This window comes from Colossoma macropomum, unplaced genomic scaffold (assembly GCF_904425465.1).
Source record: "Colossoma macropomum unplaced genomic scaffold, Colossoma_macropomum, whole genome shotgun sequence".
Classification (NCBI taxonomy): domain Eukaryota; kingdom Metazoa; phylum Chordata; class Actinopteri; order Characiformes; family Serrasalmidae; genus Colossoma; species Colossoma macropomum.
The window spans coordinates 17782831-17927009 of NW_023494799.1; the positions used below are offsets into that span (position 1 = coordinate 17782831).

The window sequence follows — 144179 nt, forward strand, 5'->3', positions numbered from 1 at the left end:
TTCAATAAGAAAAGAACTGAGAGACATTCGTATTGGACAGTGCTCATCTTTGGGTTAAAGTCTACTTTATGGATACTGAGATATCTTGCTTTGTGAAATACCCCCCACGTCATGTGTTTTTGTTTGTAATTAGGTTTGGTTTCAGGGGCCTCCCACATTACAGCTTTCTGCCCTGTAGCACCATTTTCTGGTCCAAAACATCACTGGACTGTTCAAAAAATGTATAGCTCTGTTTTGACACAGTCTGCGACACTTCACGAACAATCAGCTTTTATCGTTTATTTCATCGATTTATGCAATATTTCTTGTTATGTATTTATCAAATACAGAAAAAAACAAAAGTATTTGTGCACTTGAAAAACAGAACACACTGGTTCATTTTTCCTGTATTTAGTTACATGTGAAATGTTGTAAAACCTTATTGCAACACAAAATATTCTATAAAAGAGGTCAACTCCTTTAAAAGGGTAATACAAAACAACAACATGTTAATAACTGTTAAAAATAATGCAGGCAAGCTTAAAATTGTTTCCATATTCACAACAGTTTTTAGAACAGTTGAACAAAGTAAAAACGATATGAAACAATACGTTCACATGTGGAACAGGAAAAAAAAACAAAGCTCAGTGGTCTATCTCAAAAGAATACTGTCATATAACTTAAACCGAAGTTTGTGCAAATATGTCCGCAAATCTATATATTGACAGACTGGCTGCATATTAGCGTTCCGACAAAGTACTTTTGGTCGTAATGAAGGGTAAGCTTCCAACATTTGCCCAAAAGGTAGTGCTTAAAAACAGAACAAAGTTCTAAATGGAGTCAGGTAAGCATAACAAATGTTAAACATAACTGCTGAACATAACTCGGTGACCTAACCATGTTCTACAAAGCAAACAAAAGAAGCCAAGTTATACAGTGAAATGCACTGCAGAGCTATCATGAAAAAATATGAAAACACATTTAGAGTTCTTCAGAATTGTACAATGGACAATGAGACAATGCAAAATTCCTCCATATGTAACAGTGTACCAGTCTCAACTTGTCTTATTAAAAACAAAACAAATACATAACACACCAGGAAATGCTCTCAGCCTCAAATAACACTGAAGACCTTCTCCTGTCTTCTCCTTAATGACACAAGCGCAATCACACACACACACACACACAAAAAGCTACAACTGAACCCCTACTCCAAACACTTTTGTTAACCATGTCACCAAACCAAGTGTATCAAGCTCTTCTTCCTCATCATTTACAGACACACACATTTGTAAAGGGACTTTAGTGAGAGAATGAAGATACAAAAAAAATCTCTACAGTAAAGGTTACCAAAAGATCAAAAGGATCAAGCACCTTGCTCTCTGTTCGCATTTTGCCAATTTCTTTTAGCGAGAGCCCTTTTATGGCAGTTAACAGCTGACTTACTGGACCCTGTATTCAGAACAGTACGCCACCAAGTACAGTCAAAATAGAAAAAGTACCGTTCCCTATTTAGCTCATGGGCAGACGGGAGGGGTAAAGTGGAAAAAAATAACTGTCATCAGGTTTCAGAGCATATCTCTGGAGCATTCATCTGGCCTCAGCCTCACATACACAGAGCAGATCAAATCTGTTTAAAGGGCACATTTTTACAATGCAATGTATTTGTAGGGCACAACAGTTTTTTGGTCTGAGGTCATGTCCATCTTCATTCCTTAAACAGAGGTACTGGTTAGGGCTCTATATCACCACCCCCCTACAGCCAATTTAAAAGGAGAGCAGCATTTTTTTCTTTTTTTGCTTTCAGATGACTGTGCTTCCACATATTGAAGTAGGCAAATATGCTAGCTATTAAGAGAGCATACACAACTGTATGAGGAAGAGCGGTTGCTCTTTAAAGTTCACAGCAAGGTCTGAATCACTTAGAACCCTCCCCCACCCATGCCCAAATTCACCAACAATATTCCGTTTCAATACAATCACACTTCTGTATCACCACTCCCCCACTACCACACACACACACACACGCACACACACACACACACATCATGTTGTACACAGAACAAATACCGCCACAGGATTTCACCAAAAAATAAAAACTGTAACCAAACAAAGTGCAAAACCAAGCTGCCATTAAGGTGGCTATGAAATTCTAACCACAATATGTATATAAAAAGGCAGCATAAATATATATATATTTCGTCAGGAACAGACATTTCCTTTTGCTGGTGCAACAGCGTATAATAGGACAATTACATTAACAACAACAACAACAACAACAACATCCATTTTGTTTCGGGGACACAGGCTTAAGAGTGTTTCCACAGGAAAATCCATGTATCTTTTTCACTCTCTTTTCCTCAGGCAGTCTCTCCCTCATTTTGTGAGGCGGGTGCCAGAGAAAGCTCTAGAATGGCAAAAGCTTGTCACATGGGCTTGGTGTAGCCGAAAATTCCCACAGGGAAGTGCTTTACATGAGTGGGCCACTGGGCTGCCAGCTGAAAAAACTTCACATCGTGCCATTCCACACCATCGATTGAGACTGGACACCAAAAAGAAGGAGAAAGACAAATGAGAACTACATAGGCAAACAGTAAACTCTAAAACATTTTTTTTTAATATGGCACAGATGAAACTGAATAAACTCAATGAAACTTGAAACAAAGTGATATCTGTGAATCTAACATAACATTGTGTATCTTGTTGAAACAAAGAAGTAATACTACAATAGAACCAACAGAGGGCAGTAGGTGACTAAAGCAACTTCCAACAGACCTGTAAATGAAGAAGCAGTCAGTTTTCCTTTGAGACCTCAATGAAATCTATTTTTGCACTTGCTTGTATGGTATGCATGGGCATGTATGCATGTTTAAGATGTTTTTACCTCTCAGCATGGTGTGTTGGTGCTTGGCCGTGCAGATCAGTCTGCTAATACCGTCTATCACCTGGCTCTTGGAGTCCACATCCTTTTCTTTTGGCTTCTTACTGAGGAAAATCACTGCAGAGACAGAGACAAATCACACCCCATCATTTGTTGTGTTAGCTAAAAAAAATCACAAAAAGAAACATCAGCATAGATGACTAACCATTCATACTGTCAAAACAGCATAAAAAGGAACTATGATGCTATAAATCACATATGCTATTACAAACCAGTGTTGGCGTAGGTACTCAAAAGAATGAATCCATCACAAATTACAAAGTACAAAAAACTGTAATAGGATTATGTTACTTATTACTTGCTGTAAAAAGTAACCTCATTACTCATTACTTTATTTTTCTTTACTCTGTAAAACCCACTTGTACCAACTGCACAAGGGAGAACCCAATAGTCCTTTTTTTAGTAATTTATTCAGAAAAAGATAATCACAGTCATTTAAATGACTGCCTTTTGTAAAAAGACACCGACAGTTATGCTGATTCAAATAATGTATGACTGACGCTGTTAGACCGGTCCAATAACAGCGGGCACGAAATAATATCTTATAAATATTATAATAAAATATAAAGCTTACAGAGCTGTTTCCACATGAAAGTTGTGTTCAGCACAGAGATCTTTATTGATCAGTTTCAGATTGGTGTGATTAGATGCTTCTACAGATTGCCCGTCGAGTTCACTTCCTCACTCACAATTCAAGTCACACAGTCAGCTGACACAGGTAGCTGACTATATATTATACATTTACACACACATATGTAGGGAGTTTACGATTTTAAAGAACCACAGGTAATTTATTTTGTTCTCTTATTTTGTTGTTCAAGTAACACAATTCTTATTAAGTCAGTAACTTTAATGTAATGCTATTAAAATATTTCAACTGTAATTTGTTACATCATTTTGTTACAAAGAAAAGTAGTCATATTGCTGTAATGCATTACTTTGTAACACATTACCCCCAACACTTACAAACGTGTGTTATCCTCTCCATACCAGTAATTGTCATGATATAGGTCATAGCATTTTGTGTAATAAAGTGTAAAACAATAAATAGGCACCTGTGATTTAATGATAAATTCACATAAAAAACACACACACACATATATATATATATATATATATATATATATATATATATATATATATATATATATATATATATAGAGCACACTATACCTAATTTAGCCCATTATATCCAACATAAAAAGTAATTTACAGCACCTCACAGAATTGGTGAGAAGCAAAATCTTTCTTACTTTTTATTTGCTTTGACCAGGACACAGCACATTTCCAGGCTTATGTGCCTGACAACAAGATTAGAACCACAAGATGGATTCAGTATTTGTAACATTAGGGGTCAGGATTAAGCCTAGTCGCGGACTACATGGCATTCTGAATGAAGATTTTTCACTGAAAGCCTAGGACGGCTTAATCCCTATCTGGGAAACTTACCATAAATAACTAGAATTAAGAGTTAGGAACGATCACCAAGGGAGAAGCTAGTGTCTGAAGTATTCAGGAATGGAGGACTTGTGTCACCTTTCTTATTTTTCTCCTTCATGACTACTGTCATGGACATGCCAGGCGGAGGGGTGAGCTCTCCTCCGCTGGGGATGCGGGAGACCTGCAGGGAGCGGAAGTTACTCTTCAGTGTATTCTTAATCCCTATGTCTCTCTTCTCTCCCTCCTTCTTCTTCTCTGCACCCTGGCACGTCCAGTAATCCACCTGCAGGCCCATCACCTCTCCACCCGAACCTGGAGAGCTAGACACCAACAAGAAACAAATGAAAATTCTGAAAAATCCAAAAAAAATATTACAGAACAGAAGTGGAGTACTATGCACTCAGACACCAATTTCAATTAGTACACAATTGACACATAGTACATAATGACACAAACTAATCCAGTATAAATGGTTAATAAGAACTTACTTAAAAACTGTAATGCTGAACAAGTTTAATCCCAATGTTCCAGACATCTGCATAAAATGTAATACACGTAAGGGAACCTTTCGCATTGTATCTGGGAGTGTGAATTTGTGCAAAGATTTTGGAATCAAGTCTATTAGTTCAGTTTCCAAAATCGTTGGTAAGATATCCAATATGCCCTTTTGGGTCTTATCCCAGAAACACTGTCATTAAGAAACCACAAATCCAAATTTAATCTCTGCATACTACATGTAAAGAACGTAAACCTGCCCAGTTTTAATCTCATGGATAAGAGAACTGTCCTCATGTTTGGCACATAAGAGACTTATGTCCACACTCAAAAAGAAAAGTACTGTTTTTCTTAAGATCTGTGGTCGGCTTATAAGTTTCCTAAAGGAAGTAAATTAAGTATCCTAGGTACTTTCTCTTGACTGCATTCATCTGTACCGTATGTGAATATTTGTGAATATATAATTGTTTTCCTCTTTTCTCACTTTTTTTCTTTATTGTACATGAATATAAAGATGGCTACAAGGTTAGGAATGGGTGTGTATTGGGAGTTTAGATATTCCCTGTTTGCATTCCTTGTTTTGAAATGCATAATCCCAGTTTTGTTACACAAAAATCAATAAATATGTTTAAAAAAATCCAGAAAGACTTCTATGAAATCAGTAAAAAAGTGGTTATCTTCAGTAGACAACAGTACTGTTTCTTTCATATCCTTTATCTAAAAGTTTTGATAAAAAGTGTAAACTTCATTTTCTTTACAGTTATGTGTGCTTTGTGAATGTAAGAAAGAAATTGAAAGCATGTGTGCGAGAGTGATAGAGAGAAAAAAAAGAAGAGAGAGAGAGACAGAGAGAAGGGTGTGTTGTACCCTGCTCCAGAGAGACTGGCAGAGACGGAGGGAGAAGAGGGTGGAGTGCAGGTGATATCTTTCCCATATGGCACCCCCGTCTGGGCTGGAGGTGAAGATAGCATGTTCATACTGCCCATCATCATGGCATCATCAGAGTCCACTACAGAGAGCACACAGTCACACACACAGGCCCATTAAATCGTTATCTGTGTTTAGGGGCAGGCAATGTGATGATATGCCCACCTATCATTAGTGTGATTAACTAGATCACAATATGCTTTCTTTAATGGAACCCTGAATTATAACATTGATGTAATGTCAGATATTATATGCAGTCAAGAGTTGTCATTACAATTTATATCACATGCTAATTTTTGGTGTGTACTCTAGTTAGCTCTAAAGACATCAAATATCACATATGTCATGACAATTACCAGTAATGGAAACATTAATCTGTCATGACAACTCATGACAGCATCTGCTAAAACTTTTTAATGGCATGGTTATGCCAATGTTATGCAGCAGGTATTATGTTACTTGCATAAAACTGCATTTTTTTGTGTTCTGAAATAGAAATGTTTGACCAATGGCCATATACTAGAAAAATAAACTTTACATCAGTTCTCTGTTTGTGGTTGTGTGGGCGTTTGTAGGCTGGTGCACATACAGATCCTACCTGAAGTGGACAGGTTGTGCTCAACAATGCCTACTTTCACCAACTGTGAACAGACAAGCAAAGATATTATGCATAAGTCATAGCTTCTTTCTAATGAACAGGAAGAACATATTTTCAATCTGAGAAAGAGTCCTACCAATCTGCAGTGGTTCAGGGAAAAAAATTAAACAAGCGACTCTACACTCTTACCCCAATGAATGGCACAAACTTCTGACAGGAGTCCTCATCAGGGCTATGTGAAAAAAAGAGTAAAGGACCATTAGAACAACTCAAACTCCTACACAGATCTAACGCTATGGTGGTCCGTGAAGGCAGGATGCGTGCTCGGGTGTCCATGTGTAAGGGAGGGAGCATGTCACATCTGACTGAGTGAGGCATGGTGGTATCCCCTGGTGGCAGGGTGCTGTGAGGTCACAGTGAAGAAGCAGGGGTCATGCCATGTAGTCATGAGAGGATGCTGCAATAGCCACTTACAACCTCCACCAATTAGGCGTGGTGTAAGGCCTTGGACACCAGAAGAAATGGGGGTTGGCCTGGGGCCTGCACTGACTTTCAGGGTGTTTGAGTTATGTGATCGATACAATGACTGCTTCATGGTCTGCTTCCACCACCTCATATTACAGATGTCTTTTGGCAACAAAATCATGAAGCTGATCTCAGTGAGAATTAAGCCCCACTCCTGAGCAGCCATGTAAATTTTAAAAAATTATATATTGAGTATGCTAAGAACTGCATTTGTGGAGGACAGCTTTACTATGCTGTACTGTTATCTATAATGACAGCACATCAAAGTGCCTCAGCTAAGATGATCATAAAGCTGTAGTCTTGTGCAGAGGAAAAGACTGCTCTGTGACACTGACTGCTGACGCCTTCTTTCTTGACAAGGCACCTGCGTACTGGCAGTGTTCCAGCTGTGAAGGGAAAAAGTCACCCATCTGCTGTCTAGCCCTATTTTTGGCCTCTCTCTTTATTTTCTCCATCAATCGATGTTAATCTCATTCTGTCACTTTTACATCACTTTTAATACCCTACCCTCTCCATCCTCCTCCATCTGCTGCTACCTCACTCTCTTTTTATTCTTTCTTTTATGTGGAGTGGTAATTGGCTATGCAACCTTTCTTCGTGCCTATGTCCTTACTCTAGGGAAAGGCAGACCTTTCCAGACTAGTTATCTGCCCTGAGTCTCTCACTCTGGCTTGTGTGCTTGTTCGCGTGTGTTAGTAAAAGCTTAATCTTTCAGGTATTAAAAATTCTCATCAGTCTTGTGTGTATGGAAACCTCTCATTTTTTCCTGTTATTGTGGCGTCCTATCTTCTTGAAAGACGCATTACAATATCTATTTTTTTAAATATTAACTTACGGTGAAAAAGTTTGTTAAGACACTACAGTGCACTCGCTCAAATCAAACCAGACCAAAAAAAATATAAATAAATAAATAAATAAACAAAAGAGACAAAGATTAAACATAAACACACATTAGAATTAGGACTGATGCAGACGGCAGTGTGACACACTAAGTGTATGGTTGGGTTAGACATGAGAGGGGCAAACTGGGAACGTCAACCCACACAGAATCAGATACCTGATGTAAAAATCAAAATACAAACTTCTCTTCCTTGAGTGCCAACATAAGAAAAGAGGGAAAGAAACCCAAAGCACAACAGCATTACAAAAGCGTTCCTTGCCATTTATCACTACTTTGTCAATGGCAAAACTAAAACACATAAAACAACTGACAAAGAACAGAATCAACAACTCAGAAGTTCATTTAAAAACTTATGGAACATAAAAAATAAAAATAAATAAATAAACCATCAGTTTAAAAATCATGTTCATAATAACTTCTGGGCATATTTTTTTAACCCTCGGAAACCCAAGAATTACTTACTCTGGTTGATGAATTTTCATTTTTAAACTGTTTTTATAAGGCCACTTACCATAAAAAGTATAGATGTTTTCATACATTTTGCTTTGTGGTGGATTTTGGGGAAATGTTGAAAAATTGCAACCATGGGTTTTAAAGGTTACAAAATTTTCTTAATGTGATTTTAACAGCTTAACTGTATCTGATACTCATATATCAGATACTCATCTGCACCAAAACACCTGATGCTTTTTATAAAGTACCTGAAAGTTACCTGATGAGCTGGATGAGGTGTGTTGGGAATGGAAAATACTTGAAAATGTGCAGGGCACAAGGTCTACAGGACCTGGAGCTGGATCCACTGATTATAATGGAGTAAATGGGGCCAATGTGTGAGTTATACTAAAAAGTGGTCAAAATTGAGGCAAATGGTTGCATTTTTGCAACATTCACAAAAACTGACTCAAATTTTTGTATCTTTTACTTATTTGTTTTTCTTTTTTACTGCTAAACAAGAATGAAATAACACATAACCACACATTCAAAAAGACATAAGATTACCTTTTCTGTTTGTAGGTAAGCATAGCTTCAGAGATGGGGAACTGATGGGACACATTCGCCCCAGCTAGGTACTGAGACACTCGGCCAGCCACATCAATATTGTCTGTGGAGACAGAAAGCAAATGTAAGCTGTCACATTTATTACACATTTAACTCTACTTAACACTTACAATGCACAAGTCCTAAATACATTTTACTATAACTGAATAAAGTAAACATAAAGCCCTGGGCCGAACCTGACGTTGGGGCCTCTAACCTCCCAAATACATCTCTCCAGCCGGCGTCCAGGAAGATGTTACTGAACTTGTTATCAAAAGATGAGATATACTTCGCCACAGGGTGACAGCCTGCACAAAGTTTAAAATCACAGAGCAATGAGCGGGAAAAAAAAGCAGATTTTTCCTTTTTTCAATTTTGAGTTTCCTTACCGACTGGGATGACCAGGAAGCGGATGTAGCTCAGCCAATCAGGAGTCTTGTTAGCGAGCTGTTCCACAAAGCACCGCAGCACGGTGCTGAGGTAACTCTGGTCACCTGCGACTGCCACCTTAATTGTGGGGGGTGTCTGTGCGTTACAGTTACAGCTGAGGAAGAAAGCAGTATATCTCATGAAGCAAGGATAAAACCACTCCATTGGGCATCTCTGTTCCAAGAGTTCCCTCAGCAATTTGCCAATCAATGTTGAGAACTTCTGAACCTGCCCATGGTGCTTAGCAACAGTTGCTATGCATAAGTGCACTGTTGGTCAGGAAATCAAACAATCAAAAGCACTGACCTTTTTAAGACACATCTGAGGTTTATATCAAGAGTGGTAAGTGGCGGCTATAACAAACGAAAACTCAAAAATAGACCCTTACAATCTCTGGATCCTGGTGACGATAGTGTTGAAGGCAGCTTGAACATCAGCAGCGGAGATGGTGGAGACAATGGGCTGATTGTGCTCATGTAGGATCTCATTCAGATACTGGACAGAAAGAATGAAAGAATGAGAGAATGAGAGAGAAAGAGAGAAAAGGGGAGAGAGAGAAGAAAATGTTACAAATAGAGACAGATTAAATGTGGTAGTGCCCTTGGTAAGATTAGTAGTTCTGGAAGAGATACAGCTAGCCTAAAACTGCAAGTGCAAGTCAGCGTACTGTCCAAACAAATATATAAATATACAATACTGAGTTCCCTAGTGCTGTAGAAACAAGAAAAAAAAGAGAGCGCCGTAACATCAGCTGCCTCATTTTGCTGCAAACAATAACTGGAAAAATAAATTATCAAGAAAAAGTAGGACAATTAGCAATAAGCATCCATTAAAGGTCTGGAAATAAGTAGAGAATTATTAATTATAGCACGATAAATATGGGTGTCCTTAACATGGCAGTAACAGTAGTCTAGTTCATAGCTGGAGCAGTGTAAAGTGCAGGCAGCACTGCAGGAGCAGGAAGAGCAAAGGACTGGATTTACTGCAGGGGCTCAAGGACATGGTGAGAGCACCACCTGCTCACAATCACTCAATACACACACACACAAGTACATATACACAGGAAACATATCTAAATAGCTGAAATTAATTTCAATCAAAAAATATCACAGACACACCTGGCCCTGCCAGTCGGTAGTGTTGATGAGTATGATATTCTCAGGTAGCTGCTCATCAGAGTTGAGAATCTGATTGAGCTGGTCGTACACTGACTTTCTGGGAACCTGAAACATATGTAGAAAAGAGCATACTCAAACACACACAAAACCAAGGATGACAAATTATAACAATGCAAGTATTTTTTTAATATGTCACAAACATACCTGTACTGAGAGTCTGGAGTCCGGTGAGGTTTCACTATCAATGCTACTGGTTCGGTCGCTCTGAGCTTTCGAGTTCTGTCTGTCCTTCATAGAGGTGCTACGGGGCCGTCTCTGCAGCTTGCTGTCAGTTTTACTGGAGACACAAATTTTACTTTATTATTTTTCAAGGACATTTCGCCATAACTCTAGCAGCGACTCTTAACCTTCATCCACTCAACTAAGTTTACCATTCTACAAACTGCAATGCAAAACCTCTGATTTCATGTTTGGCTGGGTGATTTTACACAATACATTAAAAATGACTTTTTAAAAAATGCTGCCTGCAGAGGTGGATCAATCATTGATTAGATTTTTTTTCCCCAAAACACACACAGTTAATTGAAATACATTTTTAGATCAGAAGCAGTAACCCCCACTAGTTTTGCACCAAACTGCTGCACTGTAAAATTGTGCTTCAACTCAGGAAAGTTAGTTGCCAGGACGTCTTAAATGTTGAGTTTATTGAACTTCAACTTCTGTTGACTTTTGGCAGTTAACAGAACTTAAGACATTGATTCTTGTTTGCTAACTTACTATTTTACAGTGTGAAACTTGCAAAGTGCAAAGCTACAAGACACTAAAAACTACACAAAATATGCCCACAGTGTTTGGCTTTCAAATTGTTATAAAAAAGAGCTGCAGAAAGAAAAAAAAATAAGAAAGACCTCAAACAACTTTCCTTGCAGTGTAAAGAATGCTCGAAATCAGGGCAATCATGAGTGATGCCAACATTCGTTTAAATTTAAGTAAACATAGTACCACAGTATTTTAAGTGAATTGTCTCTGGTGCAGTGCATGGTGATCATGTGATCTAATGTTACAGGGATTCAAACAATGCTGCTGTGAGGGAGCTTACACATACTTTATGTCCTAAAAAAAAGATAACACCAATATCTTTGTCCTTTGTCTAAATACAGGCCCTTAAACATATGTGTGCCATAGGCGGAAAACTGACTTAAAAGTTCTGTATCAAAACTGTAAAGCAGACTTATGTGTCATTAATATAATAATGATGCCAAACACCAAGAAATGTTATTATTTTGCACTAGACATTGTTTTCTGATCATAACAGTTTTTATTTTTATTTGGATTACTTACTGGATTATATATATGTATATACACATATTCCTTCTCAGAACCAACCTGCACTGACCTAGAAAAATACCATAGAGGTCTATTGGTTGAAATGTTCAACATAAAACTAATTCAAAGTTTAAGCACAAAACAATAAAATAACAGTTCTTTATCATTTAATATACTCTGTGAAAAATAAGGAATGATAATAATAAATAAACGAAATTAAATACAAGAAATACAAAATATAAAACATAAAATGACAGGCCAACAAGAAAATCATTTCATATTTCAACATCAAACATCAGTATAAAGTGTTTTTTGCAATTCTTATAAATCTTTCATTAAATGTATAAATGTGTTAAGCTATTTAACATTATTTTTGTTAATATTTTTGAAAAACAAAGTCTAAAAACTAATGTCAGTGTCACTTTTGTGCTGATAATCGTCCATCATATTGGGTCCATCACATTGGGTCAGCTGTGGTTCAATGGTCCATTGATGGTTTTGGCACTGAATGATTTGGAAGGAGTACCTGATAAAAATACTACATGGTTAAAAGTATGTGGACATGCCTTGTAATTAGTGGGTTTGCCTGTTTAAGCCACACCTATTGCTAACAGGTATACAAAATCAAGTACATATCCATGCAGTTTCCATAGACAGTCTAAGTAAAATGGTACTGAAGAGCTGGGTAACCTTTTGAAGTTGCACTGTTATAAAATGCCTTTTCATCAAGTCCGTTTGTCAAATTTCTGCCCTGCCAGAGTGGCCCCATTGAACTGTCTGTGCTGTTACTGTGAAGAAAAAGTCTAGAAGCAAAACAAACGCGCAGTGGTGGGCTGCACAAGCATACAGAACAGGACCGAGTTCCAAGTCACCTCTGGAAGCAACATCAGCACAAGAACTGTTTGTTAGGGGCTTCATGGATGGTATCTATAATGACTACAGTAGCACAGCAGCAGAACATAAGCCTAAGACCACCTTGTGCAATGGGGAACATCAGCTGGAGTGGTGTAAAGCATATCACTATTGGACTCTGGAGCAGTGGAAATTCATTTTCTGGAGTGATGAATCATGCTTCACCATCTCGCACTCTGACAGATGAATTCAGCAACAACAACAATAATAATAACAGTAACAACATTAATAATAATATTAATAATAAATGTTTGTTTTTAAACATTCTGTCATAGCAGTAATCTATGTTTTATTATCTATTTACCAATTTTTTAACTGGTATTATGGAGGCAACATATAATTAGTTATTGCCAGCAAATAGATTCAATAAGTAAGATATAGTTTCTGTCTACAAAGAAAATGCCTTAGTTAGTAAGATCAAACAAAGTTAATTAGGTCTTACACTGAACTATATAATGAACAGTTTTAGGATAAAGCCTGTTAGTTTAATATATCTAGGTAGTTGTCTATATTTCTAGATGTTCTTGTTGGCCTATCATATTTTGCATTTTTGTATTGCATTGTTATTTATGTATTATTATTTATTATTTATCACAGAATATATTAAAGTATTACTGTTTTGTCTAATTCTTTGAATTACAATTGTTTCAAAGATTTGTATTAATCTATACTTTGTGTTAATTGTTTCAACCAATAGACCTCCATGGTATTTTTCTGGGTCAGTGCAAGTTGGATCTGAGAAGGAATATATATAAAATCCTACACATAATCCAAATATACAATCCAAAAAACTATTGTTTTGATAAAAAAACGTCTAGTACAAAATATTGTACTACAAAAAATAACTGTTATATTAATAGCACAAAATAATGCTTTACAGTTTTGGCTTTACAGTAAAAGCCAGACCTGAATTACACAAATTATGCAGTGAAATATTTTTATACACCCATCCATTTCACAAACTAGAGATATCAAATTTATATAAAAACATGTTTTTGCTTTGTTCTGCCTTGGGTGGGGGTATCTCAAAAACTAAGGCCTTTTTGGGAATTCTGTCTTATACTAAATGGTAAGCTGTCTTAAAATGAAGTACAGCTTAATGTAACTCTGTGCTGACTGTCTAACCAGCTATTTTTCAAGTCGATAAAACTCTAAACTTGCTGTAACTTGTGATTCGTATTACTAGCGCTGCTTCCAAGCCTCCCAGCTCAAAGTAGTTAGCTAACGTTAGATAGTTAGCACAATAGATTAACAATAATAAGAATGCTGGTTAACTCATGTTGAAAAATCTTTTTGAGAATAACTTATGAATGTCAGTGACCTGAATCTGAGTTTTTCCTCTCTATCTATGCTGAGTGTCTATCTAGTGACCTGTTTGAAGCCTAGCCCATTAGCTTTACTCAGCTGCACTTCTGCTTTACTGTTGCTCACACCTCTCACATTGGAGCTTTTATTTTATTCTGGACCAAAAGGATTTTAAAAGAAAACAGCACCTAACAAACTGATGCTAAATTTATTAACGTCAATTGCAATTCAGTTATACCTGAAGTTTTCAAGGCTTTTGGAAGTTCTGATTGAATTACACTGATACCTTTTACTCCTACTATTCAAGCTGTGTTTTGCTAGGCTAGGCTTCTGATTGAGTCATTATTCCATTAAAGTAACTTTGTATGTTACGGTAATACTTTTACTTGAGTATGGGTTAAGGTTTACACACCTCTGACAAAATCCTATTCATAGCTGCTTATAAAATGTGAAAATAAATATTCTGTACAAAGTGTTAAGAATGTTTGTGTTTTCCCTTTTAAGAAATTTATCATCAAGATTTGAACACCTATCTATCCATGCATCACTCTGGCTTAACTGGTACTTGATGCCTTCTGTCATCTTTCGGAGTGACCGTGTATATAAATCATATCGTCAGTCATATGACTGCATTCTGTTCTTATTTGCTGATTAAATTATGCATATGTGTTTATAACATCTCTATTTTTACCAGCAAATAAACTGTCTACCACTGGAAAATGTACAAAGTTTTACGCTTTCCTGGCGATTCTATTTAACAGTTTGCGTTTCCATTAACACTTTTTATTCAATATGCCAAAATGTGCACAAAAATATGTGGATGGAAACCCAGCTAATGACAGTGTGTGTCCTTGTTCAGTAATGAGATATAGCATGTTTCAAACAACTTATTAGCTAGTAAGGATGATGTTTGTGCTTTTTTGTTTTTCTCTTTATTTTTTCCCCACAAGTTAACTTTATGGAGTAAAATCTTCAACACTGCACTATTCTGAGACGCAAAATGGTAGCAGTTCACATAATATGGGTGATGTGATTAGACAGTTTGGCATTTATTCACATTTAGAAATATTGGCCTGATGTTTCTTTGCTGCATGGAGTGTCGTTTCTAATATTATGTAAATGGGGTGTCCCCCCATTTGCGGCTAAGAATACTTTGGCTAACGTTCACATTACAAGCCTCATTGCTCAAATCTGATTTTTTGTTCAAATCCAATCTCTCTGAGATGATGGTACACACTTGTTTAGGTAAGTGATTCAAATCTGTCATTAATGTGAACGAACCGGCATCCTGAAATGACCTGCATGTGCACATCCTACTCAGTAATGTCACGTGAATGAATCACGTGCATCATCAGCAAACAAACTAACAAACAGAACAAGCCTTCGCTGCGAAGATAATTGAACACTGAACAGCTCTCAGCTTCATTATTAGAGCGAGATGAAGGTGAAAGGGTGAGATGTGTGGCTTTTCCACCATTTACAGGCTTTAACATCTGTTTGGCACTGCTGCCATGGTAACGCTGAATGATGGTGCATGCGCAGGGGAAAAAAAAGCACATGAATTCTGATCTGAGCGTTCTCATTAAGGTCGCATGGCCACGAATCGGATATGTATTCGATCTAGACCCACATATGAAAGTGGATTTAAGTAGTGTTGGAAGGTTACACATATAATACTGCTGTTACGTCTAACGACGTACTGTGTAAATATGTTTTTTTTCTTCTCTCTTGCGTTCCATTGATCTCTGTCTCTAACAGTCTTCAGGTGTTGCTGCTGATGAAGGTGAGGTGTCATGTGCTGACTGGCTGAGCTGAGATCAGAGGAATAACAACTGCAAATATTATGATTGTGTACTATAGATAAAAACCTTGCATATTAGCGGTATGTGACATAGAATGTTAAGCATGTATTGGATACATTTTATTAAATACTTAAAGTACATACTGAACCAGTACTGCAGAAGCACAAGAAGGATTCAGCAAATGTCCTTGACTGTATTTGTGTATATACTGATTATATATTGGGACTATATAAATTGATATACTAATTATGTGATTAAAGAGCACACAGTTAGTATTACAAACATAATTTTAGCACAGTTTAAATGTATTTTTAGAATTCAATTTGGCTGCACATACTAGTACACTTAAATTATATCTTAAGAGTGGTGAAAATAACACATGACTAATATACCTAGTATACATAAAGCATGACTTAAACATAATGAATACACATTAGTAGTGATTTAGCACAAATTAGCGGCTCCAATACAACGTAAGTATATAACCAAACTCTTTTAAGCCCCTTCATGAACATTAAGCAAAATGGCTTTAAAAATGTTTTTTTTTATCCTATTGCATGGCTGATCACAGATCAGTCTATCAAAGCCTCCCCATGTAGAGTTTTTCAAACTGGGACTGTAAGTAATAAAAAGACTGGATTTTAAGTTGAGAGTTTGGGTGGAACACACCTGTATATTAAACACTCGAGGCAGAGATTTATTCCTTCCATAACAGAACTATTACATCTCACTATTATGCAACTATACATCTAAATCACTTTAACACAAATACTATCCATCATTACAGTTTCACAAGAAGCAAATCCAAGTCATCCATGGGAGACATGTTTCCCTTAAGCCCAAGAAATACTGGATAAGCTCAAAAAACTGGAATTACTGAATCACTGGAGATCTCCACACTCATTAAATAGCATACAGTGTCTGTTAGCCAAGCATGTAGAGGATTTCAACCCTTAATGAGTTCCTTAGCCAAATGAAGCACAAATACACACACACACACACACACACACTGTCTGGCAGCAGTTTCAGCCATGCCTCACAGCTCTCAAGATAGACGAGCGTACATTACATACTAGACAGTGGACAGATTTCATTCCCAAGAGAAATTAAGGCAACTGCCCCAGATATAAATTGACCTCTAAGCAAATCATAGAAGAAACTAATGTTATAGGGGTTTTGTTTATTGTACCTGTTTAGTAAACTGAAAGAAAGAAACAAACTAAAGAAAGAGATAAAGAATTGTGGTTTCAACAGTACCTAGGTGACATGTGGGTTTGAGACTCAGTCTTGCAGAGTTTGCCCACTGAGCCAGCCAGTTTATCTGTGCTGATGTCCCAGCTCATGTTTGCATCACATGGGGCACCTCCTGCTCCAGCGTCCTCCTCTGTTGTCTCCTGCAGAGACAGATCAGCATCACACCATGCAAGAGTGCTTCTGCATGAAATCCAAATGTTGTCATGGTGACAGCCACTTAGCCAGACCATGGGCAATGAATCAGAATGAAAGCACACAGTCGCAGACGTTCTTGAGAAGGTGTTTTTGCACAAGCGTGCGCGAGAGAGGAAGACACTACTAACATATTTAACAACTCTATTATTCTATACAATAGCTACCTTTTCTTGTGCTCCTGGGACTGTATTGCATAAACTTCTTAATTCTGAAATCTTATCTGTTTAGTCACCATGACAACCTTAAACTGCTTGATCAAAGTCAACAATCAACTATCATGGCTGTCACCTAGCAACTGACCAAATGTGCACAGCTAAAACGTAAACACGTAATCAAAATAATCAATTTAGTTACCAGATAGCTAGCTACCGTTACCGTTACTGGTCAAACAAAACTAAAGCACGATAAACTGGAGGTTAAAAATATTATGACAGCGCTCCGTGCTGTTTATCAGAGCATTGCCACTCCACAGTTTCAGTTTCAGTTTCCCAAGAGCTTTAGCTGACCACGCTATAGATAAATGTAGTGTCATCATGCTAGTTGTAGTGAACTATGCTGCCTTTCACTGCATAAAACGGTAGAAACAGACAGTCAAAACAGAAGTTAAAACATCTCTGGCGCTGTGTTAAAGTTAGGACAGAATTTAGGAAATTTTGTCTAGTTAGGATGTTTCTATAACATTGTTTTCTTATCTGGAGTTAGGATAAGATGAACTTAGGAATTGCTGTCTTTTGTCCTTAATTCAGTCCTAACTGAAGTTGTCATGGTGACTAAGCAGATAAGATTTCAGACTTAAGAAGGTTCTGTAATACGGCCCCAGATCTCTAACTCGACCATTTTCCTTCACAGCCTACAACACAACACATAGAACGAGAAAAGGAGTGAGAGTGGGTGGGTATTTACTGAGGAGTGTAAGACTGGAAAAAAGAAGGACACTAACCCCCACTGCAGAGTCCACCACTAAAGCCTCATCCTGGTACCGCCCAGTTGCAGCTCTGTCTTTTTCTACTGTCAGCAGGTCTCCAACCTATACATACACACACACATACACACACACACATACAGGACAAACAGTGAGTAAACTTCAGGATCTCGGGTCACCAGTGGAGATCTGTACTGAGAGGAAATGGAGTTTGGTTTTCATTAAAGGCTTACAGCAGAAGACTGCTCTCTAGGCTGACTCTTCTGACTGTGCAAACTGCCAATCTCAGTTTGGGAGCTGGAGTGAGACATTCCCTCAAAGAACGGCCTGGAAGACACCACACCAACACACATTTTTCAATATTCTAAACACAACATTATAATTAGGCAAGAGAACAGGAGAGAGAGAGTGTGAAAGCGAATGCTGTAGATCATCACAGCTCTGATGTTAACACATATTTGAGTGTTCTACTGCTTTTATACAAAAATTTTGCAAAATAAAGAAAAATATATGCCAAAAAGCCCTAAACATTGTATCTTTAGCTTTAATAGTGGCAATTCCATTCACCCAAAAAAGTAGTAGCCTTTTGCGTTATGGATAGACCCATAAAAATATTACAATATCAAGTTCAACTTAGCTTTTTCTATACCTGCTTGATTATCCTGAATCTAGCCAGTCTGTAAAGCAATTCACAGCCTATTCTGTTTGCCAATTTGTATTTTATTTGTTTCTGACAAATTCCAATTTGTGCAGTTATTACACCGTCACAGCTGCCAACTGAAAAGTTTGCTTAGGGGTAATGTTAGATGCGGAATTTGATTTAGTCTTGCGGTCACAGGAATGATACAGTGTTTGTGATGGAGCACTGGAGTCTCATTGGAACTGTTGTATAACATTTTGAATTGAATGCAACCAAACATTTAGGAGATGAATGCCAGACAAAGGTGAGACTTGTACATTACCTACGACAGGTGTTTAGATCACTCAGTGAAAATGCTTCTTACTTGAGCTTAGGTTTTGGGGTGCTGAGAACACTCTCGTTGTCTTCCATCTCAGGGCCACTATCACTCTGATTATACACCTCTAGACTGTCATACAGCAGGTCCAGATCCTCTTCCACTTCTTGGGTCTGATCCACTGGGTCCGAATCCAGAACCTGAGGCCACAAACACACCCACTTATGTCTGTCTTATAGGTTTCGGAAGGTGTTACATGCAAATTCCACAGCACTGATATTTGCTGAACAGTAAATGGAGCAACTGATTACTTGTCTAATTGATTTTAAGAATTGAAAAAGAGTTTCTTCACATTTCATTTACAAAGCAGGACCCTGACAGATGCTGTGTTGGAAATTCAAAAACATTCCCTGAAGCTCCTTATACCTTAGCATCATTAACTGCAATTGACTATAGCATCTGTGGAGTCAAAACTGACATTATAGCTGGATGCTGCTCGGTTTCATAGCTGCAACAATGACTGTGGAGGATATGTATGATTATGGAGGCTACTGCAACATATTTCAGCGACATTTATTTCAGACTTCTGTTCTTTAATCAAGTTTATCTGTCATTGCACATAGCCCACTTTCTAGAATATGTCTTATGACTAACAAACTCAGAGAAAGCTAAAGTAACTATCAGTGGAGATGGCATTTAGACACTGATTAATAAAGTAATGAACTGTCTGAAGGCTTCAATTATATTTCAAATTTCAAGTCATATTTCACATCTGATCAACAATGCTGGCCCAGCAGGAGACCATTATGAAGCTAGTGTTAGGACATTAGTTCAGGCAGAAGTTTAGGTACAGGTGTCTTGGCAGTCTCTTTCAGCATTTTAAAGGATAAGAGAAAGTGCAAACTGCATGCAAGAGGGCAAGAGAAAGTGATAGTGGAAACTGTAAAAGACATTTTGTGTCTTGACTTGTGGCAAAGGAGGCAGTGACAGTGCCGCGTTTAAAGCCACTAAGCTCTTCAGTACGACCAATTCTACTGTCAATGTTTATCTATGGAGATTGAATGGCTATGTGTTTAATTTTTTATACCTGTTAGCAATGGGTGTGGCTGGAACACCTGAACTAAATAATTAGGAGGGGTGTCCACATAGTGTACGTTAGTGTGTTATTGGTCTGAGCAACTTCACAGGTCAAGTTAAAGGTCACAGAGCAATCCGTTCATACTCAATGTACTCAGAGTACCAAGGATCTTCCACCTGGCTCAAAATGATAATTACAGGGGAAACCAAATATGTGATGTCCTTTAAGGCTGTCAAAAAAAAAAACAGGATTCCAGAAATTAATGAAGACTGAAGACCGCTGTGCTATTAAGGGCCATCAGGGAAGTTGTTTCCAAAGATAGAAATACCCAAAATGTACAACCACCAACTTATTATTAATATGCTATTAAAAAATAACATGAAGAGCACTGTCACAGAAACCTTTCAAACATGACATGATTCAGTATAAGAAACATTAGAATTTGCTTGTCTTTAATATGTAATGTCTGGAGTACTGTTTGAAATTACAGATAGAGGATATTAATTCTCAGTTTCCTTAATTTTTTTTATTCATTGTTACCATTGCTATGTTGTCATGGGTCTTCAGGTCCCAACAACTACCAAGGAAATATTCAAAGACAAAACTTCATGCCTTCATTTTAAACGGTTATATTCAGAACCACACAACTGTTTCATCAACTCATCAAACAAAACTCAATTAAGTCTCTATTAAGTCCCTGATAAAATAATTCCAATTTCCAGAGCAATTACAAACTACTTTTAATATTAGACAAAGATAACCCAAGTAAACACAAAATGCTGTTCTTAAATGATGAGTCCATTTATTGAAGGAAAAATGCAGTTCAGCTCTGCCTGGCCCTATTTGAAAACGTTACCCCCCTTTGCTACTAAATCAACCAGTTAACCAAATTCAACTGACCACTGGGTTCCATTTCACATACCCAGCCACACCCAGGCATGATTACTGCAAGACTTGTTGAATCTAAACACCACTTAAATAGAACCTGTCTGGAAATGTGAAGCATGTTAGAAGGTCTCAAAAAGCAGCATATGATTCAAATACAGATGCAAAACAAAGTCTATTTGCTGAAATCTACCAGTCTGGAAAGGGTTACAAACCCATTGCTAAGGATCTGGCTCTATTATCCACAAATGCAGAAAACTTGGAACAGTGGCGAACCTTCCCAGGAATGGTCGGCCTACCAAAATTTCACCAAGAGCGCATTGGCGACTCATCCAGGAGGTCACAAAAGAACCCAAACATTTAAAGAACTGAAGGGCTCACTTGTCTCAATGAAGGTCAAAGTACACAATTTCACAATAAGAAAGACACTTTCTAGATGATCCCCAAGACTTTTCGAATAATACTCTGTGGACTGAGTCAAAGGTGGAACCTTTTGGAAGACATGGGCTCTGTTACATCTGGCGACTGCATTCCTTCAAAAGAACATCATACCAACAATCAAACATGGTGGTAGTATTGTGATGGTCATGGGCTGCTTTGCTTCTGCAGAACCTGGACAACTTGTCATAACTGATGAAACCATGAATTCTGCTCTCTATCAGAAAATCCTGAAGGAGAATGGCCAACCATCAGTTTGTGACCTAAAGCTCAAGCGAAGATGGGTTATGCAGCAGGACAATAACCCGAAGCACACAAGCAAGTCCACCTCTGAATGGCTCAAAAGAAACAAAACTAAGGTTTTAGAGGAACCCAGTCAAATTCCTGACTTGAATCCCATTGAGATGCTGTGGTAAGACCTTAAACGGGCAGTTTGTACTCAAAAACCCTTCAGTGTAGCTGAATGAAAACAATTCTGCAAAGAGTGGGCCAAAATTCTTCTACAGCGATGTAAAAGACACATCTCAAATGACTGATTGCAGTTGTTACTGCCAAGTGTGGAAGAACCACTTAGGGGGCAATTACTTTTTATATATATCACCTCAGGTGAGTCTTCCAGCAATGCTTTCATTATCCCTGGCAATGATGTCGGTCAGGTGACGGATTGAGGGCAGTCAGGCAGCACAGTCTGGTGGTAATGTGTTATCATAATGTCCTTACTTTCAACTAGCCAGCTGAAGCTCTGATGGCCTAAAATATCTAGGTCACTTCCTGTTTGAGTCAGGGATAATGTGAGTGCGAAGCTGCTGGCCAAAAGCGTAGGGCACATGGTTAATGCTACAGCAAATGCCTAACAAGACTAAACTTGTTACAAAATTACAAAGACCCTAGAACAACAAGGCTAAGCATGGCTACGTTCACTGTCCCGCAGACTCTCTTCCAGAGTAATGTTCTCTGGGATGGTCATTTTGGGGTTATGTGTATGAGGCTAGAGTATAGGCAACAAAAAACACTCTTCTAAGATGAACACTTATTGCAACAACTACCTTCTGTTTTCCGCCCACACTTGTGTTCCGATAACATGCCAAGAATACATAGCTTTGAATTCATGTTTACAACTGGGACTGATCCAATAATGGTTTCATTTGATGGGGCGATAATGTGTTCATAACAGACGAAATGTCAAGGACTCTGCGGTAGTGGCTGGCAGGACAATTTCTTGCATTCTACTGTATCTGAGGGTCATACGAAGCACTCACCTCGTCTGATACTTTGAATCTCTTCAGAAGGGCAACAAACTTCTGCTTGAAATTGGGTTGCTGGAAAAGGAGAAAGAAAACAATTAAGTATAGCTCCACCTTTTAAACACATACAACAGAGAAAGAGACGTAACTTCAGCTTTAAAATCCACAACGATAACTGTAACAAAAGTAACTGGCCTAAATGTTATTAAGCCATTTGTCATGTCAGAATTGTTTAAAAACAAGCATGGAAGAATAAAAACTCCTGTTGGACAAGATTTCACAATCAGAAGATCCTAAGGGAGCATAGAGTAAGAAAAAAAAATCATGCCAATAAATGCCATGTTCACATGGTTTAACCACACTGGGCCCCACTGACGAGCAAACATTAAACAAACTGTACACACACATTTCCCAAACAGCAAACCAGGTCAACTAGAAAATAAACACCTTTTTTAAACAAATCAGATTGATCTAAATAAGCAATTCAGGATTTGCAAGAGATAGGGGTATGTTTGAAAAGTTGAACACACTCATTAGTACTTGTGAGAGTGAGTGCCTTCAACTGTTTGCATAACATATGTGCCTAAGAGATAAGAACCCATATTGGTCTTGCACCAGACAACACAGTGATCTCACACTGACATTTCTGTTTCTGATTCTCAGCTTAGCTTCAGAGGATTAAGTAGATACCTTCCAACCTTTCTAACTAATTTTCTGCCAGAGCTGTTGAAACCGACTGATTCACTGACTGACTGACTGACTGACTAACTAAATAAATGCTAATGTATAGCTGCAAACTGTTTAAGTGGTGTACCCCACAGCTCTATACTTGGGCCCATTCTTTTCCTACACACCCTTGTCATAGATGTGGTCCGGACCATTTTCCTCCGTGATTTCTTCGGCTTTCGCTGAACATCATCATCCTCATCGTACAAGTCCTGTAATAGGTTTTGTGTCAGTCAGCAACTTCACAGATTCAAACCACAGATTGAATTTCAAAATGAAGGTCATAAAACAAGTAGTGTGCAGCTTATTAAAACTGGATTGAATTTTAATTTTAATCAGTTATCGCTAGAGAATTGAAGCCAACACAGCCCTTACACTGTTCTGTGTCTGAAAGACTGTATTGATAAACTGAAAAGCAAGCCCAACCTGAGCCTGAACAGCATCGTCACTGGCCTCCTGCTCTGATGAGTAGCTGTCGTCATCATCTTCTGAATAGTTATCCATATCTGGAGATCGATCTGGGAAGAAAACATATAAAAAATTGCCTTCACGCTTCTTAACCAACACTGTGCAAATAAGCATGAGACAACAACAGCATCTATCTGCTAAAGCTCTACCTTGTGTTATGCTTCTGCTCTTCAGATTGTTTTGAATTTTACAATGCAAACCACTGATAACATATATAACCATTGCCTCTGGTGACACAGGTCACTGTTAATACATTACAGCTGGTCTAGGTGTGCGAAAGCTTGGTATTTGTGGCTGTGGCCTGAACAATGCTGAGTGGATGACGGGAAGACCTCTCTGTGGGGCCTCTGTGGTGCTTTAATGCACTCTAACTGTAACTGCTCTGCTGGGCTCACTTGTTTATATAATGGACAGCTTACAACAAAGCCAATCTAACCCACTGTGCTAATGGAATATCTAACCAGAAGCACACAGGCCTGGAGGTTTTGGAATTGTTCCGGTTTTGTGTGAACATATGAACAACAGAGTTCCAAAGAACAAAAAATGAAAAGGAAATTGGAACGGTGGTGGTTCAGAGGTTCCCTTTTCGTTTTCTACTGCTTTGATTCCATAAATAAGACATGAGCCCAGGATGACAAGTGCTGGTTGAGCTGTTTTAGTTACAGCACTCACCTGACGCTTTGGCTTTTGTTCCTGTCTGACCACTACCATCCTCAGGGTCAATGGGCTGACTAGACAAAGAGTACACACTCAGTTCTGCTGCACGAACAGGGGCTTCCTTCACGTTGCTGTGGAGACCTAGAATCTGGCCTCCATCTGTTGGGTGCTGCATCACCTAGAGACACAGAAACGCAGTTGAATAAATGTTGCAAACAAGCCACTGCTGCTCCTCTCCAAAAACACACATACACACTAACTTGATTTCTTACTAAATTGCAACACTCCTTTATTATGGAAGCATATCAATATCAAAATTAAAATGAAAATATAAGATGTAAAATGGCAATGTATTTGTATGTATTTAAATTTCCCATTCATATATGCAATTTTGAGCAGAAAATTATTATTTATTGATTTTATTTTCTCATTTGGTATACTGGTATTGACATTTCATTTACACAGAGATGTAGATGCTTTATGAGTAGCTTTATTTAAATTAAAATGTATTTACAGAACTGTATTTTTTTTGCTTAATGTGATTATGCAATACCAGTGTCAAAATGATACTTAAAATGTGATTAGCCTTGTATGTATTTTCCTTCTCTAATAATGCATGTAAAATTGCATTATTAAAGAGAACAACAGGCTAGAAAGAGAGAAAATTTAAATGTAAAAAGGAAACAGCACTTCTCCTGTTTGCAATTACACATTCTCGTCTACTACGCTCATTCTGTGGCAAAATGCCTTTGAAAATGCATTCGACCTTATTGTATTGCCATTTTCAGAGACTTCCCAACCTGTCAATCATCCCACAAGGACAGGGTGAACAGCACGCTCAGCGAAAAAGGATTTATCTGAAACATAGAGGCCAATCTTTCTTTAGAAGATGGAGCGAAACAAAACAATATATCATTTTGAGATGATTACTTTGTCTTTATACATGATCCACAAAAAATCTTTAATTGGACATCGGGTAGACGTGGCAGATTTTCCTTTTAAATCAGTTGGCAACAATGTTTGTCACCGACTGTATGCAACAGATTAATCCAGCATGGAGGGCTATTTTTCTAACTTACAAATTACGCATCAGATATATTGCTGTGTTCCACTTTATCTATCACTAGAAATGTACTCATTAAATGATTTATTTGTAATTGTACTGGTACACATAGACATGTGTAAATTACACAACCACCTTGTCACAGTGGCTGAGCTGGCAACAGCTGCTGTACTGTGTCAGTACTGTGATATATTTCAGCAAATTCAGCTAGGGCATCTCTAATGTTCTGCTTTCCTTTTCCAAAATTAATACTGCAAAAAATTGCTGGTATATGTGTGTGACAGTAAGCTGGATCATGTTAGCCAGCTGGTAAAATAAGCAGATGGGGGCCTTGTTTGGGAATGTAGCGCTAGCTTTTAGTTAGCTTAATTCCACAGCCCTGCACAATTCATGTAGCATATTAGCAGGTGAGCAACAGAGCAATATATGCACCTCCTATGCTCACTTTGTAGAACAGGAGTGTCAAACTCAACCACTAAAGGGGCCATATTAAAAAATCTCAACAAATCTGTGGGCTAGAGAAAAAAATGTTTTTATTTCATTTTTAATTAATGTTGTGCTATAATCCAAACTGGCCACTGTTTATTCAAAATATGTACAAACTTTAACAGTAAAATACAGACAGTTATACTAGGCCTTCAAATATTACATGGATACTTCAAATATTCATGATTTAAATGTCCCCAGGAGCTCAGTCTTTTAAACCTACCTATTTGCTTGAACTAGACACCTGGCATCCTTTCTTTGCTGCAAGTTCATTAAGACTTGGGCTCAGTTTCCGAGCTGCTGAGCTAACGCTAAGTGCTATTGGCTGAAATGCATTTGCTGATATGACTAGTGTGGAATTGTGTAGAATTGTGTAGAACTGAGGTGTAACCGCTGTTCCATAGACTGTTGTTGGGGCAGGAGAGTCGGAGCACATTACGTTGCAGTGCATGATGGGGACTGTAGTGCAGCACATTGTGAAAGGGGCTAATATTAATAGAAAATTAAAATACTTTTGTGGGCCGGATAGGATTGTGCCATGAGCCAGATCAGGCCGGCGGGCCTTGTGTTCGATACATGGGTTGTAGAAGATCATAAATGTCCATGTCCAACTTCACTTTCAGCCACTGTTCTGAGTTCATGAAACGATGCTGAAGTTAGCTTCTTTTTCAAATTTTCCAGTCCACCTTAAACGGTGCTACTGTAACATTGGGGCACATGAGGCACCTGAATGTAACTGCTGCACTGTTTAGGGTGGACCGGAAAATTCGAAAAAGAAGTTAGCAAGAATGAAGTCAAGATTAGCCTCAACCAGATTGATAAACGAGAAAACTTGGCCTAACGTTTAATTAAACGCTTTCTCATGGAATCACGCAAAAGACATTAAGTATCTCGAGTTGCTATACTTCTCTTCTTCACCTCATCTGCTAATGTCAGAGTAACTATAAACTCTTTCACCGCCGTGTTTTTTTTTTAAATAAAGTTGTTGCTTTGTGCTGTTGGCCCCACCCTGATGAGATGACTGACAGGTTGGGAAGTCTATGAAAACGAAAATGCAATCGGCGCAAATGCATTTTCAAAGGCATTTTGTCACAAAATGTGCGCAGTAGGTGAGAATGTGCAATTACAAACAGGAGAGGTGCAGTTTTCCCTTTAACATTTGAATTTTGCCCTCTTTCTAGCTTGGTGTTTTCTTTCATTATGCAGTTTCAAATGCATTATTAGAGAGTGAAAATGCGTATGAGATGAATTCCACTTTAATTATCATTTTGACACAATATTTGGATAATCACACATTAAGCATAAATAAGCAGTTCTGGAAATACATTTTAAATTACATAGAGCTACCCATAAAGCATCTAAATCTTTGTTTAAATTAAATCTCAATACTAGTATACCAAATGGCAAGTTAAAATCGCAGTATTGAATTTAAATTTTCATTTTGAGCTCAACATAATATATATGGGTGGGAAAGTTAAGTGCAAACATACAAACACACTGCAATTTTACATATTACATTTTCATTTTCATTTTAATAGTGATGAGCTTCCATACTTTACTGCCTTGGATTACAGAATTCCATTTGCACTTCCTTTTGCTATTAAAAACCTCTACAAAATCAGCTTGCCTAGTGGCTCTTCATTTCATTTTACTTGTGTTCTGTTATCTGTCCCTCTTGGGGGCTTCTCATCACACTGCCCCACTGATCCCTCAGTCTATCCTGTTCTCAGGCAGAAGAAGCTCTTTCTTTCTTCTCCTAGTTAGCTGTCTGCCGGATGACGGCCGCTCTGTCATAACTGAAGCATTGGCAGAGTGCCGTTCAGAGCTTGCGGGGGTGCAACTGGTGAAACTAATTGCAGGTATGTGAAGAAATGTCCTGAGGCTGCATAGATGGTGCCAGTCTGCCCACGCTTTCACATAATGGAGCATGCATGCACACGCACACACATACTCTAATTGTCCGGTTGGTGTAACAAAGAAAAATCAGTAGAGGGAGGTAAGTGCCAGTTCTACTCATTATTAACCTGACTAAGAAACCTTTAAAGACAGCTCTGTCAAAATGGCACATAAGAGAGAAAAATCAGAATTTCTTTTTTCTCACAAAGGCTTTGTTTATACAGTCTTTCAGAAATCTCAGAAAGAGCCAAACTCAGGTCAGCAATTTAGCTCCATGTCTTTTAATAGCTGTTTACTGAAGGGTTCTTTTGAAGTGTGATTTTTAGGTCTCAATACAAGCACTAACCTTCTCACATATAATCTAACCATTTCTGACATCATGTGGAAGTATCCATGTCTGGACAAACAGACTGCAATGGACTTGAAGGCAAGCTTGTTTGTGTCTTCTTCCTTCAGATGTAGAGTGTGCACCCACGTCAGACTTCTAGGGTGTTACTTAGTTTCACAGTGACATTACTCTGCTGGCAGAAGTTAGTGGGGAGTGCTGGGATCATGTGTAAGATGAATAGTTCACTATTGCTATGATGAGTTAAGTTGAACAATAAATGCATTTTCATACATACAAGCAAAGAGTACTTTGGCATTGTCATGTCTCTGGAATAAAATTAAACATTTTAGAGTGTCATATGGTCAAATTGCTGCTAGGGTTGCCAGTACTGTGATGCTAAATTGTAACTGAACCACATTCATTAATGTAATAACGTATTGCCAGAGACAGACACTTCACAGCTAACCATCACTTTGGTATTTGCAAACAGAAATGGTAAAATGACTGGAAAAAGCATGATGCCAATAAACACCATCAACAGTATGGGAGCTCATTAACTTCTTCTAGCTTAAAGTGTGGAGGCAAGCTTCAGGAGGAGAAGGGAAAAAAAGCACATTTAGTTTAGGTCTATAACATAGGTCTCACAACCAACTGCTGCATGTGTCGACACTGACAAACTATATCATGGTTAGATGGCACTACAGTGAGCAAAACCAGCAAGTGAAATGATAATCCTGCACGCAGAAAGCATGCCAGTCAGACACACTACTGAAATCAATGCTGCGTTCAGGTGCTCATCAGAAGATTGTATATACCAGATGGTTAACTAGTAAATATGACTTTGCTCTGTTTGGGTACTGGTTCATAGATACACCCACCATCTGGAGGATACAATCTCCTGCTCTTTCTTTGCTGTATTAAAAAGCACACAAACCTAATAGAGAGCATCAGGTAGATTTTCTTACACATTCACTGGAACTTTAGCACTTTTTATTTGTGTATAAGGTGAAAGGTCACGTTACACGTCACACCTCATAAACTCGTGTATCATCTAGAATCCCGAAGTTACCAGTTGTAAATATGACCGCCATTCAAGCGTAATTTACAAGTAGGAGGTATTAGTACTTTCCTGTTTCCGACACCACTTCAACATAGTATTTGTATGTATGAAGGAAGAAAAATGCATTTTGTATTTTTTATGTTATAGGCCTTGCTTGTTTAACATTTGTCCATGACCATTCATTAAATATTTGTTAACGTTAGCAATAATCGAGAAAGAAAGAATGAAAGAATGCATTTATTCAGTATTTGAAACTGTTCTCTGATGTCTACATAAAAGGTATATATCTTTGGTCAGGGCGAAAAATGCCCAGATGCGGTTTTACACATCCATTTACAATCCTATGATTTGGCCCTAGAATGAGACAAGCTGTTTTCCCTTTTTTGGTGGGCTCATAAATAATTTGATGAGCTCTGCTCCAATTTGCTGGTTTACAGCAAGGCACCACAATGGCTCACAAGGAAGCAACATGTCAAAATGGACACAGGCAGGAAAATTAGTAAATAAGCTAGGTCATCATACTACTTAATTAGCTATGCTAGTTACGTGGAGCTTGCTAGTGGTTTATTCTTCACAATACCTGCTAGGCTAGAACGTGGGTGGTGAATGTAAATTTTGGGGTTGTAAATACCAACGGGACAATAATATTATTTATTTAATTTAGGTTTGTGGAATTGGCCCATTTTACCACCCTCTTTTGCAAATGCGGGATTTGCATTTGAAGGAGTAGATAACAGTTTTTGAGGTTAACGGTATGTCAGTTCTATGTACCAAACTATCCTTATTCAACTATGCCAATGTAAATACAGTTTTCCATTCTATGGTATCTTTAAATTTTGCAACCCTAGTTGCTGCAAGTAGGTGATTGATAATGATGTTGAAGGGGTTTGAGGTTTAGACTAAGGAAACAGGGAACATCCTAAAGCTGCAGGTTAACTAAAGCTGCCTTAGGTTTACTTCAGGAAGTGCCAACCAATATTATATTATAAGCCTCTTTTAAGCAATAATTCAACAAAAAAATTTATTTGCGCAATTTTCTCCTTAGTCCAATATAGTCAAACAGCGAAGACACGTGCAGTTTCCAAAGTCTGCTTCTTAACTTTCGCATTGGAACTAACAGGCTGATGTATCTAACAAATAATGGAAGCTTTCGAATGCCAATTAGCATTGTGCAAGCTGCATAACTACATCAAAAAAGTATAGACACAAATTAGGCCCCATAGCTGTTTAGCTATATGATATACTATTGTCTATTCTTAAAGGTAACAGTGCCTCATTCAGTGTCAGAAACCATACAACCAAATCTACCTGCATTTGAGTGGAGTAACAGCCTGACTTCTGAGAGATGCAATGCAGTGCATTGTGGGATATTCAGTTGTAAGAAATTCAGTCAGTCTTTTTGAAACTTTCTCCCTCTCAACATAGTTCGAGGTTTATGATGATTATGATGATTTGCACAATGCTAATTGGTGGTCATAAGCTTGCATTATTCGTTAGCTTGTTTGCCTCTTAGCAAACTTTGGACATCAAATATTTCTTGGTTTTTCACAAAACTATCCCTTTCAATTCAATTTAGACATGTATAATGAATTTTTTTAAAGCAGTGATCTCTAACCCTGGTCCTGGAGAGCTACTTTCCTGCAGCGTCTAGTTCCAACCACAATTTGTCACACCTGCTCCAGCTACTTAACTTCTTTAGAAGTTCCTGATTGACTGAATCTGATGTATTTGTATTAGGTAAAGGGAGGGGCAGCATATTAAAAGCAGGTTGGAAATAAACTCTGCAGGTGGTAGCTCTTCAGGACCAGGGTTGGAGACCACTGTTTTAAAGTATCAGTTTAGGAGTGGTGAGCAAAGACTACTTTAATATTGACTAAAGACTAGAAAGAAAAGACGTTTCACCACGTTTCATTCCTACCTCTGCCATGTTGATGACACCCACAGCCAGGGTTTTGTATCCTAGTATAGTCCGGTTCTTATAGCGCTTCCTTCTCTGGAGCATAATCTGTAAACGGTTAGCATCTCTCTTCAGGAAGTGTGGATACTGAAGAGAAAGAGAAAAATAGGAAAACAGACAAAGAGATAAAGTGAAATAGAGATGAGAGAGAGAACACAATGACTTGTCTGTACTGTTGCAGAACATTACATCACTTTGTAGCATTCCTGCCTGTTCCCACAAGAATTCTCTCTCTCTTTCCCACACACATACACACATCTAAATATATATATATATATATATATATGTGTGTGTGTGTGTGTGTGTGTGCATGTGTGTACACACATACTTTGATCCTGTTCAGTCCACCTTCACCAGACATCAGCTTTCATATTTGACCAACAACATAACAAGCTGAAAAGTGGAAAGCTTTAGAGGGAAGCAAAGTGGAATGTGTAAACAGTGCGGGGCTTCTGACTATAGTCAGCACTTTTATTCAGCCTCCAGCCACCTTGCAACTCCTCTTTATCAGTTTTAAAAGAAAATTGCTCATGACAACTTTAAAACAGGCTGATTTGACTTGAAATGCAAAATAAAAAGTGTTTTTAAAGTAGGGACATGATACTCTGACCAAAAACTATGTCTTTATATTAACGATTTTACCAATAAGAGATGTCACAAAAACCAATGCCTTGTACCAAGTCAAAGACAAAAATAATAAAAAAAAATGTCCATGGTATCAGTAGTACTGCTTCGAAGTTGGTAACACATTCCTGTCTTACTGCATTCAGAAGAAAACTTGGTAACACCTACTGACGCAAGAGGAAAAATGCACAATAGTCTCTAAATTTGCCGCTGCAGCGTTAGCATTAGTATCCTAATGAAGTAGCTTGAGCAGGTCACGTTTAATTTTGTTTGATAACTAGTGTTATCAATTGTAGAAATAACTGGCATATGCTTGATATGGCTTGGTTCTAAACTACCTTAGAGATTGTAGCTTCCTTGTTGTAGTGTTCTTATTGTTTAGTCATATGAGAGCAAAATATGTTAGCTTTAATAATAATATGTTATTTTTGCTGTTGCTGTCAGGCAGGTAGTTGTATATTGTACTATCTTGTACTGTTTATCTTATTAAAACAAGCGTGTTTATTTGAACTACGTACACAACAAGATCAATAATAATGTTAATAATGAAGGTTGCTGTTTACTTTTCTTAAGTACTTGAAGGCTACATGCCATTTTGCTGTTTGATTTATTTTTTTATGTTCAAACAAATCATTTTTGTATTATGAATGGAATTTCTGTTTCCACTGTTGTATAAGGTATTGAGAATCGTGTAATTTCATTGGTATCGGCATCGACTACTAGAATTCTGGTGTTGTAACCCTACAATTCCATTAGGAAAAATGAAGAATTACGCATTAATGTGAGCTATTAATGTTCTCTACCTGCAAGGAGAAAGTGAGCTCCAGGTCTGTCTCCATCAGGCCACTGGGAGGGAGCACATACTCATTGGACCTCAATATACGTTTGGAGCCCTGAAGACACACATATACGGGAAAGTATTAAACACATTTGTTGTATTAAAATGAATAAAATAGCGATATATATATATGGACTGATTAAAATGTAGTCAATCGAAGCATGACAATGAACTCAAAAACTCCAAAAACAGTGACTGTCAGTTGGCATACTACTATACAGCTTTGCATTATCTCTGACATTCTACAGAAAGGTTTGACAAGATTGCTGAAAATTAAAAAAAAACAACTTTTTCTGCTGTTTCCTCTAGATTATTATTCATAATACCGATTTTCTAGGTTGTAAATAAACTCAGAAAATTACAGAATTTTTCCCAGAATACTTTGCCATCATGCAGACGGCAGACCTCAACGTTGTCCAGATGGCCGTTAACACTCAAGGCCAGCTTCTGGGACAACACCACCAGCATCTCTCCGATTTCACTCAGTCTATCGGTGAGTTAAAATCACAACAGGGCGAGCAACAGTCTCAACTGGCTCAACTTATCACCAGGGTTAAGGATCTGTCTACTCAGATTCAACATCTGTCTGGTAGTGCTCCCCAGTCTCCTAGTTCCCACAACAGTCTTAGCACTTTTCCAGTTAGTAAGCCTGATAAATTTGATGTAAACCCAGAGAAATGTAGTGGGTTTTTGCTGCAATGCTCCATGTTCCTCAGCAATTCACCCCCTAGCTCTGATCAGGCCAAGATAGCATTTTTCGTTTCCCCTCTGTCAGATAAGGCTTTGGAGTGGGCTAGAGCGGTCTGGAATATCATTAAGGATAAATCATATGAACAGTTTTTGACAGACTTTCGCACTGGGTCTGATCACACTCGTGAGGGTCGCTCTTGTGGTGAACTCCTATGCAAGCTCTGTCAAGGTAATCACTCAGTAGCCGTGTTCGCTTTGGAATTCCACACCCTCGCAGCTAGTAGTGGTTGGAATGAGCCTGCTTTGCTGAATGCTTTTCGTCATGGACTAAATTCAGACGTGTTAACAGAACTAGCTTACAGACACGATGAATTGACCTTAGATCAACTAAAAGCCATGCCGATCTGTCTGGATCAACTTCTACAAAAACATTCAACGCAAAGAGCAGTTCCACCACCTAGAAGTCTACCCCGCTCCAGCTCCAGTTTCAGCTCTAGTTCTGGCTTCAGCTCCAACCCAAGCTCCAGTTCCTTTTCCAGTCCCAGTTCAAGCACATCTCCTGAACATATGCAATGTGAATCCTCGAGGTTGTCAAAAGAGGAGAGACTTCGATGTTGCCATGGGTGCTTGTTTCTCTACTGCGGTGCTATGGGTCATGTGTTACGTGACTGTCGGGCTCACACACAAGCATAAAGCACCAACCCCAGGACCACGGAGTGAGTGTTTCCGCTAAAGCGTTGGTTTCAAAATCATTCATGTTGCTTGTAACTATTTACTGCCAGAATTCTTCTCTTGTTTCACCAGCCTTGGTCGACTCAGTAGCCCAGGGCAACTTTACCCACGCCAAGGTGGTATCCCAGCTCAAGATCCCTGCTGAACCTCTACACACCCCTCTTTGTGTATCAGCACTGGATGGGGACCCGGTTGGCCTGGAACCTATCACCCAAGTCACTCACCTTGTCGACCTGCAAACTAGTACCATGCACATTAAGAGAACCACCTATTTAATTTTACAGTCAGCTGAGTTTTCCATCGTGCTAGGTCTCCCCTGGCTAGAGAAATATATTCACAAATTTCACAAACTTCCTGGTCCGACAAAGAAATCACTGCCTGGTCTGACTACTGTAAAGATAACTGTCAAGCTTCTCCTGCCATTTCTGTTAATTTCACTTCCATAGAAAGTCCAGATATAGCATGTGACACTCAGATTCCAGAGGTCTACTCAGACCTGTGAAAGGTTTTTAGCAAGGCCAATGCTACTAAACTTGCCACTACACCACACCTACGACAGTGTCATTAATCTGATCGAGGGCTCTACTCTTCCTAAATCCAGAGTTTACCCCCTTACACTAGAAGAAGAGAAGGCCATGGAAGACTACGTTAATGAGGCATTAGCTTCATTCATCCTTCTACTTCCCCCTCAGCTTTGGGCTTTTTCTTTGTTAAAAAGAAAGATAGTGGACTAAGACCTTGTACAGATTATAGAGCACTCAACGATGTCACAAAGAAATTCGCATATTCTCTTCTGCTCATTCCTGTCGCTCTTGAACAGCTCAGGGGAGCCCAATTCACAAAAAATGCGTATTCTAACTGAGGAAAAAGTTAGGACACCCTACCCCCTAATAGCTAGTGTTACCCCCTTTGGCTGAAATAACTTCAGTGAGATGCTTCTTGTAGCCATCTACCAGTCTTTGATATCGGTCTGAGGAAAGTTTGCCCCACTCCTCAACGCAGAATTCTTTCAGCTGTGAGATATTTGAGGGGTTTCTTGCATGTACAGCCTGTTTCAAGTCACCCCACAGCATCTCAATGGGATTAAGATCTGGGCTTTGACTTGGCCTTTCCAGGACTCTCCGTTTCTTAGTTTTCAGCCAGTCCTTGGTGGATTTACTGGTATGTTTTGGGTTACTGTCATGTTGCAGGGTCCAGTTCCGCTTCAGCTTTAATTTTTTTACAAATGGTTTCACATATTCCTCAAGCACCTTCTGATACATGGTAGAATTCATGGTGGATTCTATGATGGTGAGCTGGCCAGGTCCTGCTGCAGCAAAGCATTCCCAAACCATGACACTTCTAGCTCCATGTTTCACAGTTTGTATGAGGTTCTTTTCCTAGAATGCCGTATTTGGTTTATGCCAAACATGCCTTCTGTTATGGTGTCCAAATAATTCAATTTCAGACTCATCTTTCCAAAGAACATTATTCTAGAAGTCCTGGTCTTTGTCTAGGTTCTCTCTGGCAAACTTCAGTCTGGCCTTCATGTTTCTCTTGGAGCACAAAAGGTTTCCTCCTTGCACACCTCCCATGAAAGTTAAACTTGTGCAGTCTCTTTCTGATTGTAAAGTCATGCACTTTCACATCAACAGTAGCAAGAGCCTGCTGTAGGTCCCGTGATGACATTTTAGGGTTTTTTGAGACTTCTTTTAGCATCTTGCGGTCTGCTCTCGGGGTGAACTTGCTCGGACGGCCAGACCTGGGCATGATGGCAGTTGTCCTCCCCTTGCAGACTATTTTCCGGACAGTGGAATGGCTGATTTTAAATTCTTTTGAGATCTTTTAAAATCCCTTACTATGACTCATAAGCTGCTACAATCTTCTTTCAGACAGCTCTTTCGATCTCACCATGGTGTTCACTCTTACTTCAACAGTCAGGAGCACACCAAACTAAATGTCTGAGGTTTAAATAAGGCAAGCCTCCTTCAAAATGCTGAGTAACAATGTTCTAATCATGTGCACCTGATGTGACACACCTGTGTGTGATTTTAGCCATTTTAAGTGGGAATAAAATGTGGGGGTGTCCTAATTTATTCCTCACCAAAAATGCATTTTTTTTAATTACACTTCACAGAAAGTTTTAAAAAGTCTTTTCTTCAGTTTTAATTGTTCAGTTATATTACTTGAATCTTTCAGTATTGTTAAAATTGATATTTTATTTCCACATGTCCAAATATGTTAAAAAACACACAGGCTTTCATAGGGTGTCCTAATTTTTTCACATTACTGTATATCTTTCCTGGGTTATGTCATTAGTGCCTCAGGGACCACAAGGTAGAGGCTGTGGTTAGTGAAAGAACTACAGAGATTTTTAGGCTTTGCCAAATTTTATTATTCTCCCCTGCAGAACGTAATTATGGCATAGGCTACTACTCACTACTAGGAGTTAAGCTAGCACTAGAAGATGGCGGCACTGGTTGGAGGAAGCTCAACATCCCTTTCTCGTTCTCACGGACCATAAGAACCTAGCGCCTTAATCCCTGACAAGCCTGCTGGTCACTCTTTTTTTCACGTTTTCAGTTTAACATTTCTTTTAGTCCTGGTACCCGTAATTCTCAAGCAGATGAAGCAGATCACCACCGTGGTGAGATCCCCTTATTCCAGCCTGGAGATGTGTGTGGTTATCGACTTGGGATCTCAGGTTTGGGGAGGGTTGCAAGAAACTGCATCCCAAGTATATCGGTCCATTCCAGATTAATGATGTTACTTACCAGCTCGATTTACCTGCTCAATATCGCATCTCACCCTCTTTCCATGTGTCCCTTCTCAAGCCTGACTCTCCAATGTTCTGCCTCACCTGACTACTGATCACTCACACCTGTTCCTTGTTATGGTGACCTGTTAGTTTAGTATATAAGCCCAGGCTTTAGCTTAGATCATTGCAAAGTACTGCCTTTGTTATCAGAGCCTTACAGAGCCTTCCATTTTGTCTGTTTGCCATTTCGTGTATAAACCTTGCTTTGTTTTCTTCAACCTTGCCCTCTCAGTGTTGTTGTGATTTCTGGTTCCCTGTTTCTGTTTTGTGGACATTGCTTTTTAGACTCAGCTCATGGTTACTGTTTTGGTGTGCTGGTTTTTGATATTGGACTGGCTGACTTTGATAGATGATAACAACAACAATAATAATAATAATAATAATAATAATAATATTTATTATTATTATTATTATTATTACTGTTACTTTGATAACCATTTGGCACAGAGGTGAGTGCTGGAATGGTTCAGATGCTATAATGACCCAGCTAAAATAGTTAGCAGAAGAGTTTACCTGTGTTCTTCGAGTTCTGGTAGATGGTTCTTTTTACATTTACTTACACTGACATTTATTTTAAATTAAAAACTAATATTAATAATGTAATACTAATACTAAGTTTGTAGTATAATAACTGATATATTAACATTACTACATGTAAACCAGCAAAATATATTCACATCAAAGTCAATAAGCCATCCAAAAATAAAGTATGACTGCTGATTAACAAGACACAGACTGGAGTGCGGGATGGAGGAAAGACAGACAGAGAAAGAACACGAAAGAAAGAAAGAAAAAAAGAAAGAAGCAAAGGCAAAAAGGCATCTGCCCATTGGTCATGAAGGAAGTGAGAAAAATTCTCAATAATCCAGCCTTCAGGGAAAATGCTAACCAACTCAATCACTCTGATCAAGAGCAGAAATAAAGAGGATGAGGCTATTTGGGTCATCAGACCTTTGGCGAAGACAGAATAACAGCCCACAGCCTGAAAATCTCATCTTTTTCTGACTTACTATAATTCTTTCATTTGTTTCTCCTATGTCCATTTTTGTAAAGGTAACAAACTGATGAGTGTTTTTGTTTATTGAAAGAAAAAATCACACAATGCATTAAGAAAAGTTATGATTCTTAAAAGTGCTACTTCAAAACCTCCTTCTTTCCCTCAGTCTTTGCTGTCCAGTCCCACTCCTAACAGCATACTTGCCCACATAGTTTAGTTCCAAACCCACCTTTTGGTAGGCATTAATTAAATGGATCAGGTGTGTTAAGTTAGGGTTAGAACTAAATTTGCAGTACGTTAGATGCAGGGTTGGGCACTTTGGTACAGAAGAATAATGTGACCTTAAAGGACTACCCTTATCTGCTCCTCCAGAATCCTTAAATAGACTTCCAGCCTTAATTAAGACCTTAAGGATTTGACTTCCGATCGAGAATAAGCTCAGAGGCTAAGGAGTATGGTGAGACTCCTCACCTCAGCAATCCTACCTGATGAGGTATCCAGAGATACTACAAAAACATGGACTGACCTTCCAGTCAATTCTGAACTCTCAGGGCCTTTGACCTACAACCCAGAAGTTGTAGTTGGGTTCCAATATATCATATATCTTGCATACAGCATAAAAGTTTGTTTGTGAAATATATACACATTCACATACTCACACACAAACAAACACACTGACGGTTTAGCCAAAAAAACCTGTAAGAAATGTTGAGGGCCTCTTAGTACTCTGAAATAAACCTCTCTGTGAATCCAACCATGCATCATTTCAGTCACCCTCGAATCCCACTCATCTTATCCTTTCACTTCACTGTTCCCACTGAACAAGCTGTCACCTTGGCAACAGCTCACAGTTACCACTGTGCCATCTGAGCTGCACAAAAGACAGAAAGAGACAGACAACAGAAACACGCAGATGCATTACCTGAATCTTGACAGCGATGACCACAGAGTTGAGCTCTCGGTCCAGTTCCTTCAAAACAATGAGCTTTTTCAATGTAAGGCTGCACAATCTAGGGAAGGAGGAGATGAGAAAAGAAAAAAGGGAGTGAGGAAAAGACAGAAGAAAAAGAGGCTCGTTAGATTGTTAATTATGTCCGAAACCTGATCTGTATTTCCCTGAAAAGATTTCCAATAGCTTTTATTTTCTTTATTTTCTTCATGTCTCTAGCCTGCAGAACGAGAAACATGTACAGATGCATTACAGTACCTAGGAGGTTGTATTTTGAAGTGATGTCACAAAAACCTTCATTCCTGTCTGACTGCAAGCACACAAAGAACTTGGGGGCCATAAAACACAATACTAAAAAGCAACAGAAGTCACAGAAGCTTCCAAGGTACCTAATAAAAGCAACATCAGGAAACAAAAAAAAAAATCATTTCATTTACTGTTTAGCATGTTAGAATTATTCAGCAAATCATAAATTATTTCTCAAAGCACTTAAAAGACAGACACCTTGATCTACTGGAGTTTCAGCAGGTGAGTTTCAATTTATGTTTAGGATGAATTAAGAATAATTTTAATGCCTGTTGTCAAAGTGGTCTTATCCAAAAATGAACATATTGCTATTAGTATTATCATCTTATATACCTAAGTTCTACCTAACCTTGTAGGTTTAAACTACACCTCATTGTAGTGTCCTTTCTGTTAATTTTTTAAGTAGATCTTATTATTTTCCTTTTTTTTTAGCTTTTTAAAGACAACGGTTGACACAATGTCAAGAAATGCTCACTGACCTACACCTGACTACTAAAATCTCAATTTCCTTCCATAGTATCAAACAGAGGAGGCTGACTGCCACTGAGGAGGCTGACTGCCAACACATACATAGTTAACCATAACCGAGGCTTTTTAGAGACAAAATATGACAAAGACATTAAACAACTAAATTGAACAGGGCAGTATGTTTTAGATTATATTACTTATACAACATTGTTTATCTGAATAATAATACATTTTGTAGTAATAGAGTGGTTGCTGAATGGGATTCTGCTTTTTCTTGTGGCATCACATCAGGTATTGGGATATTTGTAATTTCACTAATAATGGAATCAAATTCCAAGATTCTAGTATTGAGACATCACTAGGCTGCACTCAAATTGGGCAAAAGGATGCAAATAACACATGGTTTCTCACACCTCACACACCTACATTCACATCTGTTTAAAACACACATGAACACAGTAGAAAAAACAGTAGTGTCACTGACACATGCCCTTATTTCTGTGAAGCAAATCGAGTAGGATTTTACTGCATGTAGGAAAACCTCCAAATGGGAGGGGCGTAACTCCAAATTAAGAGGTCAGAGCTCCAAATGGGAGGGACGTCACTAAGAGTGCTCTGCTATTGGCTGTTGAGAAGTTCGTTGGGATCTCTGTGATGCAGATTCGGTGTTCCTTTTGCTTTTAATTTATTTTTGTATCTTTTCTGCATTAAATAAATGGACAGATCATGATGTCCATTTTTTTTTTGAATAAACTTGAATGTAGGCTAATTAAATGGACTAGATTCGAGTTTGATCCACAGCCTAATGATTTCTTCCCCTTAAGATTTCATGTTAACTGTCTAAAAGTCAAGTAGATATAGAGTTGTGTGAACAGATATGGCTTTTTCTACCAGCATTTTTGCTTTTTTATATCGATGAACCTAAGGCTGATTTGTGCAAATTCACCTTTTCAGATAAAAATGAAGTCAAATAAATTATTATTCATAGACAGGGGTCTGAGCTGTGTGTTTTATGGGCCAATGAATGATAGCGATGCTGATAATTCCTTCTATTTTCGTATTCATCAGGAACAAACCAACCTTTTCATATTATTTAATTAAATTAATAATTTAGCTTCAGTCATCAAAGTACTCACAAGATCATAAAGTGTTTTTTGGCTTCATCGTGCCACACTTCCTCTCACCCAGACATTTTTTTTTAATATTGTTGGTTGTAAGATCACATTAAAGATGGAAAAGATCAGACATGATTTGTTTTTACAACAGAAATTACTGCACTTTCAAACATGATGATGTTTTATATTTGATGGATATAAAAATATTAATATTGAGGCTCAGGTCACATCTGAGTTTAGGTTCATTATTCTGTTCTGTAGCTTTAATTTAGCCTTTTTGTCCTGGGGCAAGTTATGGACCAACTGTCTCCTAAGAGCACCCTACATACTTGCAGGAATACATACTTGAGTAAATCCCATGCAACACTCATCATATGTCACATCACAGTCATATGCACTCTCACATATGACTGATGAAACAGAACTGACCATTCAAACGTTTAATCTGGAGACACACCTTGTCTTGACAACAGCAGTGACTCAGCTGTTGAAACGTTTATATGTGTCTGTGATTTGGGACTAATGGAGCTGCAGATGTGCTCTCAATTCAAGCTGAGTCTAAAAGAAGCCAATTATTTTCTACAGTGACATTTCAGCAGCATAAGAGGCTTGAGGAAAGAGGGTTTGTTTTGATATGTTCTAGGGGACACTTAAGGAAAACGTGTGTTCATGTACCTTACAGTACACTGCAGCGAGGTAGATGTAGCAACTAGAATGGATATAGGGCAGATCAGAAATTAGTGAAACCAAACAGGGTGAGTGTGTGTGTGGGAAGGAATAAGGAATAAGAGTCTGGAAAAAGACTAAGGGATAAGGAAGTTTCAAAATATACCTACTTTACTGATTTTACCCATGTCTGATTGATCTAGCGTTTTAATCTTCGACCATCACTGAGCTTTAGAAGACGGAGACAATCCACACCAGAGATTTCTCCTCACATACACTGCTCAGTGACTCATCCATGCTGAGGCTGAAGAGATTCATAGTCTTTGACTTCCTTTATTCACTTAAAAACCTCTCTCTCACCTTTTTGTCTATGGTTACATTAACAAGGACATGCACTCATCCCTTGCACCAAACTGCAAGCTTAAACTCACTGAACCCTAACAGTAGAATGACACACACACGAACACATACAACACCAACAATCACATGGAAATGCTAGGAAAGAAACTACATTCATGTCCACACACACTCACACAAACAGAGTGCATCACTGATGGAGAAAAGTTTGTGCTACGTCAGCACAAAGCATGGCCATCTGACCGAAACTATTCACTACTGGCCTCTGTGAGAGGCCCAGTGAAAGCAGAAGAGGGCTGAAAGAGCCGGACGCTGCAGGCCAGGGAGCATGGGAAAAAAACAAAACAGTGGGCTGCTTTCAGCAGCACTGTTAACACACTTCAGATCCCCTGCTGATCTTACATAAGTCACTGTTGCCTGCAAGTCAGAAGAAACCATCAGTACCAACTTTCACTAGCAATGTCATAGTCAGGATTTAGCCAGTCATGCTAGGCTACATGTTTTAGCTAACTGTCTGAATAGCAGATGTTTACTACTGAACGCAAAGCATGACATTAAGGTTACCTGAGTCTTGACAGAGAAAGAAGTAATACTGAAGGGCCCATATGCAACATTTTTCTTCTATTCTATTTTTTTTTTCTTTAAGTTCATTTATAGGACTGGGACATTAATTGATTTTTAAAAAAAATCAATAAATAAGGGCATAATTCTTGATAAATATTGTTTTTTTCATTGTTTAAAACTGATGGTATTTTTGCAGTTGCAGTTTCTGAGTTTTACAGACAAAAAAAAAACACATCGACATTACTTTATGGTCCACTTCTGTGTCTTCTCACCAAGTTCTCAGTGTGTAAGAAAAAAATGATTTGACAAGTGTATTTTTGTGAAAAGACTTTAGGTAGACTTAACATTACTCTATAATTAACCATGGAATTTTTTTTCTTATGCCATTTTCCTCAGTGTGCAAGTTCTCCAGCATGACTCCAGCAAGAACAACAGCTGAACCCTTTGTCATGTACCTCCACCATTCCCGAACAATGAGCGCAGTGTGAAAGCATCCCACTGTGTGCGGGGTGTACCTACAGACCAGGTACTCCGCAGTGATGTTTAAGTAAGTGGGACTTGTCAAACTGATATTCACATGAATGCACAGACCCAGGATGTTCCAGCAGAACGCTGCCCAGAGCATCATACCACCTTGTCTTCTTCTGACAGTGCATCCTGGTGCCATCACTTGCCCAGGTAAACGCCAAAGACATATCTGACCATCCATGTTAGTAAGAAAACAGGACTTCTCAGAACAAGCGACCGCCTCTCATTGCTCTAAGGTCCAGTTCCGACACTCGCATGTCAATTGTAGGGCACTTTCGACAGTGGACAGAGGTTAGTATGGGCACTCAGACCAGTCTGTGGCTACACAGCCCCATATGCAGCAGGGTGTGATGCACTGTGTGTTGTGACAGATTCCTCCCATAACCATCATTAAAAAAATAACTGTGCCATGGGACAGCCCTCACGCATCAAAGAGCCTTGGGTACCCAACACCCTGTTGCTGGCTCGTGGTTTGTTCTTCTGTGGATCACTGTCAGTTGGTAATCTTCACTGTTGACCAGGAGACCCCACAAGCCTTGCTGTTTCGTTATGGTCTCACCATAACGACTTGGCTCTTGTCAAAATCTGTCCATTTCTTCTGCATCCAACACAATGACTACAAGAACCAACTGTTTGCTCACCATCTAATATATTCCGGACCTTAACATGCGGCACTGTTATCAGTGTTATCCGCTTCCTCTGTGGGTGGTCATAATGTTTTGGCTTATTGGTGTGTACAGCGTGAAAAAAAATAAATTATTGAAAATCAATGATACATCATAGCATCTAATCATGCTGTATACTTAACATCATAAAAGTTTTAGTACAAGAATATGGTAAAACTGTATTAAGTTCTTTTTGATGACATTATGGTATTATTTCAGAAATTTCATGCACACAGTTTTCTTTTCACGGGGATGTACTGTCAGAGTAGGTACTGACAGAAAGCAAACATTTTAAGATGCACAACCTGCAGCAAGTGACCTCTGCCAATCGCCCACATTTAGCCTATTCGCTCTATAAAGTCACTTATGGTTCACCCACCTTCTCTCTCTCTCTCTCTCTCTCTCTCTCTTTCTCTTCCCCTCAGCACATTTCTTACACCCAAGCAACAGCACTTATTAACTGCTAACAACGCCTTTACTAAACTGCCCAATTAGCCTCACTGAAGAAACAGGTGCACTGCTTTCCTTGTTCTCAGCTTTGTCAGAGAGACTTTTTTAGAGAAAGAGGGAGAGAAAAGGAGTGAGGAAGAGAAAAAAAACAACTAAAGTAATAAAGAAATCTCAGAGTAAGCATAGTTTGTTCTGTGGTGCTGTAGCATGGAGAAACACATGGCAAAAAAAAACACAAGCTTGCAGAGCAGAAACTGTTAGTGCAGTGGGAAAGTACAAGCTGGACTCTCGAGTGCTGGTCACGACGTGATTTGAATCTCAATGAAAAGATGTGGGTTAGGCCTTCAAAACATGTTCCAAAGGGAACAATCCAATTTACCTTGAAACGTGGAATGAGTGCACATATTAAATCACAAGGAGACACAGCTGTCATGCTTTAATGACCACGCTGACATTTGCTACAATCAAATCTTGCTGCATGTAACAGCACATTTTGCTTCTCATGTCTCTCATCCATTCTATCTAAAGCCCTATTTGGTAAAATGTGTATCTCAGTAGTCTTGTCATGAACTTGAGGATTAAGGGTCAAATCGAGATTCATTTTAGCTAACAGCCTTGTCTTCACAAAAAAATAAAAAACAAGAAAATATGGCAGGATTCTTTTTTGAATTTTCTTTTTCCACCTTAAATGGTGCAAGCAGTTACTGAATGCAAACAAGCTGGCAAATAAGAAAACGCCGCACCATTTAAGGTGGAACAAGAAAATTAGAACTAGAAGCTGGCGAACAGGTTTACTGGCAAGTCACATAAGACCGTCAAAACCTCAGCAGTCTTTACAATTTACAAACTGTGGATGTCTGTTCAACAAGGCATGCAGATGTAAACACACACACACATACACACCTACTCAAGCAACAAAAAAAATTTAATGAACGCTCAGTGGTCTGTGCTGCTTCTAAAGTGCAAAAAGTTAAAGATGACCGGAGAACTCTAGCCTATTCCCTGAAGCCAAAGCTCAATATAGCAAAGTGGAAGAAAGCAAGTTGACACTGACAGCACACCACAGTCTGCTGGGGTGACAATTGCACTATTTAACTAAATCCAAGCAGTGCAACAAATAAAAAACAAGACACAAACACAAATCCAAGCGAACGTCCACATATACAATGACCACAATGCACTGACTCACAGTCAAACACACTGCAACCCCAGATCATAAATTCTCCCGCAGCATTGATTACAAGCCAGTATAATATGTGTGCCATAAATAATAAAAAAGTTGGCGTGGCGTGTTTATTACCCACTTTGTTGCTGTTTTCGAAATAAACTGTGTGCTACACACACACCATATATATGCCCTTGCAATTGCGCACGACACTTAATTGAAGCAGCCTAACATATGGACTAACTATAACCCAACAAATCACTGTATGTGTAGTTCATATGGCCATATCTCAACATCATGCTTATGACATGGCTTCTACATACAAACAAAATCTAACTTTACTGTAAACTGTAATAAGATTTGTGCTGGCACAGATTGATACATATGATGAATTCATGTCTCCATTTGGCGTCACATCTCAGGAGTGACATTAATAGATGAAGGAAGCGGGGAGGTCAGATTTATGTCAGAACACTTTTTGAACTATTTGGAAAAATTCTCCACACATTCCAGCAGCTGTCAATACAATATATGCAGGGGTGGAAATAGGCCAAAACGTATAGAAACTCTGTCGGCTGGAACAGTATTCCGGCTCAGTTCTCAAAAATCTAGGTAACAATTTTTATAGGTGAACTGTATATAGTTGTTGAACTCTGTTTTAAACAACTGTGCATGAAACAAAGTGCCTGTTGAACAAATCCCAAGTTCGGCCTACAACCCATTCAGCCAATGAAAAGTTGCAGTTGCAGGGTCTGCCCACTTAGTCACCATGATAACAACTGTCTGCACATGGTGTATCTGTAATGTGAAAGCAGCCAAGAAACTCCACAATAATGAAAGTGATGGTTCGCATTTGGATGTCTAGTCTACTAACTGTAATTAATACTACTTGATGATTCATGTATTGTGGTTGAAAATCAGTCAGTGAGCGCAGTTTAAAATGTCCACAATCATTTAGCATGTTGGTTAACGTGACTCAAACATAAGGTAATGATTGATACTGAGCTAAGTAGCCTGCTATTAGCCAAAACTGGACACTGGAAGTTTTTGACAGTCTAGAGCTGCATCCCAATTCAGGGACTGCATCCTTCAGAGGTTGCATTTAAAGGCCGATTGCGTCACAGCGGTGCGACTGTCCCATTTTGAAGGTTCCTTCATGTGCAGTAGCCGAGAAATGTGTCATTCTTTTTCATTGCAACCAAAGATCCAACGGATGGATCCTTCGCCAGCCAACAAATCCCAAGGTTCATTGCTTGCTGCTGGAGATTCGAGAACATGGCAGTGTCAGCATAGGAGCGAACGGCAGCTGAGGAGTACACTTTAAATGTAACTATTGGGTTTAAACTGAGTCGAATAGCTAATCAAAGAAATGTAAAAAAAAAGACAAACACAATGCAGTCTGAAGCAAAACGTATGCTAACGTTTTGTTTTAGGGAGCAAGGAGCAGACAGAGAGAAGCAAGCTTTAATAAATAAAAAAATAAATACATAAAATCTAGCTCTGTCTTTAAAGAACTTAAAAATAACTTGACAAGAGTGGCCTTTCGTAATGCACCAGTAAGGGCTGGAACAGCAGTGCTGTGACACAAACATATATACAGCCTTCAAAGGACATGCCTTCGTGGACCATATCCTTCGAAGGATGCAGCCCCTGAACTGGGACACAGCTCAGATCACATCATGAAAGAGATAGTATTTCAGTTGCAATAGTGGTTGCAATAAATGTTTGACGTTTTGCTGTCTCTTGTAGTCTCTGCCCTGTTTAAAAGCTTTTTTTGATTCCTGTTATGTTGTGTTATAGCCTGTAGTTTATTTTTTAGAAAACATCTGTACCTTTTATTTTATAAACCAATTCAGTGATGCTTTAAAACATTCAAAGAGCTAAATTTTGATCCCTTTCCCCGACTGTTCGTAATCAAATTTACTGCTCTCCGTAGACACGGTATCATATGTATTTATGGACTAAGGTCTAAATTGCAATTAAACTGTTTTTAATAGGTGAATTCCTGGTGTTTTCTTAAAGCATTAATAATTAAAAGTTTTGAGATGATAATGCCTAGGCTGGGTTTGATGCAGAGTTTGAGTGTTTTTGTTCAGCTTTAACAAAAAAGGTCAGAGAACCCTGGTGTAAGGTGTAAGTTCCTAAAAAAACAGTGAGGCTTTTAGCTCTTGAAATGTACTGTTATTTTTAAGACCGAAATGCAATAGATCAAAGCATTTATTGGTTGATCATAACATCTATGAACAGAAAGGTTTTTGAGGTAGATTTCAATGTAAAAATGCACCACTGCCACTTTAGGACACATGTTCAACTTGTAAAAAAGAGTTCCCCTAGTTCCCCTTTTCACCCCTGAATATATCGTCAATGTCAGGACAAAACCATCCATTTTAGTCATTTTATATTTATTTACATAATCTGTGAACATCTGCTGCCATAACATTGTGTAAAAAATTCATGATGAATGGACCAATATAAATGGTCCAAAATTACTACAACTTCCATTATAAGTTGAGGATGTTTATTCTTTTTTCTGAAAATGTACTATTTTGGAAATACCATGTTTTGTTCTGACAGCGGCAAGTTTCAACCAACCTGGACAAGGAGGTGTATCTACTTGCCTATTAACCAAACAGACCAAGGGCTGGGTATCAAAATTTCACGTTATGGTACTGATGAAATTATGACCAAATTATGACAAAGTACTACAGAGTATTGAAAAAATTCTGTCCTATTAAATACCAAATTTCACAAACATAACTAAGCAGAGAGTCTTTTCAGCACCCGTGAGCTAATAAACATGCTTGTTCCAAAACCTAGACTGCAGACTGGCTGTCTAAATTGCATTTTGTAAACATGTCATTAATGGCAGTGCTTCATGATTAATCTGTAATCCACTGCGGTCAGTGAACACAACTTTAAAAAAACAGTATTGTTAGGGAATCAGTATCAAAATCGAGGTATAGATATTTTATTGCATTGAAAGTGAAAAAAAATCCCAGCCCTAATTAAGAGGCATATCTACTTGAGAATCATGTTACTTTTCATAGAGCATACTGGGGAGTTATAATTTAGCCTAGCAAGCTAAAATACTGCCAATACTGACAGAGCCTATAATGGCTTACACTGTCAAACAAACTAAGAAAATGATCCATCTAGAGCCAAGACAAGTGAATACTGGTGTGGCTTTGGAGGGAACACTGAAGGGATGAGATATATTTGTTTAGGTGTTGAGATTCAAAAGCTAAAAAAAAAAATGTAAAACCACCTCTTCGAATAATAGTGTGGTTGAACTTTGTAATGTCACCGTTACAGTACAGGAAGTCAGGGTTCAAAGACTATAATATGTTACAGGAAGACCATATTCTCCATATCTTTGTCATCTGTGAGTGCTAATGCTCACCGACTCTTGGCACACAAGAAATCAGGTTGCTTCCTCAAATGCTTCGCTGGTCTTAAGGAGCTTAAAGGGGATGGCTACAGCTAGGCCTGTCTTTCCATGGCACTGCACTCAATCTAAGAGTATCTCAGCAGACACACACTGCCCCTAATCCAACAGACCCTTATCAAACACACACAGGAAAAATTTCAAAAAGGGATCTCCGTAATATCTGTGTAGTTTTTCCTAGACAACAATGAAAGTGCACAGAAGGACAAAAGAAAGTTTTGCTGACGTCTCCTACTGCTTAGGTATTTCTTCTGAGCAAAAGAGTCTCCTCTTGAGTTTTAGTAGAGATCTCAATAACGTCACACATTGTGGTCAGATTAGCCACGATAATAATGCTCATGTTTATCTGCAACTTAACTGAAAGCAATCATCTCAATTTGAACTCAATATTGTCTCATCCAAGACTAAGAACCTTTTAGTTCTGACGCTGTGAATAACTATAACTCAAAATAACACAGCAAAGAAAAACAATAAATAAGAAAAGAAAGACTTAGGACGACATTAAGGTAGAGCTGCAAGCTTAAGTTTTAGATGACAGCACTGGTGTTGCAAAAAAATTTAGCTGCACGCAGATGAATACATTTGAAAACATCTGATTATTTAAAATTAGGCAAGAGAAACTGTTAGGTTTTGCTGTTGGATGAGTAACAGAGGCTGCCTCTTCAGAATAGGTAATAAGCTAGAAGACTAACCAGTACATCATTAGACAAAGATAGCCCGTTACATTTTACAGTCCTTTTAAAAAGTCGCATTGTATTGTTTGTCTGTATGTTTTCTCCATCTTCCTGTACTGAAATGTAACAAATACCCACATGATTTCAGTATTCTTATACTGGCACCTTGAGCGGTTAACTGAGTACTCAAGTGCCTGTGCACATCCCTAGCTGGACCTCATTTGTGCATTAATGTAGCGAACAGCAAGTTGGTTGCAGTTTCAAGCAAGTGCAGCAGGGGACAGAAGTGGATGCTACTCTACACTTCTGTTATGACAAGTAGCTTAGCTTTAAACTTTGAGAAATCCAGGGCATGAGATCATAGCTGCTTGGATGGACCAGTGTCTCCTGAAAATAATATCCAAGCACTTAACTACAGAGTCAGGAAACAAGCATGTTTATCAGTGGGAGTTTGTGTCTGTGTGTATGTGCGCATATCTTGTCTTGTTTAGGGCAGTGATGGCTGTGAAACTGCACAGATCAGACTGAAAATACCACAAACACACATGCAGTGCTCTTTTCTGCGCATTTGTATGCACTGTTCTCTTAGTTGAGCAGCTGAATCTAGTTGTACATCAGAAAACAGAAACTGATTCACATCTGATATCTGTTAAAAAAAACTGCAACAACCCACAACAGAGCTGACCTGAGAAGAGCTGAGATGAAGGTTCAGCTTGCTCCGTAGTGAGATTACTACTTGATCTTGTCACTGGGATGAGAGCTGCTCATCCTCTTAATCCATCTGCGGAATGAGCTGCATGGCTCAAGGTACAGCAGCTCATAGCACAGCGTGGCTGCCACTGGACAGAGCAGCTCAGGTCCTGAATGTTCAGGTGCACACGCTGACTCTGAGCGCAACTGTTTTGACCTATGAAAAATAAACACTTGTACTACGCACACTTATACTAAACTTTTTCATGCCCAAGATCAAGTCTGTTTTCTTATCTGATTTGCAAGTAAATGAGCGAAACCATCAAGTTAATGTCAGTGGACATAGTCTCCACGTAGTCTACCCAAAATAACTTTTCTATGAGCAGTTATAAAACAGCAGTTACAGTTACCTAAAGAGTCAACGTTTAATTTGCAAATGGTTACACACCGAAATTGTGCTATTGTTAAACACCCAAGACAAGTTAAGCTCACGCTGTGAGCATTTCTGTCAAAGTCGGCAACTCCTACTTCTCTTGTAAGCCAGCAAGCACTGTATAAAGTTAGACTGTCAGCTGACCACTACAGTATAGTCCAGATAACAGAACTTACAGCGTCAAATCTGAGGATTCAATACACATATATACACACTATACCATGAATTGTTAGCTAAATGATTGAAAATGTGCAGTCACTGTCTAGGATAACTGGGACTGGTAGAGCACGTGGGCTGCTGTGGAGTGCTGTTTTGCATAATGATGGGTGAGATTATTAGGATATAAAGATATGCAAATTTATCTTACTATTTATTTTCTTAATCAGGTATTCGAATAAAGAAAAACATGTATAAATGTTTAATAAGCTGTGTGAAGATAATATATTTTTACATTAGGATATTCGAATACTTTATTCATTCAAGATTTTAAAATTCTTAAGTGCCAATATCAGTTAAAAGGCAACATCTTTTTTATTGTGAAGGCTTACTGGGCTCTTTTTTTCTGGGCCTACTGATATTCATATGTAGAATAAGACAGCTGGCCCTGCTGCTGCTGGCAGGGATTCCTGAACAGGAAATGCCTGAACTGAGGAACAAGGGAAGGTGGAAAAGAAGGCTCCACTCAAAATCGACCAGACTCTGACCAGACTTTGAATAGTGAATAGTTCATGTTACAATAAGAGAGCTATATATTGTGCTTATCATATGCTGCACATTACATAAAGAACCATTCACTAATCAAAACATATATGCTGGCAATTGCTTATTGACCTTTTCATTTTTATAGTTTTATATTTACAAAAACATTGTAAATGTTTGTTCATTAACATACAAACAAAAATAACATGCTATAGGATCCACAGGGCATTTAGGTTCAAAATCTTGTGGAACAAGCACATAAACAGTTTAACAAAATAATGTCCTCAGATTACTATAAAGGTACTATAAGTGCTATATATCCTCAAATTCAGTACAACCTCAGCTAATAAAATGTCATTCAATAAAAATTTCTACACAGTATATTTGTGAATGAGCTCATGAAACCACAGTAACACAAAAAACAAGCTTTTTACGTTTTTACTGAAAAAAAAAAGTTAAACCATTTTTGTTTTCAAGTTTTTATGGAACACTGCTGTCCTCTTGGCAGTTTCTGTCCACAGTTACAAAAGAGCACAAGAAAGTGGTCAGTTTTTTGTATTTTTTACACAGTCTGTATCATCTGCATCACAATACCAAAATCACTCACGTCTTCTGAATAACATTATTCGGCATCTGAAAAAGAGCTGTTACACTGTGCGTCATTCCGTGCTGAAGCAGAAATTCTAGAACCTTGTTTGCAGAAAATATTCTCTTTATTACTCATATTTTTTGTTTTTCTGTTTTTGTTTTCAGGTTGCATTTCTTGCTTTTCTCTTTCCTCTCTCTGAAAGTCCGACTGCAACTTTCTCTGAATCAGAAACACTGAATGGCTGAAGTAACCTCGGCTAAACCAATTTAAGCACCTGTTTTCCGGCACTAGGCTCCGTGGCCTGCCTTGACATTCAAATCTCCAAGTCATGATTGGCTGTGGCTTGCTAACCCAAGCCAATCAAACGCAGAATGTGGACAACCCATCACATGACATGCCACTAACAAAAATGGTGTATTGAACTGATCTGTAAAAGAAAGTGATTGAACAACCATCGCACGTTTGTGCTGCAGAGCAGCGAGAAAGTTATATAGACATTTCACATATTCTGCGTCTAGGACGCTCTGCCGCTTCGCATACGCATACTGTGTGAAAGCGCTGAAACGTTACCATGGGCACCGAAATGAAAAGCAGACTTTCTGTGTCGCTCACACTATGCAGAGGTAGCATGTGTGAATTAGGCCTTTTTAGGAAGTAAACGGCCCACAACAACGATTTATCACTGCAGCTAGGTAGAGCCGTGTCCTTTGCAGCATCCTTAGCAGCAATGGTCTGCGATAGAGCCTCCTCTGCTTTAATAGCACCAAATGATACGGCCTAATGGGGCTCAGAACTGCAGCAGCGTCATAATCCCTGAAACCTAAACAGCTGTGAGGCGTGTGAACAGTAAGCGAGAAGTGAGTAAGGCAGCTATCAAGGTAAATAAAAAGGGAGGAGGGATTAAAAAAAAACACTAGCTGAAATTAAACATATAAAACAAGACTCATCCCTATCCACAGCTTGCAGTATTTTTGTGTGAAGAGATTCAGATTCTGTGAAGAGATTCAGGACGATTTCATACAATCTTTTCTGTTTTCTGCTCTCCTAACTACAAAATCACAACTGAAATTGAAGTGTCACTGCACAGATCAGTTAACGTTAATGACTTTCTCCATCTGCCGCCTCTCTACAGTGAACCATGTAATTTAGTTCAAATTCAGATTTAGCTTTGCCTAGTAACGTTAGCCTGCTTTTGCCTGTTTTATTTTAATCAAGAGCTCCATTTTGGGTTCAGCAGTAGCTTTGCCTCCCTTGCTGTTAGTCGTGTAAGCTAAAATACTGACCTTTATATCAACATGATGGCAAAATGCCAGAGGGCGCCCACGAATGCGTCCTCAATGAATAGAAGTGAATGGAGCTAGACGGCTAAAAAGGAAAAGTTAAAATAGTTTCTAATCATTTGCTCAGAACTTTCTTTTAATTTTAGAAAGTAGAAGGATGTATTTCACTAAAAAAGCAAATAAATCCTAGCTGTATCCTACCTTTTTTTCTACAGCAAACAGGTTTTGCGCAGCAGGACACTAGCATTACTGCTACGAAGTGCTGACAGGTTGGTGAATGGAGCAGCTCATTGGCTGTTCGCGCTCACTGACGTCATGAACATACATTTTAAAGCCATCATATGCCATTTTAAAGTTTAGAGTTCAAAAGCTCTTAAATATATGACAGCGGTGTTAAAATGTTATATTCTGTTCAAGAAATGAATGTACTATCTTAAAATTTTTAAGCATTTTATAAACTATAATTGTGCTCAAATGCTCAATCTTAACCCATTCATTTTGGACTCTAGTGTTTGAGAAACCCAGAAAACATTACAGAGTGGTAATTCTCCTCTCTACAAGTTCTTTGACACTGCATATGTTTAACCCTTTTGAACCAGTAGTATAACCGGTAGTACAGTACACAGATACTGTACTGTATGGCCACCCCGTGCCATGGGGGAAACCAACTCTACACTTTCCACTGATTTGCACTGCGCAGTACTCTTTATGGGCTTTAAACTAAAATTGCAAATATGACAAAAAGCTGCTGTATGGTGGGTCGCACAACAAATAAGATTGATAAGTTTTACAGGATTCCAAGATGTAAAACGGAGGCAAAATGTTGGCTTCAAGAAGGGCTCTCTAGCTACAGGGACTCCATGAGATCCTGACAGTATCCATCTCTATGTGTGCTGCAGACATTTTGTGTCAGGTAGGTCAAAAAGTTAATTAAATCTCTGTCTGAGAATTTGTTGTTAAAAAAATTCGTATCCAATTCCCCAGATACATTAGTTTAGCTACTTAGTTAGTTAAGCTGTCTTGATTTTAGCTATGTTAGCTTGTGCTACGTTAGCTCACTACATAGTTACCAAAATACTTGATCTTAATGTTTGCAGGGACTGAATGGCTTGTGACTAATTGTTCATGGATGAAGAAATTATGTGCATCCACGGACCGAAATTTTTTTGTGATCGTGGGTGTGCAGATCCCTAACAAAGATTAAGTGCTGCAACTGTAATGCTCCAACTACCCAGATAGCATATCATGACAATGACGGTAATAGTAGTGCCAGTAATGTAATATTAGGCATACAGTTTGACTTGATCACAATGTTAGCTAATGTTAGCTATCTAGATGATAATGTTAAGTTGCTTAGCCTAGCTGGTGATATATATATGCACATGTATATCTACCTGGTGATATATACGAAGAGTCCTGAAATAGACTGGTGTTAATGTTTTTAAGCTGTTTCAAAATATATATATATATGTGTGTATATATATATATATATATATATATATATATATATATATATATACACATCTGTATCAATCATTGGGTGAATGAGAAGCTGCAGGACACCGCATTTTGAAACAGCTTAAAAACATTAACGCCAGTCTATTTCAGGACTCTTCGTATATATCACCAGGTAGATATACATGTGCATATATATATATATATATACTTACGTATATATACGCCGATCAGGCATAACATTATGACCACCTCCTTGTTTCTACACTCACTGTCCATTTTATCAGCTTCACTTACTATATAGGTGCACTTTGTAGTTCTACAATTACAGACTGTAGTCCATCTGTTTCTTTGCATACTTGGTACTATTTGGATGGTGGATCATTCTCAGCACTGCAGTAACACTGACATGGTGGTGGTGTGTTAGTGTGTGTTGTGCTGGTACAAGCGGATCACGCACAGCAGTGCTGCTGGATATATACAAACATACACACACATATATACATAATATGGGTGCATCCTTATGTTAGGGTCTCTATAGGTTACAGTTGACTGTAACAGTTGGTCAAAGCACAGGTCAACCAATTGGTTTCTGTTTGGTGTTTTACAAACAGGATTTCTGCAATGATTTTCTGTATTTTACTTTTTTAAATGATACTTTACAAACTTGTATATTTGCTTATGTGCTTATATGTAATAGCTGAGCTCTTAGTATATGGTATGCAATATGTGATTTTTGTAAGAATTCAGTAAATATACATATTGTTCTTCACAAAACTGGTATATGCTGAAGAATCATGACTGAGAATCATGATTTTAATTCTTTTAAAAAATCTGCTTCAACCAAGAATTGTGCAGCCTATACCATTTCAATGACTTCTCCTCCCCAAATTTTTGAATGGACTGAGTTAAAGTGGATTCTGTGCAACCTCAGGCCTGAACACCAAAGGAAATCACATTAGCAGGCTAGTTATTACTGCCAAAGATGATCAATCTGCCCTATTACCAGCAAAGCCTAGGACAGACAAGGAGATAAATAATGCCTTTTAGAGGACCATTAGGAAACCAACGCAACTGGACACTGCATTCTGTCTACACAAATGGTTGCACACAGAGTCATCATGACTGACATAAGTTGCGCCCTGCTTGCAACTTGATTTTAATAGAATTTTAATGAAGCTTCAATGTTCTAAGACTGAAAACTGAAAGGATTGGGTGGAGGTCTGAGCCTGAGCCTAAGCATCATGCTCATACGATCTGAAAAGCAACACCTGAACATTATTTTGTTCATCATTAACATGACAAATCTTCACAAAAGGCAATGTTGTGATATTCCATTGTAGTGTTTTTACACATTTGCATTAAAATGTAGGAAATATAGAACAACCGAAGTTCATTTAATTTCTTGTCATTTCTGTTACACTTGCTTGTGACCTGAGCTTCAGCCTGCAAACAGACGTGTTAACTGTTGAGAGGCGCATATGAAAAGCTCTGTGCTCCCCTCAGATCCATACAAATTTGAGAATAATGAAGAACAAAAATACTTGCATTTGCATAATGAATGGGCTAAGTCCTGAAATAAGCATTTAGTCAGCTAATAAACACCTGACATTCACAGAGAGCTTCATCTCAATTCATTCAAATTAGCCACATAAGCAAAATTTGTATGAAGAACCATGAGCCGTATGCTTGCTGTATTATATTAATTTTATTACCCTATGTGAAGTAAGAGTTTCAGGAACAACGTGGTCAGACCCAACCTGCCAAGCACTATGAAAGAAATAACAATAGTCCCTGTGTGTGTCATGGGTCTGTAAACAGAACAGTAGAGACTGGTAAGGCTGCTGCTTTAATCAAAATGAACAAACACTTGTTGACTCAGCAGACTGCACCCTATTGCGCTGCCATCATGGAAAGGGCAAGTGCATGCCACACTCAACTGGGCACACTTTGTGAAGGGGTCTCATATTTCATTTGTAGATAAACAGAAGAAGAATGTAAACATAACATGCCACGTTATCACAAACTCACAATCCTCAGTCTACCTTTCCACTGACACCTGCACTTCCTATTAACTCTTTATTTGCATCTGAAGTACACACTTATGTCTTTTCAACACATTACATACATTTACAGAGCATTATACTTCCGGTTGCTTGTGGTTTCTGGCCTTTATCTCATGTGCTTGCAATGACTCCCCAGTATTGCAATCCAGTAGAGGTTGGGCAAAATGGAAAAAATCATGACACTTAAAGCCATTTTCTGGAGTTTAATTAGTTAGAACAGACACAATGCTCCAGAAACATGGGCTGATTTTCCACTATTAAGCCAAATGGTTCTCAGGGCCGTACTGGGCTGTTCCGTGCTGGTCCGTACTCGTGAGACCGGTTACGGTTTCTGTTTCCATCTGTTGTACTGCTAAATCAGAACCAGGAGACACCCAAGAAAAATACACAAACGAGTGGCTAACTGCTAACAGGCTAACAGCCATGCACACACCACCCACCACAAAACACGTCTGATTTCGTCTGTCACTCCAACTCCAGTCTCTCTGTGTGCCCCTAATCTTCGTTGTCCTCTGAACAGGTGTTATTTGAGCATCTGTTACTGAAACAGCCTGGACTGCGGTGGGTTTCACCTGTAGCCAGATAACTAGCTACATCAGCATTAGCGTCGCCTGGCAGGGTACAGCCCAAAGCACCACAGATCAATTCTATTTTTTATCTTTCTGTTACTTCAACACCGGTCATTCGAATTTGTGTTCTTAGATACAAGTCTTTATCCTCTAAACGGGTGTTTTTAATGATCGATTCGCTTGAACCGAGTCCATACTGTAGTGGGAGGCACCGTGCACTCGCGTTAGCTTAGCCTAGCAGGCTACAGCTTAAAGCACTACAGAATAGGTTAAATTTTTGCCATCAATCAGTCGACTTTGCTCTCACTGTTGTAAGCTGTATTGTCTATGCTTGTGATATCAGAGCACCAGTTAGTCGAATCGAACCTGTACTGCAGTGTTTGGATCTCTTTAGCTAAGTTAGCTAGAAGAAGGGAGCTGGCTCGCATTAGCTTAGCTAGCTAAGAGGCTACAGCTCCAGACACCAGAGAACAGGTTTATTTCAGTTTTCTGTCCCTCTAACATCAGCCGCTCGACCTCGCTTTCTCAGAGCTGAGTCATTATCATTTAATTTGTGTCAGTAAACCTTTGTTTGTCAGATTCGAACCTGTTCTGTAGTGAGCAGATCTGACAGCATGCTAGCAAGCTAAGAGGCCATGGTCACGTTTAAAAATGCTACCAAAACTATTAATGCAGTTATTTTTTCCATTTTTCATACAATGCACATCACTACATTGAATTAAGTTAGAAGTTAGAATAAAAGTAATTATGATCTCATACACTCCCAGCTCGGTCAAGATAAAATTATGCATGGTTATAGTGCTGCTATGATCGGTGTAGCCAAAATTGCAGCACTATAAAGATGTCAAAGCAGAAAAGATATTGCCAATTTGCTCAAAAAGCATAACTTGGTGTAATTTATCATGATAACAATATGACATTGTCATATCGCTCAGCCCTACAAATGAGTCTAGAGCAGCACTTTAAACTACTTGCCTCTTGAGTGGCTTCAACTATGCCTGAGGTGATTATTGATCAGCCTCACTTCCCTTGTGGTTGACTGACAGCTTAGTAAATTGTAAGCGGACCCTTAGGCAAAGCAGAGTGTTGTGCATTGATGGCAGAGAGAACCATTATTCTAAGCAGGACCAAAAAAACTCTATTTCAGCTGTACCCACCACATGTCAATGCTGAGTTATGAAAACTGAACCTAGAACAGCATCTGTGGAATCAGAATTGTTTGTAAACTCCAATGTTTACAAATACTGATCTCAGGCAAGCCAATGCTGGGACATCGTAGAGGTCTTGCTAGCATTACATAGTTGTTTAGATTGTTATGTATAAAAGCACAAAGTATATAGCATAAAGTATACATGGCAGTATATACATATGTGGACAGAGTGAGGGAGAGAGAGAGAAAGAGAGACAGAGATGAAGTACAAGGGAGAAATGTAGTCATGCAGCAGTTTCTAATGATCAGCTGATGACAACAGTGCACTTTGTGTGTGTATGATTGGCTGTGTGGCCTGAGCACTGAAGCGCAAACTGTGCCCATGATTTCTACCCAAGCACATTTAAGCAGTGCTAGGCAATTCTAATCTAATGTCTGTCCTGAGATATCCACATCTGTATCTGTGTGTGTCATTCTCAGGCTGACACATGAATACTCTCAGACACACTCACAGCTGTATAGAACTCACAACTGGCTGGGACTGATGAACAATTTGCTTTGGAAAATTTTACAGTTCTTTGAATTGCACTAATGAGAACATGCATGTTTGTGGGTGACTCTACATGGTACGACTGGCTTGAAAAAAGTCTAATGTTCAATTCCTAATAATTGTAATTCCTTAAAATAATCATGTATAAAGGCACTGTACAACAGAGGCATACACTTGTGTCCTTTCATTTAACATGAAAGACCAGAAGGACAATCATAAATACATCATTTCAGGCCTCTGACACCAATTAAAAGAACCAAAAAATGACAAGTGCTTATACTCAGAATACACATCTACACATACACATCTACACATATGCAAACAGAGAGAGACAGACAGAGAGTGAGAGAGAGACAGACAGACAGAGAAAAAACTAAATATTCATTCTGATGCAGCTGCTTAGTGTTTAAAGTGCTCTCTTAAACATGTCCCATTCTGACGGGAATTCTGTGATGAAAGGAAGGGACTCCTCTCCCTACTTCCACACTCACACACACACAAAAGCAGATGGTGGGGAGATCCAGAGGAAGTGGCTCCACTGAGCTCTTTCCTGTAAAGGAAACAGTTCATGTGGAAACAGCACTCTCATCTTACTCCTTGTCATTACACACATACACAACATGAATATTTCGTGGCCGTTTGGTGGTGATAAACTTGCCATAAAATGTCTATGACAGTGCTACAGTCAGGTCAATAAGTATTTGGAGAGTGACACAATTTTTGTAATGTTGCCTCTGTACACCACCGCAATAGATTTGACATGAAGCAAACAAGATGAGATTTAAGGGTAAACTTTCAGCTTTCATTCGAGGGGTTTAACAAAAATATTGCATTAACTGTTTAGGAATTACAGCCATTTTTCCTTAGCCCCTCCATTTTCACAGGCTCAAAAGTAATTGGACAACTGACAGTTTCATAGCCAGTTTCATAGCCAGGTATGGCCTATTCCCTCTTTATTTCATGACAAATGAAGGAATAAAAGGTTTACAGTTGAGTAAAGAGTAAAGTCTTAATATGCAGTCCAAAGAGGTGTTGATACAAGTGAAGTGGGCCATCACTAGGCTGAAAAAAAAAACCTATCAGAGAGATAGCAAATACGTTAGGAGTGGCCAAATTAACAATTCTGTGCATTCTAGTCAAGTCAAAAACCTTCTAGAGGAGGTTTGTGTATTATTGTCAAAGTCAATACAATCAAGAGATGCCTTTATGAATGTGAATACAGAGGATTTACCTCAAGATGCAAACAACTGGTAACACTCAAGAACAGAAAGTCTAAATTAGACCTTTGCTATAAAACGATGAATGTTGGGAAGAGAAGAGAATGGAGAAGGATACTACATCATCTGTCAAACATGGTGGAGGCAATGTTATGGCATGGGTATGTACAGCTGTCAATGAAACTGGATCACTGGTGTTTATTGATGTGATAGGATGAATTCTGATGTGCATAGGATTTGTAAAGGATTTGCATCCAAGTATTAAAAATTATTCCTGTATTGATAATTGTTAGTTTGTCCAATTTAGGTAAAATCAAAGTAAAATTTTTATCAAAAATTATTTTTGTTAAACCCCTAGAATTATATATAATTATATATATTATATATAATTAAGAAGTGTATAATGAAGTATACATTTCAAACCATGTCTATTGCAGGCGTTACAGAATGTAAAAATGCACTGATGCAATATAAGGTATAAATCTAAGAGCTGCATTCATTTTGGAATATTAGAATTGATTATAATAAATTACAATAATATCAATTAAATATGTGCTCATTTTTGACTATGTAAAAAGTGTCAAAATGTAAACATCCAGTATATTTTTTGTGTTTTTTTTTTTATTTTTTATAATAAGGTACTGTATTAAACTAATTTGAATCATGATGAAATTTACCCCTAGTAGGTCCTAAATCATTTTCTGCGATGCATTGGTCTCTTGATGCAGAATTTTGTTCAGATTTGGAAATACTGTTCTTCTGGAATTTGAATCGCAAATGCAGGAAAACTGCCAACCCTAAAAATAAAATCTGAAATCCATTGAATGCAATAAAAAAAACATCAGAAAACTACATAATTTCATATTTGAGAGACAGGAGAAAATCAAAGTTTACTCTTGCTTTGTCCATCCTTCCACTGTAAGAAGGTAATTCAACCCTGTGGGTCTGAAAGAATATGTAGCTGTCAAGAAGCCATTGTTGAGAAATAGAAACAAACAAAAAAGAAAGACGTGCAAATCAAACAAAGACACTGCTGGTGTTTTCAGAAGAACGGACTGGCCACCCCTGAGTCCAGAACTCAACATCACTGAAAATATTTGGGATTACTTGGATTGTGAGCAGCAGCAAATACAACCAACTAAGAGGTCATTGGGTTGGCCATTGGTCTGAATCTTGGGGTTATCTACAAGTGTTATGCTCTGAATTGGGCAAAAATGTGGTTAGTATATGCATCCCATGAAGTTAGATTACAGAAGTACTTCTGCAATAAACAGAACATTTACTAAGTTTAGGTAATGTGAATAACAGGCCAGACTTTCATGAAGTGTACAGTGGCTAAGCAGTGCCCCCAAACTCTCACACAAGCAAGATGGATAGGGGGCTGTGCTAAGATCTCACATTGCACCCAAATGTTTGCAGTCTAGCGTTGGAACAGCTGCATAAAGAAATGTAGACGGCAGGGCTATAAACCACCAGTAGATTCAAACATACATACATGCACACACACACTCACAGGAAGACAACTCAAGCCACATGAGACATATAGCCACCATCAAATCACTCTTGTATGCTAACTTGAAAGACCACAAAATACAACCAAAACAGATACATTGTTCTCACACCCAGATTAGACCCGTCTGTCCCTAGCTTTGACACCAGGAGAGCAAGCAGGAAAGGACTGCCACATGCTTTTGATTTAGAGGAGTATTTTTTGCCATTCCTCTCATGCTTGTTGAGGCCAGTGACAATGCAGAGTTCCAACAGGGCCTTAAGCACTTCTCACGTTACAACAGCAGACCCTACCCAAATCCAGAAGTGCTCAGTAATGGACTTTTACATCAAGCCAATGTACCAGGGTTCATAAAAGTTAACGTGAAGGGTTATCTATTTACTAAAATAATCTCCAGATTAAGCCATTCTGATATGCGTTTTATTAATGCACTTGACTCAATGTGAGTGAAATGAAATAGTTAAACAATGACAGCTCAGTAGCAACTATGTTACAATGGACATGTCTTTATACCATCTATTAGTAATGCTGTATAGGTCTGTGAATGTGCCTCTGATAATGGAAGCGTTTTTGTTCTGTGTCATCTCTGTAGAACATTTCAAAGTGAAAATCTAACATAAAAGCACAACAACACAATTTTCATTCATTCAGGATCATGCATAGATGAGTCCAACCAGCACAGATCAGAGACACCTGCAGAGGAGGCAAATGTCACAAAAGAAGCAACTGAAGTTTTTAGAATCATAAACAAGGATTTAGGTTTGTGCATTTAAAATAACCTCAAAAAAAGAAATTCTCACCACTTTAGCTACAAAACACCCATAAGCACAGCTAGCCGGGGAATGTCAAGTGGAACTGCATTTAGCTGGATCCCATGATCCAGTTATCTATGCTCTCTGGCTGCCAGAGCCGGTTTTGGGGTGTAAAGCGGCACAGCAGGGATCAATAAGCTCTCCTTCTTATAGAAATTAATTTTTAATAAAAAGGAGACTCCTGATGGGCTGGGAGATAGCAAAGATGACCTTAAAAAGAGTGCACTGAAAAAAGACATCAAATCCACTGACAGCGGAGGGGAAATCCAAGCCTTAATCACACGTCCGAAGCTAAATAGCTCAAGATCAGCTAAGCTCATTCAGCCCTATGGTAATGACTGCCTGTTACAGCATTCATCTGTTTTAAGTAAACAGGAGGTGCAACCTTATATAGACGCATACCAGCGTGTTATACAAAGCAGAGATCAACCTGTAACCCAAAGGTTAAGAGACCAAGTGAAGGGTTTTTCTGGGTGGCATACTGAGCAGTCACATAATTTACTGTAATATGTGCTCTGACACAGATAATGACAGCATCTCATAAAACTGCTCACACAGTAGAAGGACCCATCCTCATTTTTTCATACTGATGCACATGAGAAAGCAAAGACTAATTGCCTTTAGTGAAACCAGTGAGACTGATGAACAGCCATGTCCAGAGAAAACCACATCAGAATCTGATAGAAAAGAAACACCCTGCTGAAATGTCCCTTGACACTGGTTGAGCTACTTCACTACCTTTATACTGGATTGGAATTTCAAAACAAACCAAACAAATCCATTTGAGAGTGTTAAAAGGAATAACGGTAAAATTACATGTTTATTACAGTAATTTACATTACTGTTTATTACAATAAATTACAGTGATGGACACTAGGTAGTGACAATAAAGGGGTGGTACAATTTTAAACACAGAGAAACTACCTCAGCCAGAGAAAGTACCTCAGCCAGAGACTTATCTCCCTGTGGAACACTATTCTTTTCCATCAAAAATAACAGCCCTACATGGCATCCCACACCAATTAAAGTGCAATAAGGCATTAATAATTGACATGGTATTGGCTAGCTAACCCAATTTAAATCACATGTTTAATTAGTGGAACCCTCACCCTATTCCTGGGTGTGTTTACACAGTCATTTTTCTTTCTAGTGAGAACAGTAAAAGGTCAACATGATTAGCGATATACACCACCTTTACAAGGCTCCTTTCAAGATCAGCAAAGGGCAAGCAGGAAATTTCATTATGCTTAGAGGTTCAGATATCTTATAGGGCTCTTAAAAATCTAGACTATATGACAAGTGATACAGCAATGTCACATCCACCCTGTTCTGCCAAGCAGTGTGAAGCCAGTTAGAGAAAACAGCCAGGGGAGAAAAGAAATCCCATGCTGTCTTTATCCCTTGCCACTGGTTAATCAGGGAGCTCCAGAGGCCCATGACAGAAGGCATTCTTCTATGGCTATGTATTAATTTCAGGGAGCCACATCTGGGCCAGGCTGACGAATCTGCCCCCTGAGTCCCTGGAGGTCCCTCAGCAGTTTAACATTGTGCCAGGTTGTCTCTACTTGCTGTTCTGGCCAAAAACAACAAAAAGGTGACAGCTGAGCTGCAAGTGCAAATGTGATTGCCAGCTAGCCAAATCACAAATACCAAATACCGCTCTATGATTTCATCATTGCTGACTTCTGACACTAAGGGTCTTTACTGCCTACCTCTTCCATTTATCTGTTTAGATGACATGCATTTCAATGTTCCATTTGAGTTAACATCTTCACATCTCCAGCATTTTCTTTAAAAGTCAGTATACTGTATGTTTGTCTTTAGCTGTGTACACTACCTGTGGTGAATGCAAATGAGGTCATGACTTGTGGTTGTGTCCATAATGACCACAATCATCTGCATGTAACATTTAAAACTAAAAGATGAATATTGTCTAATATTTTGTGGTTTTGCCAAAGCTTTGTTTGGACACTATGAATATTCATTTAAGACTGTTTTGATTGCTCGAATCAACTTGGTTAAAAAATTTAATTAACCTTTTTGAAAAACTGTTAATTACTAGTTGGGAAATAGCATGAAGAAAAGTACATTTTATGTTCTCCTACTAATCTCTCTTACCAGAAACAGAGACTTGTGGACAAGTCTTTTTGCCTCACAATAATTCCAAAAATATTTTAATGAAGTCTTTTAAAAGGCACCTTAGGTTATTTCCAATCAAATATTGTGGAATCTTTGAAAGGCTATGCATATTTTTACTGCCTGGTTCCATACATTTTTATTGTTTGGCTAAAATTACATGTTCATTATAATGTAGATATTCAGCTGTCATGATTTAACAGTTTCACTGGCTTTGACTCCAGTGCATAAATGAAACGCACATTAGTACAGCGGCATCTGGAGATAGAGTTACATTATTTTGGTTAACCGTCAGAATAGTAGTAGTCAAATAAACAGTAGTCGAGTAATACTCGATCAAAATTTAATTAATGGTAAGCTCTATAATGCACAGCCTCTTTGTGACAGTATCTTTTTAAGGAAGTGTAGCAGTACAGACTCATCAAAATATTACTACTCTAAAGCAGAGATTTATCATCTGTTACCAAAAATACAGCGGTCTGGACTTCTATTACAATAAACATAATCTTAGATATGATTATGACTATGTAATGCACGCTTTAGAGATGTACTTACGCTACTAAAGTGTTATTGGCATAGATAGGTTATGGGTATTAGTATATTTTTGTTAGCATGTATTACCCCTGTCATATAGCCTAAACGTCACTGCCTTTTTAATTAATCTCCATTAACAACTAACAACGCATCGAATGCTTCTTAGTCAGTAACGTGTAAATTTTACTGTCACCGTCAATGAAACACTTATTGAGACTGAAAAGTAAGCTACCTAGCTAGCTACTACGACTTCAACAACATTTCCGAAGCAACTTCATTGACTGGCAAAAAGCACAGCTAGCCTAACCGTTCATCTTGTACCCTATTTGCAAGTCAGGTTTCATTTATCTTAGATTGACTAAATAGTGCAACACAAAAAGATCTGTGACATATACAGTGTGTTAAAATGAAAGAAATCCGTTATCGAAAGGTCGTAAAACATCGCCACAGTGAGAGCACCCTACGAGAGGGCGATGGCATGCATCAAAACGGCATGCAAAATAGGTCACATCCATTACCGCTTAAGACAATGGCAATAGCGAAAACTCAACAGAATCACATAAACTAAAACTGCACAGAACAAAATTTACTTTCAACTGCACCGTCACAGAGAGGTTACTTCACAGTTCGGTTAAACATACAAACCGTCCATTTTTTCAACTGATGTAGGTGGTTCATCTCAGTCTGGCGAATGAGCCGACAAGCAGACAAACAAATAAGATGCATGCGACAACAAATGGGATTCTTTTGCTTAAACTCATGTAATGTCAGCTACCGTAATAGAACGGACATTTGACAACAGACATTGGGGGTTATGGATCTGCCTAACACAATGCTATAACGTTGCTTATTCAGTGTTGTAGACAACTGGTTGACCTGCTTAATCATGCAAACAATATCGAAGCATCAGACAGAAATCACAGCTTTGTGTACGCTGTATTAAAAAATAAACATAAAGGCAAAACAGCTCCTTAAAAAGACAATCACGTTCCCTAACAACAGATCCAGTGACGTTACCTCGGAACGCAGCTTGGAGAAGAACGATCAATTTCCCACGTAGCAAAAAGGTTCATAGGAACAGGCATGGGTCCCGAAACCGCCGAACCAGCAGCTCCAGCCATGGCTCCGGGTGCAACGAACACGGGCGAGGGTGCAAGGCCACCAACACCCCCTCCGGTGCCTGGATTCAAGAAGGCGGCCCGAACCCCTCCTCTCTCTACAGCCGCCGCCATCATCGCCTCTCCCTGGTTGCAGCTCAAGCTGTCTAGCAGTCTCTGGCTTGCTCACTCACTGGCCGCTACCTCGACCACGCTTTCCAACCCCTTGTTGAAGCTCATCTGGGACGGGTATATACAGATAATACTCGCAACAGTCAGAGGCGGAGCTTCATTCAAGGGAAAATACGGACCGTTACTGTCTGTGGACGCTAGAGGGCGTCATTTACGTTCTTATTCTAATTCAGTAAGCCACCATGACCGCGCATGAGAAAACACTGTTGACGTAACTTAACGTATTGATATTTGTATACCATTTACATCTCTGGAATATGATAAATCTTGATAAAAGATATAAACATTGTAGCCTATTAATCGATGCAATGTTTTCTTTTTCCAGAGACCCACCTTGAAACCTTGTGTGAATACCTAAGGCAAGAATCAGCACTATTCGCAGAACAATTTTATACATATATATATATATATATATATATATATATATATATATATATATATATATATATATATACACACACACACTATATGGACAAATGTTCTGAGACACCAAAAGGTGTTTTGGCCACACCCATTGCTAACAGGTGGATAAAATTAAGCACATAGCTTTGCAGTCTTAATAGACAAACACTGGCAATAGAATTGGTCGTACTGAAGAACTCAGTGACTGAAGAACATGACACTGTCATAGGATGCCACCTCTGCCACAAGTCAGTGTGTGAAATGTCTGTCCTGCTAGAGCCGCTTCTGTCAACTCCAAGTGCTATTATTGTGAAAAGGAAGCACCTAGGAGCAACAACAGCTTAGCCATGAAGCAGTAGACCACGCAAACTCACAGAGCTGGGCCGCTGAGTGCTGAAGCACACAATGCCCATTCTCTGTTGAATCACTCACTAATGAGTTCCAGATTGCCCCTGGAAGCAGCACTAGCAAAAGAAGAGCTTTACGAAATGGGATTCCATGGGTGAGCAGCTACACACAAGCCAAGATCCGTGTCTGGGCTTGGTCTTCTCTGCCGGTTGCCTATGAGTTTGTGGAAGTGCTACGCCTCTCCAGACTCCAGATGGGCCGCTATCCCACCGGGATGTAGACCAAGACACAAGGGAGGCCATGATTCCACCACGTGAAGTGCTCTTTATTACACACCAGGACAGAAAGGCACTGAACTTACAGTGGAAGTTCACCACTATCCACAGGCTTGACTCTGATGGTAGACCAACCCCCAACATAGAACACATTAACTAAACCTGCACCCCGACACAATATAACAACAAAATAAACAAGAAATAAATAAACAAGAAACAAAAGAACACAAACAATACACATCCACACCCCAAACTAATGAACATCAACAACACAGAAGGGCATGTGCCAAACACTTGCATGGCCACGTTCCAAGCCTCTGGCCAGTAGTGGGTCGCTACAATATGCTATATCTGGACAGGCTCTTGCAGAAAGCAAAGAATCAAATGCTTCTGCAGTTTATCTTTATCTCTAGGAACTATAAAGGTTGATGAATTCTTTGACTTTGATTTTTAATATCTCAGACCAGTGGCTTCTAAACTGTGGCCTCCTCCAGAGATGCAAAATTTGTGACTTTACAAAAGTTGTTTATAGAAAAAAAAAAAGTAAAATGCCCAACCACCCTTTCTGTTTTTTTTTTATCAAAACTTTTTTTTAAAGGAACCAAATAATGAAATTTAGTGAATTTTTACATTAACCTCAGCCAAGAAATATTTGTTATCCAAAATATGCTGAGCTAGTTTTGCAGTGGAGTGACAAGGCTAATGTAGTTTAAGTATATGACACTCAAAAAGATTTTAGGTGATATAGACTTCCATCATTTTTACTGGCTGATCAACTACATTTGGGATAAATAAAAAAAATAATAGTCAATTTCATTTTTATTTGAGCGAATCCTTTAAAAGGGGTATGCTGAAAAGGCTCACCAAGTTGTGGAAAGTTTTGAAACCACTGGCTTACACCATTGATATCTGTATAGAGGACATATACAAGAGAGACTACTGCCATTATTGTTCTCCCCTTAGTCCTTAGTAGTAGTCATTCCAAAGTTCTTTCACCAGCATGCACAGACATGTCCAGTCCTACCTTCCATTGAGCTCAATCAAAACCTGCTCCTGCAAAACAAACAACCCATAGCCCTTTGAGAACCTGTTTATTAGGAACAGACATCCACAACTTTTCACATGCTTTCTTTCCATAGTGTCAGGACACTTGTCTGTGGAGGAAAGACAGACAAATAAAAACCTGAATTTATGCACTGCTTCACACATAAGGTGCTTGCATCCCCTCCACTGCACATGAACATAGAGTATTCAAGACTAAACTAGAATGATATTCTATCATTTTCATACTGTAAAAAAACTTTTTTTGGTTTGTTTACAGACACCTCACATCTATCTACAATTCATGTCCCTGTTGTGTATCAGCGTTCCCTTGGCTTTATAGGAAACATTTATCATGAATGTCTGCAGACTGGAGCCCAGGCTTTTGCCTTCCAAAGTGTGCATTTGAGACAAACTCTCCATTCACTTCCATTCATTTTGGGCTGATATCAGTCCAAAGATAATGGCACACCTGAGCCATTTTAGATCATCTTATGGCCCTGTCCTCTCCTAGAAAGACTGAACTGTCTGGTCTGTCATTTAATCCACAGGCTTGACCATCACTCAGAAGCTTCAACATAAACATTTATCTACAATAATACAAAAAATTATGTTATGAAGTTATAACTCACTGTACTGTAATATCTGAATAGAAGCTACAGAAGCTGCTCAATAATACAAAGCGCAGAGCAGGTTCCTTTACTACTACTTACTACAATAATGTTGCAATATACAATGCAATACAATAATTACAATAAGCCACATTATTAAAATTATTATTACTCATTTATTTGTTTGTTTATTATGATCATTATTATAATACATGTTTAGCAGAAGGATTCATTTTAGTTTCATTATGTGTTGAAAGTGTACTGTTGTTCTGAATGGTTGTGACGATTTATGTTCTATTCAACACATTCACAAAATATTTCTGGGTAGCTCCTACAAACAGTGAATTGTTTAAAAGTCATACTTCCATGAATGACAATGATATCACATGTAAACATAAAAATAAACAAGCACATTGATTCAGCAGTATAAGTGCAAGACAAGGAGGTTCTCAAATGAAGTAAAATTAATAAATAAATACATAAAAAGGGATGTTGTGGTAATACATAGTTTACTCTAGGTCATATATCTTGATAAAGGAAAGAAGCTTACAGATATTTTTACTCTTCATTAAAGATTGTACAAAAGATCAACTTCCTTCTTAAAAACCAAAAACAGTAGAGGGGTTTTAATATTCTACATTTGTGTAGAAAATACAACCCAATTTCCAGAAAAATTGGGCAAAATGTAAATAAAAACAAAATGCAATGGTGCGCAAATCATTTAAACCCTATATTTAATTGAAAATAGTACAAAGACAACACATCAAATGTTGAAACTGAGAAATTTTTATTGTTTTTTGAAAAGTATATGCCCATTTTGAATTTTCTGCCAAGAACACGATCCAAAAAAGTTGGGACAGGGGCATGTTTACCACTGTATTTCATCACCTCTTCTTTTAACAACACTCTGTAAACGTTTGGGAACTGAGGAGACCAATTGCTGTAGTTTTGAAAGTGAAATGTTTTCTCATTCTTATTTGATACAGGATTTCAGCTGCCAAACAGTTGTTGTATTTTTAATTTTATAATGCGGCAAATGTTATCAGTGGGTGACAGATCTGGACTGCAGACAGGTCAGTTTAGCACCAAGACTCTTTTAATATGGAGCAATGCTGTTGTAATACATGCAGAATGTGGTTTGACATTGTGTTGCTGAAATAAGCAAGGCCTTTTCTGAAAAAGACTTTTGTTTTTATTTACATTTTGCACAGTGTCACAACTTTTTTGGAAATGGGGTTGTATTTTGCTAAATAATAGCATCCAAAAATACATCATTACATTCAGTTTCACTAATGCTACGTTTAATCATATAAAATTCTAAAGTTACTACGTCAGTATTCTTCGAGGTGGACAAATTTTGGAGATCATTCTAGAAGGTATGTGAGTGAATACAGCTAAAGAAAATGTGTTTAGTTGTTTCAATATGAAAATAACATTTTTTTCAATTATTTTTGTCGATATGTGAAGCTCTTTAGCCATAGGTGGTATAGGAAATTAAATATACCTACACTCTTAAAAACATGGTTCTTTAAGGGTTCTTTAGCAAAGAGAAGTGTTCTATATAGAATCATGAACACTCAAAGAACCTTGTATAATTAAACTGTTGTTTGCATTGTGAAATAGATTGATGAAGATTGTTCTGTAGATGATTCTATATAGAACCTTTTTGAAAAGGGGTCTTTTATTGTTATAAGCTTGAGATCAAAAAAACAGAAGAACCCTTTTTGGTGTTATATAGAACCCGTTTCAAAAAGGTACTATATAGAACCATAAACAACACAACATCCATCAATCTGTAGAACTATTTCATAATGTAAAGAACCTTTTATCATGCAAAGGGTTCTTTGAGTGTTCATGGTTTTATATAGCACCATTTTCTTTGCTAAAGAACCATTAAAGACCCATGTGTTTACGAGTGTATTTTTCTTTTGATTAACAATATTAGTCTTACCTTTTGTATGATGTATAAGTGCACTTCATAGTTCTGCAATTGCAGATTGTAGTTGATCTGTTTCTCTGCATAATTCATTAGCCCTTTCAACTTGTTCATTCAATGATTAGGACTCCAACCAGGACCACTACAGAGAAGATTATTATTATTTCATTCTGAGCACTGCAGTGACACTGGCATGGCAGTATGTGTGGTACTGGTACTAGTGTTTTGGATACAGCAATGCTTTAAACATCTCTGTGTCACTGCTGGAGTCAAAACAAAACAAAAAAAAAGACCAACAGCGTCCTGTGGCCAGAGTCCTGTGATCACTGATGAAGGACTAGAGGATGACCAACACAAACTGTGCAGCAACAGATGAGCTATTACATTTAATTTTACATCTACAAGGCGGACCAACAGGGTAGGAGTGTCTAAGAGACTGAACAGTGAGTGTCCACAGTGTTTAAAAACTCCAGCAGCACTACTTTCTACTTTTGCTTAAGTTCAGAAGTTTTATACTTTGTTCACTCCTGGCAGGAAGGCTCCTGTAGCTGCAATGTGGTGGGTGGGAGGGGCCTAGAAGTAGAGGAAAAAGAGACACTGAAACAGGACATCAGTAAAATTAATATTTTTAAACTTAGGTTGTATGAGATGGGAATCCACCATGGAAGCAGATCTATTAATCATGAAAACTCAAGAGGAGTGAAAAAGGTAGTTGAGAAAACACAACCCACTCTAGGCGTGTTCAAAGGCTTCCTCACCAGGTCAGAATTGTAATGATTTTTAAATGAAAATGAAAAATTCTAAACACATCAGATTAAATTACAGGAACAAGTGGTTCAGTCAAGCAAAAAAAGTTTTATTACCTAGAAACAAAGCAGGGGCGCAATCTTTAGTAACATTTACTCTTGTTGTCTGTTGGTAGCGGCTTAGACCTCAGTATGGGTAGAATCTGCCTCAATATGGGTGGAATCTACCTCAGTATGGGTAGAATTTGCCTTGGTACGGATGGAATCTGCCCTTTTTTGTCGAAAAATCAGTTGCTGAGCCTCATCCGTACCTGTCCAATGTGCCAAAAGTCGTAGCCAAGACCGGGCCGTCTCTTCATGTTAGCTGGGTTATTAGCCCGTTAGCATGTTAGCTAGTGTTATCTAGCTAAAGGCCAGCATAATATATGAAAATATATTTAGTCCAGCTACAGAGAATGTACAATATAAACCAAATAGAGTCTGCTAATAGCTGTTTTTGTTTAATTGGCAGCAACAAAAAAAATTGTGTAGTTACTCATACTCACACGTAGCATATGTTATGCTACATGTTTATAAAGAATCAGTTGGATGCTACTGAGTCAGTTTGCTCAACAGCAGACCCGCCCAGGTACTAGAACTCATGGAAAAATGTTACATCAACTTGAAATTGTCAGTTGATGCAGCATGTGTCCTATGAGACAGTTATGAACCCAGTACAGGTTGTTGAGTCAGTTAAGTCATCAGCTGGGCCAACAGTATTTATTAAACTTGCCATTAGCGAGTTGGATTTTTTACAGTACAATTGGATTTGTCTCACACACATTATCTGCTACAGAATTTTCTTAAGTACTCATATGGAAGGAAATTGGTATCCTGTATTGATGATAAACCACTTTTGTTAGTTTGTTAGTTTACGAGATGAAGACAGCGCTTCACATGGCTAATCAGGAACTAAAGAGATGGGCTATGATCTAAGGGCCTACAAATATGTGATCACATGCAGAGCAGGCAATGATAATGGGAATGCAGATGCACTTAGTTGACTCCCAGTGCCCAGACCAACTCAAAGTACTTCACTTCTCGCATGTGTTGTAGATGGAGGAAGAAACCAGTCCCATGATGACCTCTGAGCACATCTAGAGATGAACAGCTTCAAAGGGTCCAGTCCAGAGCTCGACCAACATCGGTCACCAGAGGGCAATGAGAAACTACTCCTAATCAAGGGCAATCCACTACACCTGTGGCACGGTCTATTTAAGAATATTATGAATAATTTGAATATTCAAACTACTCAGCCGGTAACCTGGGTAGAAAGGATTTTTCTCTCATGTTTCTTTTTTTCTCTCTCCATCCACTTGAGATCTATCCTCCCTGTTGAGCTGATGCCCTGCCTGTGCTCGTCTTTCTTACTCGCAGTGATTACCATGTGCTTTAAGGAAAGCAATTGTTCCGGTCCTGAAGAAACCAGCCATCACCTGCCTGAATGAATACCGCCCTGTTGCACTGATATCAATAGTTATGAAGTGCTTTGAGCAGCTGATCAAAGCTCACATCTGTTCAACATTTCCAGCCACCATGGACCCTCACCATTTGCATACCGCTCCAACAGATCTACAGACAATGCCAATGCACACAATAACAACACACACTGAGCTCACACACCTGGACAGAAAGAACACATACGTAAGAATGCTGTTCATAGATTACAGCTCAGCATTCAACACAATCATCCCTGCCAAACCATCCCTAAGGTTACAAACTTGGGTTTGAAGTCTCATCTCTGGAAATGGATACTGGACTTCCTGACAAGGAGACAACAGGTGGTGAAAATTGGGAACAGCTCCTCTTCCACACTGACTCTGAGCACAGGGGCTCCCCAGGGATGTGTACTCAGCCCCCTCTTGTACTCCCTATATACACATGACTGTGTAGCCAGACACACATCTAACATCATCTTTAAGTTTGCTGATGACACTACCATCCTAAGCCTCATCACTGACAGAGATGAAACAGCCTATAGAGATGAGGTTAGCACTCTGTCAGAGTGGTGTCATAACAGCAATCAACATCAGAAAAACAGTCTCAACATCAGGAAAACAAAGGATATGATCATGGACTATAAGAAGCTGCATAGGTGTGGTCACTCCACTATACATCAATGGAGCTGAAGTGGAGAGAGTCAGCAGTGTTAAGTTCCTCTGTGTACTCCTCACTGATGACCTCACCTGGTCAGGTTTGGTCTGCCACTTCAGATACTCACCGACTTGTACAGATGCACCATAGAGAGCATCACTGTCTGGTACGGCAGCTGCATCGCCTACAACTGTAAGGCCCTTAAGGGATTGCTGAGGACGGCAGAATCCATCATAGGCAACAAACTACTAGCGTTACAGGACATCTATCAGTCCTGCTGCCTGAGAAAAATCAAAAAGATCCGGTCAGATCTTCGTTCACCATTCTGTCATGAGGCAGGAGATACTGCAGCATCCAGTCTAGAACAACCCGGCTAATAAGCAGTTTCTACCCACAAGCAGTTGGGCTTCTGAACAAGCTGTGATGCTGTGGGTCCTTCCCCAGTAACTATTACACTCGGTCACTTTGTCACTAGTATTATTTATTATATCACTGCTACAGACAATAACAAATAAGTCACTTTAAAATGTATATATATATATATATTCTTCTCTGATTATCCCTTGTGTAATATATTTGTACATAGCAGAGTTTTTCTTACATAGGTCCCTCCTATCTCTATATTTTGTGTATATTTAATATACTTCAGTTTTAGTATTTTCTTTGTTTTTTTACTTGTCTGCACTGTTTTTAGTATGTATATATTGCTGCCCAGCTGTAGAGTGATTACCTGTGTCTCACCACAAGCATTTCACACTATATATTACAAGTATTATATAGCACAAGTATTACTAAAATAATACAATAGTTATCGTTATATTTTAATGGAGAAAATACGTACATTTGTGGGTTTCTTTGCTCACTTGTGTAGCATTCTTGCTGGTTTTTCTTTTTTTTCTCATATGACTACATTTGGAGTGTGCCTCTGAAAAACCTGTCTAGTACAGAGCTATAGAGCTATACACCTGTCTATTGTACTCACCTTCTGAAAATCGACTCAGGCAGAGCATGAAATGCTAGCTGCACCACTCTTGCTACATACAAGTCAGCCTGCACAATCCATGCTATTTCAGACTTTAATATGTGGTTTAAACTGTAACTTACTTGTCACCAATTTATGTTATATCTACAGCTGTTTATATACACTACTGTATGTTACAACACAACTCATTATAAGTTACGGGGTATCTACATGAGATAGCAACATGGTTCCTGGGCTGTTTTCCTGTTTTCTTCCCAGGTTTTCTTGACAGTTAATGACTGTAACCAGAAGCTGTAAAGGAACTAGTGCTCTCCAGTGTCAGTCTATGCAAACAGCCATAAGGGAACACATACATTACAGTGATTCCTAACATTTTCACAGGTACGTACCCCTTCAGACATTAAACCTCCTGCTGCGTACCCCTCTCATTCCTTGTACATACATGTACACATATTGCCATGATAGCATTATGTAGACATTTAGCTTTATAAAAGTCTCCCTTAAAATATCATGTTTATGATGCAATGACACTTCATACCACACATAATGAATAATGCTGAATAAATAATTTTACTAAAGTGCACAATGATATGTGTAAGGGGGTTGGAAGCTGTAAAATGAACAAAAATAACAAAATGTTCACTAACATGTCACAGTAACATCATCTAGTTTTAACCCTACAGCTCCAACCAGCTCCGGAAACACACAACCAAAATGATAATTGCTAAGCACTAATCACAGCAGCTACAAACTAATATTTCACTATATCCATGAATTAAACCACTGAGAAAGTGAAACTCAAGTACTAACATATCTGCCTTACCAATCATTAGTAAATGATATTCACTTCATTCATGCACACATCAGTGTATGATAAATGAACTGTAAGTTAGTTTCTCCAAAACGCACAATGCACAGAAGGTACCGGAGTAAAACATAGCCTTTTATACAAATAACAACAAAAAAAGATAAAGGTAACAGAGATTAATGAAAATGACTGCACAATGTTTCTTTCTGGTGGCACTGAAAAGATAATACTTTGTCCAGGAAGGTTGAGTAAGTGACAGGATCTGTGTCCCCACACCCGATGCTTTTAGTTTAAGTACTCACTCATTTAGTATGTTGGTACCTATCTTGTTGCAAGTGATGATCAACGTGTATGTGTGCTAAAGATGTGACAAGGTAGGCTTTAGGAAATATCTGTATCACGGTAGCAATCTTAAGCGTGAAGTGTAAGCTGGACATGTATTAGTCAAACCTGGCATTAGACCCGCCCTTCCCAGATCTAGCAAGACAAATTAGAATGAATATTTATTTAAAAAAAAGATGTATAAGTGTTTTTTTTTTTAGTTTTAGCTGACCTTTCTTTTTGAATATTACAAAAATTGATAATTGATAAGTGGCAATGACCATGTAAAACTGGTGAATTCAGGCTGTTATACAGTAGTAACCTCTGCCTCTTTTCAGGATAAGAAAAGATTCAAACAGCAAATTAACAGTTAAGAGCTTTCACTTTAGACTAAAAAACAAAAAACTTATTTGCCCCTTTAACTTGCAAAGCAATCTGAATCAAGACAAATGAATGAACAAATATTCTTCCTAACAGCTATACAGTCAATAAGCATAATATTCATTTTTCAGTTCTGTGGAACAGTGCAAGTTACTCAGTCTTCAATAAGAAGAGGAAAATGGAACATAATTAACAGTCTGAAGCAGTGTGATTGATGCTGGAAGATGTATTTGAATGGCAGGTTGAACTCCTCCTAAACGAAAAGAGTAAGACTGTACCACATGTCTGTGATATGTTCTCTATGAACAACTTTAGATGGACATCCCTTCCCTGGACGTATGGCGTAAACTGGTAACTCCAAATGATTCTGTCTGACTACAACGTAAGGTAGAGATTCTCACTCATCTTACATTTTATTCCTACCCCTGTGAGTGTGGTTGCAAAACCAAACACAGTCACCAGTTCTGAGAAGCACCCCCCTATGACTTCCAGTCATATGCGCTCTTCCTTCATCTGGAAGCTTCCTGTGCTGCTGCATTAGCTACTTCAACAGCAGTCCTCAACCTCTCAGGGTGACCTATTACCCAGTCACCCAGGTTATCAACCTCACTGTCTTACAGGTCTTTCCCACCTAGAACATCCATAGGCAGCCTGGCATCTCCTCAGAACATCAGGCAAAATGGGGAATAACCTGTGGAGGAGTGGAAATGGCTATTGTATGCCATAACAAGCTCTGGAAAATGTTCTTTCCAGTTTCTTTTCTTTTCTGGGGGTAAGGTCCGCAACATGTTGTGCATATTTCTGTTGAATCTTTTGCACTGTGCATTGTCCTGGGGGTGACAAGGGCTTGTGTGGCTTTTTCCTATGCAGTAAACCTTACAAAGTTCCTTAATTCTACTGGCTTCAAAACATTGTCCTTAATTGGTCAGAATGCAGTCGAGCTGGACAGCCATAGTGAACAAACCAGTATTGTACAAGGGCTTTTGCTGTAGTGTGTGCTGTCTGATTCTTTGTTAGCACAGCTATTGTTTATCTTGTGAACATCATATATCCGGGACCACTCAAATAACCCAAAGGGGTAGTAACTGCCATCTTTTCCCAATCTTTCTCACTCATAGCCACCTGGAAGTAACCTGCAGTCAAATCCAAAGTTGAAAACAGTTGTGCACAACCCAGAGCATCCAATGAATCTTCCACTCAAGCTTTTGTCATTGTAGCTGTGTTAGCCCTTCCAAATTTGTCTGGACAGGGACTGGTAACTGCTCTATGCTGCTCTCTTCAGCCTGAATCTGGTTCTGCTGCAAGGCCTTGACATGCAGCACTCCACCCTTCTCCTCAAAGTCCACCAGATCTTTTGACAAAACCTCCTGTGGCCTACACATGGTGACAACCCTAGATCTTAGCATCAGCTTTACAGCATTTTCACTGGAGTTCAACACTTGAACTGGGACTTTACCATTTGCTGTTTTAGCAAGTAGATTGACTACCAGAAGACCCTTAGGCAGACTCGCTTCGCATGTAGCCTCCACTAATACTTGACAGTTCACCTTTAGTGGTAGTCTGCATTGGCCCTCTAAGACATGTTCGCTGAATGGAGGAATAGTAATGGCTTGCTTTTCAGCTACTCTCACAAATCCAATCTTATCACAGCCCAAAACCTCTGCCTCTTTTTAAATGCTTGCCAACACACTTAGGACTTTAGCCTCTCCAGTGATATGACTGTATTTCCCCAACTTCTTTACACTATCTGGGGGCATGAAGAGATCTTTGAGTTCACCCAACACAATTATACCAACAATGCCAGGGAGTCCATTTATTTCCTTCACATCTCAGTCATTATCCATGAGCAAAAAGATACACTTTCAATGGAGTGTCTTTCCCATACACTCTATATCTGCTTCTAGGCATTCGACAACAGGTATGTCTAGACCATTGGCAGCAGAAGAGCTGAAGAGATTACCAAGTTCTCTTTAAAATGTGGCTCAGTGATTGTTGTCACCCCAGACCCAGTGTCCAGGAGACACTTTGTACTGACACCAGCTATTTTCACTTGTGTTGTCAAATAATCTCCAAAGGCACTTCTACTGACTGTTTTTGGAACTTCTGCAGCCCACTCAGCTTTATCTAATCATCTAATTACAGATGAACTTGGACTCCCTGCACAGTCATTGCTGAGGATCTGTTTGCAGTGTCAGCTGACTAGTGTGCCCAGATTCACCACAAGTGATGTATGTTGGTGCCCATCTTGCTGCAAGTGATGATCAGTGTGTATGTGTGATTTGGCAAGATGGGCTTTAGGAAATATTTGAATCATGGTAGCAACGTGAAGTGTAAGCTGGACATGTATTAGTGAAACCTGGCATTAGAGCTGCCCTGCCCAGATCTACCCAGGTGAGATACCCCTACTCCTAAATAAGTATAGAATTGGAGATGGACAACAGTTACAGGGGAAAATAGTAAAAAATAATCTTTATTTAAAAAAAATGAATTGTTTTTTCTTTTAGTTTCAGCTCACTTTTCTCTTTGAATATAAAAAATGTGCAATTAATACCACAATATAAGATAATAAGTGGCAATGACCATGTCTCCACCTCTATTCAGGATAAGAAGAGATTTAAACAGCAAATAAAAATGTCAGAATGACTGTTAACGTTTTTGTTTGTTCCTGTGTGATCCAGCTTGTGATATTCCAAGTACTGAGACAATGACAGAAAGTAAGTGCTGTTGTGTTTGTACCTCATAAGTTAAACCTGCACTCGAATGTGTTCAGTGTGAGAGGAGACATTGCCAATGATGTCATGATGTTCATGAAATAATTGTGTCAGGTGTGACAACCACACTCGCCACCAGAGGTCAGCATCACCTGAATACTGACGTGCTTCCCAGTTCAACCCTGACCCTTCTCACCTGCAGCTTGTTATCCTTCCTATATAAGGATCCTCAGTATACTGGCTCACTGTGAAGTATTGCCAGTCTCATCTGCATACCAAGCCTTGTTTCAACTAGGATGGCTGTCATTGGATTATTTAGACCCTTTTCTGAACTCTTGGACTCTTTTGATCTCCCTTTGGTACCTCTGCTGTTTTTGTGATCTTTTCTGTTTTTTTGACTTCTGGACTGTTTTTGACTTTGATATTGGTTTTTGTGTGCTTGAGTAAACGGCTTTCATGGATTCTAATCAGTCTGAAGAGTCTCCCTTACAAATTGACTGCAGGAGGTGTTTAGCACATGTGTGTGAGTGCATCTATTTCTGTGAAGAGTAACAGTCTCATTTGTATGTAATTCTAGATTACTGTTTCTGCTAAAATGGGTATGGTAATGTTTACTGATAAATTTATGCTTAATTTATGTTTGATTGCTGATTGATTAATACCAATACTGAATATCAAATTGTATTGATAAATACTGCTGGAACACAGTACAGTTAAAGAGGAAATTACATCTCCTCATCTTCATTCCTGTGTCCTGACCGATACACCATCATGTTTACTGCCAAACCTAAATGAGCTAACCCTACCTAGCTATCTCACGAAACAGCGGTCCTTCGAGCGGGATCACAGTATTCAAGATGGAGTTTGATGAGGAGAGATACCCTGATGTGAGGCCTAAATGGCAAACACGTCAACCTGCTAGACTTCAGGTCTCACGACTGTACTGCAAAGTACAGTTCAAACCACATCATCAAGTTCGCTGATGACGTGACTGTGGTGGGTCTGATAAGCAAGAATGATGAGTCAGCATACAGAGAGGAGGCTCAGCAACTAACAGACTGGTGCAGAACCAACAACTTGTCTCTGAATGTGGACAAAACAAAGGAGATGGTTGTTGACTTCTGGAGAGTGCAAGGTGACCACCCCCCACTGAACATCACTGGCTCTGCTGTGGAAATCATTAGGAGCACCAAGTTCTTCGGTGTCCACATCACAGAGAATCTCACCTGGTCCCTCAACACCAACTCCATAGCCAAAAGAGCACAGCAGAAATGCTAATCCTAGGTGATTTTAACTTAAACTGGTTAACTAATGCATCCGATCACCTGAAGGAAGTGTGTGGAAATCTATGTCTAACGCAACTAATTACAGAGCCTACATGACCTAACTTCCATGATCCCAGCAAGTCAACACTAATAGACTTAATTTTATCCAACAGACCTGAAAAAATTACTTCTATAGGTGTCTTTGACCCTGGTTTTAGTGTCCAGTGATCGGATGCATTAGAAGCACCGGTTCAATAAAGTCAGATATTTACAAACTCAGCTACAAATTCCTCTAAATTCTGGAAGACAATTAATTTGCTCCATAACAAATCAATGCCCATTCCAAATCATATTGTAATTAACGATCAACAGTTTACTGTTCAGAGAGAGATTTGCCAAGCATTTAATACTCACTTTGCAGCCGCTGGACATTTATTCGATAATATTAACATGGAAGCGCCTTTCAATGAAATAGATACAGCCTTTGCTGTAAGACATGGTCTTTTTACAATTCACCCTTTTTCTCCACTTAATGGCCAAAGCACTTAATACCATCAATACTAAAAAAAGTACAGGAGAGGACAGTTTGGACCCCTTTTTTCTAAGGCTTGCGACCTTGATTATTTTAGAACATATTACATATATTTTTAATCTATCTATTTTATCAAGCAGAATTCCCAGCATCTGGAAAACAGCACATATAACTCCACTTCACAAAGGAGGTGATGCCGCTGATCTTAATAACTATAGACCCATCTCAAAATTGTCATGCTTAGCCAAGATCTTAGAAACCTTAGTAAATGATCAACTCAAGGGATTTCTGCATAGAAATTCAATCTTATCAGAGTACCAATTTGGTTTTAGAGAAAAGCAGAATCTCTGCAGCTACTCCCATCTTAGATGATCTTTTCAGTGCCATCAATAAAAAGAAACATTGTGCAGTCATTTTCATTGACCTCTCTAAAACCTTTGATACAGTTGATCATTCCCTACTCTTTAAAAGTCTACAAAACATTGGTTTCGATCTCAGGGCTAGTAACTGGATTAGAAACAATCTCTCCAATAGACAGCAATGTGTGGCCCTAGGACAGAATGAATCAGAGCTAATTCCAATAACAAAGGGGGATCCCTCAACGTTCAATCCTTGGACCAATATTATTTAATATTTATATAAATGACATTGCCACCTCAATTGTTGACTGCACAGTACACTCACATGCTGATGACACCATCTTGTACTGCTCGACTGACTATATTGTTACCCCAGTAGATAAACTACAGCATTCTTTTAATGTCCTACAGTCAGCTTTTTACAACCATAAACTAGTTTTACATGCTGAGAAAACTAAATTTATGCTGTTTTCCAGAGCCTCTAACATTGATTTTAGCACTTTTAAAATTACAACCCTGAAAGGATCTGACATTGAAAGAGTCAATGAGTACAAATACCTTGGCATATGGCTAGATGACAAATGCACTTTCAAACATGTTAACAAACTTACCTGTAAACTGAAACAAAAACTTGGCTCCCTGTATCATAACAAAGTATGTTTCCCAAAGCACACAAGGAAAAAGATCATTGAAGCAACATTATTGTCTGTTCTGGATTATGGTGACGTGTTATACAGATATGCACCTGTACTCTGAAATCTCTAGACTCTGTATACCATGCTGCCTTAAGATTCATTACTGGTGACCCCTACAACACCCATCATTGTATACTATATGGCTGGTCATCTCTGTGCAGACAAGAGACACATTGGCTTCTTTTTATCTATAAAGCGCTTACTGGCCATATGCCATCGTACATCATAGAAATGCTCAGTGTAAATAATGCAGTTTATCAGAGTTGTTCCAGTGATTGGATCACCCTTCAAGTGCTGAGAGCTTTTACAGAGCTGGGAAAATCTGCTTTTAGCTACAGTGCACCAGCGAGCTGGAATTCATTACAGGAAACTCTAAAGCTTCGCTCTCTGGTGTCACATGAACATTTTAAACTTCTAGTCTCTGACCACCTCCGTACAGCCTGCAACTGCTTTTTTTGATTTTACTTAATTTTTAATATGACTTTTGGTATGTTTTAGCCATGTCTTAACTTTTGTTTTTACTTTTTACTTTTAATTTTTTACTTTTGCACTTTTATCTCTTTACTTTTTATCCTTCTTTTTAATCTTTTTATTTCTTTTATTTGTATTCTTTTTATTTATTTGATTATTGTCAATTTATTGTCTTACATCTATTCCTTTTATTTCATTAATTTATGTTTTTATTTATTTTATCCTAATCTGCTCTGTTACTTGATGTCACGTATCCACCGAGCTCCAATGTGGATTCGGACTCAATCTCCCAGAATCCTCTGGGAGATCATATGACTTCCAAGCTTCCCGTAATTAGTCCAACTAGTTGAGAGTGTGAAGGGGTTAACTACTCAACTTCAGAATATGAGCCTTGCTGACACAGAGGTTAATATTAATCGCCCCCAATCTCAGGCTGAGACTACCTATGCTGTCTTTCCCGTTAGTAAACCTGATAAATATGATGGTGATCTGTTATTGTCTCAGCCCTACTAGATTCGGGAGCGTAGGGGAACTTCATTCATGCCCGTCTGGTGGAGGAACTTCAAATTCCTGTGGAAAACCTGAAAAGCCTGTTGAAGGTGGCTGCACTGGACGGAGGACCTGTAGGCCTGGGAACCATCTCTCAAGTGACTCAGCCCCTGTCATTAATGACCAGTGCTCTCCAAAAGGAAACTCAACGCTTTTTAGTGCATGAACTTTCTGAGTTCAAAATGATATTAGGTCTTCCCTGGCTAGAGAAACACAACCCATCTATTTCCTGGTCTGCTCACACTATCCTCAGACGGTCTGATTTTTGTATGCAAGCCTGTATCACCCAACCCACAATTTCTGTCTCGTCCACCTCTATAGAGAGCCCTAACGGCATTAGTGCAGTAAACATCCCTCCAGAATACGCAGACTTAAAAGAAGCCTTTAATAAGACGAATGCTACCAAACTACCTCCACATAGAGAATATGACTGTGCTATTGAGCTAGTGGATAATCATGTGTTTCCCAAATCTAGAATCTACCCTCTGACACAGGAGGAAGAAATAGCTTTAGATACATATATCCAAGATGCTTTAGAACAAGGGTTAATTCGACTATCCACTTCCCCCTTTGCTTCTAGTTTTTTCTTCACTAAGAAGAAAGATGGGGGACTACGTCCATGTATAGATTATTGTGCACTCAACCAGATTACCAGAACTTACCCATATCCTCTTCCCTTAGTTCCAGTATCATTAGAACAATTAAAACATGCCAAGTACTTCACGAAGTTAGATCTCAGGAGTGCGTATAACCTAATTAGAATAAGGAAAGGGGATGAATGGAAGACTGCTTTTGTGACCACTAGGGGGCACTATGAATACTTGGTCATGCCCTTTGGACTCTCTTTCGCCCCCTCCGTCTTTCAGGCTTTCATCAATGACGTGCTGAGAGATATTCTAGAGAAATATGTAATTGCTTATTTAGACGATATCCTTGTGTACTCCCCAGATCAGGCCACACATGTTCACCACGTCCATTCTGTTTTGAAGTGGTTATTGGATAATAATTTGTTTTTAAAGGCAGAGAAATGTGTTTCACCTTGAATCCGTTTCATTTCTAGGATATGTCATTAGTGCCCAAGGCGTCATCATGGATGACCATAAGGTAGACGCAGTCTTCCAATGGCCTGCTCCCTCTTCTGTCAAAGAACTACAGAGGTTCCTAGGTTTTGCAAATTTTTACCGCCGGTTTATACATAATTTCAGCACTATTGCAGCTCCCCTTACATCTCTACTAAAAGGCGGACCCAAGAAACTTAGGTGGACAGAACAAGCTGAGAGTGCTTTTAAGAAGTTAAAAGAGGCCTTCACGACTGCTCCCATTCTTAAACACCCAGACCCATCAGAGCCTTTTGTATTCGAAGTAGATGCACCCAAGACTGGGATCGGGGCCGTTTTGTCCCAACGCCCTGGTAATCCTCCCAAATTACACCCAGTTGCCTTTTTTCACACAAGTTATCTCCTGCAGCAAAGAATTATGGTATCGGAGACCGAGAACTGCTAGCTGTCAAGCTTGCGTTAGAAGAATGGCGACACTGGCTGGAAGGAGCAAATCATCCTTTTGTCATTCTCACTGATCATAAGAACTTGAAGTATCTCCGTAATGCCAAACGCCTGAATGCTCGCCAAGCCAGATGGTCTCTGTTCTCACGTTTTAGCTTTAATATAACGTAGCGACCAGGCTCTAGAAATACTAAGGCCGATGCCCTATCTTGAATTCACCAAAATGACGACCCCGTTACACCGGCTGGTACTCCTGAACAAATCCTTCCTCCTGAACTGTCCATCTCCTCTATTAGATGGGAAATAGATGAGGCCATTACGAAGGCATTGACCAACATTAGCGTGCCAAGCCAATGCCCCCCAGAAAAGATATATGTCCCCGCTCCATTTCGTACACGACTAATTACATGGGCCCATTCCTCCCTCACATCTGGTCATCCTAGAGAAACTCGAACAGATCAGCTCCTGTCGCACCGATATTGGTGGGAAACAATGCACAAAGATATTCATGCCTTTGTAGTATCCTGTTTGACATGTTCACAGTGTGAAACACCCAAAACCTTGCCTGCTGGTAAGCTAGTGCCTTTACCAGTGCCTAATAGACCTTGGTCACATCTCGCTGTAGATTTTGTAACAGACCTGCCTGAGTCACAAGGCTACACCACTATTTATCCCCTTTTCGTCTATCCCTAGCGCATTTCAGACAGTGGAAGCTTTATTCAATCAGGTTTTTCACTTATTTGGTATACCTGAGGACATTGTGCCAGACCGGGGACTCGGGTTTACATCACAAGTTTGGGCGGCATTCTTTGAGAATATCGGGATGTTCATTAGTCTTACTTCCGGGTATCACCCTCAATCAAACGGACAATGTGAGAGAATGAATCAAGAATTAGGTAAATTTTTGAGAATTTTCTGTTATGAGAATCCCACAGACTGGTCTCATTTTTGCATGGGCTGAAATGGCACAAAACTCTCACGAGTTCTGCGACTGGCATGACTCCTTTTCAGTGCTATCTAGGATATCAACCTCCGTTAGCCCCTTGGACTGGTTCACCCTCTGATGTTCCTGCGGTAGACTCATGGATGCAAAGGAGTGAACAGGTTTGGGAACAAACGCATCAACGTATTGAGAACGTGTTGCAAAGGAACAAGGAACAGGCGGATCCACACAGGAGTGAAACACCAGTGTATCAGCCAGGAGATCAAGTGTGCATGATGTGACATATAGGTTAGCCTCAGCCCCGATTTAGAGTCTCACGTTCTTTTCACGTGTCTCTTCTTAAACCTGTCATTACAGGGCGTTAGACCAGGCTTCGCCAGATGTCATGCCAACCCCGCTGGACGTGATAGATGGGGAGCCAGTCTACGCTGTTCGTAAGCTGCTGGACTCTGTGAGACGAAGGGGTCTACTGCAGTATTTGGTAGACTGGGAGAGATATGGCCCAGAGGAGCAGTGCTCGGTTCCTGCACGGGACATCTTGGACCCAGGTCTCATAGCGGAATTCCACAGCCGACATCCTGAGAAGCCTGCTCCTCGTCCTAGGGGTCGCCCGTGAAGGGGTCTCTCCGGATCTCTCCCAGATCGTCTTAGGGGTCCTCGTGAAGGGACCCCATCTGTCCGGCACTTCGGCAGCCCTGGGTCTGCCCCTGTTCGAAAGTCTGGCGGTGGGCGGTGTCCGAGGCCACCCGGGACTCTTTGTGGGGGGGGGTACTGTCACGTATCCACCGAGCTCCAATGTGGATTCGGACTCAATCTCCCAGAATCCTCTTGGAGATCATATGACTTCCAAGCTTCCCGTAAGTGACAACACCGAGATGAACTCAATCTCCCAAGAACCTCTGGGAGATCACCTGACGCCTCATGTGACTCCACGCTCCTATTAGCGCTGTAGATCTCCAGAATACTGATGTGAAGCACCTGTGTTACTTGTCATATGACATACTTTAGTATAGTTTAGTATTTAAGCCCGGGCTTTAGCTCAGAATAGTTGCAAGGCATTGTATCCACTTTTGCGATCCACTGAGTGTTCTTTTCTTAGAGTGTATTTTGTGTATGATCTTTGCCTTTCGTTTTCTCGACTTTGCCTTTTTGCTCTGCCCTTCAGATTTGTTTGCCTTATTTCGGATTACTGTTTTTGACCCATTGCCTGTATCTTCGACCACGCTGTTGCCTTTCCCTTTTTTTGGACTGGATGTATCGTCAGATGTATGTTTGTTTGTACTTCCTATGCCTTTGGGATTCGAACCCTGCCTGTTTTGTGACGACGACTTTGAACTGTGATTCTCTCAGTAAAGCCCCTTGTGTATTTTACATCTGCGAGCATCTGAATATGCTTGGCACATTACACTTGATAAGTTGTTATATTGTAATTTTAAATGTTTATTGATTTAACAGTTTATTGTACCTTCTTATTATTCAATTTTACTTTTATGATTTTTATTATTTAACTATAGCATTTGATTTTACTGTACAACTTCTCAATCCCTGATTCTTGTATTACTTGGCTACATTGTAAATGAGGGATTCCCTCAATGTATTCCGAGATTAAATAAAGGTTGATTGATTGATTGAAGCGGACACCTACAAGAAGAAGATGCAAAAGTTCAGGAACAGGTGCTGTGTGGAAGGCTACTCAGGAGACCTCCTCTAACCAAGAGTAGTACATCCCCCATCACCTTGTTAGCAACAATGGAAAAAATTGCCTCATCTTTAACAGCTCTTACCAGTACCTTGGGCAGACTCTGAATCCTAAATTTAAACTTTATCCCAAATCTAACCACAAATCCTATGTTAAAATCAACCCAAAACCTAATCCCAACCCTCATTTTGGACCTACATTTAACCATTTTCCTAACCCTAACCCTAGTTCTGGCCTTAAGATGAACCTTCTCCTATTCCTAACCCTGGATCGGATCCTAAATTTAAACTTTATCTGCAATCTAACCACAAATCCTGAGTTAAAATCAATCCAAAACCTAATTCCTACCCTCATTTTGGACCAAAATTTGACCATTTTCTTAACCCTATCCCTAGTTCTGTCCTTAAGATGAACCCTTGTCCTATTCCTAACCCTAGCTCAGATCCTAAATTTAAACTTTATCAAAAAATCTAACCACAAAGCCTACGTTAAAATCAATCCAAAACCTAAATGCAACCCTCATTTTGGACCTACATTAAACCATTTTCCTAACCCTAACCCTAGCTCGGATCCTAAATTTAAACTTTATCCCAAATCTAACCACAAATCCTATGTTAATAGGATCCTATCAATCCAAATCCTCATCCCATCCATAATTTTGGACTACACCATTTTCCTAACACTAACCCTAGCTCTGGTCCTGAGCTTAACCCTTGTCCTATTTCTCAATGTATCTCTGTTCAAATATTTAAACCTTGTCCCAATACTAACCACAAACATCATCTTAAAATCAATCCAAAACCAAACCCCAACCCTAATTCTGGACCTACATTTAACCATTTTCCTAACCCTAGCTCCGGCCTCAAGTTTAATCCTTGTCTTATTCAATAATGTATCTGTGGTCCTAAAAAAAAAAGTTAAAGTTCTAAATATTCAGCCATGAGGCTGTTTTTGGACCCAAAGGTTGATTTTATGGATTTTTCTCCAGAGACTAAGTCCATAAAATTCACCAACACAATGGGGAAATGTGGATGCACGTCTTTTCACAACAACAGACTAGAGTCATGCTCAACAGGGTCTCCTTTTCCCGCTGATTCTGCCAAGCCTGTTCCCATAGCTATGGTTTCGCTTAATAGTAGGTAGGGGCAGTGGGAATCTCGTTCATCCATTCATGTGTGTCACTAATTAGATGATGAGGCATTTGGCTACTTTTTGGAGAACACAAATGTGAACTCTTTAGTGGTTATATGGCCGCTACTGTATGTCTGCAGTGTCCGGCGGTTCAGGGAAGCAGGATTGTGCCTTTGGATAACACCAGGTCAAGCAGTCTCAGTTTGCCCGAAGGTCCACTGATCCTGGGTTCCCTGAGTACCCCACCTCTCCGCCTCCTCCACCACAAAGACACACAATTTGTTGTGTCACTTAATCCTGCTTCCCTGAACCGCCGGACACTGACCAAGTATGTGTGAGCGCACTCCCCCTGCTCTCAGCCACAGTCTTTCGAACTCAGATCTGCTACTCACTCATCGGAGCCCAGCAACCAGTATAGGGGACAGGCTTGGATGGATGGTACAAGAGCCTCAAGCTTCTGGATACCTATGCCGCCATCCCTGGCCCTCGAATACAGGACCTCAGGTCGATGGTGGCAGGTATAGCCACTCCTTCATCGCTTTCCTGATTGTACCATTCAGCATGGCTAACATTGTGCCCTTAACACTGCAGTGATCAGCCAGATAGATTAGTCGCAGTAGTGCAAAGCTTAAAGTTGCCGTTCCTCTCCCAACTGTCCCTGAACACAGTGTGTACAGTTGACAGTGGTATGGGACATTGTGTTCACTCAACCCAATCAAGAACCACACCTGCTAGCTTCGCAGGGTCCCTGAAGTACATCACCTGATGCCTCCGATAGAACGCTCGCTTAGCTGCGCTATGCTGCTCCGAGGAGTTTCTGAACACACGGCCCACCCTTTCTGATCCAACCCTGGGTTTGCAAGGATCCTGACCACCTGCCTTTACCACACCCAGCTTCTCCTGCAGCCATTCTGATGTCACCTCAACAAGGTTACCCAGCTCGTTAGTATTAGTTGGCCAGTCCCGACTGCCGCCTAATTCGCTCAAGGAAAAGTCCAGAGAAGCCACCTTCTTCTTCAATTTCCCAGCAATACCCACAACTGGGGCTGCCACTGGCATCTCCCTAACAGCTTCGCCCTCATCAACCTGCATGGGATTTATGGGGGTTCTCACAAGCCTTCTCCTTTTCTCCCTAACCTGTTCATTGGTTTTGCCAGGGAAATGTTTGACAATAGCCGCATTGATGTACCTCTCCCCAGCACACACCAACTTAAGCCTCTTCATCTCTTCAATATCTTCAGCACTCCATAACGCAGTGGCTCCACCTTTTACCCTCTTGCTGTGTACTGCCCCTGTCCGTCCCATATTTCACTTGGTTGGGTGGACATGCCATTTGTGCTGGCTTAAGCCACTTTTGGTTGCAAAAGAGGCTTTGCAACTTCCACACCTGCGGGCTAGTTGAGGCGCCTCTTCTCACACTGTCACCCCCCGGCACTTGGACACATGGCAACTAATGGAGTGGCTATTCTCACTGGTCTGACCACACTTATGGCAACTGTACGTCACTGGGATAGTCTTGTGCTGGGTAGCATAGTGCCTTGCCACCTGAGTGATTTTTCCTGGCCGCATGCCACAAACCTTGCAAATTATATCCTGGTCAAGGATTTCCACAACAATGCAACCCTGCTCGGTGACCACACTCTGTGGCTCTATGGCAGGTGCATCCTCGATCACGACAGGACAGGGCAACGTGCAGCTACTTGGCTCGGCCACTGTTTCTGCCTGAACTGATTCCACTTCAGAGCTGTTGACATTGCCAACATCAGGTATCTGATCAACGTTTATTTTGCCACTCTTTACCCCAAAATTAGAGTTGACGAAGGTCATTGTCTCAACCAGCAGGGGTGCCTCCCCTCCTGCCTGACCTGTATTGACCCTACATCAGTACCTCTGGGTGGGATTTTAGTTGAGAGAGGTATGCATTTCAATGCTCACCAGGTTCAACCTCGACCTAGGGCGTGGGAGCAAATCCTCTGGAGAGCTCTGAGTGGGGCTAGCCATTGTAGATGGACATGGCCCGCCCCCAGACCCGTCCATGGGACCTTGCAGTAATGGTGGGAGCTCAGTCCCCAGCTCCACCATATGGCCTCGTGCCATGGCACCTTGTTATCCGGGTGACATACCATCCGGCATGGGAATCTTGCAGTAGACATATTCATACAATTCATGACCTGGCTAATGGGATGGTTTGGTCAGACCGCCACATGGGTTGCCTCTCTTAGCTGAGGCCAACGGTGCTGCATGGCTAATTCAAGACTGGTCACCCATCCAGTCTCTTATGAAAGAGTCATAGTTACTCCCACCATTCACCCGCGCTTCATTGAATTTCTTCACCTTGACATTCAGAGCACTGGGCATAAATCACATTGTGTCAACACCCGCTGAGAGCCTTCATGATGCTTTGTTTTAGTTAAACAGTCGGATTCCCCTGGTCTGCACCAGTTCTAAGCCAGCTGTTTGGTGCCGGCTGAAGGCACCACACTGAAGGGAGTTCACCCGCTCAGACATGGACCGTAGCCGAGGAGATCCAAGAGAAGGGCCTGGTGCACGTCCAGAGTCACAACCGCAGCTCCATGGCCCACACACACATCCCCACCTTCCAGCATGACACGTAGAGGCACGGCCTCCCCCGCCAACGGATCCACCCACACGTGCGCTAAACCCACCCTGCCTTCCCTTCCTTCCAGAGAAGGTGAGGAAGGTGAAACGGGAGAGGCAACGGAGGGTTTCAACCGTTGCGGGAGGAAAGGCATGCGCTGCGTGCATAGCCCTCCGGTGGGGGGGAGATACAACCGGGATTGACGGAACGGCTGCTCCCCCAGCCCTGCGTGGCTCCCCAGCCTGACCGACCCAGCCCTTAGAGCCAATCCTAATCCCGAAGTTACAGATCTGACTTGCCGACTTCCCTTATCTACATTGTTCCAACATGCCAGAGGCTGTTCACCTTGGAGACCTGCTGTAGAGATAGGTATGGCTTGGCATGAGATTTACACCATCTCCCCCGGATTTTCAAGGGCTAACGAGAGCTCACCTGATGCTGCAAGAACTGCGGCACTTTCCAGGGCTTGGGCCCTTATCTCGGGGTGATCCCATTCCAAGGCGCCCTACCCTTTACAAAGAAAAGAGAGCTCTTCCCGGGGGCCCCGCTGGCATCTCCGGGTTTGTTTGTGTTACCACACTGGATACCTCACAGCGGCAGGGGAGTTTTTACACACTCCTTAGCAGATTCCAACTTCCATGGCCACCATCCTGCTATCTATATTAACCAACACTTTTCATGGGGTTTGATGAGCGTTGGCATCGGGCCTTAACCCGAGCATTCAGTTCATCCTGCAGTGCCGATTCTGCTTACCAAAAGTGGCCCAGCAACTGCTTGGAGCCAGCAAGCCAGGCTTCTTACCCATTTAAAGTTTGAGAATAGGTTGAGATTGTTTTGGTCCCATTGCCTGTAGTCATTAGCTTTACCGCATAAAACTGCGTCAGAGTGCCAGCTATCCTGAGGGAAACTTCGGAGGGAACCAGCTACTAGATGGTTCGATTAGTCTTTTGCTCCTATACCCAGGTTGGACGACCTATTTGCACGTCAGGACCGCTGCAGGCCTCCACCAGAGTTTCCGCTGGCTTCACCCTGCCCAGGCATAGTTCACCATCTTTTGGGTACTATTGCGTGCGCTCTTGCTCCACCTCCCTGACAGAGTGGGAGAGAGGGGCCGGTGGTGCGCCACCGAGCCCAGCTGGGGGATCCCACCTCAGCCGGCGTGCGCCGGCCTTCACCTTCATTGCACCATGGGGTTTCTTTCAGCCCTTTGACTCGCGTACGCATTAGACTCTTTGGTCCGTGTTTCAAGACGGGTTATGTAGGTAGCCGGCATCGCCGCTGACCCCAAGTGCCGGGGTGAAATGGACTTCTGTATGCCACATTTCCCCACGCCCGTTTAGAATGGGGGATTCGGCACTGGGCTCTTCCCTCTTTGCTTGCCGCTACTAGGGGAATCCTTGTTATCAAATCAAATCAAATCAAATCAGATTTATTGTCACATCACAAGAGTACAGGGACACAGGTGAATGAAAAACTTGAGTGCGAGTTCCACAAATTATGCAGAGAACAGTATTTACACATAGATAAACAAAACTATAGATAGGATAGAAGAATAGATAAAACCAATTTAACTAAAATATATACATATAATCTTACACAATAACTTAAAAATAATAATATTGCACCGAGACATATAATATTGCACTGGGAATGTAGGGTGGGTGTAATCAACTATATACTATATATAGTAATGGATATTACAATGCTATGTGGATGTGCAAATAATCACACTAGGTGTGGAGGTAGAAGATGGTACAGTAGGTGGCAGAGTATTTAGTAAAGTGCAAGGTACAGGAAGTTAAGTGGAAGCGCAGGGGGAGAGTATTGTCTTTGGATAGGTATTCAAAGTCCAGCTATGCAAGTAAAGTGCGGGAGTACAGTGGGTGCACGTACGTGTAATGGGAAGGGTTGGGCTGGGCAGAGCAGTGATTACTGGCTGTTCAATAGCCTGGTTGCATGGGGGAAGAAGCTGTCTTTGAGCCGACTGGTTCTGGCTTTTAAGCTTCTGAGCCTCCTACCACTTGGCAGCTGAGAGAACAGACAGTGACTAGGATGGGAGGGGTCCTTCATAATCCTTCTGGATTTCCTCAGGCAGCGACTGGTGTATAAATCCAATAGGTTAGGGAGCTGAACCCCGGTGATGGACTGTGCTGTCCGCACCACCCTCTGCAGAGATTTCCTCTCACGAACAGTACAGTTCCCGTACCAGGTGGTGATGCTGCCTGTCAGGATGCTTTCCACAGTGCAGGTGTAGAAGGTCTTAAGGATGCTGGGGTTCAGGCCAAACCTCCTCAGCCTTCTGAGGAAGTAGAGGCGCTGGTGGGCCTTCTTCACCACCTGTGAGGTGTGCACTGCCCATGTCAGGTCCTCGCTGATGTGAACACCGAGAAACTTAAAGCTGCTGACCCTCTCTACCGCAGTCCCATTGATGGAAATCGATGGGTGTACTCTCTCCTGCTTCCTGAAGTCCACGATCAGCTCCTTGGTCTTACTGACGTTTAGAGAGAGGTTATTCTCCTGGCACCAGTTTTCCAGGATTTTAACCTCCTCTCTGTAGGCCGATTCATCGTTGTTGGAGATCAGGCCCACAACTGTTGTGTCGTCAGCAAACTTTATGATGACGTTGGAGCTGTGTCTAGCAGTGCAGTCATGGGTGTACAGGGAGTACAGGAGCGGGCTGAGCACACAACCCTGGGGGGCTCCGATGTTGAGGGTCAAAGAGGAGGATGTGATACTTCCCATCCTTACCACCTGCCGTCGGTCCGTCAGGAAGTTCAGGATCCAGCTGCACAGTGTGCTGTTCAGACCCAGATCCCGGAGCTTGCAGTCGAGCCTTGAAGGAACGATTGTGTTGAATGCTGAACTGTAGTCTACAAACAGCATTCTCACATACGTGTCCTTCTTTTCCAGGTGGGAGAGGGCAGTGTGCAGGGTCAGGGCGATTGCATCGTCGGTGGATCTATTCCGCCTATATGCAAATTGCAGTGGGTCCAGGGTGGCAGGCAGTGAGGAACAGATGATATCCCTGACCAGCCTCTCAAAGCATTTGCTTACGATGGAGGTCAGGGCAACAGGTCGCCAGTCGTTCAGACAGGTAATACTAGCTGTCTTTGGAACTGGCACAATGGTGGCTAGTTTGAAACTAGCTGGCACGACCGAGAGAGACAGTGAGGTGTTATAGATGTCTGCAAAAACTCCTGCTAGTTCCCTGTAGCAGGCTTTAAGCACTCTCCCGGGAATGCCATCTGGTCCTGCTGACTTGCGTGGGTTCACCCTCTTGAAGGCTTTGCACACATCAGCTATGGAGACGGAGGGGGGGTTGGGATCAGCGGTGGGCGGGGCGCTCTCCAGTGGTGCTGCAGGAATTCCGTCGAAGCAAGCGTAGAAGTTATTAAGCTCATCCGGCAGATCAGCGCTGGTACTGGGCAGAGTGCGAGAGGCAGTTTTATAGTCAGAGATTGTATTTAACCCCTGCCATAAGCTTTGTGTGTTGGCTGTGTTGAACTGTGCTTCCACTTTCATTCTGTACGCACGTTTAGCTGCTCTGATGGATTTACGGAGAGCGTAGTTGGATTGCTTGTACTCCTCCGTATTTCCCGCTCTGAATGCAGCGCTGCATGCGCTGAGGGCGGAGCGAACCTCACAGTTCAGCCAGGGCTTCTGATTGGGGTAAACGCGGACTTGTCTGCAGGGCACTACGTCATCCACACACTTGCGTATGAAGGCGGTGACTGTGTCTGCGTACTCGTCCACGCTGCCCGACGAATCACGGAACATTTCCCAGTCCACATGATCAAAACAATCCTGCAGCAAAGCGTCTGATTGGTCAGACCAGCGGCGCACCTCCCTGGTAGTGACCAGCCCCCGTTTCAGCTTCTGCCTATAGGTGGGCAGGAGCAGGATGGAGGAGTGATCTGATTTGCCGAACGGGGGTCGGGGGAGGGATTTGTAACAGTTCCGGATGCTGGAGTAAACATGGTCTAAAATCCTGTCTTTCCGAGTGAAACATGTTACGTGCTGGAATAATGTCGGACAGTAGGTTCGCAGGTTATTCCGATTAAAGTCCCCCGCAACAATAAGTGCAGCCTCCGGGCGCGCGGTCATCTGCTTGCTGATAGCCTCGTGTAGCTTCCCGAGCGCGAGGTCCGAGTCCGCCTGCGGGGGGATGTACACCGCGGCCAGACAGAGTCCCATTATCTCACGGGGCAGCCACGCCGGCCGGCAAAACACGATGAGATATTCCAAATCCGGCAAGCAGAAAGACTCGATGAAATGTACATTCCTCCGATCACACCAAGCGTTATTGATCAGAAAACATACACCTCCTCCACAACTCAGCTCACACAACTTGTTTTCCAAGGACTGCACGTTAGCCAGTAATATGGTGGGAAGAGGCGGCCGATGGGCACGGCGTCTGAGTCTGACGAGCACGCCGGCTCTCTTGCCTCTTTTCCGGCGTCTTCGACGGGTGCGTGGCCGGGCGGCCCAGATGAGTGGCGCCTCTCCAGTGTTAGCAAACAAAGGATCGGCGTTATGGAACTCAAAGTCCGGTTTCCGGTGAGTGATCGACGATCTGATTTCCAGAAGTGTTTGTTGGTCGTAGGTGATAAAACCAGTAACATTTAGTGCAAAAAGAGTTAAAAACAAACACAAAAACAACAAAAAACTGCAAAAGTAAGCGGGAGCTTGCAACACGGCAGCCATACTCGGCGCCATCTTGGAATACTAAGTTAGTTTGTTTTCCTCTGCTTAGTAATATGCTTAAATTCAGCAGGTTGTCTCGTCTGATCTGAGGTCGATTGCAATAGCGACCCTCAGACAGGCGTAGCCCCTGGATTGACCAGGAGCCGCAATGTGCATTCCAAGTGTCAATGATCAATGTGTCCTGCAATTCACATTAGTTAAGACATCAAACATCACGGTAAAGACATCAGACATCACGGTAAAGTTGAAAAAAGTTTGGCACGGGCGCCCTCCAGTCAGTCACCTTCCTACACATAGGAGAGCCCGGCTTTCGAGTCACTGAACCCCGAGCCCCCCCGGTCGAGTCTGGAGGACTGGAGGAGAAGGGAGGAGTGCGGTGGTGTGGCTACAAACGACAGCAGGCCACAGCCGGAAGCAGACCAGCATCCAAAAGGATAACCTCAGTGCCAGAGGATAACGGCCTCACCTACCTCCGATCTTGGAGTTTGCATCGCAGCAGCCACACTTGCATGCGTGCACCCAACCTCCAAGTCCAGTGGACTTAGCAGCAGAAGGAGGGGGAAAGTGGAACCCATGACTGAGCCACACTTATCCAGCCTCCAGCCTCTCTCCTATCACACCAGGCTGAGCTGGGGGGTTAGAAGTTCAGAAGGAAAAGAGGGAAACACGGTGTGAGAACTCACCTCCATGCCACCATGGGGGGAGAATGAGAAGGGTGAAGGCTTTACTAGTCCACAGACTTTCATGCCCCCACCCTCACATTCGTCCTCCTGGCTGTTTTTGGAATGAGGTGTGCCCTGCAGCACTACCAGACCCAGCGTTAGTGATCCTTCCACAGGTTCCTCTATGGAAACCTTGTTACGACTTTTACTTCCTCTAGATAGTCAGAAGTTTGATTGACTTCTCGGCGCAAGGCCGAGGCCCCCAGTGAGGGTGCCCCAACCACGGCCGATCCGAGGACCTCACTAAACCACCCGATCGGTAGTAGTGACGAGCGGTGTGTACAAAGGAAGGGACTTAATCAATCAGAGCTTATGACTCACGCTTACTGGGAATTCTTCATTCATGGAGAGGAATTGCAATCCCCAATCCCAATCACGAACAGATTACCCGCACCTTTTGGCAGAGGTGACCAACCCGATGATCCGTCCAGTGTGGTGCGCACGCGGCCCCGGACATCTAAGGGCATCACAGACCTGGTATTGCTCCATCTCGTGTGGCTGAACACCGCTTGTCCCTTTAAGATGTTGAAACGCTGCCACGGGGGGCTACAAAACTATTTAGCAGGAGGGAGTCTCGGTCATTATCGGAATTAACCAGACAAATCGCTCCACCAACTAAGAACGGCCATGCACCACCATCCACAGATATCAATCTATCAATCCTTTCCGTGTCTGGGCCGGGTGAGGTTTCCCGTGTTGAGTCAAATTAAGCCACAGGCTCCACTCCTGATGGTGCCCTTCCGTCAATTCCTTTAAACCATACTCCCCCTGGAACCCAAAGACTCGTGGTTTCCCGCAACGCTGCATGGTGGTTCTTTGGTGTAACGCTGCCGGATCGTCTTCGAACCTCAGACTTTTGTTCTTGCTTAATGAAAACATTCTTGGCAAATGCTTTCACTTTTGTCCATCTTGCGCTAGTCCAAGAATTTCACCTCTATCAGCACAATATGAATGCCCCCGTCCGTCCCTCTTAATCATGGCCCCGGTTCCGAGAAACCCATGGAAAATAGAACCAGATTCCTATTTCATTATTCCTAGATCCTAGCTAGAGCTCCTAGCTAGGCGTGCCTTGGGCCTGCTTTGAGCACTTGTTCGAAGTAAACGCTCTGGGCCCCATGGCACAGACACCCAACAAAGGGCATCTGGGGGGCACTGGCAGGCAGGGCATGGGACAAGTGTGTGGCTTGCCTCACGGCGGACAGCCAGCCCATTCCCGAGATCCAATTACAAGCTTTTTAAGAGCAGCAACTTTAATATACGCTATTGGACCAGACTTGCCCTCCAATGGGTCCTTGAGGGCAAGCTCATTCTGGTCACGGAGCCTCAAAAAGAGACCCGTACCATTATTTTTCGTCACTGAAAACTGTGCATGTCGGCCGGCTACGCGAGTAGCAAGGAGACCCTGGATAAGCCATCATGACAAATTTTTTGGACTTAGTCTCGTGAAAAGTGCCTCATCACTGGGAGACCATAAAAACTTTAACTCCAAAAATGAGAAACACTGGGAGACCGTTGAAACTCTGAAAACAGCTGGCCACTTTTCAGCCCGTTTTTTTAAACACCTATCAGGTCCAAAGCGGCCACCTAGGTGAATTTTATTGACTTAGTCTCTGGAGGAGAAGTCCGAAAAATCACACTTCGGGTCCAAAAACAGCCACCTGGGCAAATTTTTAGGACTTTAAATTTCCACCTGTCTCAGCCCATCCAAGGGTGTTTTTCTAAGTTCCGTGGCCACAGAGTGCACTCTTTTTGGCCTGGTATGGTGGGTCATGCACCCTGGATGTGCCACCTAGGCGAATTTTGGGGATTTAGAAAATCTTTCACGTTTTTCACCGGCCACTGGTAGACCATAAAAATGTAGTCATTTTTTCACACTTTTTCATCCAGGGGTGCTTTCCTACTCCCTGTAGCCGATCAGAGTGCCATATTTTCAGCCTGGCATGGTGGGTCTTTCACCCTGGATGTGCCACCTTGGCAAATTTTGGGGACTTTTGGGGGATTTTTTGACCTTTCTCAGCCTTGAAACGTTACACACCCACAAACCATATACCATTGGAAAGGTCTCTCTGGCCCACTTCCAAATTCGAAGGTGCTCGCTGTCCACCTACTACCGGTTCCGAGATACGGAACAAAGTTCCCGGAGCAGACAACCGAACATTTGCCCCGGTGCTACTCCCCGGCCCTTGCTCCGATCTGGACCAAACTTTACAGCCTAATAGAGCTTGTCCTCCCCTTTCCAATGGTACCACCTTCTATCTACTGGGGAACCAGAAATACGGACCTCCAAAGGTCAATATTTCCAGGCCGAATAGCTCTCCGTACTTTGTGACTTAAAGAACAACTAAAATGATACAATTAACAATAACTGACCCATCATTATGGTCTAGCATAATCACATACATATCAATTATCACAGGTAGAATGATGGGTGTAGTGGGAAGAACCTCTCTGCACACTGATTAATATCTCCATCAGTCTTTACCATAGGTGTAACAGGCCAACATTCATTAAGTTCCAAGCACTAGCAACAAGTTAAAACAGGCCTTTACATTAGGTCCCCAGAGGTGGACGAAAAACCATTCTCCTGCCTACCAATAAGCGAAAATTCCCACCTTACCCACATACTTTTAGGCGCAGCAGTGAATTCACTACCTGGGTTCAGCACAAGAGGTGAGGCTACAATAAATTTAAAACATGATTTCAACTTTACAATGACAACAAAAAGCAAGAACAAGTCCATGTGGTGTACCAGGGCATTTACACTATGCAGAATGAACAGAAACCATGATCAGCACATTTCACCCATAGTAAATGTCTGTTGTAGTGTTGTTCTTCTGGTATGCTTTTGTGTCATTCTTCTTTTCCAATCTTCAAAGGTCAGATATAATAACTGACATCCTTTTCAGCCTCGTGTAGTTTTACACTACGAAGAAGGTCACAGTGGGCAAAACAGGGAGAGATTACTAGCACATCACCTGATTGCCAGATGCCTTTGTTATACACACAGAATTATCTGGATCACAGAAGGCAGTCGTCATGACGCCCATCAGTCAGCCGTCTCTCAAAGATCTTCCACGTTTTGTCCTCATAGGCAGGGTTCACTGCAGAACAAAAATTTCTCAAAACATGAGACATAAACAGGTGTATAATTATTAGACCAGGCTTATGATTCTTAATGCTGTTTGCTGATGCTTCAGCTCCTGTCTCACATGTTTTTTTAGACCAGGAGCTCCTCACAGCAGAGTGGCAACCTTACCTTTGCACTCTGTAAATGATGAGCTAAAGAGCTAGTGAGAAAAATCCCAAAAATGTTATATAAAACTGTACATATATATATAGGTATTATCTCTATTATCACACTGGCTCGTTACTGTGCTGTTAAGGACAAACACTAAAGGAGAACAATTTCAGCACTTGGTAAGAGCTTTAGTTTCTGCGTCTGTGCATTTGAACTATCAAAGCAGTGAAAACTTAGAGATCTTTTGGGTAGGCCTTACCCAGAGGTATAACGAGAAATGAGAAATAAAGGCTTTGAGGAAAAGCATTCTCTTTCTCAACCATCCCTTTTTTCTTAACAGATGAACTAGTAATCATTCTGAGTCACCACCAAATCTGAGGTTTCACTTAAATTCAATTTTCCTTGTACTACATAAGGCAAACCAAAACAGCTAAACTGCTGAACAGCCAAAACTAATCGTCTCACCACCATCCCCCCCGCCCCCCCATTGAAAATCCTGTTTTAAAAAGGTTCTCATCATCAGACCATGTGTAAATTAGAAGAGGGTTCTATCTTGATAATATCAACTGAAAATGAAAAAAAAAGAACAGTTGACAGTGTTTTTCAAGTATCTTTCCAGTATCTTCCAGTATTTCGATCTGAGACGCTAGATGGCGATACTGTCACGTGCTGAATGAACAGGAACGAAGGAGCCGGAAAGCGACGTGGAAGTGACGCAGACTGTGTATATGTGGGAGAGTGATGGAGGAGGTTGGTTCTCCGGCGGTTCGCCGAAGCTGCCCCGCGGGTCTCTCCGCCATCCGGGCCGAGACCATAGAGGGTCTGACGGAGCTCGAAGACTTGGAGCGGGTGTACGCACAGCTATGTGACGAAGAGGTGCGTGTTCTCTTTTGGGAGACAATCCACTCACCAGCCAATCAGAGCTAAAGAAGCAATAGCTACGACACGTAGGCATAGAAACCACTTAAGCTAAGTTCTTATTTGTGCCAGCGCTCAGAATTTACGTTGTTACGTTGATGCTTCTGATTTTCATATAACTTTACTTTGGTAAGTTGACTCGGAGACATGTCAGGAATGTTCATAACACTCAGCCATGTATTTAACCGATACGGCGCTTTCTTTACTCGTCCTGTCAGGCGGAGGTGCAGGCAGAGTTGGAGGCCCTTGCAAGTCAGCAGGGCAACATCGAAACGAAGATGTTAGCACTACAGAGGCTGGGGTGAGTGCGTGGGTTTGGGATTAGGTATTGGTTTTTGGTATTCGGTTTTGATTAGATTACATATAACTAATTAATTGAAGTTGTGTGCATATATGTAAGCGTGGGCGTATCTTAAGACAACAGGTACAAAGTATTACCTGAGCCTAATGCGCATTAGGACAATTGGACAATTCGCCCATTACTAATGTGAGCCATGCAATTCAGGAGTTTTTGTCCTGTGGCTGGTTTAGAAAATTTGACTATTTTTTTTTTCTTTGTATCAGTTGATAAACAAAGTCCTTCCCTTTGTATCAGTTGATAAACAAAGTCTTTCAGAGTGATTTGACCTGAAATAATTGTTGAGAAAGTCACAGACTCTATTGGGGGATTTCTTTACAGTTGTGGTGATTTTATTATTTAGTTTTATTTACTATTTAATATTTATTTTTATTTACTATTCAAAACGGTAATGGTAAAATAGTAAAAAAAAAGATTTTTCTTTGAGCATTGTTTTGCCTTACAACTCCCTACACGTACCTCACTGCCATGATAGATGAAAAAAAATATGTTTTAGGGCAAAACTATTGTAAAACAATGTGTCGGGCAGTGTACTCGTAAATATTTCATGTTATAACATCTTATTCACAAAGGGACGGCAGCAGATTTTCATTCCAAGCAAGCACATTTGATTACACTTGTTTAATTAGTTGGTCTTAGTCTACATTCAATTAATTGGTTATTTGAGGTGGGCTCCGGCATGTTTGGAATGAAAACCTGCAGCCACACTGGCCCATTCTAGATAAGATTAATTAAACACTTTAGACATCTGGTTCCAATCGCCACCATCGTGAACAATTCTGACTGGGTAAGTTTCTCAAGAACAGAGCATTTCACATTAGATTGCTCTGAATGACTTTGTTTACCTCTTAACAACTTAATTATGCAGAGATCTTGACAGGTGGAATTCCCCTGTAAATTTGTGTATTTCTCAGTCCAAACCTGCAGCTGATTGAGGGTGATGCTGCACAGTTATCCGGAATGATCAACTTTACTTGCAGCCTGGCAGAGAACGTCAGCAGCAAAGTCAGACAGTTGGACCTCACTAAGGTGACATTTAAGCAATCCCACCAAAACATACATTCAAAAGCTGTGCTAGACTGCAGGTACACTTGTCAAACATGAAGGTGATAGGAAGTGTGTGTTCCTTTCAGAAAAGACTGTACCAGGCGATCCAGCGAGCAGATGATATTCTTGATCTGAAGTTCTGCACAGATGGTGTCCAGACCGCCCTACGTAACCAGGACTACGAGCAAGCCGCCGCTCACATCCACCGCTACCTCTCTCTTGACCAGTCCGTCATCGAGTTGAGCAGACAAGGCGGAGAGAGTGAGTCTAGTCATTTAAAATCTTTCAGTCTCTGGATACGTGGAAACGACAAGTGCATGCTGTTATATGGCTCTTAGGTTAACTCCTGTATCTCACTTTAGGCACTGCCGTGGATGCCAGCCTTGCTTTGCTGCAGGAAGCGGAGCTTAGTTTGAAGGCACTGGTTACTAAGCGACTAGAGGAGGCAGTTTCTGCAGGCGACCTGCCTCAGGTGGAGCGCTTCTTTAAAATTCTCCCCCTACTTGGCCTGCATGAGCAGGGTCTTGCTCAGTTTGCTCAGTACCTCTGCAGTCAGGTGTGTATGTGTTTCCAGCCTACTAGAATCTAACACGGTTATCACTTCTAACATGATTATGGGCTGTGTATGTAAAGGAGAGCATCAATATGTTCTTCTCTTTGTTCTTGTATTTTGTTTGTCTTGAGATTTTTCAATGCTTGCTCTCTCATTGTCTTTCAGTTGGCGAGTAAGGCAGAGGAGAACTTGCTCCTTGCGGTGGGTTCTGATCTTGGTGAGCGCCGAGCACCAGTGATCTTTGCTGACACACTCACACTGCTCCTAGAGGGTAAGATTACACATATGGCTTTCTTGTGAATTATACTAGGGCTGCAACAGATATTTGACTATTTTATTAATTAAAATCTTGCCACTTGAGTAATTGCCACATTTACTACCTTTATGAATCCGTTCTCTTCTGTAGGGAAACAAATGTTTGTTTATTAAGATAGATGCTAAGTAAGCTTGTCACCAGAAGCACAAGGTTGCCAGCTCTGCCCACTGAACTCACTGGCGATTGTGATTTGGCACAGAGACTCTCGCAGTTTGAAGCAACAGAAACTTAACACCCAGGTGCAGTCCAAATAGGTTTCGTACTGCTTCGGATTACTAGCTAGCAAGCATATTTTTGCATATTTTTTTAGTTGCATTTATTGTTAAGAAGAAATGTGTGCTGGCTAGCTGTCCAGAGCTGTGAAGAGTTGTAGGGAATTGATTCAGACTGCTCCAGGTGTCAAAGCTGACATGCTCTGGTGTAAAGAGGTAACAGCACCCTCACCGCTGTTAAAACAGAGCCAGCAACCTGATCAAAGTTGCCAGATTGGGCAGGATCCATGAATTACCATTTTTATACTAAATGCTGTGACAACAATTATTTATCACTGATGTTTCATCAATACACTGTATTATTGTAGTTTCATTTTATTAAAGAGTAAAATAATTACAATACAGTACAGTAAAAACAATACAATAAAACACCACAATGAGAATAAAAAAAATTAATTAGTGTATTAGTCAAACATGTCTTTGAGATTTTCAAGATATAGTTGATATATTCAAGATAATATTTGTTTGAGTATTTAAAAATTTAAATATTTGATGGTTTAATTCCATAGCAAAAATTTCTGCATAAATGCAGTCTTCTCCAAGGGTGCTGGAGCGGTGGAACAGTCAATATTGGTATTTTTTGTTTATTCTTGAGCCTTGTCTTCTTAGATTGGTCAACGTGCATTTGATTCAAGATGGGAATAAATGATAAAAAGTGTGAGGAAAAAGTGCAGTAATGTTCCTTTAGGGTAGTTCTGGACATGTGTGTTTTATATTACAACGTTAGAATATAACACCAAGGCCCTACCTATGGGGTAAAATATATTAGTGTAAAAGTATGCATAACGGAGGATTGCATTTGGGTTTATGTTAGGTATTGCAAGGATTGTGGAGACTCACCAGCCTATAGTAGAGACGTACTACGGCCCAGGCCGACTCTACACACTCCTTACACACCTTCAGAAAGAGTGTGACATGCAGGCACAGAAAGTGGTGGATAAGTTCATTAAGCAGAGGGACTATCACAACAAGGTGCGTCTGGGTAATTTACTGAGGTGCTTTAATCCAAACTTCTTTGATTTATTCTTTTATTTGCTTGCTTGTGTAAGCGAGGCAGCTGTCTCTATAGTTTCAGGTAGTCCAGAGCAGTATGATGAGGGGTGTGTCTGCCGAGAAGATTGAGCCAAGGTATTGTCTATATTAGTATTTCCCAGCTGTGGTCATACCATACTCCTGCCCTGCATATTTTATTTTTTCCTGTCTGCCGACACATCTAATCCAGTTAATCAGCTAACGAAGAAGTGCTAAAATGTTTAGAGAAGTGAAACTTCAGCACCAGGTGCCTCATTTCATGTTCAGCATTCAAGCACACTTAGAACGTTTTCTAAATCTGTGCTAAAGAACAGCCATAATGCCCTAGAAAATTGATATTTATCAAACGTGTACACACAGCTGTACACAGTAACAATGATAAATCTTGCGCTTCTTGCCAATGTCTTCTGTGGAAATAAATGTCCAGCGTAGAAGAAAATGTGTTAAAGTTAAACTGAATAAAACTAAATATCTATAGCCGTTGTCTGTTTATTCTTTACTGTTTCCCTGAGACAGCCAAATATGCAGTTTTTAAAACGACAGTTTCTGGCTAACGGACACAACAGTAACCCCAGTTTTGAGGTTTGGGCAGCTGCAGAGCCTCACTGAATTGGAGCTGTGGGTGTGTAGATTCATGCTCAGATTTAAAACCAGGGCAATTATTAGTAAAATCATAATGTATATTGTTCAGACTTTTTAGCTTAATTAACCAAAAAAGTTTTAATTTAATTTTTTTTGTTTGTGCTTTCCATGCAATTTCTGATGGTTTTCTTAAAACCTACACCTACTTAAGGGGAGGTGTAAATATTTAGTAACTACTAAGATCACCGTTAAAACTAGTTTATTTGGTGCAACTCGTTTTGATTTAGTAATACATAAACCTGAATTTAGTGAACCCTTACATTACAAATAGTCTAGCCTGTGCATTGCGTAGTTGGCTAAGGGACAACTACACTTTAATGACACTAGGGGTTTCTGCATACACATAGTTAGGAGTAGTTCTAAATAGTTCTAAACTTTCGAGCACAAAAACAAATTGATAAATCACGTTCTATGTGTAAACATGTGCGTACAGTTAAAAACCAGTAGTCCTACTGGAGAGACTGTGGCTGACATGTAGGTCTGCTTGTATGTAGAGAGCTGGATCCGGTGTTATGTGAGGTCACCCTGATGAACTCGAGAGCAGAACTGTACTTGCGATTTTTAAGGCGGCGCATCACAGCTGATTTTGAGGTTGCAGATGCAGTGGCAGCTGAGTCAGTCATTCGAGGTAATGAACAAAGTTCTTATATTAAATTCATTTACATTTTCAACACCTTTTAGATTTATCTTTTCAACATCTATTAATAAAATTAATCTTTATTTTAAACTTTATTTCAGATTCTGAATAGATTCAGGACTTGTTTGGGGTAGTGCACCTTAAAGTGAAGTAATGAAGTGTATGTTACAGAGCACCATCAGTCTTTAGAACGGTTGCTGAAGGATTGTCAGCTCAGTCGCACCATGCAGGAACTTATTGGCTACTACATCCCCATGGAGGAATACTACATGAGGGAGACTGTGAACAAGGTAGCACAGGCACAAACTCAAATACAGTACATTGTTTTATGTAAGCTAGTTACAAAACCCCATATATGATGATCTAATCCCAAAGAAAGAGTCGTAAGATTTTTTTTCCCTTGGGAGGTGCTGTAATTTGAATGAATACTGACAAAATCTGTGATTTTAATGAATACACAAAAAAAGGTTTTACTGAAGTCTGCTAAGTAATAGTTACAAAGTGAATTACCGAAGCTTGAATTTTAGAAGGTAATAGTATTCCTGGTTTGAATCGACTTCACAATAATGTAATAATAAATCTTAGTACTAGACAAAGGCACCTCTTTTCTTGGTGATGGGAAGACAAGGTTACTTGCTCAAATGGAGCTAGACTTGGCACAGTGCTTTTATCCTGGCTAAAACAGGACTACTGTAATCTACAAAGTTTTTGGTGGTGGCCTAATTAATAAGAGAATGAAAATGAAATATCTCTGTCAGTAACTGAAAGATAGTTTCGTTGTTTGCTTGTTTGGACCTTTTTAATTATAATCTTGACACTAATGTGAACGTCCTGGCTACAACGTTTTGATCCAGGCTATCTGGGGTAATTTGTGGAATTTCCACAGATACTTTATCCTGTATGATTTCAACCAATAAAATTCCTTTAAAAATTACATTACTGGACCTCTCCTGGCAAGCCATATTCAGCTTGAAAAGGACTTAAATGTAAATGTTACACTCTGCCCAGGCAGTTGCCATGGATACAGCAGAAGCAGGACAGCTGAGCTCCAGCATGGTAGACGATGTGTTCTACATTGTAAAGAAGTGCATCAGCCGTGCTCTAACCAGTGGTAGCTCTGACTGTGTGTGTGCCATGATCAATCATGCAACCAGCATGCTGGAAGCAGACTTCAGGTACACCTCATTCACATACACATACAATTCAATGCAAAATTATGGACACCATTGGCCAAATTACATATTTCACTGATTTTTGAAGTGAAAAGAAACAGAACCTCTGCTCAAGTAGTCAAGAAATACATTGTTCTGTCGATGACAATGCATAGTTACTTTACATTTCATTTATTTAAAAAACACTGTGGCATGTGCAGAATTCTGTACACCATATCAGTACTTAATAACACCCTCTTTTGCAGATGCCACAGTTTGCAAATGTTTTATTCCACCTACTTTTCCTCGCAGAACGCTTGTAGTTCTGCAGTATTTTTGGGCCGTCTTGCAAGCACAGCATGTTTAGTGTAAAAGTAGTGTTTTGGATTCTTGTTCTGTTGTGTAAAACAGCCAACTTTTCAGCTTCAGTTTCTTGACTGACAGTAGCCACGTTTATATGCAGCCTGATAATCCGTTAATAATCCGACTAATAGCTCAATCGGAATAGAACATGTCCATGTAAACACCTCAATCGGAATAGTCTAGTCCGATTGAGGCCATTCGGAATACAATTTCTATCCGATTGAACGAGGTGGGTAAACCTCTAAATAATCCGTTAGATAGAAGAATAATAGCCATGTAAATGCCTGAATCTGATTACATTCCAATCGGAACGTGTAAGTATGTTCTGCGCATGTGCGTCGCGTCAAGGCGAAAGTTTATACCGTTCAGCATGGCGGGGCAGAAACTGGTCTGTAGAGGAGACGAAGTTTATGCTCTGATCTGTAAAAGACGGAGGTGGGACGGGCGTCCAGCTTATGAGTCTCAGAACATGACGTCTTCCTCTCGCCGCTTCCTTTATAAGCACATGTGAAGCACGTTTTCCTGAGTCTGACATCATTTTAAAGCAATTAAAACACAAGCGCACCAACTGGAAACTCATCTCACGCGGACTGGACCTTACGTCATGTTCCTGTCATGGTAACGTTTACTCATCGGATTACTTGTAGTGAGCATGTAAACGAAGATTTTCCATCAAATCATTGAATAGAGTGTGCATATAAACACCTCAGTCTGAATCTGTAATCGGATTGTATTCAATCGGATTGGCAAAAATCTTTGCATGTAAACATAGCCTGTGTCTCACTTGCTGCCACACTACCCCAAATCATAATAGGTTCACCTTGATGCTTTACAGCTGGCAGGGTGTTCTGTTCATCAAATGCTGTTTTCAGTCTCCCTGGGTTATCTGGAGTTCTTTGGCATACTTTAGAAGTTGATGTTTTGTAATGAGGTTGCAGTTAAGGTTTCATTTTGGTGACTTTCATGCCGATCATGTTTTTGAAAGCAAAGATGCACAGTGGAACAGTGCACCACTACACCTTTGTCAGCTAAACATTCCTGCAGGTCATTTTGTGTGTTTTGTGTCCTGTCATTTGGGGGTTTTGCTCTGCCTTTCTGGCCAGGATACAATCAGTTCTATATGAGTGTTTTCTTGGTCTTCAAGATCTTGCCTTAACTTCCACAGAACCCCTTAACTGCCATTTGTTAATGACATTTTGGACAGTGGAAATTGGAAACTACTGTAGAAGCACTTCGATATTATTTTATACCTTTCTGCTGCTTTGTAGGCATCAGTTAGCTTTATTTTTAAATCCTCAGCTGCTTGCTTAGAAGACTCCAAGGTTGCTGAGCGTTAGCACAAGATTTGAAGAGTCAGAGAATTTATTATGCTCAGGAACGAACATCAGCTGACAATTCCAATTCTTAACCTGCATAACCAGTCCTCATAAGTCAGTTAAGGCCTAACAAGTTAATTTGATTTTACAATTAGAAGGGTGTGCATACTTATATTAGCAAAATTACTATTTTAAGGTAATCAAATATAAAGTAACTTTGCAGAAAAAATATTTTTAAAAAATGTACAAAGCTGATTTTTAAAAGTCAATGAAATATTTAATTTGTTTAGAGCTGCCCAAACTATTTCAGCTGTATAATCTACCAAAAAAACAAGTACAGTCTTTATTGTAGTTAAAGCATGAAATCTGCTGTTGTATAGTATTGCCCTTCTGCCACGCTGTGCGAAGAGAGCTTTATGTTCTTACAGTGTTAGTGGAATATTTGTAAGCTATGTGTGTGTTTGCAGGGAAGTGTTGGTGTGTAAGTTAAGAGCAGGTTACCCAGCCAGTGCTCTCCAGGACCTGCAGCGTGGCGTCAGCAGTGCCGTGAGCTTGATGCAGAGCAGCCTGCAACATGGAAAGATACAAACACTAGGCATAGAGAGCCAGGAGCAGGCCAAAAGCGCCTACTTGGTAACTAACACTCCTTAATTATGGCTGTTATTATGGGTTATGCTATAATGGTAGGGGTGGCCCAAAAAGCATTTTACAGGCCTTGAATGCTTGTCTTTATTTCCAAAGAAGTATTCAAATACATGTTCTCAAAACCACCCTTAAAAACAATATTATGTTTTTTTTTTTTGTAGTCCTCCATCCGACAGAACAGATACACTTTGTTTTAATCAGTGTTTCAGTTCACATTAGTTGTGACCAAAGCTTATAAATATTGTACAATAAAAAAAGAACAATAGAGTTCTAGTCACGTATCTCAATTTCTGTGTTTCTGAATTTTAGACATTTATCTAACAATAATTTACTAAAATGAGATAATGCTGATGCGGTAGTTGCTTCTGTGCTGTATGGAGGAGACTGCTTTCTGATACAGTGGTAAAAATTTCATTGTCACAAAAAGAAAGATGTTTCTGGTGCTGTCAAGTTTAATCACAAAAAAAAAGAGAAAAAAAATTAAAATTCCCCCCGAAACAGGTATGCGACAACTGAATTTTAGGGAGTATGGACTGAATGCATGTCGGTACTCGGATTAGGATCACTGTATTTACATATTTGATATAATTTATCAAACTTGTCATGTCTCATTGGTATGCCAGTGACAAATATTGCACAGAGCATTTTTCTTACCATCCCATAATTAAAATGCTAACACGCTTTGGATTTTTGCTCTTTTAGCTTCATTTGGAAAGCAGTGCCGTTTTGTTTTGGTCTGAGGTGAAGTGACATGACTTTGTGAAGCATTCGACTAAATCAGCCATAACTTATTTTTATAGATCAAAATTAGAACTTATGTTTTAATTTTGTTTATATATTGGCAATTGCTGTTCTATTTAAAGGACTTTAGTGATCACATTTATTGTAGACTACAATTTTTTGGGGCTTAATAAAAGAATACTGAATAGAGAAATGACCTATCAAATACTGCAGTACTTGAATTATTCAGGCCAGTGCTATTTAGTGGTGAAGCATATTTGCCCAGTTCATTGTACCTTTATTTCCCAGTGTTAACTGTGTGTTCTTGCAGGTAACTCTGAATAATGTGGAAGTCTGCAGTGAGAATATCAGCACTCTGAAAAAGAACCTGGAGGTATGACTTCTGTAATCCATAATCTTTAATACCCCATAGCCAGTAGACAAATACATGATTCATTCTCTCTCTCTCTCTCTCTCTCTCTCTCTCAGAGTGATTGTGCCAAGTTGTTCAGTCAGGGGGCAGGCTCAGAGCATGCTCAGGCAAAAATAGACAGCTGTCTGTCTGACTTGGTGAACACCTCCAGCAAGTTCAAGGATCTCCTTCAGGTCAGAAAATCTGAGTATTGTCCTGTGTGTAGATGCGATGCCCACCTTTGTTGAAAATGTGTATTTCCTGATCGTGTGTGTGTGTGTAGGAGGGCCTGCAGGAACTGAATAACACAGCAATCAAACCACAAGTGAAACCATGGATTAGCAACTTCTTGTCTGTTTCACACAATATTGAAGAGGTAGGTAGGTTAATTTCATTTGGTGGGGTGTGAGGTGGACATTACTGCCCTCTCAAGTCCTCATTTTGGCTGTTTTTACCTTTGTCAGTAACTGATACCTTGAATGAATTCAGCAGGCTGGAACCAAGAATGAACTATGCATCCTAAGTACTGTTGATGATGCTTAGAATAAGACAATATTTATCACAATATTAATAACAATGCATATGCAACTATTTAGCAGTATTTAGCAGTGCAAAGCTAAATATTAAAATATGTCACGGTAGATGTGAGTAGCACAAAATACCATTTTAGTTTATTACTAACACAATATCCAGCTGTCAGATTGGACTAATGAGCCAATACAGAAATGTCTGCATATTTTAATGCACAATTACTGTTTGTTTGCTGAATTTAACATTATGGGGGAAAATAACTAAAGCTATGGGACCTTTTTATATCTTATTTTTAATATGTTAAACTCAAATAAGCACATTTTAATAGAAACTGTGCTCTAAAATTTTCAGAAGAATGCCATATTTAAGTTTGCCCCTGGTGTCCTCACTTATCTGGTCCTAGGTGTTCACTGAGAGCTTGGTTTCCCCAGATGTAATCATTTTCATATCTTAGATCTCAAAGTAGTAAGCCCTATTCTGTGCAATGGAACTTATGTTTGTTCATTTGTTGTCATGGCTTAATTAACTGACAAAGTGGAAAAACCTTGCATGAAGTCAGTCAGGAGGATTCTCTTTTTCAACCATCTAATAATCTGTATTTGGTTTTCTTGTCCATTCATTCTGTGAAATGATTTGTTTAAAACACTGTTGTTTGACATGACCACATGATGTCTTATCAACATTTTGATTTGAGATGTTTGCAACTGTTGCAGCTGAGTTTCACATTAGTTGCCATATGCTTTACATTATGCAATTCAAATGAAATTTTCATGTAAGTTTAAAGCAACTAAAGTCGCATGAGCATTTCACTCTGTAAAGCCAGCCTTTACACAGACATAATATACTGTCTGTTTGTGAGAAGGTGGTGAGAAGTTTCACCCAAAGACTTTAGTATTAATTGGAAGTCGTTGGCTCTTTAACGAGACTATATTAATGTATTGCTAAAAGGTAATACTCAGTGAAATATGAATGTTCCAGTAAGTCTGTAAATTGTTGAAGTTTCACCCTGCAGAACACACAAAAGTCTAACACAATTATCACACTCCATTCAGTTCAGTTACATATTATGTATTTGTGTAGGACTTTATTTATTTATTTATTTATTTATTTTTACAACAGACCCTCTATAGCTTGTCTGAATGTGTCCACATAAACACTATCTTGCTGCTTTCCTTCAGGAGGAGTTCAGTGAATATGAAGCCAATGACCCATGGGTTCAACAGCTCATTGTGCAACTGGAGCAGCTCATGGCTGAATTTAAAGTAAGGAAACTCAGTCACTTGTCATTGTGTGAACTTGATCACTAAAAAGTTCCCTCTAAATGCACCCCTCTCCTCAGGTGGGTTTGTCTCCAATGATCTATGATACTCTGACTAGCCTGATGACCAGCCTTATTGCCATGGAGTTGGAGAAGACTGTTTTCAAGTGTACCTTCAGCAGGGTGAGTTTCTCTTTTTCTTCTGACACAACCCCACACATATCATATCACTTTAACACCCAAATTGGATGTTTTATCCTTGTTACAGCTGGGTGGGCTGCAGTTTGATAAGGAATTGCGTTCATTGGTGGCCTATCTCTCATCGGTCACCTCCTGGACCATCCGGGACAAATTTGCACGGCTTACTCAAATGGCAACAGTTCTCAACCTGGAGAGGGTATGTGCCTTTCTAGCAGTAAACTGGTTATTAACACGTCTGAACACCACTATGTTTGTAATGCTGTAGTAAATATTCAATATAATTTGACAAATTTAGTTTAATAGAAAGTCTTAAACAGTTAATTTATCAACAAGATGATATTTTCTGGAAAAGGATTATTTAAGAAGATATTTATTTTCTAAATAACTCAAGTATGAATTGGCATGGTCAGGGGCCTTAGTGGCTGTTTTGGCTCTGCCTTCTATTTGCAAATAAAATTATAATTATGTAATAAGTATGATCATAATGTTGGTTGAGAAAGTAAATGTAAAGTTCTTGGTTCTTTTCAGGTATCGGAAATCCTGGATTACTGGGGGCCAAACTCCGGGCCTCTTACCTGGCGCCTGACTCCTGCTGAGGTCCGGCAGGTCTTGGCACTCAGAGTAGACTTCCGCAGTGAAGACATCAAAAGATTACGCCTTTAATACATACAGGAGTGACAGGAGGAGGATTTCTGGGTTCTGAAGAAGTTTCTGAAGCATCTGTCTGTCTACTATTCAACCTTACTTTGTAGAGGGGGAAAAGAGAATTGAATCATGGGATCTTTTCATTGTACATTTGTATACGAACACTGGCTAAAGGTTTATTCCTTCTTTTAAGTGATTAAAAATTACTGCTGTTTTTTACATTGTTTTATTTCTTATTTGAAACTTCCAGCATTTCTTGAATGTATGTTCAGAATCATCACTTCTCCAGAACCTAATTCTTATTAGCAAACTGAGCGAGAAGGGAGTCGGGGAAAGGTCCTTCACTCCAGTCCTTTCTCAGTCATCACATCTGCCACTATTCAAAATGATCCCAAGTCATATGCCACAAGCGTGTGGGGAAAAAATATCCCACTTGTATTTAAGAAACTACACTAACACAACAAAAATAGACTCGCGCATCTTTTTCATTTTTTACTTCAAGCCCTCAGTTATCCTTTACAAACAGGTGAGGATCCATCATTCAGTAACAAATCCTCTGATCACTCATATCAAAAAAATAGAGGAACAAAGCTTGTTATGTACTCAAACACATGAAATGCCTTCACTCAAAAACAAACAGTTCGTGTGAGTGAAGGCTGCGTTTATTCATATGTGGTGGCAGTTGGCGAATCTCGAGCTGCAGCAGAAAGGAAAACCTCCCTTCATCACGAACTGAAAAAGAAAAGTACAACGGATTAAAAATGAAAAACAGTCTATTAAACGTCTCAGTCCGAGCTACTCGCGAGTGTGTGACAGTTCTAAACATACACACAGGTGACCTACTCATTTACTTTAGCATCCTGCTATTACACGACGCCTAACTACTAACGGTAGAAGTAGCGTAAAGACAAGAGAACTTGGTCGAGCAAATGAACTACAATGAAAGTCAATTGTCGTCGCCTTGCAGCCGTAATTCTCAGGAGCACTGAAAACACTGTTTTTTGCTCTTTAGCTCGTCATTAAGTAAATCCCGGTCGTCTGTCAGACTTTCTTCCTCACTGAAACGGCAGCGGACAGCATGCGGTCCCTCTCGCGCAGGTCCTCCTGTAGGCGCGCTTCGGTGACGCGCAGCTGACGGATGGTGTTCTTCATCTCCTTCATCTTCACTTCCATGAGCGCGATAATGTCACGCTGCTCGTTGAGCTTCCTGAGCAGCTCGGCGGAGGTCGTTCCGTTGGTCAGTGAGTACGAGTGGTCCTCTCCGTATAGCCCACTACACTGGCCGGCGGCGGCCTGCATGGGGCCAATCGGACTAGACCCGGCGAAATCCTCCGGGTGGGAGACCGCCACGGGGCACGAGCCATCATCCGCTGCGGCGGTCACGTCCACGGGCGTGATGTACTGGCCGTTCTGCCCTATCTGCACCACGGTCGTGTCCGTGTTGCCCTCTCCTTCGATCGGCGCAGCCTCGCTGCCGATCGACACTACGCTGGTGATGATGGGCACAGTCGCGGGTACCTTTCTGCTCCTGCCCCGCCGACTCCTTCGCTCGTTTACTCCGCGGAGCGGGAACAGGGTTGGCACCCGTATCGTGTAGGTCTTTCTACCTCCGGGGAAATGGACACTGCAGACCCGGTGCCCAGTCGTGGGCTGGAAAGTACTGAAGCAGCCGCTCACTCCGGCCCGCGAGATGTTCTTGAGCCAGATCTCCCGCTGAGTGGGATCCTTTGGGAAGGTGTAGAAGCGCAGCTCGCGGTCCCGGTGGGAATTGTTGTAGCATCCAGGCACGCAGCATGTGAACCCAGGCATGACCGTACGGCAACCTCGCCACTGTTTTAACAATCCTTCAAAAGTTATGTTAATTTTGTTTTGTTTGGCTCCTTCGTGCGCTGTTATCAAGAGCAGCGGCCTACAAGCGGAACTACACGTCCCACAATGCTTACAACATCCTGTTTTGGTTTCCGAAACGATTTGTTGTGGTCAGGTCTGCGCAAAAATGCGCAGGTGTGCAATGACTATAGTATTAATTGGACGTCGTTGGCTCTTTAACGACACTATATTAATGTATTGCTTAAAGGTAATACGTTGTGAAATATGAACGTTCCAGTAAGTCTTTAAATTGTTGAGTTGATACGCCTGTTAGTATTAGCCTCATACTCGCAGTGTGCCCTGAGTGGGGAAAAAAGGCCCCTGCCGAAGTCCCTCAAGCAGTCTACTCAAATGCATTCAGTAAACATTTATAACACTGAAAACCTACTGCTAAAGCTTTTACTCGGTAAACGTAACTTACAGAAGTACGATAAACATAGCTATAGAACTAACATCTGAGATTAACGGCATTAACTTTGCAAAGTAAGGCCCGGAAACGCACTTGCGAAACTACATATCCCATGAAGCCCTCGTGTACGTGTTTCAGGGCGGGAGACTACGTCATCAATACTTAATTTGAACGCTTTCTGGCTTTGTTGAGTTGGGAGATGAATAAATTTAGCCAATTTGCCCTGTTCTGCGTCCCTGCTGCTGTCGTTGAACAATTTTAGTTAACATATAAAGTTTGTTTTTTAACTTTGTTTGCTGCAGTTTTCTAATCTGTTATGGATTCCGTCGAAGAGGACGTTTCCGCTCGGGTTTTGCTGAGGAACGTTCTGCACTCCGAGCTAGCGCGGTCTCCAGTAACCAGAAGGTGTGTATTTCTTTTCGGTTAGCTGTTGGTAGGAAGTGTTTTGTGCTTCTGTTTAGAAAACAGATGCACCAAGAAATTAAGAAATTATTGCTCTTGACTAAAAGAGCGTACAGCGAAGTTGTCACGTCTGCTTTCTGCGATTTAGCCTAACGTTAACTGTTCCTTCGTGTCAGCTTAACCTATGTTGTGACAAGCGTGATTTAGGTTTGCAAGTGTTTTGATTGCATTTGCTTACCTATTTATGTGTTGATCACTGACACTAAGTAGTACGCTTTATGAGTTACTGTTATATGTGAAATTAGTCATTGCAATGTCTTCAGATCATTCAACAGCAAATTCAAAATGTCAGTCTGTTAAAACATCGCTTGATAGTAAGATACATATACAGCTTTGATTCTAATGAAGACATGTTTTAGGCAGGGTTCCTCATTGCTTTTGTCAAGTGATATTCATAACACAGTGCTGATACCCTGCTGATATTGCTATACTTGTTCTGCAGTGCGGCTCGTAACCCCACAGTTTCCCGTGTGCGGAGGAGCTCTAGAGTGAGGAACACCCCTGGGAACGAGAGCCCTCAAGTCACTCTTAGACACAAACTCAAACAGAAGCTTCATGAGGTAAAATTAAAAGTTTTTATTCTCAAACGGATAGTTCGCTGTATTACACATCAAAATATATGTACTCATCGCTAGGAGATCATTTCTGAATGAAAAAGAACAATTTTAATGCCCCTTGTGGATCCAGAAATGTACTTTGGGTAAGTTTTGACTCTTGGCGACGTAATCAAGGTATATAGTGATCCAATCACTCAAACCACCTTCAGAGGTGGTCAGGGACAAATACGATCACATAACATTCATAGTGTGAACGCTAAAACATCTTAATTTGTCTTCAGGAGCAGCAGACACCTCCTTTATCAGCTCCGTCATCACAGCAGAAATAAAAGCAGTGGCATAGCTTCATTTTTTGTTTCTCCTACTGTTTGTTTACAAGTCACAGTAGCAGTTCAAGTGGTCTAAAAATTTGTAACAGCCTTCTCATTTACACAGACATTGATTCACAGTACATTTTTATCTGACAGCAAACACAGCTAGAGATTGACATAGTAAACGTGGGTGGTACCCTTCCTCCACTCACAAAATCCGATCACTGGAGACGCATTCAACACATGGAAATGCCAGGTTTAAACAGCTATACGTCTCGCTGTCCACTAACGATCTGATCACTTGAGACCAAGTGTGCACAGGGTCTAAGAGGCGAAGCAGTAGGTGTTTGGGTGGTTACTTAAAAAAAGTTATGCCCAAAAGGTCCTTCAAAGTAGCTATCATGGCTACTGCCCTAGACAGGATCCTGAAGAGCAATATCTAGACGATAACAGCTTCCTGAGCACAAACATTCCCAAATGTGACCAAATATGTTTGAGCCAGAATACAGAGCTTCAGAACTTTACCCGACACATGAGAGTAGAGAGAGTAGCAGCAGCCAGCTGAAAGAGAGCAACGGGCTACCGCTGACTATTTTTGATGGTTAACCACAGTCTAAGGACATAAACTCTATTTGCTGCAGCAAGTTTACCCCTTACCCCACTAACGTCTCTTAGTTAGCAGCTCTCTGCTTCAGTGGGTTAAACAAGTGGTTATCTATTGTTTGCAGAAAAATAAACATTACTCCAGTGCACAGAATGTAGGCTGAAAGATGATCATATAACATGGAATGTTAGTCTTGTTGCTGATAAAGTTCACCAAAGTACAACAAGTTTCTCACCTCGGAATTGAGCATTTTATTTTCTCAAGCAGCGTTTGAGATGCTGGCGAGTTAATCTTTCAAAAACACTGAGGGAATGACAGTTTCTTTCACTTTTGTCTTGGTTGACAGCTGTTTAACTCTGCTTGCAGGTCTCATTGATAGTCCTCCATAATGAAATGCAGACTGTATATTCTCATAGTTGAATATTTGTCTCTGTGTATCATTTGGATATTTCAGGTTTAAATAGCTTGCAGCCACTGAAATGTTCAAAGTAACTATCAGGATTGATTTCATGGATAGTTCATAATCATTTCAGTGCACACTTTCGAAGCATTTCTTAGGCTGTGATGGGATAATTTAAACCATTCTTGTGTTCGTTTTCAGGTAGCCTTAATATTCTGATTGTATAGGTCAGAACAGAGAACAGAACCTTTTTATATAGTATTTTTTTTAGTGTACACCTTAAATTAAAGCTCAGTTTTCCCATTCAGAGTGCTACTCAGTCACCACTCCCTCCCAGCAAAAGGCCAAGGTCACAGAGCCGAACTGTGAAGACACCAGCAGTGGCTTCATCCTCGCTGTATGATGAGGACATCACACCTCGTGGTCTGCTCAGGGGCATCATCCAGACAGGTGAGCATATTTTGCTGGAGTGGCCTGATGTCTGTTAAGCTGGGTCTACATTGCTAGATGTTTTTGTTGTTGTTGACTTTCATGGGGTCTGCCTTTCAGAGGCTGAGGCATCTCTGCTGCTATCTGGTCAGCCTGCGGTACCAGAGGCCAACCAGCAAATTGTGGAGACTAGCCTCCATAGCAACAGACAGAGGTAGGCATGTGTCCAACAGCAGCAAATCCTACTTAAGACTCAATGTTGCCTCTTGTTATCTTCAAATTTACTAACATTTTTCTTCAATTTGACCCCAGCAATTTAAACCTGCAGAAAATGATTTTTCAATTTGTTACTAAAGTGTATGTATCAGGTATTTAATGTTTCTTTGTTGACTGCCACAATAGCCTTTTAAATAAAACATACCCCTCTCATACATCCGAAATACCTATTACATGACATCCCTCCCCTCAAGGGTCAGCTGTCCTGGCAACCCACACAGTCTGAACAAAGTCCCTGGGGTGCACAGAGTCCAGGCCAGCAGAGTTCCCGGTCCATGCTCCCAGTGCACTCTCGGGGCCATGTCCTTGGCTCAGCGGCTCCTTGGCATTATCCGCTCTGGGCGCGCTCTTCTGCTCTGCCAATGGTGGACGGCTGCTGCAGAGCCTCGCTGTGCTGTTTGCTTTGCCATCTTCTGCTGGGCTTGGTCTTCTTCATTGTCTGCCTTTTGAGTTTGTTGAGTTTGAGTTTGGGTTCATTCATGTTCCACTTCTGACACCACTGTGGCATCGGCGTAGAAGAAGATACGGTATATATGGCACATATAGATGAATGGTCTTTTATTTGAACAGGCACTGCAACAGGCAGCAAGAAATGCTGCATACTCTAACACAAAATACAGACGGGGCTAATGCAGGAGGACACAACATACAAGAAGCAAAATAACTACACTAACAGCAACAACAACAGAACAATAACTGTCCTTTTCTTATCGGGAGCTACTTTGCATACCCACACTTCCTGAGTTCTTCACGGTAGCATGATTTGTGGCTGATACCACTATATGTTTGCTCTTCCCCTCTGTTGTGTGAGCTATCCGTGTTCTCGCTGGAACTATATTTCCCTGTCCTGACAGAGTGGGAAATATCAAAGTTCTAGTCGGAATTATGTTTTACCCAGAGCAGAGGGCAGAAGTTTTATTTATTTATTTATGTATTTATTTATTTGTAGATTATGAAATGTTGTAGTATCCTCAATATCATTCAAAAGACCCAACACAAATGTGTTTAAAATGTTGACCTCAAATAAAACCCAATGCGTGTAAAATCTGTACAGGACATTGAAAGCATGTTTACCCAGTTGTCCCCATTGAAAGCAATGTTTACCCAGTTGTCCCCAGTAAACTAGGAAAAGTCATTAAATATGAGGCAAAAAATGTAATTTATTTAGAGAAGTTAAGTGTTGAATGGGGTCAGATTGAACCCAAAGATAATAGGGGGGTTAAGACTTGCAATAGCTACATTAACAATGAGATGGGAATGTTTGGTACCCTCATTTTATTGGATTGTGCTCTATATGTTCCCAGTGAAGGACCATCTGGTCTTGAGTTGCCTGACTTAGTCACAGAGCCACTAAGTACTGTGATTAGGGGGATGAGTCGTAGGAGGCCACCGCCCACCTTCAATGTGTCAGCTTTTGAGAGACAGCTGGACCAACAAACAGGTACCCAATGGCTGCCTATAATTAGACTTACAGTGTTTCCTGTAGAATTAGATTTTATTTGTAGTGGTAGCTTACCAGGGTGGGGGGGGGTTCCTAAATTATCAAATAATACTATAATAACACAATAATGTGCTCCAGTGCAAGCATTTTAATTGCCAAGTACTTTATTTAAATAACTGAATAATATTAATAATTAAAAAACTTTGTGTATAACTATTTTCTCCCTCACTTTCCCACACATACAAAGGTTCTCTCTGTACCTCACACTCACACACATACACAGTCTCACTGCCTCTCTCTCCCTCACTTAGACACATACAGACACTGTCTCTTTTTCTCTCCACCACTCAAGTTATCCATGTGCACAAGCAGTCAGAATTGATTGACAGCTATGTACATGCTAACCTCGACAACCCAGTTGTATTCTAACCTTAGCTTAGTTTAGACTAGCTAGAGTCGTTACATGCTTGCTAACAATTTATTTGACAAATTGGGTCTCTGCCATTGACAGTGTTGTGTTAAGAAAGTAGTTCAACAAAAAACAACAATCCTTCTTCTTGCGCATAAATTGGAACAGTAATTAGGCTGTGACTGATGACGTTCCCATGGGGAATGCTAGAACAGAGAAGAACGCATATTGAGAAATCCCTCATGTTTTGATTTAGAGTACATGCAGAGAAGGGGCATAGACGGGTCTGTTGTCAGTGTGTTTGTGTGAGAGAGAGTGTGGGGTTGAGTGAAACAGTGCCATGCGCAGCAGTGCCATGCGCAGCATACAATGAAATAAGATTTTACCCTTTTAAATATTAAAAAAAGAAGAAGAAAATCAATATGTAGTGGGCTGCCACAAATAAATTAATGTATAGGAAACACTGACATATCAAATTTGCTCTTTATTGGTCACTGGCGGCTTAAAAATGTCCTTAAAAAGTTTAATAGTTGCCCCCCATACATGTATTCTCGCTATGAGATCATATCTGGCCCAGCAGGACTAAAGTCAAGCTGTGCCCTTAGTTTGTATGATTGCTGTAATAAATTATACCCAGCTTACCCAAAAACACCCAAACGTCACACAGGGCTTTTCCAATTTTCTTAAGGTGAAGAAGAGAATGATGTCACTCAGGAAAATACAGATGTGACTGTGGAACAGGATCTTTCTGCTGGATGTAAGAGGTAAAGTGTGATTTTTGTGATTGAGGTGAACTAGTCTACTTTACTGTGCATCATTTAATGCATCGTTTGTCTGCGTCTGGCAGTGTTCTGAGCCTCACCTTGAAGACTCCATATATGAACATTCAGTCTGAGAGGGTAGGTTTACGGCGAAAGGCAGCCAGTCGAAGGCAGCCTTCTGTGGATGCGTTTGACGAGGCTGTCCAGAAACGCTTTGAGAGGCATTGCAATCAAGGTACAAACATTACGAGCATGTTCATTCCCCGTTATATATCCTCTCCTCATATCTTGCACAACTCTCCTCTTCTTTTTCTTTCTTAGATTATACAGTAGTACAGGATGGAAAAACTCTTGGAGATTCTGATTGGCAGAAGTTCACTCTTGGACTGAGCAATGTCACAGTGCCTGACCTCACCACAGACATTGTCATGAGCAACACAGAACTCTACCTCCAGCCAACTGTTTCTGCATCTGTGCTGAAAGAGGATAATGATGGGCCTCCAGAGGTGGGCAGACATGAGGGTGAAAAAGCATTTGAGACTGACAGAAGGAGAGATGATGAAGAAAAAGTGGGAGGTGACTATCAAGAGGAGCAAGTAGTGGATGATCATCAAGACAAACAAAATGAGCATTTGAGCAAAATCTGTGAAACTGAGCCTGAACCCTTCCAAGAAATGGAAGGCCCAGAAACAGCCTCTCAGATACAGGAAGAAAAGGAGGAGCTGAACGTGATACCTTCATCACAAGAGAATGAGGCAGTCAGTTTGAGTCCTGAGGAGTTGCCATTTGCACCAACTCAGGCAATGACAGAGCCTGCCCCTCAGATTCAGGAATATGAGGGGAAAGAGTCTGACATACAGGAATCAGAGGTGGAAAAAATTGAGATGAGAGAAAGTGAGAAGGACAGCCTTACAGTGGTGGAACTTCCATCACAAGTATTAGAGCGAATCATTCGGAGAGCCTACCACTCAGAGGGTGGAACAGTCATGGCTGGAATAACAGAAAGAGAGAGAGGCACTAAAAGTCTTGGGGCGGGACTGTATCCCACAGGTAAAGGTGAGAATGAGTCAGAATTTCATTGTAATTGCTAGTTTTGAATAAATCTGAAGATAATTGTGTTGTTTGTTTGTTTGTTTTGTAGAACTGCAAAGTTTTACTAATGCAAGTGCTGCAGAGGAGTTACCTCACTTGGATAAGGAACCATATGTCAACCCTGCCTCAACATCCACATCCCCCACTCTGAAGCCCTCTTCATCTGAGATGCATCAGACCAGTCTGGCAGAAGTTCAGGTTGATGAAGTGGAAGATCATACTCAAGGAAATACTAGAAAATCATTTGAGATGCATCAGACCAGTCTGGCAGAAGTTCAGGTTGATGAAGTGGAAGATCATACTCAAGGAAATACTAGAAAATCATTTGAGATGCATCAGACCTGTTTGGCAGAAGTTCAAGATGATGAAGTGAAAGGTGTTACTCAAGGAGATATTAGCATGTCAGAAGATGAAAATATTGTGACATCTCCTGTCCATCACAGCCCCACCCCAGACTTTCCTGCTGACAAGGAGGAGCAGCAAGAGGAAGAAGATGATGAAGAGGAGGAAGACGCATATAGTGAAGGTATGGCGCTACCACTCACAAGACAACAGTACAATAAACGTTTTTGGTATTACTGAACATACCTGTGTGTGTGTGTTCATATATATGTGTTTATATTCCTCTAGAGCTGTCTATGCAAACTCCTGCTTTCATTAGACAAAGGAAGGAAGTACCAACTCCCAGCACACTGCACACAGCCACAGTGCTTAAAGTTTTGAACACTGGGTAATTGATTTGTAATTTTCAGTGCTGTTGTATTTGTATTTAGATTTCCTCTATTAGAAAACATCTCTGACTGGTATTTATTTCAGCCCTGCCCCAAAGGTTGTGAAGCCTCGCCCTAAACAGAAGAATCGGACTACCTCTGATATCCTTCCAAAGAGTTATGTTATGAGTATGTTTAAACATTTTGCCAAAACCAAGGTGGCCAGTGATGTCTACCCAGTCATCAACGAAATGTAAGCTAACATTTGATATATTTTATGATAAAGTGTGTCAGTTTGAAAGAGTTTTGATTCAATATAAGTTTGTGAGTGCTCACGTTTGTTTGTGCATCTCATGTGACAGACTGCAGAAATACTTTGATCGTCTAGCGGATGATTTGGAGGCATATTCTGCTCATGCAAAGAGGAAAACCATTGAGGTTGAAGATGTTGAACTTCTCATGAGAAGGTATGTTGAGAGTCTATTACCATGTACGTATGTATCTGGATATTTTTGGAAATGGGTTTTGTTTTTTATTTTTATTTAATTCCCCACCCCCCTCCACAATAACAGCACTTTTGAAAATCTCCCTTTCCACAAAGCCCTGATCAGCAAAGAAGTTTTGTACTATTTTTAACTTTTCAATTTGAATTATGTAGTAAGATATAATCTGACTAAAGCTTAATTCACTTATAAACATGTCATCACCCTCAAATTGCTGAGTACACCAAAACAATCTGGTCATCAGCCATATTCCAGATGGAGTTCTGCCTGCTTACAGTAGCAGGCATTTGCAAGTTAACAGCTTGATGGCAGCATTTCAAAGGCCTCAGTCTTCAGTGATCAAAGTTGTTTTTGTGTGGACAGAAGTATGATATATATAGGTTTTTCCTGTTCAAGACAAAATATATCCGGATACATAACAACCTAACATAACAAGGCTACATATGAATAATGCGTTTGTGCGTCTTTTATAGACAGGGTTTTGTGACGGACAGCACCCCAGTCAATGTATTGATTGAGAAGTTCCTCCCTCTTGAGTATAGGAAGCTTCTCATACCAGTGGCAACCAGCGGAAACAAAGTCGTTCCTAATCAAAGGAGATAAATCTTCCACACCATCTTCTTTGCTCTTCTTTTTGTTTCCTCCAAATAGCTGTTTTTTTCATTTTCAATGTCTCATTTACATGTTGGTTAATGTCATTATTGTTTTTGGATGTCCTGTTTTCTGCAATATGTCACTGAAAATTAGAAAACTTGTTCAAAAAGAATTTGTAAAATAAAGGTGTTCAGTTAACATGCCCATTTTATTTATTACTGTATGTGTACTTATCACAATATTTTTATATACCACCACCTTGAAACACTCTAAACTAAACACAGCTAAACACTCCTCAGTACAGATAGGTGACAAGTTACAGGAAAAACCTGAATAAATGAGTGGGGAAACATAATGAGTGCAGATGCCTCCAGACAGATGAAATGCCTCATATAACTAACATTCTACCATGTTCTGTGGCATACCTGGCAATGCTGAGCAGGCCCAGTTTACTTCCTTTTTGGTTCAGGAAGGTAAGAGAAGTTACTGTGAAAGAAAGTTTGTGAATCGGGGCACAGATGGCAGGAGCTTCAGTTACAAACATTGCTCAGCTGGTTGGTATTGCAATAATACAGCAACAAAAGTGACATCTACATCTATGATCAATAAATCAATTAAATATTAATGATTACAAATTATGTTCGAAAGGGCACATTCAATGACTGAATTAGTGCGATGTACACGAGGAAAAAGCAACTGTTCCTCAGGTGAATGTCAACGCAGGGTATGATTAGACTGTAAAGTGGGATTAGAGTGTTTAAATCACTCATTACAAAGACGGCACATTTGAGTGTTTAGTGGTGCTAAAGCTATAGACACTGGTCTACAGAGATGTGAGGGGGAAAAAGTGATATGGTCAGATGGGTCTCTGTTATGCAGTGATGCAGTATACATATGCATTATATATAATATATATATATATAATATATATATATATAAATATATAATATATATATATATCAAATTACAAATTGAATTCGTATGTATTCGCAATGGGCGTGACGAAGACAATATGCAAATACGGGAGATGCGCTTGCGCAAATGGTCATCGTTTGTGTCTGAGGACGGTGAGAGCTGTGAGGTGGATCCCTTTGAGAAGAACACATTGCTGAACCATTCGCCGGCCCCACGAATGAGAAGTAGCTAGTACACTGCGGCTTGAGGAAAGGTTGACTTTGAGAATGAGAAAGAAAGGAACTTAAAAATGGGACAGCCGTAACGGGTCTGGCCTGTTTTTCCTCGTGCCGTGAGCGGGATGGCTAGTTCACAAGGCGACCCCTTGTCCCGATCCTGAGGGAGGTGGCCTGCCAGGCTCACAGTCTGCTTGTTAGCGATCCGAACGGAGCGGCTTTTACGTTCTCAGACTCCGTAAACAGGTTTTGTTTCGGTGAGTAAACACAGACTCTTACCTGTGGCTGACAAGGCAGGGCAGGGTGACAGCATCCAATAAGTCGCACAAAACAAGCTGTGGCTAGCTAGTTGTGATAACTATTCACCGATTTGTTCAACTTGCTGCTGACTGACAAGAACTAGACTGATTTCATTTTTTGTGTGGAAAGGTACTGGTTAACTTTCTTCTTCCAGCAACGTGCTACTAGCGTGTTACTTAGGTACTGCGAATTAGCTTAATTTTGTAACGCATGTAACGTGAAGCAGTGCTAGCTAATAACAACGCTCTCGTTGAATGTGTAGCACTACTGTTTACTTCGGGAAAAAGCAGTATTGCGAAGCAAAAAGTGACTACATCCCTAGTCGGTAAACGTGGTGATAAAATATGTTAGGTATGTGTGTTTTGATTTGTGTGAACAACACTGGGTGCTAATATCCATGAGTTAGGGGGAAGGAAACCTGACTTATTTGTTCGTCACAGGCAAGTGCACAGGCTTTCAAATGTAAATGACTGAGTTAGCCAACACTGACAGATGGTAGTCTAGCATGGCCTGAGGGGAAAAAGCAAGTCATAGGCGTTTCAGTGACAGCTGTATTGTAGGATAACTTATCTACAGAATGTGTTGTGTTGCCTATTATCTTATAATCTGAAAAGGCTGGGCTTAATTTAGCTTGTTGTGAAGGGGATCTGGTTCCGCCTAGACCTGTCTCTGACGAGCAGTGTCCAAGTGGTAACAGGTTTCATACTTTTTACAAACCATGTAATCTGTTTACCTCCATATGCTTACTCTTGAGTTCTAAAGCGTTCTTTTTGTCTTTTATTTTAACTAGTTACAGCACTATTACATATTTCTGTTAGTTGACTTGATTACATGGTTGTACGTTGTGTAACCTAAATATGTCCTCTTTCTTCAGGTTGCCCCACCAACTGCTTGAAGCTTTGATTTCAGATGGGATGCACATAGTGGCTGAGGAAGAGTAAGACTACTAGGCTTGTGATTGTTTTTATTGAATGTGTGTGAGCAGAATGTTGCCGGGTGTGGGTGTGTTTGGGACTGGTCGGACGGTGCGTGCTCTGGTGCCGTTGCTCCAAAAGGAAGGCTTTCCTGTTCAAGCTGTCTGGGGCCGGACTCAGGAAGAAGCAGAGTGCTTGGCTAATGAGCTGGACATCCCCTTCTCTACCAGCCAGTCGGATGATGTCCTGTTGCATCCAGAGGTTCACCTTGTGTGCATACTTACACCGCCCCCATATACTCGCCAGATTGCAGTGAAAGCTTTAGGTGAGACTTTACATGCTTCTGTCATTTTCTTTAGGCTCATATCTGTGCACTGAGCGGATTAGGTTGGGTTCCTTCCTGGACCCCACCCAGGCGCTTATTTCACCAGAGCCGTAGCTGCAGTGAATTGTTCTCCCAATGTTTATAGAATGTTTCCTCGACATTCTTTGAGCTCAAGGGAATGAAAAGATCATACTGATAGGATGTGTTCCAAAGAATGTTGTCAGAAGCTCAGTACCTTTGTCCACAGCAATCAGTGAGGGAACTCGCTGCCTGTTTTACAATCCCATTTCCAAAAAAGTTGGTATGCTGTGCAAAATGGAAATAAAAGCAAAATGCAGTGACGTGCAAATCATTTAACCTCTATATTTAATTGAAATTAAAACAAAGGGAACGTATATTTTTCAACATTTGCTATGCCCATTTTGAATGTGATGCCAACAACACGTTCCAAAAAAGTTGGGACAGGGGCAACAAAAGGCTGGTAAAGTTGTGTAATGCTAAAGAAAACACCAGGTGGTTGATTGGCAACAGGTCAGTAACATGACTGGGTATAAAAAAGCATCGCAGAGAGGCCGAGTCTTTCAGAAGTAAAGATGATGAGGGGTTCACCACTCTATGAAAGACTGCACAATCAAATAGTGCAACAATTCAAGAATAACGTTTCTCAACATAAAATAGCAAAGAACTTTTGCTTTTCATCATCTATGGTACATCATAACATTAAAAGAGAGAGAGAATCTGGAGAAATCTGTGTGTGCAAGGGATTAGGCTGAAAACCAGTGTTTGCTGGCAGTGATCTTTGGACCCTCGGGCGGCACTGCATTAAAAACAGACATGATTCTGTAGAGGAAATCACTGCATGGGCTCAGAAAAATTTCCATTGTCTGTGAAAACAGTTTGTTGCTGCATCCACAAATGCAAGTTAAAACTCTAAAACGCAAAGAAGAAACTGTACATAAACAGGATCTAGAAATGCCACCACCTTCTCTGGGCTGGAGCTCATTTAAAACTGAGGGTCCTCCGGGCTAAAGACCACCCAGCTTGTTATTAGTTCACAGTTCAAAAGCCAGTATTCATGATGGTATAGGGGTGCATTAGTGCACATGGAATGAGTGACATGCACATCTGTGAAGGCACCATTAATGCTGAACGATATATACATGTTTTGGCAACATGTGCTGCCATCCAGACAACGTCTTTTTCAGGGAAGGCCTTGATTATTTCAGCAAGACAATGCCAAACCACATTCTGCATGTATTGCAACAGCATTGCTCTGTCTGCAGTCCTGACCCGTCACCCATTGATAACATTTGGCACATTATGAAATGAAAAATACGACAAAGGAGACCCTGAACTGTTGAGCAGCTGAAATCATATATCAAGTAAGAAAGGGAAACATTTCATTTTCAAAACTACAGCAATTGGTCTCCTCAGTTCCCAAATCCTTACAGAGTGTTGTTAAAAGTAGAGGTGATGAAACACAGTGGTAAACATGCCCCAATCCCAATTTTTTTTGGAACGTGTTGTTGGCATCAAATTCAAAATGAGCATATATTTTTCAAAAAACAATAAATATTTCTCAGTTTCAACATTTGATATGTTGTCTTTGTAGTATTTTCCTTTAAAAATATGGTTCACTTGATTTGCATATCATTGCATCCTATTTTTATTCACATTGTGCACAGTGTCCCAACTTTTTTGGAAATTGGGTTGTACTTAATAATGAAGTTATTAACTAAAAACTTCAGTTTTCCTTATTACTTGTGTTAAAGATTTATATTAACTGATAGAAGTACTTAGATTTCGTAATCAGTTGTTGCTCTTTATTGTCCTTGTTCGTAGGGATAGGAAAGAATGTGATCAGCGAGCAGGCCGCCACGTTAACAGATGCCTGTAAGATGGTGACAGCAGCACGGTATTACCCTCAGTTGATGAGCATCATGAGCAATGCACTGCGCTTCCTTCCTGCTTTTGTCCTGATGAAACGTCTTCTCGGGGAGGGTTACTGTGGGACATTGCAGGTATGAACAGAATTTCGCTGCTGTCCATAAGAGTTAAGGAACAGGTTTCCAGTGAATCGTAGGGAAGAGAAAAGCAGCAACAAAAACAAAAAAAAGGATTATGCTTTAGATGAGAACTCTGGTGTTGGGAGGTTAAAATCTAAAAAACGTTTTATTATTCCAAGTAGCTGTGAGAAATCGGTAGGTTTTTGTGTCGGCTGACTTACAGAGCCTGCCTCTTTAAATAAGTTAATGAGTTGCTGAGAGCTTGTCGTCTTCTACACGCAGTCTTTTCTCCTCAGTGGACATGTTAGTTAACTTAGTGCCAATATGTTAGTTTGTTAGAGAAATATCTTTTCACTGTTTCTGGGCCTAGCTAACATCAGCTTAAGTTTTTGTGAAAAAGCCATGCCAGGGCTGGCTGCGCTATCTGTACCTTCTCAGTCACTTTCTTAACAAGACGTCCTTGGTAATGTGCTTGTATTAAGGCACTTGTGTTTTATAGTGACTAGTAATCATTAAAACAGTCACCTCAGGTGAAGTAGCCTAGGCCAGTGGTTCCCAAACTGTGGTATGCATACCCCTAGGGGTACATCAAATGACATTGGGGGGATCATCAAAAATTCTGACATTAACCTTCATTTAATTTCATTTAATTTCAATCGCACCTCAAGGGGTTTATCGAGTACTTGAGTAGCAGTGCACATCACTAGTTGTAGCAAAATGTCCTCATGAACAGAGCTTACTTTCACAAAAGCATCTTAGTGTAAAGATCAGATAAATTGGTGAGGAGAGTGTTTATTGGGATGCTCACACTGCCATTTAAGAATCATCTTTGTGTTAAGATGCTTTTGGGAAACCCAGCCTTGACCAGTAGTGGATCCGTCATTTGTGAAAGGCACAGTTGTGTAGTAGGCATAACCAACATATTATCTCTCTTTCCTTTGACAGGTGTGTGAAGCACGTGTATATGGAGGCTCTCTGCTTAGTCAGTCATATGGCTGGGCATGGGAGGAGCTGATGGGGGGCGGTGGCCTGCACACAGTCGGTTCTTGCATTATTGACCTCCTGAGCCACTTAACAGGGGGCCGGGCTGTTCGTGTACATGGAATGCTGCGGACCTTTGTGCGTCAGGGTAGCACTGGAGGCGGGATCCGCTCTGTGACTGCTGACGATTATGCTTGCTTTCAGCTACTGATGGGTGGGGGTGTGGTCTGTAGTGTGACACTGAACTTTAACCTCCCAGGTGCTGACCTGCATGAGGTTATGCTGGTGGGGTCATCTGGGAGACTAGTTGCCAGGGGGACTGAGCTGTACGGCCAACAAAATGGCACACATGAGGAGGAAATTCTTTTGAGCGACAGTGGGTCCGGCGCTGGACCATCTGTCACAGGACTGAATGCTATGGTGACTCAGCTCCGTCTGTCTTTCCAGGCGCAGGAAGACAGGCGCTCATGGGCACGGCATCCAGTTTCCATGGCGGCTACTTTCGAGGATGGGCTGTATGTTCAGACGGTTGTTGATGCTATCAAACGGTCAAACCGCACTGGAGAGTGGGAAGCTGTGGAAGTCAGGACCCAGGATATAGATCCAAACCATAACCACAGAACCCCTCTTAACTAACGTGCTACTTTTTTTTTTTTCCTGTTTCTACCCAACATGGCTTGCATGCCTTTACACTGAAAAGTCTGTGGCTTTTGCCAACTGGTCTATTTCATTTAAACAACACATAAAAACTGAGACTGATTAACTTACTATGAAGCTTAAAATATTTTAGGGTTAAAAACCTCTTGTTTTATTTTGTCTAGGACTGAAGAAACACTGGAGTTATATTACTGGAAGCAAGACTTCTGTGTACTCTGAATTAGTCTAAAAGTTTAACTGTGAAAAATTCCTTTTTTATATTATTTTATTTACACATGTTAAAGATTATAAATAAATGTTCATAAAGGATTTAGACATAATGTTTTAATATTGATAAACTGTGTTTTTAGTGTGCTCATTTTATTTGTGAACACGAAGCCATGCTTCGTTGAAAGGGTTTTTCACCAATTTTCTGCATAATTAAATGGTTAAGATTTAAACAAAGTCATTCAGAGTGGTCTCCTGTGAAATTTGCTGATCTAGAGAAACTTGTTCACAGCAGTGGTAATAGGAACCAGAATTTACTTTCTGTAAAAGGTACATCACAAAGTTATTGCATGAAATGGTTACAAATAAGCTGCCTGATGCCTTAGTTATTGTTTGCAGGTACGAAACATAAATGTCTTTAAGCCAAAATCACGTTAGTTTTGGGCAGTGGCTGTATTTGTGTTGTAGATAGTGTGACCCCTGTTTCCTGGTTCTTCTGAATCTAAGCACTTCAGAATAAAGTATTTCACATCAGACCACTCTAAATGACTTTCTTTACATCCCACAAATTGAACTATGTGTTGGTGGAATTCCTATTTTTATTGAACTGAGAAGACTTCTTTAAAAACATCTAAGATAGATCTGTGTACCGCTTGCTGTAAGTAATAGTCTACTGGTGGTGTATTAGAAGCTGACTTCTAATAAGCTGCACAAAAGTTGCCGAATATATTTGTGTTATTTCAGGCTTTGTATCATTGTCTGCACTTATTTGTGTGTATTTAAGATACCTAGAGAAGATAGGCTTAGTTAACTGTTTAACTTTATGGTTTAATAAATGCTTTCCTAATTAAACTAAATATTTTAATGCATTTGTGTGTGTACACCGAAATTAGACTATACAGTATGGCAGAACAATTTGGGGCAATAGCTCCCTTTTAGACCAGTATTGTGACTGTTTTAAATTATGATTACTTGCTATAAATTAGGGTCCAGTCTTGTTTTTTGGCCAAGCAAACCATCAAATCCACTTTTTTGGCTCTTGTTATGTATGCATCATGTGAATGTAGAGGAGTTCATCAATCAAAAGCAACAGGCAGTTCAAAAGCTCCATGTGATTAGATAACCTAATCACACTAACTCTAACCTGTAGGCCATGATAAAAATAAACGAAGAATGTGGCCTGGCTGAATCATGCACTTTGTGTAAAATGGGTGTCGTTTTTGAAAATACAAGAAATGACAAATTCTGGGAATAAACGAGACAGAGCAGCAACACTTGCACAGTTTCAGTGAAACGTATTAAACTTTTGTGGATTTTTCGCACTTCAAAGCTTAAATTGGTGGTTGTAAACTAGACATAACACCTCTTGTGGCTGCATCTGAATAAAATACCACACGTTACACAACTTGTTCTTATATACCTGTATATCTGTTACTCCCAGAATGCTTTGTCGTCTACTCTGCATGTCACGTAAGTTTCCATGAGTTTTGGAAAAGCAGGCGTGCTCCATTCAGTCTGCTATCTTCCTTAGTCTAGTGTCAGAATAACTGGCCTAAGACATCTTACAGTTCTGTAACCAAGGTGCATAATACAGGGGGTCTCTGAAAAGTAACTTATTATGAAGTTCTGCTGTTCATTAGGGAAAAACATAAACTCAAAAACAAATTCAGGGAAAGGACATTTTTTATCCTACTTCACAACTGCCAAACTTCTGTCTTTGTTATTCTTAATCAACGGTGCAGCACTTGTCTGCCTCAGGGTGGCGCTATAGCAGATTAGTTCACCCTGTTGGTCCTTCATAGCCAAGTAACTGTAATTATGCTAGGAATACCTCTAAAATTTATGTGTACCTTATCTGTCCACTGTATTGCCAATGGCATTTGTATTTCAAATGCTTTTGATTCATACTTGCCTGTGCTAAACCCATTTTCTAGCACAATAAATGTATCCAGTAGTCTATGCCCCATATTCAGCCTGCATAAGAGCTGTTTGCCTCCTCTTGCATGATAAAGACTCCATATTATAAGACCTTCATAACTTGCAAACACCTGACAATGTTTTATAAATTATGTACAAATAATTTTAACCAAGTGTTCCCAAAGTTGCCCCAACTGTCGTTCACTGCATAATACACGCCTGAAAGGAGTAGGGGTGGACAAATTGATACCGAAGGAGCAATATTTCTAATTCTTTTTAAGAGTTTTTATGAAAATATTGATACTGTGTTCTTTAAGCAGTAAATTAAATGTCTTTTTGAAGCAACACAATTTATTGAATACTGAAAAAGTAAAAAATCAATGTAGCAAATAAATGTGAATCTCTTCTCCTCTGCACACACAACACCAAAGTACAGGCCTTTAAATATCCAAATTTACTGTTTTTTACTTCAGAAATCGCAAAGAATTCCCCTTTCTACATGCATAAGAAAGTATTAACAGTATCCGTATTAGTACTTATACTGATAACCTTGGTAATACCTCCTAGGGAGAAGGTAGTAGATGAAGTAAAATGGATAGTTCTGGTCCTAAAATTTGTGTCACAGTCTTAGCCATAACAAAAATATTCAATGTACACACATCTGTGTCTCACTTCACAAGAACTGAATTCTGTATTAAAAACACTAAAAGATCATTGTGCTGTGAATGGATTGTTATTATTCTGTGGGGATTATTCTATGGGACTGAGTATGTTGATAGGCCTAGATTAAGTATAAACTCAGTTTTGTTTAAACTGGTTAAGGTGCTGAGAACTTATTTTCTTAACAACTAAGCTAAAAGATAGCTAACAGCCTAAACCAGGGGTTCCCAACCTCTTACAACTCGCAGCACACAAAAACAACCACAAAAGCTTCCACGGCCCACAAGATTTAACAGATCTAATTGTTTTTTTCTGATTCACCTAAATAGAGCTGAGCACTGGATGTCAGGCTGAAGAGAGGAAAGTTGCAAACAGTTCTGGCACAATTTGATAGGTTTAGAGACTATGTTTAGTTTCCAAGTGATGGTCTAAGTTGTTGGGTTTCAGAGATACATTTGGAAAGGCCTCTGAGCAAACAGCACAGAGCGGTAGTTACTATTTTCCGTTGCTATGCACGTGAAGACAAGCACATGCTACTCATTTCTGTATTCACATCATTTGGATATCTGCTTCGTTTTCTTCATCTCAGTTTGTGATATGGTGGTTTCTTGACTTGTAGATGGCCCAGCCTCAGGATCTCTCCTTTGAAAGGCCCTTTGAACAATTTATTAATGATGGATGAGTTTCATACAATTAAAAAGTGAAACATTTTCCATTGACTTGCACTGAAAACATGAACATCACTAGCTAGTATTTTGCCAGAACATTCTGGCTACTGCGCTTGCGCAAAGCTTGACAACAAGGGTGGCCGTTCCCTTCTCACGGCAAAACTACCATCTGATAGCTCTTTTTATTGAAGGGGGGGGGGCGTTCTGTAAACAGTTGCAATGTTGAGATAATATCTCACATAAGCAAACATTGGTGAATATCAGAATCTTCGTAAAAACTACATAAATGGGCTTTAAGAAGTCATTTCTTCTTAAGAACGTTTGGTGAATAAGGCTCTTTGTTCTATGACATAAATTACAATAAATGCTGAAAATACAACGTAGCTAATAGCTTAATTTTCTCTAATTTAATTTAATTTAATGTAACTGAAACATTCACTTCTAGTCCCTAAGTCAGCACTGATCGTTTAGCTCCGCCCCAGCAGAGCCAGCGTTCATCGAGTCGCTGCTACAGCCGAGCACCTACAGTCCGCCGACCCTGAAGGGGGCAGTAAAACAGGATCGTCAAGTGTTCAGAACAAAACCAACTCAGAAATGGCGGCACGAAAACGAAGTATAGTGTGGTCGTTTTTCCAAGCTGAGGACGACAAAAGAGTACTATGTCTCCTCTGTATGAAGACCGTTTTGTATTTTGGTCACACAACGAACATGCTTCGCCATTTACGAGCGAAACACCCGAATGATTTCTCCGCTTTGGATAAGAGGAAAGCCACCGCCGTAAAAGCAGCATCCAACAATAACAACAATGGCTGTGTAGAAGGTTTGGGTTGTTGAAGTTTCTTAGCTGACCAGACACCGTTTTCTAACCCAGCCTTTTTAGCATTTAATAGCATGAAGAAATCACTAGTTTTGCTACATGTATGTGACGCGTTTTTTATGGGCTCTTGGCCTGTGTCAGCCTCATGTCCGTAGTAGGTTAGCAGCTGGCTAAGCTAATTATTGGCGCCAAGATTAGCGCAAATAGCACAACGATTAGCACAAAGCTAGCTGGTTGGCAAAACAATCCGGCGACAAGGGACGTAGCTAGGTATATTCAATCACAGCAGGACTGATCCGCAGGTAGTGATTCGATCCGCTAGTGAATATAACGAATCGATTCTTTAGAACAACCGAATCGAATGTTCATTCTGCGTATGCTAACATTTAACTTTGTGTTAGCCTAGCAAAATTACATGTTACGTACGATATGGCAGGTATTATTGTACGTTTTTGCACATCATTTTATATATTGTGTTTATGCTTTAAACATTCGTGTTGGATAAAAACAATGTGATTGAGTTTTTAGACACTGTACTGTCTCGATTTTCTTCCTGGGCGTTCATCTGTGATAGTGTTTTGTTACACAGTTAGAGGCAATCAATTTCTGTCCTTTTGAGGCAAAACCTATAAATAAACTGCACTCCCTACTGTTGTCTAATTGAATTGGAGGTTATGAAGGGTACTGCATTTACTAGCACTTATTTTTTTTCCTCCTCTCTTTGCTTAGTTACAGTAATGATGGATGAGCAACAAGTAGAGGTACAGAACGAGGTGGGCGAGGTTGAGATGGACGGAGCCATAAGGGGAATCCTCTGTGCCGCTGCAGGAGAAGGAACAACAGAGGGGGAGGTGTCTGGATGTGAAGGAGAGGGTAAAGGTGCACAAGAGGGCAGCCCAGTGCCACTTACACCCACTACTCGCAAGTGGAGTGCAGTGTGGGTGCACTACCGGAAGGTGGATCAGGAAAAGAAAGCTTTGTGTTTGCTCTGCATGGAGAAGATTCAGCACCAGAGTAGCACCAGCAACCTCATCAGGCACCTGCAGAATAAGCATCCTACTGAGTATGCACAGCTAGAAGAGCATCCTCAGAAACGGCCCACAAAACGCAAACCTGAGGATCCAGATTATTGCCCCCCAAGTCCTGCCAAAAGTCGTACTGTGTCATCAAATCGTAATGTCCAGTCACCGCTTAACAGTAGCATCACTGACAAATATTCAGGTACAGGTCAGTTGTGTTGCAGCATTTCACTTATTTTTACCTTATATACTTTTGGTTCTAACCTGAATTTTAAAAAAGATAGTGTGAACTAGTATGATAAAAAAATCTTATAAATGGATGGATCCCATAGTACCAGAACTTTAATGTATTAGCCTTATTTTTGCACTTTATCTCTGAATCTTTGTTTAAACATGAAAGTTAGTAGTTTTTTTCTTAGTTTCTAAGCTTGTTCTTGTTTGTACTGTTTTACAGTAGATTTGAACTCTAAAGTAGCTTTGACAAAACATTGATCATTTATGAATCATGTGTTAACTTTCTCCGTCAGGTGTTGATTGGTCTGATGGCCGTAAAATACTGGAGCGAGAGCGGGAGCTGACTGAAGCATTGAGGCGCGTACAGCAGGAGGAGGGCCGAAGTTTACAGCAACAGAGGGAATTAATGCAGCAGATCCGAGAGTTAGAAGCAGAGAGGCGTGCGCTCCAGAATCAGAAACGTGAACAGGAGGATGAACATCACAGACTGAAGAGAGAAAAAGAGGAGCTTGAGAATACTAAATTGGAGCTCCAGAAGGAGAGAGAAGAGTTAAATAAGGAGAGGGAGGATCTGTATAAGGCAAAAGAGGAGTTTCGGAGAGAGAGGGAGGAGCTGGAGAGACTGAGGCAGGTGCTGGCTGCAGAGAAAGAGATTCATGGAGACAGACACATACAGGGCCAAGTGTCTGAGTTTTACAACTGTTAATTGATGTATAAAGTTGATGCATCTCTGTGGTAACAAAGATTTCATATTTTTTATGGGTGGGGGGGGGGTAACTTTAGTGATAGTAGCTGATAAGATTTCATCACTTTGAATTTTTCTTCTTTAAATAATAATCCATGTTATAATGAAAAGTCAAGAAGTTGGGAAAGGGTGTTCAATGTAAAGGATGAATTTTGGGTTGTGTTTTTAACAAACGCATTGTAAATAATCAGTGTAACTCATTTCTCAATACAGTGTTATCACACATTCTTGTCAATGAGTAATTCTTTCATAAAATGATGGCAGGTAAATCCATGGCATGTGTTGGAAGTAACCAAAGGCCATTTTATGGGAACCAAAAAGATGTGACACCGCAGTTCATTTATGTCTGCATCCTTATTCAATGCATATCAATATAATTTTCTAAGGAGATTTTCCTCCAAAGTTTGTAAGTATGCTCAGAATGGTCTAACAGTTGTTCTAGTGTTTTACTGTAATGACAGACTCGTGGTAAGTGATACATTAATTATCGTGCAACATTTAGACATAGTTTTAAACTTGTCTGAAATACAACTGTGCAGTGCCATCATGCTCGGCCCACGAATTGACAGTCGCATGTGGCTTTTCTGAAGCTGTGTCCCCGTCGCCAGTAGTGAATAATGAAACTAATACCAGTGCGAGATTAAGGCACCTTCACCCATCACTCACAACAAACTCTTACGTTGGTGCTTATTTACCCACTAAAAGATCTTTTAGAAGGCGGAAGATGAAAAGGATCCTTAAAAACTGTAGGCTTCTAATAAGTGAACATCGCCAAGCTCTCTCTGTGTGTGTGTATATATGTATGTATGTATGTGTGTATGTATATATATATATATATATATATATATATATATATATACATACACACACATATAGGCCATCGTTTCCCCTCATATCTTTTAATACGATTTTGCTGGTGTGTTTTGTATGCCTTTAAACTAAGATGCGTAAGTATATCGATTTCGATCAGTGAAACGAACTTGTACAAATCCTTATCTTGCCGAACCGACTGGTCACGCCTTAGTCATTCTAAAGAAACGTGCATTTTTATTGTGCTCATAAATACGTCTGGTGTTCGAGCTTTAGACTCAATAAAGTTACCGTAATATTAAATGTTTTTCCTCTGTTGTTAAATAGTTTTCATTTAGAAGAATACAACCAAACGCATTGGATTCAGTTCATTTTTATTTTTGTAATGTTTGTCCGGGTTAAGACAAGTATCGTTTTTGTGGCTTTACTGGTTTGTGCAGTAGTGCTTTTATCGCCCTTAATATTGCACAGTTTCAAACTCGACATCCTTGGAGGTTCGGAGTCCAAAGTGTTAGGATTCAGCAAAAGCATCAGGTAGCTTTATTAGCACATACATGCATGATTATTACTGGCCTCAAAGACCATGCATTTAACAAACGCGCCAACGTTGGGCCTCGCCAGCCGCCGTTGTGGTGTCACGTGACACGTCAGAACAGAGTTTAGCTAAGTTGGCTAATAGCGTTATTCCTGCTTCTCCGACTCAGTTTTACAGGACAGATTTTTTAAACTATTAGTTAAGTTATACCGACGAGAAAGGCAGGTGACTGTGAAGTGAAATGATCCAACTAGCTAACTTTATCTAGTCAGGAATTGCTGTTTGAGAGTCTTCTTTAGAGGTGCAGTGTGCTGCGAAAAGCGAACAGGCCATTAACTTCCCTGCGTGACTGGATCAAGTCAAACATGCTGTTGCATTACTGTCCGCAGTGTGGCTCAAAACTCCAGTCTGGGTTCAAGTTTTGTCCGTCTTGCGGGGAGAAGCTCCCCTGCCTGGTTAACTCAGCTGAGACTGCAGACACAGAGACTGCAGTGGTGTCAGATCCAGGTCCTCATGGCAGCTTACACAGCCTTTCTCCTGGCCCACACTCAGTACTATCAGCTCTCAACAGCAGTAAAGGTAAATCTTGATACACAGATGGCCACGCCTCCCCTGTGAGCGAGGAATAAAGATTGGAAAACAGTTCACAGGCACCAGTGAATTATAGTGTCTCAAAAATATGGAGCCAGGGGCGATTTGTACAAAGTGAAATGGTGCTTTTGTTTGTCAGGTCACAGTGAACTCTGTCTCTAGAATCATGAACATACGAGGAGTGGTCTTGGTTATATTTATATTTGTGCCGTTCTTTCTGTTTAGATGCTGTTGAGGCTTCAGCCAGTTCAGCGTTGACCCGCTCACCGATCTTTCGGTCTACACGCCAAACGGCCACCAAGATAACAAGCAGTCCAGCAACACCGCCCAAAGCTGTAAAATACACAGGTTAATTAAAGAATCTCAGATAACAGATTTTTCAGTGCGCTCCCATCAAAAAGCTTACCCTTAAAATTGTGTTGTTTCTTCAGATCAGAGGGCTCTGACATCACCTCGGAAACGAAAAACATCCCCCAAGGTGCAAGAAGAAGAAGAGAAAGAACCAAAGAAGGTGTCCTCTTTATCAGCCCAGACTTCTCCTTCAGGTTGGGAAAACAAAATAAATTAGTAATTGAATTTGCCATGCATCACGGTGGAGGGGTAGTGTTTTTCTGCTGAAATTAGTCATAAATACAAGATGTCATTACAAATGAATTGAAATCAAGACTCGCAGACATTTAACACAGAAGATCTTGTCATTTCTTATGTGCCCCCTCCCCTCCAAAAAAAAAAAAACATGTAGCTGTATACAGTGCTCCTCAAAGCTGCATCACAGATTCGGATTTTGATGAGCATGGAGTACCTCCTCTGCCCAGCTAATACAACTGAATCACCAAATGTCCTGGTTTCCTGGTTTCAACTCAGTGTGATGGCTTGTGACAAACCTAAATCCAGGAAAAACAGACTTGGAAACAGCTTACATGCACCAGATTACACAGTTTACATGCACCAGATTACACTATCATGGATACTTGGAAACACCGTTCAAAGTTGTGCAACATGCTGAACAAAGGAGTTACCGTTAACTGATTATTCATTAGATACCCACTGTAAAAGCTTGTTCTTAAGTTCAATTTTTTCCTTTAGATCAGAAGTGTTTGACGTCACCTCGGAAACGAAAGGCATCCCCCAAGGTGCAAGAGGAGGAAGAGCTGAAGATAGTGCCTTTACCCCAAGCCCAAACTCCCCCCTCAGGTTGGTGATCAAAAAAATATTAGCCTTGTATAAAATCAGTTAAAGAATTATTTTACATTAAAAATCAGGTGACACACTACCCAGTAGTCACTGACTGAATGCCAGAAATCCTGTTTTTTTTTTTATTACTCACGAATGTCCTTTGTAAAATTTGCAAAAATCCTTTGAAAACGTCACAAACAAGCAGTCAGACTGTGGTTGTAATGTATTAAAGCCCCTTTTAGGGAGTCTTTCTGTTCTCTTGAATAGAGGTGTAATGATATAGTCAACCTACAATATTTGTATATATCTATATAACAAAGCATAAAAATACAGGACACATAAACAAAATCTCTGGAAAACAACTGAAGGATTTAAAAAACACACAATGCACCAACCAGAAAATGTTGAGGATTGTAGTAGGGCGCTACACTTTCATTTAAGTACATCTTGCATCAGTGTACAAATGTTGAAAAATAAAAAACTACTGATGAATTTTGCAGAGGGTTACTTATACAGTATATTTCCAGGAGCTTACATTGTATGGGCTAAGTCTGTCCTCACTAAGTAACAAATGAAACGACCCCAGACATTGTGGATTAGTGATTCATGCATGCCTCTAGCCTCTTTACAGATGACTGAGGACCTGCCTACCAGAAGGTCATATATCTTGGAGATTTTGCCCCTCCCCAAACAGTCCATAACCATTACTTTTTGTAAAATGGTCAAGGGGGTGATATAGTGACTGATTTAGTTTTTTTTTACTTGGTGCTACACGCCAATCATGTTTCTAATCATGAGATTTTTCGTGTTCTTTTTAAGGATTTTAACATTAGCCAAGTACAGGTAAAAGGGACTCAATTTGACTTGATTAACAATAGTGGGTTCACTACTCAGTATTCTTACAGTATCTTGAACAAAATTCAAATTAAGAAAAATGATGATAACAGTGTTTCTCAACCACTGGGTCAGCACTTTCTGGTGGACATAGGGCCAGTACTGAGGGGGAGGCAGTGGTTTTTAAGCTATTTTTTAGATCATTATTCTGAAGTTTCCTTCATCAGCAGTTGAGAAACAAAAAATCATGTTTTTAGGCAAAAAAAAATTCCCTGTGGGCCTTGATGCTTTTTAGTGGTTTTGTGGTGTAAAATCTGGAGAACCCATCAACGGTAATCATGTTGTTGAACAAGTGCTGGAGTGGATTGCTGATTGGTGCTGATCATTTGCAGACTTTGGTGTTCAAACTATGCAATTGCATTAAATGGCTAAATAAATAGAATGTCCATTCTTCATTATGCATTGTCACATTTCCATGATGCACATTGTTACAGTTTTGGATTGTGGTACCACAGTGTCACAATGCATTGTTACACCGATATTCTTGTGTAGTGTGTTATTTGTGTTTTCAGCGAAAAGCAAAGCAAAGAGGGCCAAGCGACTGTGTGTTGTGGAGCCTGTGCAGGAAGGAGTGGAGTTTTGTGACCAGTCCGGAAAGAAATGGAAGCTGGTGAAACTATTGTTTCAGACAGAAGTGGAGCTGACATATGGAGGTACAGTCTTCATCTGGTCTTGAACTGCATTATATTGTTTTTTGTATAGCCTAAAAGTGTGCTCTGAATAAATCCCAGCTTCATAAACATAGCATGGGAAAAGAGAGCATGGGAAAGTCCATAGATGAGGAGAATGCATCTTTTCATATATGCAGCAATAATACTAAATGTTCTCACACTTAAAGTGAATAGCCTGGTCTCCTGTGAGATGGTTATGAGTGTCACAAATATCTAAACCCATGAAGTTCTCTGTAGTGCAACAGGTCAGTGTGGGAACCAGCTCTGATGACTGGAAGCACATTTTGAGACTGGTAAGTACCCCTAACATGGGACAATATATAATATGTAATATACAATGCCTTGCAAAAGTGTTCAGCCCCCTTAAAAGTTATCAGAACAAATAACACTTGCACAGATTGTTCTGGCTTTTTTGCAAACCAATGTTGTCTTAAAGTAAATTTAAAAATAAAAGTCAAAATGTATTAATAGTCAGATCTTTAAAAACATTGATCCCAGGCTTGTGGGTTCAATACCTAGGGCTGCTAAGTCTTGAGGGCGCTTGAGTAAGTCATTTGAACCCTCTGCTCTGGGGGCTCTATATCATGGCTGACTCTGCGCTCTGACCCCGCGCTCCAACCCCAGCTTTATAAGTTGGGATACGCGAAGAAAAGAGTTTTGTTGTACTGTGCAAGTATAATGACGTTGAAGGTACTTAACCACCTTTTGCTGTAATAACAGCTTTAAGTCTGCTGGGTAAGTTTCTACCACCTTTGCACACTGTTCGGAAGATATTTTCTCCCATTCTTCCTGGCAAATTGGCTCCAGATTGTTCAGATTGGTTGGATGATGCTTGGGGGTAAATAGTACTATAGATTCTTGATTGGACTGGACTTTGTCATTAGAGAACATTCACCTTTTTGTTGTTCAGCCACTCCTGTGTTGCTTTGGGCTTGTGCTTGGGGTCACTGTTCTGCTGAAAGATGAATTTTCTCCGAAGCTTTAGTTTTCTAGCAGATTGATGCACATTTTCTTGCAGTATTTCCCTGTATTTTGCACCATGCATTCATCCTTCAATTTTAACAAGATGCCACCCCCACTGCTGGGATAATGTTCGACGAATGAGCAGTGTTAGGATTGCGCCACACATAGAGTTTTGAATTTTGGCCAAAAAGCTCAATTTTTGTCTCATCTGACTACTGAACCTTATCCCTCATTTTAGCTGGCAGACTCCAGATTTGCTTTGATGTGTTTATTCTTCAGTAATGGCTTCTTTATAGGCAGCCCCCCATACAGGCCAGATATATGTAGAACTCCTGATATTGTTGACTGGTGCACTTTTACTCTAGTCTCAGCCACTGAACTCTTTAGCTCCTCAGAGTGATTGTTCGCCTCTGTGACTTCTGTGCTCTGACGCAGAGTTTTGAGGGACGACCTTGTCTAGGCAATGCCTGGGTGGTATAATGCAGCGTACATTTCCTCACAAGTGATCTAACAGTACTCACTGGGATATTCAAACTTTTAGATACTATTTTGTAGCATTTTCCTTTCTAGTGCATGTATATAACTTTATCTCTGATTGCCTTAGATTGGTCTTTAGTCTTCTTATTCACAGCTTTCTGTCAGATGCACAGTCTGATCAATGGTACTTGAAATAAGAGGGTCTTTTATCTAGAAAAGATGGACTTTTTTATTGATTCACAGGTAAAGGCCAATTGTATGGCAATTCTGTCCTCATTATCTTTAATCTGTGTAAACTTGGAGCTTCCACAGCACAGTGCTTGAATATTTATGCAAACAGCATTTTTCAGTTAGTCATTTTTGTCACAATATTTTCTTACATAAAACCAATATCACCTTAAATTAATCAATTTTGAGGATAAATTGTTTTAAAAAAATTAATATCTAAGTGTCATTTGAAATCCAGACGAATCTGATGAATTTTAAGGGAGTTGAATACTTCGGCACAGCTGTGTGTGTGTGTTTATAGTACTGGAAGGTGTGTGCATGTTTATACTGTCTTCCCCTTTTCAGGGTGCTAAAGAAGGACAACTGTTTAATGAACAGAACTTCCTTCAAAGAGCTGCTAAACCTGTCGCAGGTCAGTTTGCCATGCTGTAGGTCATTGTGCTTACAAAATGGGTCTGGGCTTGTCACCGTACTCTGCGTGCGTGTGTGTGTGTGTGTGTGTGTGTGCGCGTGTGTGCGTGTGTGTGTTTCTCTCCAGTGGAGAAGTGGATGAAGAAACTCAGTATGGACTTTCTTGGAATTCCATCATGTGTGGGCTTTGGTCTTCATGACACATACAGGTTTGTGAATGTCTGTGTTTGTCAAATAAGTGCATGTGTGTTTATGATAAATTGTGTAAACCTTGTTGCTTGTGTCTGTGTAAATGTTTGTGTCTGCCTTTTATTTTCTCTGCAGATTTTTAATTTTTCCTGACATGGGCCAAACTCTGCAATCAGTTATGGACATAGAGAAGAAGTGTCTGCCTGAGAAAGCAGTCCTGCAGCTGGCACTACGATTAGTATGTTTTTTTTGGAGCTTTTGAATTACTAATGTCATGCTTAAATCAAAATAAAATCACGTATACTGGCACATCACTTTACACAGGTGTGAAGGTGGGTGAAAATCTTAGGTGCGTAGCCCCCCAAAAAGTGTGTGTATATGTGTGTATATGTGTGTATATATATATATATATATATATATATATATATGCACAATGTGCACATTAATAAGCACTAGCATTGCACTAGTATGTACAGTTTTGTACAGTAATAAGTTATAAAATAAAACTGATAGGTACAGTTGTACACATTTCCATATGTGCAATTAGTGAGTCTGAGGTAGATAAATAAATGAGATGCAGGGTACACACGGGATAGAATATTGAGAAATCTACCAGATTATACAAGCTATGGATAGATGTACAAGATGTCAATCTATATGTGTAAGTATAGATTTGCTAGATTGAAGGTGCAGTAAGATCAGAGTAAGTCCATGGATTGTCCATGGATTGTCCATGGAGATCATGATGATGATGATGACTCAGAGGTGTAGTGACAGGCCCATAGACGGATACACAAGCCCTACTGGCTGATGGCGGGGGGAAGAAACTCTCTCGGAACTGGCTGGTTCTGAACTTTATGCTTCTTTATCGCCTCAGCTAAGAGAACAAACAGTGGCTTGGGTGAGTGGAGTCCTTTAGAATCCCCCTTGTCTTCCTCAGGCAGCGGCTGTGTATAAATCTAGGAGACTTGGGAGCTGGACTCCGTTGATGTGCTGGGCTGTCCACACCACCCTCAGCAGAGCTTTCTGCTTGATGGCTGTGCAGTTAAAAATGGTCTACACAGGTGTAAAATGTTCTGATGATGAGGGTGTTCACACCAAACCTCCTCAGCCAGTGGAAAAGGCACTGGAGAACTGTATAAATACTAGGACTATTAAGCTAGTTAGGTTAGTTAGAGTTAGTATTGGCATAGCAAGGCAAGTTTATTTATATAGCACCTTTCACACACTGCTGTCATTCAAAGTGCGTTACAAATGAGAAAATACAGAGAAATTTAAAAAGTAAAGGAGAATAGAAATTAAAAATTTGTTTAAAGCATGATTAAATCTCAAATAAGATGAAATTCAT

At 40.2% G+C, this 144179-nt stretch overlaps 7 protein-coding genes across 14 annotated transcripts in view; 5 read left to right on the plus strand and 2 right to left on the minus strand.

Moving 5' to 3' along the window:
• Nucleotides 1-259: 259 nt before the first annotated feature.
• si:ch211-126j24.1 (phosphofurin acidic cluster sorting protein 2) lies at nucleotides 260-66415 on the minus strand. Of its 2 annotated transcripts, XM_036586635.1 has the most exons (24): nucleotides 66087-66415; nucleotides 38950-39037; nucleotides 32777-32866; nucleotides 31311-31436; nucleotides 24575-24737; nucleotides 23861-23952; nucleotides 23563-23646; nucleotides 22724-22783; nucleotides 19112-19263; nucleotides 18341-18434; nucleotides 18126-18212; nucleotides 16994-17130; nucleotides 10596-10728; nucleotides 10392-10496; nucleotides 9662-9768; nucleotides 9234-9388; nucleotides 9042-9152; nucleotides 8806-8908; nucleotides 6570-6612; nucleotides 6381-6423; nucleotides 5723-5864; nucleotides 4457-4680; nucleotides 2864-2977; nucleotides 260-2521 (listed from the first exon to the last, which is right to left on the minus strand). In XM_036586635.1, exons 1-24 carry the CDS (start codon nucleotides 66302-66304, stop codon nucleotides 2406-2408), a joined length of 2787 nt encoding a protein of 928 aa, XP_036442528.1. In that variant the 5' UTR covers nucleotides 66305-66415; the 3' UTR covers nucleotides 260-2405. The 2 variants fall into 2 exon arrangements, with proteins under 2 accessions (XP_036442528.1, XP_036442529.1); XM_036586636.1 differs by lacking the exon at nucleotides 32777-32866.
• A 33765-nt stretch (nucleotides 66416-100180) lies between these two features.
• cog4 (component of oligomeric golgi complex 4) lies at nucleotides 100181-112698 on the plus strand. Its single transcript, XM_036586173.1, has 19 exons — nucleotides 100181-100338; nucleotides 100599-100681; nucleotides 101653-101767; nucleotides 101872-102046; nucleotides 102148-102341; nucleotides 102504-102609; nucleotides 103741-103898; nucleotides 103996-104054; nucleotides 105095-105228; nucleotides 105409-105527; nucleotides 106246-106412; nucleotides 108535-108700; nucleotides 109764-109826; nucleotides 109922-110038; nucleotides 110128-110220; nucleotides 111554-111637; nucleotides 111715-111816; nucleotides 111902-112030; nucleotides 112363-112698. Exons 1-19 carry the CDS (start codon nucleotides 100204-100206, stop codon nucleotides 112495-112497), a joined length of 2334 nt encoding a protein of 777 aa, XP_036442066.1. The 5' UTR covers nucleotides 100181-100203; the 3' UTR covers nucleotides 112498-112698.
• A 262-nt stretch (nucleotides 112699-112960) lies between these two features.
• thap11 (THAP domain containing 11) lies at nucleotides 112961-114337 on the minus strand. Its single transcript, XM_036586174.1, has one exon. The coding sequence runs from the start codon at nucleotides 114286-114288 to the stop codon at nucleotides 113521-113523; it is 768 nt and encodes a 255-aa protein (XP_036442067.1). The 5' UTR covers nucleotides 114289-114337; the 3' UTR covers nucleotides 112961-113520.
• Nucleotides 113620-124062, plus strand: cenpt (centromere protein T). Of its 5 annotated transcripts, none has more exons than XM_036586168.1 (14): nucleotides 113620-113720; nucleotides 115060-115162; nucleotides 115662-115779; nucleotides 117400-117541; nucleotides 117641-117734; nucleotides 119101-119237; nucleotides 120335-120410; nucleotides 120494-120642; nucleotides 120729-121463; nucleotides 121549-122025; nucleotides 122130-122229; nucleotides 122316-122462; nucleotides 122572-122676; nucleotides 123186-124062. In XM_036586168.1, the coding sequence occupies exons 2-14, from the start codon at nucleotides 115074-115076 to the stop codon at nucleotides 123313-123315; spliced, it is 2499 nt and encodes an 832-aa protein (XP_036442061.1). In that variant the 5' UTR covers nucleotides 113620-113720; nucleotides 115060-115073; the 3' UTR covers nucleotides 123316-124062. The 5 variants fall into 5 exon arrangements, with proteins under 5 accessions (XP_036442061.1, XP_036442062.1, XP_036442065.1 ...); XM_036586169.1 differs by having other exon boundaries at nucleotides 113620-113716; XM_036586172.1 differs by lacking the exon at nucleotides 113620-113720 and having other exon boundaries at nucleotides 114423-115162; nucleotides 121549-121667; nucleotides 121749-122025.
• Nucleotides 124063-124362: 300 nt separating this feature from the next.
• gfod2 (glucose-fructose oxidoreductase domain containing 2) lies at nucleotides 124363-131020 on the plus strand. Of its 3 annotated transcripts, none has more exons than XM_036586549.1 (4): nucleotides 124363-124693; nucleotides 125611-125975; nucleotides 127818-127996; nucleotides 128927-131020. In XM_036586549.1, the coding sequence occupies exons 2-4, from the start codon at nucleotides 125708-125710 to the stop codon at nucleotides 129596-129598; spliced, it is 1119 nt and encodes a 372-aa protein (XP_036442442.1). In that variant the 5' UTR covers nucleotides 124363-124693; nucleotides 125611-125707; the 3' UTR covers nucleotides 129599-131020. The 3 variants fall into 3 exon arrangements, 2 of the variants coding, with proteins under 2 accessions (XP_036442442.1, XP_036442443.1); XM_036586550.1 differs by having other exon boundaries at nucleotides 125722-125975; XR_005008127.1 differs by lacking the exon at nucleotides 127818-127996 and having other exon boundaries at nucleotides 128927-129035.
• Nucleotides 131021-132913: 1893 nt separating this feature from the next.
• On the plus strand, nucleotides 132914-136111 carry LOC118819311 (mitogen-activated protein kinase kinase kinase kinase 4). The gene is made up of 4 exons (XM_036587043.1): nucleotides 132914-132919; nucleotides 133543-133891; nucleotides 134618-135115; nucleotides 135435-136111. Exons 1-4 carry the CDS (start codon nucleotides 132914-132916, stop codon nucleotides 135845-135847), a joined length of 1266 nt encoding a protein of 421 aa, XP_036442936.1. The 3' UTR covers nucleotides 135848-136111.
• Nucleotides 136112-137305: 1194 nt separating this feature from the next.
• Nucleotides 137306-144179, plus strand: part of vrk3 (VRK serine/threonine kinase 3) — a 10595-nt gene continuing 3721 nt past the window's right edge. The window contains exons 1-9 of the mRNA XM_036586401.1: nucleotides 137306-137810; nucleotides 138048-138170; nucleotides 138254-138367; nucleotides 138909-139016; nucleotides 140405-140545; nucleotides 140801-140856; nucleotides 142577-142643; nucleotides 142770-142851; nucleotides 142967-143069. Coding sequence (XP_036442294.1) covers nucleotides 137597-137810; nucleotides 138048-138170; nucleotides 138254-138367; nucleotides 138909-139016; nucleotides 140405-140545; nucleotides 140801-140856; nucleotides 142577-142643; nucleotides 142770-142851; nucleotides 142967-143069 — 1008 coding nt within the window. The 5' untranslated portion in view covers nucleotides 137306-137596. The remainder of the gene's footprint in view (nucleotides 137811-138047; nucleotides 138171-138253; nucleotides 138368-138908; nucleotides 139017-140404; nucleotides 140546-140800; nucleotides 140857-142576; nucleotides 142644-142769; nucleotides 142852-142966; nucleotides 143070-144179) is intronic.

Bases quoted from the DNA above. Each gene is read 5' to 3' on its own strand.
- gfod2 (XM_036586549.1), top strand. From the start codon at position 125,708: ATGTGTGTGAGCAGAATGTTGCCGGGTGTGGGTGTGTTTGGGACTGGT. The intron at 125,976-127,817 runs GTGAGACTTTAC...CCTTGTTCGTAG, and splicing joins GATTGCAGTGAAAGCTTTAG to GGATAGGAAAGAATGTGATC. The intron at 127,997-128,926 runs GTATGAACAGAA...TTCCTTTGACAG, and splicing joins GTTACTGTGGGACATTGCAG to GTGTGTGAAGCACGTGTATA.
- thap11 (XM_036586174.1), bottom strand. From the start codon at position 114,288: ATGCCTGGGTTCACATGCTGCGTGCCTGGATGCTACAACAATTCCCAC.
- si:ch211-126j24.1 (XM_036586635.1), bottom strand. From the start codon at position 66,304: ATGATGGCGGCGGCTGTAGAGAGAGGAGGGGTTCGGGCCGCCTTCTTG. The intron at 18,213-18,340 runs GTAAGCCTTTAA...GTGTATGTATAG, and splicing joins CTAGAGAGCAGTCTTCTGCT to GTTGGAGACCTGCTGACAGT. The intron at 10,497-10,595 runs GTATGTTTGTGA...CATATGTTTCAG, and splicing joins ACTCCAGACTCTCAGTACAG to GTTCCCAGAAAGTCAGTGTA.
- LOC118819311 (XM_036587043.1), top strand. The intron at 133,892-134,617 runs GTTTGGGTTGTT...CTCTTTGCTTAG, and splicing joins CAACAATGGCTGTGTAGAAG to TTACAGTAATGATGGATGAG. The intron at 135,116-135,434 runs GTCAGTTGTGTT...TTTCTCCGTCAG, and splicing joins TGACAAATATTCAGGTACAG to GTGTTGATTGGTCTGATGGC.
- cenpt (XM_036586168.1), top strand. From the start codon at position 115,074: ATGGATTCCGTCGAAGAGGACGTTTCCGCTCGGGTTTTGCTGAGGAAC. The intron at 120,643-120,728 runs GTACAAACATTA...TTTCTTTCTTAG, and splicing joins TGAGAGGCATTGCAATCAAG to ATTATACAGTAGTACAGGAT. The intron at 122,230-122,315 runs GTAATTGATTTG...TATTTATTTCAG, and splicing joins CTTAAAGTTTTGAACACTGG to CCCTGCCCCAAAGGTTGTGA.
- cog4 (XM_036586173.1), top strand. From the start codon at position 100,204: ATGGAGGAGGTTGGTTCTCCGGCGGTTCGCCGAAGCTGCCCCGCGGGT. The intron at 100,682-101,652 runs GTGAGTGCGTGG...TGTATTTCTCAG, and splicing joins TTAGCACTACAGAGGCTGGG to TCCAAACCTGCAGCTGATTG. The intron at 106,413-108,534 runs GTACACCTCATT...GTGTGTTTGCAG, and splicing joins ATGCTGGAAGCAGACTTCAG to GGAAGTGTTGGTGTGTAAGT.